The sequence below is a fragment of the Acipenser ruthenus genome, chromosome 5 (genome assembly GCF_902713425.1).
Source record: "Acipenser ruthenus chromosome 5, fAciRut3.2 maternal haplotype, whole genome shotgun sequence".
Classification (NCBI taxonomy): Eukaryota; Metazoa; Chordata; class Actinopteri; order Acipenseriformes; family Acipenseridae; genus Acipenser; species Acipenser ruthenus.
This window is the reverse complement of record NC_081193.1, coordinates 67,786,713-67,930,891: the sequence shown is the minus strand read 5'-3', so window position 1 is coordinate 67,930,891 and position 144,179 is coordinate 67,786,713. Positions and strand designations below refer to the sequence as shown.

Here is a 144,179-nt window from a genome sequence, read left to right as displayed (position 1 = left end):
TTGATGAAATAAAAAGCAGAGTTTATTTTAAGAAGATGCTATTAATAGGCAAAGCCCAATCCTAAGGCATTTTGGCATGCCAATTATATGGAGATAACCGCAACCCTTCCTTACAAACAAGCTGCAAATTTTTTACCACTTGAAGTAATATCTTTCATGTCTATTTGCACAATATTGGGTTGTGTTAAGTAGTGCTCCCTAAGTAAGTATGTCTTCTGCTGTATTCATTTACAAAACACAACAAAGGATAGTGGCGTAATTGTTTGTTATAATTCAGATACTGCTCAATGAATGGCCTTGTTGGTCGGTTTAGGTTCTACAGGATAATGATCTCATAATTGTCCATCTTAGAAAGTTAATAGAACTGTGCACCATAGAAGTAAGGTAACATGTTTACATATAGTTCCTCAGGTAGCCACTAGAGGACAGCACTAGACTAAATTTTAAATCTTCCTTTGCCTAAAAGAACATTGCAACTGTGTGATGTGTTAAAACGCCAGGATTTATTATTATTATTATTATTATTATTATTATTATTATTATTGGTCATTTAGCAGATGTTTTTATCCAAAGCGACTTACAGAGACTAGGGGGTGAACTGTGCATCAACAACTGCTGCTTGCCATTCTTGGCAAGACAACAGACAGAAACAGACACATAAAAATGACAAATGCCATTATCCTAACATATCTCAGTTACTAATTCTATAATTTATTCCAAGCTCTGTACTTTATTTTAGATATGGTTTAATAATTTACTCAAATATGATTCCATCTGGTCCTTGATTTACGAAGCTAGTATAAAAGCCTAAATTGTATTAATGATAACCAACCAAATGTAACATATAGCAAACAGCGGTGTGTCGGTAAAGGGCAATCCAAATCAGATCTTGCACAAGAATTATAACAGATCATTTGGTGACAGAGCAGAATATATAACTGGCTTGTGTCTCAACCAGTAAGTTAAACTAATTGTAGTTTACTACTAAAAATGAATGACCAGCTGTATAGATGATGCAATCATTTGCTTACATCACTTAATCAAAAATTACTAATACAGTATTTATATAACATACCTAACTAAGTTACCAGTTGATCAAGGAATGTTGTCATTTTACGCATTGAAAGTTGGTGATGGCAAAGTTCCTGTTTCCTGTTTTTTTTTTTGTTTATAAAAGTTATTTTTTCACATTCTAAATGCTTTATAGATAAATGGTGTCTCAATTTTGCAGGATTAGAAGTTTTGTGTGACAAAACCTCCTGACAAATAATGCACTGGGGCTTGGGTCTTCCTCGGATCCAGTAAATGTAAATGCCAGTGGTGGTCCACACAACTGTTATCTCATGTAACAAATTAATCTGTCCATTTCTAATGCAACTTATTGCACTCACTGAGTTGCCAACTTCGCTCGATGTACATATAAAAAACAAACGAAGGTGGGTGGGAAGCAATTTGATGTTACAAGATGTTACATAACACTTCTGGTGGGCTGTGATGTGTAAATTAAACAGGATTGTTGGCACACAGTTGATAGGATTTATAGCATTTTGGCTAAATATGTATAGCATATTTAACCAGAACAGACTGTACACATTATTTCCAGAAGTAGTGTTAAGAGAATTTCCTTTTGGCATTTAGTCGTGTGAGATATTAAACCTGGCTGAATAAACCCATGTGATAACATGGAGCTGAAAGTCAAGGAACAAATATAGCCTCTCTTTGTTTCGCAGCGCACAAACAAACTAGATGCTGATAAAAGCCTGGTGTATTAATACAAAAATACATTTAAAAAAAAGTTAACGTCAAGAAATAGACAAACGCATAATTAATGAGCATTTAAAAAATGAATCTCCGGGTCCCTGAGTGGCTCATCCAGTTAAAGCACTGCCGCTGGGAGTGCAGGATGAGTCACACAGCTTGGACAGCGCCAGTTCGCTCCCAGGCTGTGCAGAGAGGCCAAACTTTGCTGGGGACTCCGAAGGGGGCATCACATTGGCTGTGACACTCCCAGGGTGGGGGATGGGAAACCAGCAGGGATTGCTTCTCCTCATTGCTCAACAGCGAACCCTACTGACCTGACACCGAGCACATTCAGAGTGGATGAAAAGCAAGGCTGATCTCCGGGATCGGTAGCCCGCCCACCTCTGCTCTGGATTGCTTGGCATAAAAGCGATTCTGGCTTTAGGCTTGTGAGATCGGAGGACGCTCACATGCCCAAGTACAACAGAAGGAAGCATTTTTTCTTTTATACAGAGAAAAGTAAATATGGTGATTAGTTTTAACAGGGGATGTGTTAACAGCTACGCAGTCATTCAAGAAACCTTTTAGATACTGCATGTGCAGGCTAATGGTATGCTAGTAAGAGACAAGCATCAGTGAGCAGAAACTGCCTGTTTTCAATCACAACATTTCTTATGACCGATAATACTGTGAACCCTATCGAGGATCCTTTTTTATTTTTTTGCGATTCTTGAAAGTTGCACCACATTTTAGCAATAGACCATTCATGTGTTTCATGTTGCAAGCAACTCTTTTAACAATTTCAAGACCAAGCTTTATGATATAAAAAATAAACAAAATAGGGGGTTTGATATATGACTTGTGGCACAAGGTTATAACACTATACACTGCGGCCACTAAAAATTAGGCATATGTAGAGTATGGTTTTCACCTGCCGTTCTATACCAGCAATCAAAGTAGCACTTTGCCATCATTAATCCATTTAACTTTGCCAATATTAATCCATTTAAGTGATATTGAAATGTATTCAAATGGAAAAAAGAGCATGAAATTGGCAGGGATCTGGAATACTAAGCGGGTGCAAACATTATAATGAGATGGAAGGATTTTACCAATTGTAAGGATTTTATCAATTGCTGACCCTCCAAAAACTTTGCACCTCTTACAAGGTGCAAACCATTGTAGAAGCAAGAATTAAGAGCTGTATAAAACCACACACCTTCAGAGACTTGTCATTGGTCTCGGGATGGCTGCTGTGGTACACTTCCTTGTTGAGAACAGGCAGGAAAACCTTAGAAGGAGAAGGGCAAGACAGAGAAGACCCTGCATATTCAAACCCAGGGTAATTTTGTTTGAGGTGGTAAGGCGTTATCGTCTTACTCTGTAGGTCATTCTAGACCTAATAGCTGAATTTCACCTTTTAATCACCTGGTTGACTATCCTGGTAACACAGCCACAGCATTTACTTTCTCCAGTATAAAGGACCATATGGCCTCTTTGGTAGCATAATTGATGTTGGCTGAGGCTTTTCCAAATAACTCAATTTCATGCTGAGTGACCTCAGCTGTGAGGACTCTGCGCTCCTCCTTAGAAAACCTTTCTTTTCTTTTCTAGACAACGAGAACTTTGCTACCCTTCCTCTGACATTCTTTTTGTTTGGTTTGATTTTCGTACTCCACAATTCTCATACAGCGCCTACTGCTGACTGTACTCCTAATTCACCTCACCTCTGGGCTGTAAGTGCAGCCGCAGAAGGCAGCACTCATTGCAACCCTCATTATCATGATTGCAACTCATTATTTGTGCGTGTTAAGTAATTTGCATTACTCTTAAGCTTACATTTGCACTACGCCTATCCTTACATCAGCCCTTTGTGATCTAGTATGTTTTGCTTCAAAATTATTTTGGGGTTCATTTTGGCACAACTCCCTATAACAGCCTCCGTCTGTTTTGTACATAATGAAGAATTCAGAATGGGGATTTTCACACTAGACCAGTTCATTATGATACATAGGTTTGTGGCAAATAATATTTAGAGGATTGGCAGGCAACATGAACTTAATTTAAAAGTTTATCTGAAAGAACAATGGGTGGTTCATTAGTATTATTATTATTATTATTATTATTTATTTCTTAGCAGACGCCCTTATCCAGGGCGACTTACAATCGTAAGCAAAAACATTTCAAGCGTTACAATACAAGTAATACAATAAGAGCAAGAAATACAATAACTTTTGTTCAAGTAAAGTACAAGTTTGACAAACCACAATTCAATAATACAGCAGGTAATAGTGATAGTTACATCAGGATGTGACTAAATACAAAGTACTACAGGTTAAAAACTTGGCAGATTACAGTATTCTGAAGTACAGGATTAAATGCAGTAAAATAGGGGCTGATAAGAGCAAAATAAAGCACATTTACATGAAGGGTGATAGTGTCCCAGGATACAAACAGAGGAGTTCTACAGGTGCTCTTTGAAGAGGTGAGTCTTAAGGAGGCGCCGGAATGTGGTCAGGGACTGGGCAGTCCTGACATCTGTAGGAAGGTCATTCCACCACTGCGGAGCAAGGGTGGAGAAGGAGCGGGCTTTGGAGGCAGGGGAGCGTAGCGGTGGTAGAGCTAGTCTTCTAGTGCAGGCGGAGCGGAGAGGTCGAGTGGGGGTGTAGGGAGAGATGAGGGTCTGGAGGTAGCTGGGTGCAGACTGGTCAAGGCATCTGTAGGCTAGTACAAGAGTCTTGAACTGGATGCGAGCGGTGATCGGGAGCCAGTGGAGCGAGCGGAGTAGTGGAGTAGCGTGGGCGAAGCGAGGCAGAGAGAACACCAGGCGGGCAGCAGAGTTCTGGATGAGCTGGAGCGGACGGGTGGCGGACGCAGGGAGGCCAGCCAGGAGGGAGTTGCAGTAGTCTAGGCGGGAGAGTACCAGGGCCTGGACCAGGAGCTGGGTCCAGGAGCTGGGTCCAGTATGGGGACTAGGGGTTGGTGGGAGAGCTAAAACCTGTTCTATAACACCGGTGGAAAAAGAAAAAGGAACAAAAGAGCAATCAGTAACCAATAAGATAAGAGAAAAAACTTTGAAGAACTCAACAAAGCCAATATTTTAGATATTTAAAAGGCAAAATTGTGTGACAAATCTGTATTGTTAGGGGTAAAACATGTTGCTGTAATTCAGTTACAATACATTTTAGTGAAGGGGTTGATAAAAGTGTACAGCCTTCAGTCAGACCAAACTATTGATTTAAATATTGTGGATAATGGTAAGTTCTTATCCTAACACTGATTTAAGGCAGTTGCCAGAATGTTTGACATGGTTTAATAATTAAGTGTCCCCATAGAGAGCTTGTATGAGTTTGTCACGCCACACCTACCACTACTAATATCTAATAAACCACTTAAGCTGGCAACTTCATATTTTCAGTGTTGTTGAAACTTGGCAGACAAAATCTAACAGTAGCTTTCACATTGACCTATGACGTAAGATTGCTGCCGTATTGGGGCCACGTGACTTTTTGGTTTCTGAATTATAAAGATCTAATGCCTTGAGATATTCAAGGTGGATTGTGGGTGTCATTTTCCCACAGCCATAGTGTCAAAACCTTGAATCTCAGAGACCAATCTATCATCCTAAATCTGTTACTGACCATAAAATTGATCTCTGACCCAATATGGCTGCCATATTGAGGTCATGTGAGCTTTTTAAGTTTTAAGTCAAACCTCTTTATATACTGCCAGGTAAGGGCCATGGGCAAAAACGGGCAATAAGCGAGGGTGGCGTTATAGTGAGGGTCAAAAACAACAACAACAACAACAAAAAAACACACACACACACACACAACCTACTATGTTTGCAATAAATTCAAACGTTTTATTTTTTTTAGTTATACAATTACGGTATCTCCAGGCCATTTTAATAAAACATTCATCTTTTTTAAAACTACAGTACTAGTGCTTAACACAACAGTAGGTCTACTAGTGACATTTTATCATCTTTTCCCATCTGTATGAAACTTACATGTTACTTTTGAGGAACAGTTTATACTTAAAATAAATAAATAAAAAATAAACACTCATTTAGTGTCAAATCACCCAAACAACAGTTCCTGGTAACTGTTTGTGGCACGACTGTAAGCCTGCTGAATACTATCCTCGATTGAACGATTCCATCTATTTATTTTACAAGCAATTTAAGCTCAACAGCATTTTTTTTTAAGCAGTTAAAAACAAAAACGTTGAATATGTACAGGCAAACACTTTTTTAAAACGAAAAGTGAAAAAAAAACTATTCTGCTGTTTACAAAACTGCAGCTTTAGTTTAAGTGAGCCTTCATTTGTGCAAAACTTGCACGTAAACAAACAAATCTCTTACCGTACCTTTTTTAAACATTTACTGTGGTTTATAAAAGTCACTTATTTTAGACTGCGTCAAGCCTTTTTCAGGTTAAACAAATCCACCCGTTCCATCAAGGTAAGCCATTTGTTTTTATCCATTAGGATGTCTCCAATTGTCCTTCGATTAACAGTATATGCCTCACTTAAGCGAGAAAACATTTGCAATGTCTTGCTTTCTTATTTTCAGATGCATACATGCAGATTTTTTTTCTTTTGCTCTGGTGTTAAATATTAAATGTAGGGACGACTCGCCATTTTGTACTTACTGTTTTGCTTTAGGAGCAGGAGTGTTGATGACATTGGTATGAACGTTCAGTTAACAATGAACTAGGAAAGTGAGTCAAAGGTTACCTGCATAACATTATTTCGCTGGCGCTACAATGAGGGAAACTACAATGCTTATATTTACGTTTGCTTGGCTGGGGAAGTTGGCGGTGGCAGACAGCAGGGTGGCGATATAAAGGGTACAAATAGCACTGTTTTTATATTGGTGACATTTGTTCAGAGAGAATAGCCGGCGGTATACGAGGGGGGCGTTATAAAGTGGGACAGCTGTAGTTTAGACAAGACATTTTATTATCTTAATGTTTGATACACATCTGTATTTATACATGCACAAAACACTGCTTATTATTCCAGGTCTTAAAGAGACAGCCGAACAACTGGTTAAGAAGAAACTGGAAGGGAAGGATAATCTGACCCCTTGGGAAATGTTTTTAGAAAAGAAGAAGGAGAAGAAAAAGCTTAAAAAGAAAGCAGATGTGAAAAAGGTAACCTACAATAAACTTCAGTGTTTAAACTTTGGACAAGGGTAAAATAGTCTTGAGATTATATTTATATATATTTATATATATATATATATATATATATATATATATATATATATATTCCCCCCAAATAAACCTTGCAATGAATTGCAACTATTGGATGTCCTCCAAGCACATGTCTGTTTACACAGAAACTGCATGCCATGCTAAAATCATCCATCGAAATCCAGACCTCGGGTGATGTTCATGGCCGCACTCTTCCAAACGACCTTGCACATACTTTCATCTGGCCGTGTCAGTTAAAATAAACAGAATTACAAAACGTGTATGATTAAAGAAAAAATGAACTTGTTGGTCCACCCAGAACCTTACCTTTTGATCACTTGGATTGGCTACAGTCAAAATGTTCTGGGAGCATCTTTTTTTGCTTGGAAATCATTTGTTTTACAAAGAAATCCTGGCTCTAGATACACTTCAATGTTTATGCTGAAACACAGTTTATAATACATCTTATACGTGTAGGAATTAGCTGTATTTGGATATACAGTCTATAACAATCTTAATTGACGCCTATTTTTTAAAACTATAGAGTGTATACTGTTATTTAAAACCAAAGCTTCCAAATACACAAAACCACATCACAATAGTGCTACAATTAGTTGTTGTACTCCTACAAGTGGGTTGCTATTACATTTTCAATCAAGAATTAACAAAACAACCTGTGGTTTAAGGTAGGGCTAAGGGAAGGTCACAAGTGTGTGACGAATCATTACCGTTTTGCTAATTTGCATACGTTTTGGGTCATGTTTTGTATCGTTTACGGCAGTTCTGACAGCGTGCGTGAAGATGTCAGCGCCCAGAATGAAAGGAACGTTTGCTTCCAGATGTTTTTTAAACCTCATTCCGTTTAGAAAAATGTTGTCGATCACACATTTGCCAGCAGAGGAAGTTGAAGTGATCAGTACGAGCGATCATATACCGTATATGCAAAAAAAGGCACACTGGGGAAAAAACACCACTCTATAGCAGGCAGTTCTCAGTCATGTTTTTCAGACCACAAATACTGGTTAAGAACACGTATTGTAATATGTATTGGTCTTCTTAAAATGCATTACCCTGAATTTTGACCTTTTGACCTTTTTGGGGTTCCAGAATGCATATAAAATGACCCGGTCTTAATGAATTGTTGGTAATTTACTTTAGACATTTGAAATAATGATTGGTGAGAAAATGGAAAAAATATATCAATTATTTTTAAAGCCTTTCCTTAGCCCTATCTTAAAGCATAATCTTTTTGCAACAATATCCACTTGATTTCTGATTGGGTTAAAAATGTAATAGTCACAGTTAAAGGTATAAAGGATTAAAAAAGCCCAGAAACAGAAAAGCTGATGTGTGCTCTTTCTACTGTCTTTTATTATAAACAAAAAAATCTTAGCCCAATTTGAGTTTGATAATGTGGGTTTATTTTTCTAGGTCAGTGCTGAAGATCTCAGTGATGACGAACTTCCTCCTGATGTTGATATAGATGATCCTTACTTTGCTGAAGAATTTGGAAAAACTGGTAAGCAGTGTCAGTCACTGTCAGAAATATAGTGTATGAACAGAAGCCTTGTATTTTAAGTCATAATCCAAACAATATTGAATCAGAAGAACATTCAGATCTTTATTTTAGGCTTAGACTTCACTTAAAGCTACAGTGTCCCTTGGCCTTAAATATGGGTTGATATCGGTTTACTACGTCCATCCACAGTTTAGCCATCTGAACAGCCTACTTTTTCAGAAAGACCATTTACAAACGTTCCTGTTTATTCTAGCTATTGGGCCACAAGTCTCATCCCTTGTAACTTGCTGTCATTTACTGGATTTGGCATTTGATATACTTTTATAGTCATGTTTTGAAGCTCAAGGGTATCTGCAGTAATATGTTTATTGTTTTCTTGGTGTTTAGGAATTGGGCAAAAAAAGAAATCAAAGAAAAATAAAAAATCCAAAGAGGATGAGAGAACTCCAGAGGAAGAAGCTGAAATAGAAAAGCAAAAGGTGCATTTTAACTGTTATTTAATGATTTTATATACACCAGGTACATTTATATATGTATTATCAAAGAGATTGCCAATGATGTAAAAGAGAAAGAAATGATAACATGGTAGTGGTATACATCAAAGGTTAAGCAAAAGTCACTATCCGATTAGTACATAATCCACAAGAGTGTGGCAGGCTGAACTTAATCCAAGGTTCAGTAGCTTGGCAACATCAACTGCTTGGGTTCACCAGATGAAAGGAGGTGATTTGAGCAGGAATAGAGGAAGCACATTCGTCTTCTGTCCTCTGCCAGTACATGGGTTGCAGTGATAAAGCAGCATTCCACTTGGGTATTTCACATTGGAGAGAAAAACCGTGCATAAAACAGAATCCTTTGTCAAGCTTTTGTGCAGAATGAGAATTTTTGTGCTATTGTCATGAAACGATTTTGTGTGAAAAAATGGCTTTTACTGTGTAGCATTGCTGATCCACACGATGCTTGTACACTGTACTATATCATTATATGCGGTGTGGTTAATGTTAAATTCGTATTTATACCTTTTATTTCCAGGCGGAAATGTCTTTACTGATGATGGATGATGAGGATGACAATAAAAAGCATTTTAACTACGACAAGATTGTAGAGCAGCAAAACCTGAGCAAAAAGAAAAAGAAGAAGCTCTTGAAGCAAGAGGAGCTGCTGGAAGAGGATGAGTTCCAGGTATGGATGTTGGTTTTGGTTTATATATATGTTGGAAGCGAATGACAAATTTATACGCATCACTCTTCGTGCAGTGTTCACTTTTCAAAGGAACATGTGTGTGACAGGACGTGAGTGGTGTGGGGAATAAAGTGACTGTCCAGACAAAACTCCCAGTGGAAAAACGTCTGTATTTATTAAATGCAAATTAAATAATAAACAGTGGTATAGGGGAAGCCAATATGGCAGGTTTGCAGTCTCAAACAAATATGACACTCCAAAACCAAAATCCTCCGTGCACGAAACTGTGCTCTGTAGTTCCCGGGGAAAGTGGTGTCTGTGTCTGTGTCTGTGCTGTGTTTGTGCAGTGAAGGTAAGTGCTCAGGGTGTCCCATGCTGGCTCCGTGGCTGCAGCTCCTGGGTCTCTCACTCCTCCTCCTCTGTAACACAAAAACAATAACAAACACAGCGTTCTGGCGTGTTAGTATCATCGCCATAGGGGGCCTTACTCGCGTAACTGCATCCCCTTTGTACCACCAAACTCCTCCCTGCAATCAGCCCGTTGCCATGGTTTAACCAATCGTTGCCTGACCCGTATCTTATCACCATGGAGTTGTTTGGAGTACTTGCAGCTACATGTCTTCCCCAAGATGTCCGACTTCCAGTTTCCGCCTACTGTCGCGGCCGCTAGTCAAGGGGAATACCTACAACCAACCTTACACAGCGCCTTTTCTGGTCGGGAGGGAGATTTACGGCTCAGATACCTTTGCTCTTTGTCTGTCATATCCGTTCCTCACAACAAGAGAAAATGGCAGAACACCGATTCTGTAACAGTAAATATATATATGCATATATGTATGTAGCCTTTTTTTTCTTTCCCACATACTCCTCTTAAGTGATGAGAATACCACATAGAATACGTTCATAAAATCCATATCCATGGATTCCAACCCTCATAGTTGCTGTGCAGAATGTATAATGTAATGTGTGTCAAAAGTTCAGACCATTTAGGTATTTGAGCCAAATTAATTAAGTGCATTCTGGCTTTTATAGTTTTCATCATACAGAATAGCTGCAAGTACCTAGTCCCTAATGCTAGTTAGTCCCTAACCAACGTGGGTGGTGCATCATTTGTTGTAGGCTTTAAAGGGTAAACTTATTCAGATGTGATGAGATAAAATCATTCAGTGATGCCATCACGGGGTGAAAGAAACTGCTCAGACAGTTGTTTGGTTTTATTTTCACATGTTCTTATTAAGTTATAATGAATAACTGTTTTCCTCAATTTAGGGAATTAGGGAACTTTTTTCATATGGAAAAGGCACCATGTATTCTAATGTCATAAGACTTCCCTGAACTGCCTGCATAAAAGTTTTTCTCCAATGCAATTGATTCAGTGCATTCTATTAAAACACATGATAGCTATTAGGAGAAACAAAACATTTCTGATGTAGAATTTATTTATGCTAAATAGCTAGTTTACGCTGATGTACTAAACATTCAGTATCCCATGTAGTTCTACATGTTTATTCATTTAAAGTCAAGATGAAACTGTCCATTTTCTCTAAATCAGTAATTGTAGATTTTAAGTCTTTTTTCTGATAAGTGCTGCCAGATGTTTAGCATTAGATGTTATCTGACTCAGTGAAGTGAAATGGAAAGTGGGTAATGGGGTAAAACGAACTAATAAAACATGTTCTGTGTTTAAAGCTAACGAAGCATTTTCTTCATTGAGGAAAAAGTTAAAATACGTATGTTCAACTTGAACATTTGTTTGATATTCTATCAATATTAGAATGGCATTACAACTTGTTTATTCACCTTGGTTCCCATGATCTGCAAATTCAAAATGTGTGCTTCAAAATCCTTTAGAAGTGAAAAGGGGTATAATTAAAGATAACACCAGTTTTTCTCATGTGTCCTTGTGTGCAGGTGGATGTGTCTGACCCCCGTTTCCAAGCTATGTACACCTCCCACCTGTTTAACCTGGACCCCTCAGAACCTGGGTTCAAGAAGACCAAGGCCACGCAGAGAATTGTGGAAGAGAAGATGCGGCGGAGAGAGGCGCAGCAGCAAAGCTGTGACGATGCTGTTCAGAAAAAGGAGAGGGAGCTTGGAGAGGAGAAGGAGCCAGCCAAAAAAACACTGGACCCAGGGCTCTCCATGCTGATCAAATCTATCAAGAGCAAAACACAGCAGTTCCAGGCGCGGAAAAAGCTAAAAACAAAATAAGAGTAGCAGGACTGAAATCTGAACGGTGTGGCATTCAGCGAAATGGCACAAGCACTGCAGTCCCTGTCTGCTCCATGTGAATGGAGTCCACGTTAATTGTAATATCATTTTTATATAGCATATAGCACCACCTGTTGTTTCATTTGTTAAAGGGAATTTCTTTGTTTCTCTTAACAGCAACTTCAAATCCAAATGTATTCATACTGATACCTGGGTAAATCAGGAAATAAACATCTCAACAAATATGAATAGTCTGAAAATACAATCATGGGGTTTCCATGCAGGTCAATTTACACGTGAAATGGCGATGTGCGTGCACGTTTGGGAGAATTACTCGTGTAAATCAGGTTTGTGGCTGAAAAAAACGGCCAAAGAGAGGGATAGGGTAAATCTCATTTAGTCGTGTAAATGATGAAACACACGGGAAAACCACGCCCAGTTTCACATGGAAACCCGCATTTCACGTGTAAATGTTAATGAGCGTGTTTATCCTTAACTATAAATATTGCAAGGAATCAGGTCAGTTGTTACTGTGGATTCCAAGATGGCAGAAAGTAGTGGCTGATAGGTGATTTTATGGTTAGCAGTGGAGTAGTTCACCTTAATGCTAATGCGGGCGGTCTTTTTTATTATTGTTTTTTGCTGTGTCTGGTCTGTCATGTTGTATATATCTTGTGAGTTTACAGTTCTGTATAAAACCACTTACCACAAACTGCATTATGCATTTGTTATAGTATTAAAGCAGCTGTTTGAGAATACCCTTGTTGTAAAAACTAAGTTAAAGTTAAACACGAAGAGCAAGTGAGCTGCTTAAATGAATTAATTCCTGTCCTTTTTTTTATCCCAGCTATGTCCAAAGACAACACGTGTCTGCCCTCCACGTTAATAAATATAGTTTGTGAACTGGATGTCATAAGCCAGCTCGATCGCCCCAAAACAGCGCAACAACATCCAAGTTGTTGATGCCCTCTCAGAACTGACCAAATTAAAATTGCAAATGAACGTATTGATTATGTTTTATTTGTTTGCATCATTAAAATTTAACACAGCAGTAAATCCAACACAACTTAAAAGAAAGGAGAGCATCTCACACAGCACGAGCCTCCTCAAATCGCTACTGTCCAATTGAAACTGGCGGCCGAGGTAACCTTCACAGTTGCCAAGTCCGCTTATAATAAAGTCGTGGGTTGTAATTTGCATAAACACCCATACTCTAACATGGGTTGCTCTTGTTTTGGGCTTGTTGTGAAAGGCAGTGCCGCTTTTTTTTTTCTTGTGAGACTGTAACCTTCCCCGTCTGTTTCACAGGTAGCCACTGATTCCTGAACACCTCATTTTGTTGTTGACAAGAGTTTGTGCAGGCAGGAGGTAGTGGCAATTTTGGGAACGAATTAATGCACTTCAGTCCGTTTCATCAGTATCTGCCACCTCCCTTTCAAGTGCCCACTACCTGTATTTGTCCAAGCGTGGTGTTGAATGCTTCCTCAGCAGCTGTCAATCGTCCGGACGGGTAGGGTTTCTAAGCCAGAGTAGTATACGCAGCATCACCTGATCCCCTATATGCTGTATTGCCTGAATGAAAGGGATATATATATATATATATATATATATATATATATATATAAACATCTCTGCCGGTTGTCAGCCATGATATATCTGCAATACCTGTGTTGCTCAGATTCATGTTATACCTCCAAGTTAATTTTTAATTAATGAGTCGTCAGATAAATTAGTTGAAACCGGATTCAATACTAACGAAAAGCCAACCCACCTGACATCTTAAAAATAATTTGTCAAGAGCAGCAAAACACATTATTAACCAAGCAGGCACAGAGTATTTTGCTTTATTACAGCAGCTTAGATACACTCGTGTACCAGTTCTCTGCGCATGGAAACCACATTTTCACAAAATGTCACTAGTAATCTTCAAAAACAGTACTTTACGCATAGTTAATTTACATATCAACCCCCACCTTTCCCATTCATTTGCATGACGTCAGGTGAAAAGCCTGGTTTACTCGAGTAAAATAAACTGAGCGAATGGAAACCGCCCGGTTTACTTGAGTAAAATAAAATGAGCGAATGGAAACCCGAAAAAGCATTTTACACGAGACATTTTTCTCGTGTAAATGTCTCGAGTTAAAAAAAAAAAAAAAAAAACTTGCATGGAAACCCCATGAATGATTGATATACATTTACTTTTTCGCATTAAATTACCAAATATGAAATTCACTTGAATTTTTATAACATTAATGACAATATATATTTACCAACATGTAAATAATACTTCCTAAGAATACATAGCATAAATATTAATTTCTTTCGCAACATCTGCTTTAACTATATGATGACATTGATGCTGTACTCCCTTACTGATATCTCAAACAAATAACTACAATATCGTTATTTATTTATTTATTTTTTTAATTATGGATTATCTGACCCAACCCAGTTTAGAATATGTATATGAAATTTGGCTCAGTGTTTTTCATAGGTGAATAAATTATGCTGAGTGTATTTTAAAAGGAGTCATACATGGTAACCAACAGTGATTTTAAGGTGTGTTTTTCTAACATAGCAACCTAGTTCTTAAGGTATTGGTAAGCTTCAAAGAGGAAGTTCGCTTTTGTTACAGCAGCTAAAACTACTGAGTATACTGTATTAGAAAACAGAAATCAGTGTTTTTAGTTTTTTTTTGTACTTTTAAATAAAACGTGATTGTGGGATACTGCAACTTTTGAACTTGGAGGAGGAAACATTTTAATACTGATTAACTTAATGGACTAAAACAATCTATTTGGTCAACCAGCAATTGAACTGATGTTTTTCAAAGCCGTCAAAGTACTGTGGTTCTAACTGGAACAATCACATAAACTTGGCAAACATTATATTTATCAGACTGTCAACATTGGTCCTCAACCCACATGTGGTACACATTTCATTTCACGAGAATGTTTCTTGGGTTTTAGGAACTTGAGCTTTGAAAATATTTGCGTTCTCCTGTTTTAAATAATTGTTTGGGGGAAATTAATGTTTTACCTTTAAGTGAGTAAGCTCCACTCTCAGGGGTCAGTTAATGAAAGTAGCGCCAGCTGCATTGTGCTGTCTGCAGCAGAACACGTAAATAAACTATTACTTTAAAAAAAAAAAAAAAGCCCTATGAATCACTTGTTGCCAACCTCAGCAAAGTGTGAGATATTCAAGTAATTCAAGTTACTGGAAGTGTGAAATTGTTAACATGCCAATGAGGGAAGCTTGTATGAATTTGCAAATCTACCACCACTACTTCAACTGCTAATTTCTCAAAAAAACATTTGAGCTTGCAAGTGACTGTGATGCTGTGACCAGGGATGTATGAGGACTGACATACTTTTTTTTTAATCTTCAAATTCAGTACAGGCACAACCAATGAGGTTTTAAAGCATGAACAGCTCAAATAAGTATGTTCCCTGCCATGGCTGTGAATTCTAAATTAGACCTACAGTAACTGTATGATGAAAAATGGACATCTATCAAAAGCATGTACAGAATAGTATGGAATAAACAATTTAAATGTTTAATCTCAATTTGACAAATGATTATCTAGATAAATGCAAATAAGTGTGACAGATAGGTGCATGTACATACAGACAGACATCCCAAGAATCTGAATCTCAATAACTTATGCTAAATAATGTCAATACCAAATTCCATGACAATTGGGTAACCGGCTCTCTATATATCTGCAAACATTTTTATCTGATGGATTGGCAGACAGACTGACACCCCTCTACAGTATATCTCCAGAACCTTATATTGTCAATAACATATGCTGAATAATGTTAATACCATGGGTCATGACAATTGGATAGGAGGTTCTTCAGATATATGGAAAATGTGAAGTGTGACCTATCTACAATCTCATCCACGCTGTACCCTTCTCAGAGGATTTCATCCTCAGTGGGAGAGAATAAAGCCTTTATTTAATTAACTACTTTGCTGGGTATACTGACACCATTTGAAAGCACAGTATATTAGAAGGACCCACCAACAAATGCTGTACTTCAAACCATTTGGTTTTGAAAAGTAATCTGTGTGGAACTTTTTTGAACAGTGTTAAAAAAGTTTAATAAGTTGTCAGTAATTGTGTCATATGGCAAATGCATAGTCCTGTATTGTGTTAAATCAATTTAAATATTTCTCTTTGGAATTCAGTTTTCTCAAAAACTAACATATTTTAGTTTTAAAAGAATGACTTGAAAAAGTTTGTGTGTGTTAAATTGGCCACTAAACAGAAGGTCAAAAATTGCAAGGACTCGTAAGAAGGGGAAAGAATATTAGTTCATGGCGTTACAGTAGGTAAATGTCCCAAATGAATCCACAGATACCAACCACCCCATTTCCTACTTATTGCTTTGGAAAGCTGAGGTTCTGACAGACACCTGTTGTTGGCCACGTCTGTTGACCATGTGATGTATAAGCAGTCCCAGAAACCTTTCTGGGTCACCCAGAACTATGCAGTCATCGTGCAATTGTAACGGTTCAGTGATGTCATTTGCAGTGGACAATCATTTCAACAGTATTACACATTTCAAACATAACACTCAAAAAAGGGCTTGCGATTTCAATTTAGCATTTCATATTGTTAAAGAAAAGTATTACAATTATACATAAACATCCCCCTTTCTCATTTTTATTTCACGTTTCTTCTGGACAGGTTCAGGAGCAAAAGCAATTAAATCATCAGTAAATCTCCATCAATTACATGGATGTTAGATGTAAACTCAGCTTTTGCATTTCTTTCATTTAACCACTGTTCAAAAAAGCTTACAGCCCACTGTGGAAGGGTGGGGGTATTCACTGACACAGGAGACAGAAGGTTTTATTTGTAACCACCGCACAGGTGCCCAGATTTATTTATTTTCCTTATTTATTACTGCTGTTGTCCATGGTCTGGATACTGCCGACAGTAAACCAGGACCACGGGGTTACCAACACAGGTATCCCAGTCCGTGCACCTTCAAGTGCTCAAAAATAATAATGAAAACAGAAGGCGAAAGAAAAAGGGAAAATAAAACACAGTAATAAAACTACAAACAAAAGTGCTGCTTATGCAGTGCCCCCACTGCCGCTAAGCCGGTCAGCACGGGTCTCCGTCCTACACTCGGCTATGCCTATACGCCGGGGTTGGCCAGGGTTCCCCGTACTTCTACACACGTCCCCTCGGGTACGTGTCTACTTATATTGCTCTGTGCAAATTAGTTTTGGGTTTTTATGAACGGCTGCCTCTCAGCCGGGCTCGCCTACTCCTTGTTTCACGCTGGCCTTTTCTGCCAGCAACACTGTATTTCCCCCAACACGGCCACCCGAGCGCATAACCAAGCCAGTTCTTATGGGCCGAGCAGTCTCCCAAGGCCCGCCCCTAAGCCACTCGGAGAGAGGGAAAGCACACACACCCTCTTCCCCACCTCTCCGTGTCATCGCCATAACCGACAGGCGGATCCCACGAGACTGCTGCCCTCTACCTTCAGCAATACGAATGTGCCAGACAGTCAGTCCAGATCTCCCCTGTTACACCCACTTACATATTGCCTGAGTACTTCTCGAAAACCACTCGCTGGTAATGATATTTCGGTCTTCATCTGTTTAAGGTTTGGCAAAATAATCAATAACTTTCTGCAATTCTTTCTGGGAATTTACACTCAAAATGAGGAACTCGTGACAACATTCCCACAGTGTGAGAGACAAACATTGTAACTGTTTGAAACATAACAAAACAGAAAAAAACAAATACATTACCAAATTAACAATTAATCAATTGAATATCATTACTGATTTTTATTATTTTCTCCCAATTTGGAATGGCCAATTATTATTTTGAAGCTCAGCTCAGCGCTACCACCCCCGCACTGACTCGGGAGGGCGAAGACGAACACACGCTGTCCTCCAAAGCTTGTGCCGTCAGCTGACTGCTTTTTTCCACACTGCGGACTCACCATGCAGCCACCCAAGAGCTACAGCGTCGGAGGACAACGCAGCTCTCAGGCAGCTTACAGGCAAGCCCGCAGGTGCCCGGCCAGACTACAGGGGTTGCTGGTGCGCGGTGAGCCAAGGACACCCTGGCCGACCTTCCAGCAACTAAGTTCAGTGCTTTAGAAAAAAAAAAAAAGTAAATGTATGCTGAACATAAGATGATTATATGGTGTTGGGCTAATTTTGACACTTTTCGCTGTTTGGGACTTCATGGAGTTAAAATGGCTAAGGGAAGAATATTTCACAGATGCTACAGAAAAACTAAATTAACTTTCACTTCATATAAGTTAAACTGTTAAACAGCTGAAGCAAACATTTTTGCTATTTGAGTAAACATTCTGTGAACTTAAAGACTTCGCAATTGAAGTTCAAAGGCCACAGCATTGATGGGGAAGCAGTGGAATTCCCAGTTGAAAACCATTTAGGAATTTTTTTAAATTCCACTTAATTCCTGATATGTCAAGAGATTCCAGCATACATTCACTGAAGACATGGCTTTCAGAAAATTGTCCTGGGAAACACAAACACAAAAACAAATGAGTAAAGTCAATAGGCTCAGCATTTTTTCGCTGATTATTTTGAATAAGACAATGTTAAATACACCTGTTTAACCCTTAGTTTTTCAAGCATTTAGTGGTCAATAGTTACAATAGCATTGGAGCAGAATGACTGATTTGTTATCACAAATTACTTCCAGATGTCTACAGAGACTAGCCTATTGTTTTGAGAAAATTGAGAACTGAAATCATTTTAAGCAAACCAGAATTATACTTTTAAGCTTGCATGAACTGATGGGTGCATTTCATTTAAGTGGTCTCGACAGATGGATTGTTTTCATTTAATTGTTTTCGTCTTTCCAAGATTGCAGACATTTGAAACTGCCAAGATTGCATGTATACATAAACCTTTTTTAACAATTTTGAAATATATATTCCCTGGCATGCCAAACACACAAAAAACAGTGTTGTTTAGTGGTGGTAGGTAAAGCATTTGTTTTTACCCCTCTCAACCCCTTGTTGGCTAAATACATTAATCCATCATGTATCCCCCTGTCACATATCTGCCCTGTTTATCCGCCACGATCAAGCTCTTCAGGAACGTCACCGATGTGTACAGCGCTAATGCAAACAGGAAAGTGAAAGCGAGTTGTGCTTATGATTGAAAAAAAAGTTGCGAAAGGGAGTTACCAGAGATAAAATAGCACAAGATTTTAGAATTGGAAAGAGCACTGTGCCCCAAAGCTGATCAGACTCAACTTTTGATAGCAATGGCAGCTGAAAAGCAAACCTTCAAACAAACCCGCATTCAAGACTTTTTTGTATGTTTTTTTTAATATTGTTTGAGCAAATGGACACAATCGTAACCCTATGCATTTTGCTACTGTGTAAATTGCCCGACACTAATGTAAGTGTATACAGCACTGTGACAGGCTGGCTAAGTGGTGACGTCAGGCCAGAGTCCGGCACAGAACAAATGACACCAGGTACTGCAGGCAAAAAGATGCTGCGCGTCGTTTATTTAAATAACAAAAATAAATAAAAGGTTTACACAGAAAAACACTTTGCTCACCGAGCGAAATAAAAGATTTAAACAAAATAATCACAAATACAAAACTAAACAATACCGGTCAGGCAGTAGCAAGCACTGATCCTGTATTTAATTTTACTTTTCTTCACTCTTCTCGGCTCTCGTTCTCCACTTCTGAACACCCACCACCCCGAGTGCAGAGAGCTGCAGGTTTATATATCTTGGTTTAACTGGCTAGTAATTATTCTATTACCCCTCAGCCACAATCTGCACGAGTTTTTTTAATTATTCCTGGCAGAGGAAGAGTACCCAACCTCGCCTCTGCCAGAACACATTTTAAATAAAAACAACACATTAATAAAACACACTGTGCTTCACCGTCATATATAAATACATAAATAAATCATAACAAACAAATACAAAACAATAACCTACACAGGGGCGGAGGGGGAGACCCCGTTCCAAAAATAAATAAGCAAATCAATGTACAGGGCTCCTCGCCCTGTTACAAGCACTAAATACCCTGTGTCTTTCTAAACAAGGGATCCCTATTAAAAGCTGAAACTCAAAATAATAATTGTGTGAATATAGTCATTGTTACAGCTGTGTATAATGGTATTTAAAACAGGATTAATTCATCCAACCTTTTTACATATCAGCCCTTATACTCTGGTCCCATCACAGTCGGATATTGACTTTTCTTCCAAAAATTAAACTAATTTTTCTAAAAAGCCACCTGACAGTCACATTTATGTGTGTATGTCTTTAAAGATATACATCTGTGGTTGTAAATCCAAAAAGCAAATTTTAAATAAATAAAAACACTGAAGTACAGTTTTGCATGTTTCCTCTTTCTTGTGGTTCCTGTATTGCTCCTTCCCAATGAAATAACCTTTGCTGGTAAATTAGGGCAAAACTGGGAAAACTGTTCATTTTAGTTGCTCTTTATAGAGCTTGCTTAATTCAGCCACTGCATGGTGTAGCGGTGGTGGCTTATCCTGGGTGTAGTTACCCCTGCTGTCTGTGCCCTCCCCCCCCCCACCCCCTTATTTGTCTCCCCCGTTACACTTGCTCTTATTAATATGGACTCTGGCAAATTGAGCCTACATTACCCATAACTGTGGTAAGCAACTAGAACTGGATAAGTGTGTCTGCTAATAAATAAATAACAATAATAACTGAAGAGCAGGATTTGAACTCATTGTCAAAGCACACACAGACTTATCAAAAAAATAATAAAGCGCAATATTTAAGAAATTGCTCTAAAGACCACTCAGAATGATTGCAAGGCAATTAAGAGAAACTAAGAAAACAAATTTGAAGCTACCCACTCTTCAATCAAGACTGAATGCTTTTATTTTGTGCACACTGTAATCATGTAAGGTACCAGTATTTAATGTGTTCCGTTCTCTCAAAAGTACAGACAGCCGGAGAACATGGGAACATGCAAAGGTCATCTATATAAACCATCTGGATTTTGTCTTTCCATCACTGAGCTAAAGAGCTATGACTAAATTGAGGCTTAATTTTAAACAGCTCTCATGTTTTCCTCTGGATTTGGCTTTTAATCTCTATACAAAGGAAAGCATCATTATTGGTATTGATTAGTAAAACTGAGAGTGTCAGAATGTTTGACATTCTAAAGATCAATGATTACAGGTTGCAAGCACACATTTTTTTAATTTCAGAAAGATCAGACAAAAAAACAGAAACCCTTTCTTGCATGCTTTTTATTATCCCTGTCTTACATAATTTAATTCATTGGCTCTAAATAATTTAAAATATTGCAGTCTTCCATTTCTTTGATACTTTCTCCGCTGTATCCAGACACATAGATGGGTTGCAGTGACATGAAATGATTTCATGATCCTAGTTGCACACAACAAAACAGCTGTGGGTTTGCTTTGAACATGATAGCTTTGTTTTTGTCAGGGAGACTGGAGGTTTGAAATCTTTTTTAGCCTAAGAAACCTCACCTTATCTGTGATGACCAAGCCAGAGGCGTCATTTGGGAAATATTCTGGGGGGGCAAAGTTGTGTCAATAATGAACATTCTCTGTCCCAAATAGCATCATGAATGAGAAAAAACAGGAAGTAATTGGGCCAGTTTACAATGAGATAGCGTGCTGTGCGATTTGTCAAATTTCCAGGGGAGGCGAGCAGGGTGCGCTCTACAGCCTGGACGTCGCCGGTTCGAGTCCAGGCTATTCCACAGCCGACCGTGGATGGGAGCTCCCAGGGGGCAGCGCACAATTGGCCAAGCGTCGTCCTGGCGGAGGGAGGGCTAGGTCGGCCATGGTGTCCTCGACCCCTGTAGTCTGGCCGGGCATCTGTGGGCTTGCCTGTAAACTGCCGAGAACTGCGTTGTCCTCTGATGCTGTAGCTCTTGGGTGGCTTCATGATGAGTCCACAGTGTGAAAAAAAGTGGTTGGCTGACAGCACACGCTTCAGAGGACAGTGTGTGTTCGTCTTTGCCCTCCCGAGTCAGCGCAGGGGTGGTAGCGTTGAGCTGAGCTTAAAAAATAATTGGCCATTCTAAATTGGGAGAAAATAATAATAATAAAAAAAAATTGGCAACGACTAAATTTATGAAAAAAAAAAGAAAGATTTATATCTCGCTGAAAAAAAAAACACACACACACCAAATATCCGCAATACCTACATCTGAAGTAAACTTCTGTAATGTAAATGAAGCTAATTGTTGTGAGCTCCCTTTTGTATATTTGATCTATTATTATTTGTTTATTTAGGAGGCGTCTTTATCCAAGGCGACTTACAGAGACTAGGGTGTGTGAACTATACATCAGCTGCAGAGTCACTTACAACTACGTCTCACCCGAAAGACGGAGCACAAGGAGTTTAAGTGACTTGCTCAGGGTCACACAATGAGTCAGTGGCTGAGGTGGGATTTGAACCAGGGATCTCCTGATTATAAGCCCGTTTCTTTAACCACTGGACCACACAGCCTCCTATCCATCTAAATTATGGTTCATGATGGTGTTCATATCGGCACAGAGGACCAGAGAATTCAAATCACTTCAATAAGAAATTGGTCAACGCGACAGAAAAGTCTGAATTGAAGACTGTAGGGGCGTACACTGAAACAAAAGTCACATTTTTTACTGGAAATGATGGATTTTAAATAAGATATCCCCCCGTTTCATCTCCCTCCCCCGAACCAAAAAATCGTAATTTGAAGATTGCGGCACAAAACTATCAATGTACCTTTAGTACATTTTATTAACAGCGGAAGAGGAGGCCACTACATAAAAATGTTTATTAGTGAATCTAGGGACGTCATGTTGCTTAAGATGAGACTCCTGAATCACGGCAATATCAATTTTCTTTGTATGCAGTAGATCTAAAAAAATTGCCAGTTTCGTAAGCGAGTTTAAGCCTTGCACATTCCAGGACAGTACAGATAAACTAATCATAAGAATCAAAGGTAAATTTAACAGTCAGGAAAATACAAACACGACATTATGTGAATAAAGCAGTTACAGAAATAGCCTTAAGGATATAAACAAGTAATACAGCATTAACCCTCTCGAAGTAATTCCCTCCCCATCCCATGAGATAGCCCCCAGTATCGACATTACCCACCCAGAGAAAAAAAACCACCCCACAAGAACAAGAATATAGCACTGGAAAATAGAACATCCAGTGCCGCCCACCCTACAAAGTATCTGTCCATAGACAGGGCAAACAAGAGCTATGTTCCTGTCCTCCCCTCCTCACAATACTCCAATACAGTTAGAGCAAACTATTTTTAAAAAAGCAAGATATTTACCCCAGCGTTGTGTCATGAAATGACCAAAACTATGAGCACAATAGAGCACAGCCAAAGTACCATAGAGAAAAAATAAATATTTGCATACTATTTTTTTAATGGTGGAAAAATATGATACATTCAATTTAAAAAGATTAAAAAGACCAAAAACTGCATAACGTACCTGATTCAAAAGGGCACTTCCATACATGTTTTCTAAGCAGAAGTTGTTTAGAAGTTGTTTAGGTATGCGTGAACAAGCGCAGTGTGCTGTGTATTTTTATCGGCGTACTTGAAATTAATACTACACTGGTACCATTCTAAAAAATGTGGCGCCATGCTTTTTTTGGTGTTTAAATTACTCAGCAAACATGCCCACATGGGCCCAGCAATGGCCCAACACGGGCAAAGATATTGGCCCATAACTGGCAGCCATTGTGGGGCCCATGTAGATTTGCACATTGGGGCCATTCTGGCCCCAAGTCACTGGCTCAGTGTGGGCTTCTGTTATTATGGCCCATGTTGGGCCACTGTGGGTCTCATGTGGGCACTAGTTACTTTTGATAGTAATTATATGAACATGTATTTGTGTCTATATATAATAGCCAATATAATTGTACCTGTATTTCAAGTATATAGTAATGTGATTTGTAAACTGTTTTACTATAATCCATGTATACTTTAAAGGAATAAGAATACAGTACGGGCTAGTATCTGTATTTCAAGCATAAATGCTATGTACTTAAAATACAGGTACAATTATGTTGTCATGCAGATTTACTGCTCATTTGAAATGCAATGAAAAAAGATCAAATGTTTTTTTAACTAATGTTAAGGTTCTACACAGGCAAAGTGTAACATATATGAGTAACTCACCAGCCATCACTTTTCGAAGTTTGAAGTAATAAAATGATCTTTTGTTTCCAAGTCCCTTCCAGTTGAATTTGGTTGCTAATTCATTACCAAGTAAGGCAGCCATAATTCTGCGGACAGCGGTGGGAATATCCACCTCACCAATGGTTCCAAGGAGGCAGTCTGACAGAATCAAAAAGGAGAGTAGTTGGCTTTGGGTTAATTTATCAGCTAGAATGACCTGGTGCTATCAGCGTGCTTGCAAGACTGCAAGTGTTGTGATGTGTTAGTCCTTATATAGCTAAAAAAATAAAATATCCACCTTATACACTGAAGCAGAAATTAAATATGGTTTTAAGACAGCAATGTTTCTGAGATGTGCTCCCATAAAGAACATATTTTTGGTATTCCCAGGCTACGTATTTTTCTAAATGTGTCCCTAACAGTGGTTGGTATAGTATATTTAACACTTTTCAAAGCCAAGTGTGAATGGATTTAAATTTAACCGCTAAACAAGAAGGTTGTTAGCAATACATCATTTTGTTTTTAAAGTTGCTCTGTCTATCAGGTGAAGCTTGGTTCAGATGGGATTTTTTTTTAATTTGTAGGATTTTCTACTGGTATATCACATAACTTTTATGTGGTATCACAATTTTTATAATGAATATTACCATTTGATCCTTGCAGCTCTTTTCTTCTAGTTGTTCAAGGCTGTCCGCATGTTCAAATGTATTCAGTGGCAGGGAGACATCATCTGGCAATGCCACCTCATAACCGCTGTTGAACTGCTTTGCTATATTTGCCACCATCCTCTTCACAATAGTCAGCTCACTTTTGATCTCCTCTAAGGAGGTCACAGAGTGACGGTTCCTTGCTGCAGATTTCAGATACGTGAAACTGTGTATAGTGTGGAAGCTACTAATCCCACAGCAACAGCATTTGAGATAGCAGGCTATTTGGAGTCATCAAAATCAACTTCAATTTTTAAAAAAAGCAGTGACAGATTATTTAAGATTTTTTTTTTTTTAATCTAAAAATGGTTTAGTACAGTGACCCTGAAGTGCAAAACAACTGCAAATTCAAAAACACACAACTGCAAATGGTGGTGATGGTGGTGGTGTTGGTGGTAGTGATGGGACAGGAACTGAGTCCTTTTTCCTTCCTACCGGTGCTCATTCCTCACTGTCTTCTAGGAAGTAAAAAAAAAAATTAAAAAAAAAAAAAATCATTACACAACTGTTACTTGCATTGTATTACAAGTTCCTATTATCTGAAAAACACATTTATTTGACAAAAGTTGTCAAAATTGGAAATGGGTAATTTCTAAAACACTATGACAACAATTATTAATGGTTTATCTCAGTTTAGCATTGACGAAAAACAAATACACAAATGTAGCAACTGTTAATTGTGCATTTTGTTTAATGCAAAACAAAAATAAATTAAATAAATTGCGCAACTATATACATTACTTTCTAGATTGTTGATTCCGCTGCAGATCGTCAACATCACTCTGCAGATTGGATTCCACCTCTGCTTTGGCTGCTTTTCTTCTGGCCTTCTCGTAGTCTGCTGCAAGACAAATAATAAGGCATTACTGGATGTTGGCGTCTAAGTGTGTTTTACTATGGAACTATGTGAAGGCTGTGATTTTTAAACTAGCAGTCGTATATATCTATGGAAGGATTAGGGGTTTTAAAATAAGATAATAAAAATAAAAAACTTGACTGGTAATGGAAGTGGTGGCACAGGTGGTGTTTTAGTACAAGTATATAAGTCATGCATGACGATCACCTATGGCAGTATCTGATGGCCACAGATTCTGTCAGTATCGTAGGTAGAACAAAGGGGCTTAACAGCGCCATCAAGTCGGTGTTTTCAATACTTTATTTTATTCGTACTAGTACAGTACTAAACATTGATATATTACTTAGGATACTTCATTTTAGTATAATTAATTTTGATATAATATGTAAATGATTTTCTAATAGTTTAAGGGGATTGTAACTGAGCATTAAAAATGTATATTAAGTATAATAATCGGCTATCTGTTTTGGTGTGGGGGAACTGATAGTTTAAATTTTTTGCTTCACAGACAGGAAGCTAACACTCATTCAGATGAGATTCTTGAAGTCATTTATTGCAGAACCAATTAACCCAAACTAAAAGCTGCAAATATATAGTTGTTTAGTAACATAGTATAGATGTTACTTTGTTGGCTGATTTTGTCATGTACAAAGTAATACAGTTGCTGCTTGTGGCGGAGTGTCCCGCCCCTATTTATTATTATTTGTATTTTTGTTTGCGGCGCGGGTAAAAGCGCCGCGTCTTTTATTATTATTTAAAAACCCCGTGAGGATGCATGGCTGATCAGCTACTGATTATTTAACTAGCTGACAGTCATGCATCCTTACCAAACGCGTGCAGACTCTGGCCGGGGGATAATAAGATAATTACCAACTAGTTAAATCCCTCGGCCAGAGTATATAAACCTGCAGCTCTCTGCACTTGATGTTGGGGTGTTGGAGTAGAGAGTACGGGGAGCGGAGAGAAGGAATAACAAATAAACAAACAAGTAAGTGCCGTGCTGGATAATCCAGCACGTATTAGCAATTGTTTTTTAAATGTTATTCCTTCTCTCCGCTCCGCTCCCCGTACTCTCTACTCCAACACCCCAACATCAAGTGCAGAGAGCTGCAGGTTTATATACTCTGGCCGAGGGATTTAACTAGTTGGTAATTATCTTATTATCCCCCGGCCAGAGTCTGCACGCGTTTGGTAAGGATGCATGACTGTCAGCTAGTTAAATAATCAGTAGCTGATCAGCCATGCATCCTCACGGGGTTTTTAAATAATAATAAAAGACGCGGCGCTTTTACCCGCGCCGCAAACAAAAATACAAATAATAATAAATAGGGGCGGGACACTCCGCCACACAGCTATACAAATAAAAGAAACTAAACAGATAATTTGTGTCGGCTGGGGGAAAAAACTAAATAAGGAAAGAACCCTTCTATCCACTTGGGGAGGGCAGCACCTTGACAAACTGGTAGTCAAGCAAGATATTTTGCAACTCCTTATAAATATGAATTTAACAAATTAACCACAAAAAAAAAAAAAAACTTTCAGAATGTTCAATAGTTTAACACATTTGCCAGCTACAGATATAATTTATCAATGTAGGTTTGTCATTTTTTGTTCTTAGTTTAAAAATTAAGTTTACCTGTTTCAGCCATACAATGCACAGAGTACATGCTCCATGTGTTGTCATCAGACTCTTCATGTGTAAGGAGGGCCTTCCGCAGGCGATTTGTGGACATGTATGGAGGCCAGAAGCATTTTCTTGCCCCTCTCATCCATTTGTTGCTTATGACTGCCACCTCATTTCTTCCAATGAATTCTGCTATTTTTGTACATTTCCATCTGTTTAAACAAACTGTCCTTAATTTAAAAAATGAAAAGAAAAAAAAATGTGTAAAGGCCTTTTTATTCACGCCGGGTAAGCGAGTGGGTAAGTGTGATATGTTTTTATTTTCACAGATTATTCAAAATGTTCACAGATAAAACAGATACTGTGATGAAACAATTCACAAAGTGTCTTCTTTCATTTAAAGCTGATTTGAAAACGCTGCCGTATTGAAGCATTTCAAGCCCTTTCAGTCACCCCAGCTAGCCTTTTCAGTTTACCTCAGAGACTGAACATTCTACCACGAAACTGGCACTCATCGTTTAAATCAGACTAGCGAACCTCAGAACATTTCCCCCCCATCATCCTCCCATATATGTTAACCTATATAATTGTTACTTTTCAATATATTACTAATATATTGAAAAAAATATATATATACAGTACTGTGCAAAAGTTTTAGGCAGGTGTGAAAAAATGCTGTAAAGTAAGAATGCTTTCAAAAATAGACATGTTAATAGATTATATTTATCAATTAACTAAATGCAAAGTGAGTGAACAGAAGAAGAATCTAAATCAAATCCATATTTGGTGTTACCTCCCTTTGCCTTCAAAACAGCATCAATTCTTCTGGTACACTTGCACAAAGTCAGGGATTTTGTAGGCATATAGTCAGGTGTATGATTAAACAATTATACCAAACAGGTGCTAATGATCATCAATTCAATATGTAGGTTGAAACACAATCATTAACTGAAACAGAAACAGCTGTGTAGGAGGAATAAAATTGGGTGAGGAACAGCCAAACTCAGCTAACAAGGTGAGGTTGCTGAAGACAGTTTACTGTCAAAAGTCATACACCATGACAAGACTGAGCACAGCAACAAGACACAAGGTAGTTATACTGCATCAGCAAGGTCTCTCCCAGGCAGAAATTTCAAGGCAAACAGGGGTTTCCAGATGTGCTGTCCAAGCTCTTTTGAAGAAGCACGAAGAAACGGGCAACGTTGAGGACCGTAGACGCAGTGGTCGACCAAGGAAACTTACTGCAGCAGATGAAAGACACATCATGCTTACTTCCCTTCGCAATCGGAAGATGTCCAGCAGTGCCATCAGCTCAGAATTGGCAGAAAACAGTGGGACCCTGGTACACCCATCTACTGTCCGGAGAAGTCTGGTCAGAAGTGGCCTTCATGGAAGACTTGCGGCCAAAAAGCCATACCTCCGACGTGGAAACAAGGCCAAGCGACTCAACTATGCACGAAAACACAGGAACTGGGGTGCAGAAAAATGGCAGCAGGTGCTCTGGACTGATGAGTCAAAATTTGAAATATTTGGCTGTAGCAGAAGGCAGTTTGTTCGCCGAACGGCTGGAGAGCGGTACACGAATGAGTGTCTGCAGGCAACAGTGAAGCATGGTGGGGGTTCCTTGCAAGTTTGGGGCTGCATTTCTGCAAATGGAGTTGGGGATTTGGTCAGAATTAATGGTCTCCTCAATGCTGAGAAGTACAGGCAGATACTTATCCATCATGCAATACCATCAGGGAGGCATCTGATTGGCCCCAAATGTATTCTGCAGCATGACAACGACCCCAAACATACAGCGAAAGTCATTAAGAACTATCTTCAGCGTAAAGAAGAACAAGGAGTCCTGGAAGTGATGGTATGGCCCCCACAGAGCCCTGATCTCAACATCATCGAGTCTGTCTGGGACAGAGAGAGAAGCAACTGAGGCTGCCTAAATCTACAGAAGAACTGTGGTTAGTTCTCCAAGATGTTTGGGCCAACCTACCTGCTGAGTTCCTTCAAAAACTGTGTGCAAGTGTACCTAGAAGAATTGATGCTGTTTTGAAGGCAAAGGGTGGTCACACCAAATATTGATTTGATGTAGATTTTTCTTCTGTTCACTCACTTTGCATTTTGTTAATTGATAAATATAATCTATTAACATGTCTATTTTTGAAAGCATTTTTACTTTACAGCATTTTTTCACACCTGCCTAAAACTTTTGCACAGTACTGTATATATATATATATATATATTTTTCAATATATTAGTAATATATTGAAAAGTAACAATTATATAGGTTAACATATATGGGAGGATGATGGGGGGGAAATGTTCTGAGGTTTGCTAGTCTGATTTAAACGATGAGTGCCAGTTTCGTGGTAGAATGTTCAGTCTCTGAGGTAAACTGAAAAGGCTAGCTGGGGTGACTGAAAGGGCTTGAAATGCTTCAATACGGCAGCGTTTTCAAATCAGCTTTAAATAAAAGAAGACACTTTGTGAATTGTTTCATCACAGTATCTGTTTTATCTGTGAACATTTTGAATAATCTGTGAAAATAAAAACATATCACACTTACCCACTCGCTTACCCGGCGTGAATAAAAAGGCCTTTACACATTTTTTTTTTCTTTTCATTTTTTAAATTAAGGACTTTTGCACAGTACTGTATATATATATATATATATATATATATATACTGTATATATATATTGTAAGTTATACAATAAGTTATATATTTTTTGGATTTCAAAACTTGAAAGTTGAAAGTAAATGATCACGAAAGGGTCACGAATGTTGTTGCTGTGTGGTTTGTGCTGTTATGTCTGGAATAAACACGAGTCGTGTAAATGATATTAAAAATGCATAATGTATTACATATAACGTTACATGTTTTGTTTATGTATTTATTTTATATACAGTAGACACACAAGGTTGGTATTGACAGTGAGAAACACGGGGTACCAAATTAGACAGCAGACAATATCATAGCCTGTAGCTTTCTGTTTACTGATGTTTTAATGTTCTGCTATTTTAAATGTTATTCTATCCTGTTCATTTTCTTGATAGAGAACAACTCATTAAAATATTGTATCATTTAAAAAGATAATTGTTTGAGGGTAAACACTGTCCCATGTCGCATGGGAAAGAGAAAAAGATTTAAAAGATCGTGTAACATGTTCACAGGCTCTGGTTTATCACATGGTAATATATAAAATCCACATGTTGTTTGTTGTGTTGTATACGGTCATAACTTCTCATTAAAGCCTCTGTGGGATTTGGCTTTGTATGTATTGTGTGTGGTTTTTTTTTTCCTGGGATGTCACCAAAAATTGTGTTAATTACAACTGCGCAAACAAATAATGATGTCAGTCAGACTCAAAAACACCGGGCTTTTAGTGAGAGCCCTGTATACGGTAGGACATTTAAAAAAAATAATAAATAAAAAATAAATAAATAAATAAATAAAAACCACTATACTGTATATTTAAACACAGCTTCGTTATCGTTTTTAGCCGTTGGTGCTTGTGTGCAGACATTTTAAAAGGTAGAATACAGTAAGTATGTTGTGTTCAAGCAACTGGGCTTTAAAAAAAATCATATACAGCACGTAATTGAAAAATATTATTGAAATATAATGGCCTACAAATTCGTGGTAGTATTATTACGTTTTGATGATACCTAAGGCTTGAGTCGTCAGAGGCTAGATAAATGCAATACAATACAAATGTATTTTTATATAGCACTTGTTACACCAAGGCATCCCAGAGCGTTACAGAGTTAAAAACAAAATAAAATAGTTAATGTATACAATACACTCCAGTTATAACCAATTATTTAAACGCACATTTAAAAAAGTATGTTTTTAATTTAGATTTAAAATAATCCAGTGTTTCAGTATGCCTAATTGTAATTGGAATAGTGTTCCACAACAGAGGAGCACAACAGAAAAACGCTCTGGTTCCAGCTGTTTTAAGATGACTTTTTGGAACAATTAAAAGTTCTGCATTTTTGATCTCAAAGAACGACTAGGAGGATACTGAGTTAGTATGGCCATTCTACCATTAGCGTGCCTTTTGCACCTTGTAAAAACATTCAAAAGCAACATGTATTTTTTCAATAAACTTTTTTTTATAAGAAAAACAACATTTAAAACATATCAAAAAGCACTTTTGCTTAGCTAACAGCAGAAATCCTGTGAATAACAAGCCATAAACTATACTGATGCACAATGAAAACGCAACAAAGTTACATCAATAGCCCATTAGGCACATAATTTAATGTTATTAAATAGTGAGCAGATAGGTTTGTTGATTGTTTGAGAGTATTGTTCCTTGGAGCTCAAGTCATGTGATTTCATAAAAACGCCAGGTGCTCAGTGTTTGGTATTTGAGTTGAGTTAATATTGCCAAAATTAGTTGATTAAGAATCTGTATATAAATAGCCATTTGAAAAGACACGATTTTAATTAACGCAAGAACAGCAAAAGATACGTCCATGCCCCGCTTGAGTAATGAAGATTGCCTCGTTGCTATTGGCATGATTGAAGGTGGCCTGTCTGTGAGAGAAGTTGTCCGGATAATGAGATGTTCTGCTTCAACAATCAGCAGGCTAGTCTAGAGAAACCAGGAAACCAGCTCTGTGAGGGACAGGCCACGACCTGGAAGGCAGAGGGTCACCACACCGGACCAGGACCGTCACATCCAACTGATCCATCTGCGTAATCGTTTTCAGACTGCAGTGGCTACAGCATGAGAAATTCCAGGAAGAAATAACCCGAGCATCAGCAGAATGACTGAAGCTCGCCGTCTGCATGAAAATAATTTGCATGCTTGGAGGCTGTTCAGGGGTAACATGTTGACAGCTGAAAGACAAAATCGCCATCTTCTGTGGGCCAGAGAACATCTGAGGTGGCGGCAGAGAGAGTGGTGGAGTGTTTTATTCACCAATGAATGCCGTTTTGCCCTTGACAGACCTGACGGAAGAAAACGTGTGTGGAGACGTCGTGGTGAGCATTATGCTGACTGTTTCATTGTTCAAGCCAACCGGTGAACACCTTTGGTGCAGATTGAGGGCAACCTTACTGCTCAGCGATACACTGACGAAGTCCTTGAGGGAACAGTTTTTCGGTACCTGCAAGCCAATCCGGAAGTGTCGATTTTCCAGCAGGACAATGCACGACCACACTGTGCTAGGATTACAATTGCACAACTTCAAGAAAACAATGTCGAGGTCTTGCTGTGGCCAGCTTTTTCTCCTGACCTGAGTCCGATAAAACATCTGTGGGACCAAATCGCCAGTGCCATCCACAGGAGACAACCGCCACCAGCCAACCATCGCCAGCTGGCTGCAGCTGCACAGGAAGAGTGGTGGAGCATCCCACAGCAGTCTGTCCAGAGGCTGATCAGGTCTATGCATCAACGCTGCCAGGATTATGTTAATGCTCAGGGAGGTCATACCTGATACTAACTTTGTAATGTTTTCATTATGACAGTGTGTCACGTTTCATACTGAAAACTTATGATTCTTTGATCTATATTTTTGTTCACATTTTCTGTTATTTTGTTTGATATCTATGTGTAAAATATTAAATCCATTTGAGTGTTGCATTTCTTTTGTGCATCAGTATATATTGTGTGTCAACTATGGTACGGACATATAAGTAACAATTTGACGTGTTCAAGCTGTTTAAATTTAAAATCATGTTATGTCCCTGAATGCAGTTCTTGAAACATACAATAACTGTTTCAAAGAACTCACTTTTTCGTTGAAATAATATTGAAGAATCTACAAACTGCACTTTGAATCACTTCCATTTGTATAGAAAAGGGTTAGATTGCGGTATCATTTCCACAAATTATTTGTGATGGATAATTCTCTAGCCTTTTGTAAATCAACAAAGCAAGGTGTGTTATTATAAAACATAAAATAAATATTGGAGTAATATATAACATAGTTGACATCAGAGTTGAGCGAAGTAACAGAATTGACAGAACAATCAGTGCAATTTTGTGGCAAAGTGGTTTGCAGTGCGCAGGTGTAGAGGTGATGTGATTCCGAAACAGAAGACACTGTTCCAAATGAAAGGTTTACAGTCCAGAAATAATAAACACAGTATAACACACATGATCACAAGTCCATAGTGAGTGCTAATGTGCAAGTGGTGAAATACAATTTATTTGTGTACAGTTGTGCAGTGCTGGCCTTAAGCGACTGGTACATGTTAGCCATCTAATAAACAAACATGTATATAATTAGACACGACAAAACAAACACGGTATAATTATAGTTCTCCTTTCAGCGGTTCTCTCTTAACCGTAACAAAGGAACAGATCGCCTAGCCACAGCCCCTTTTGTACCATCAGTCATGCCCCCTTGGTTAGCAGGTGCAACCGTTTCTCCTCCAATCCACGGTTGCCACATCACTTCCCTTCTGGAGCGATGACTTGGTGTACCGTAGCACCACCCCCTTTCTAGATGGCCGACTTCCACCTTTCCCTGGAATGAATTGTCAGACCATCCAGTCCGGGGCACTCTGTTCCCATTACACAGCGCCATCACAGGTTGGGAGGGAGATTCATAACCAAGATTCATTCTTTCTCTGTGGCTATTTTGTTCATTTTTAATTTAACATGTGTTCACATACAGATAGTGGAAAAAAAAAATGGAAACACCAATGTAAAGTCACTTAATAGGGCGTGGGGCCACTATGTTATCCCGATCTGTGGAGTTCTCGCGGACCGTTTTTAATGAAACTGGCTGCTCGCGCCCCAGGCTGAAATTTGTGGTCAATTGATCTGCAATTTCTCGCCTGTTTTGCCTTGCACTTCGAATTAATGCACGGATATCACGATCCTGGAGTATGCACTTCCGCCCACTATTGCCCTTTGCTGATGATGTCTTTCCCTCCGAGTTCCATGCCGACATCACCTTACAAACCGTTGCGCGTGAAACATCAGCAAGTTGAGCTGTCTTGGTCACTGAAGCTCCTGCCAAACGTGCCCCAACAATCACCCCTCTTTCAAAGTCACTGAGGTCTCCTCTTGCAGCCATGCTAGCCATAATTATAGGCAACCAGGCCTGTCCAGCATTTTTATACATGACCCTAAGCATGCTGGGATGTTGTTTGCTTAATTAATGCATGAGCCACACCTGTGTGGAAGCCCTTGCTTTCAATATACTTGGTGTCCCTCATTTACCCAGGTGTTATCATTTTTTGTTCATTACCTGAATATAAAAGCTGTTGTAGTCAAATATCTGATTGTGATACAACCATTAGATACTTTTTTGCCTTCAGATGAGTTACAGTAAACAGATTTTTGACACATTGTCTCAAGCTGAATCTGAGAAACTAAGCCAAGGGTTATTTGATTTTGCAACTGCTATACAACAAAGATGCTACAGTACAATTAACAATTATTTGGTCATCAGACCTGGATATAAATAAAAACTGTTTCCAAACCAGATTTCAAACCTCTCTGTCTGCTTAATTACTTGCATCACTCCTGCACCTGTACCCAATCAACCACTTTGCCACATGGACACATTTATATTCTTGAGCTTATAACTTTACCAAGCACTTTTACACAATTATTATACCAAATTCATCAAGGTATATTGCTATTTCAGAATTATTTTCAGTGTTTAAATACATTGTGCAGACTCTCGCATCTCTATTTGTGTTTCATTAATTTAAGTTTATCAATGTTCCAAAAATGCCACCCCTGTTTACCTACAAGATATTCCTGTTTATGCTGGTTTTAAGAAAATTTATCATGACAATTTCACTTTCTTTTGATCCTTTTCGAGGGTAAAATACATACAGCACATGTTTAAATGCCTGCTGTTCACACTGGTACACTTATCTGACACGGAAAATGATTCAAATGTATTTTATGTGCCTGCATGAAGTGGGGTGTAGTTAAGGTGACCAGACGTCCTGTTTTGGATGGGACAGTCCCACTTTTGGAACACTGGTCCCAGTGTCCCGTTTTTTTTTTCTCCCCAGAGCATCGTTGCACGGTAACAGAATATTGTATTTTCATGCAGGCTGCTGTGTTACTACCATATGCAACTTATTACAGTACAATGACACTTGATGTGACTGCGGTTGGGTTTACCCACTGACTTGCTAAAACAAACTGGCGGCTATCCTTGTCTGACGATTGCGAAAATCAGCGCTGTCATGTCACATCACCGTGCCATATTTACAACGCAGTGCACTGAAGCTTGTCATGGCTTGATCACTTTGTGCATCAAAATAGCCCATCACAACAATAGGAGGGGCTGTAAAATCAATGACAATAAGAAAACTTCTCTGCACATCTGAAAAAAAGTTGGCTGAAAAAAAATGTCCTCTATAATAACTATCGATCACGGCACACTAATGAGCCAAGCAGAAACAGCAATAGAAAACAAATATACAGAACAAATACCATGTCATATTAAATGGTAAGAAATGAAATATTCTGGAAAAAATTGATTCTGTGAAGTAACCATTTAGTAAATAGAAATATTGAGCTATGTAATGTTTTCATACAGGAAGGGCCTGGTTTGCAGATTGGACACTGGAGGATAGCATAGAGATAGAGATAGAGCGAGATGGAAAAAGGGACTAGATTTGCAGCAGTAATCAGCAATAAAATAGAATCTCTGAATGTTATATTATTGAATTGCTACTGTGTAATGTAATAACTATACGTGTGTAGAAATAAAATTACAGACAATAAGATAATTTATTAACAAAAAAAGTTTTTGAAAGTAAAAGTTTACACTCTGAGTCTCTGCATTCACTTGATATTATATGATATTAGATCAAACATTGGCAAAGAGAAAGTAACTGTCATGCGATTTGATTGGCTCTTGTAATGCAAATATGCAAATTTCAGCATTACAAGAGCCAATCAAATCGCGTGAAAGCACAAAGCAAGCGGAGCTCATTTGCATACAAACTCCAGATTTAGCTGGTCAGTTAAATATTTAGCTAAATGTTAAATCTTGTAATTAGATTTATAAAATATGAATGTTTTTTTTTTTTTACATATGTGTGTATGTGTCTATGTTTTGTATGGCCTTTCTGCTGGAGATTATTATTATTATTATTTATTTCTTAGCAGACGCCCTTATCCAGGGCGACTTAGAATTGTTACAAGATATCACATTATTTTTACCTACAGTTACCCATTTATACAGTTGGGTTTTTACGGGAGCAATCTAGGTAAAGTACCTTGCTCAAGGGTACAGCAGCAGTGTCCCCCACCTGGGATTGAACCCATGACCCGCCGGTCAAGAGTCCAGAGCCCTAACCACTACTCCACACTGCTGCCCCATAATTGCCAAAAGAAAGAGTAGACGTGCCTGTGGGACGATCTCATTTTACTCATGCGCAATGCCCCAGTGGATACCGATTTCTGTGGGGGTACTGAATTGGTTACAACACCGACAGTGTCACAGACACCTGAAGCGTCTTTTTAGACTGATAAACAGTCCTGAATCATTAATCAGCTTTGGGAGCCTGATCTGGGATTCACAGCCACGCTGACCACTTCAGTAGAGAAAAACCGTTATGACCGCTGATGCTGAAGTCCAATCCGATTTTTTGGACTCGTCAATGGCGATACGGAACGAACCGCCAGAATTAAATTACAAATTTGAATAATTAATTAAAAAATAATTCAATTAGTAAAAATGTATTGAAGTTTCCCCCTTTACAAACAGTACATTCTTCAGTTGTTGAGGCAATATCCCCTCTAAAATGTTGATGTGTTTCATAGCATTAGGCTGAAAGAACTACAAAGATTACAGTTAATGAAAATGGTGTATGGTTGATACAATTAAGTGTATTATTCACATAATTCAGACAATACAAAACCTTTTGAAATTTAACCTTGCAGCAGTTTTTGACATTGGTGATATAGTGCAGAGGTGGCTAAACCGCAGCTCCCGGGCAGTTCAAGTGCGACTCCCGGTGAAATGCTGGGTGACGCACACTTTGCAGCTCGAATGATCTGAAGAAAGAATAATAAACAAGAAAGAAAATAAAAGAGAGAAAACTAAAAATAAATTTAAAGTTTTTGATTTTTGTTTTCTGTATTCATTAGTGTTTATTATTTTTTCTTCTCTCCCCTTATCTCTCCTGTTTATTTCAACCTGCATGTTCACTGCACATTTCATTACTTGATGTCCTTCGACAACGCACACTTGCCCATGCGTATTTTGATCACATCACATGAAAGCCGCTCAATTTGATCATTTTTTAATAAGTGCTCATTTGTTTCGTGGAGACAATGGGATAAGCGACTCAGCAGTCAGCAGATACTGCTTTCTGCGTTCAGTAAAGAAGTTGATGTAACGACTAGGGATTAGAGGTCTTCACAGGTCCAAATTAATCAACCCGACCTGACCACGAACTGCCAATTACCCGACCAGACCTGATGTAGAATTCTTGTTATTAGACCAGGATCCGACCCGGCCTGAAAAAACAGTGGAACGCTTTTCCTTTCCCCAGCTTAGTATATGCGCTGACTAGATGCAGTTTTAAAGCAGTGTTTTTTTCCAGTCAACTTGGAAACCTGGCTGAACTACAGACAGTGTTTCCCAGTAAACATGCTAACATTGGCCCTATGTTGGCCCAATGTCAGACAGTAAATTGGCCCTATGTCAGAGCCCATTGGCACAACATTGTTTTGCTCATCGGCCCTACATTGGCCCAACAAAATTGGCCCAATGTTAAATACCAACATTGGCCCCATGTTGGCTAATTGTCAGACAGCACGTTGGCCTTATGTCAGAGCCCAGCATTGGCCCCATGTTGGCTAATTGTCAGACAATACGTTGGCCCTATGTTGGCTAATTGTCATACAGTACGTTGGACCTATGTCATTAAACATTAGTAGTTTAATGGAGATTATTAGGTAATTAGGTCTTAAACATTTTTGTTACTCTCAGATTACCATCACAAATAAGTAAATATTTCAAAATTATTTTAAATGTTAACAGAATTATTTTTTACAAACTGCTTGACTTATTTGATTTGATCTATTTAGTATTAAACTGTAGAGCTGACTTGTTGCTCTACACAGGTTCAGTGTTGTGCATCATCCGATTGTAATTTAAATATCGCCCTGTGACGAGGTAAAGTGATCTTATGCTAAAATTCGACCTCCCAACCACCAGGGGGCTGTGAGTCAACCTCGAGGCTTTCAACAGAGAGGGCGTGACGTGGAAGTTTAGTATTGTGAATTGTGATATTGGCTGAAGAAAATAAATTATTCATTGTTTAATTCACCTGTCCTCCTGTGTGTGTGTGTGTGTGTGTGTGTGTGTGTAAATGTGTGCTGTGTGTGGTTCCGGGGCCGGGAGCTGGGTTACGGTGGGATCCTTTAGCAGCTAACCCTACTTATTGCTGTTAATACTTTTAGGACTTGTGACACAATACACGCCCTACTTGCTTAAGCAATGAACACAAGTAATATAAAAAAAAAAGAAAAACGGCAAACAAATTGCAGTTACACAAACTTGATTAATTGCTTTGTTAGATAAAATAAGTTTGAAAAATATGGGACAAACAAACAAATGATGACATCAGACTCAAAACACCAGGCTTTTAGAGAGAGTCGTTATGACAGGCCTACAGCAGTGCTTCAGCAGGGGGCTGGAGGGTTTGAGTTGCTCCTCCAATTAAAACCAGGAATCAGACTATGTCATCTGTCATTGCTAGTACTGTACTGTGTGTGGTTATAGGAGATAGGAGTTTGTAACGGAGGCTTGCCTCCTCTGATTAAAAAAAAAACAAACAAAAAAAAACACTCTGGACCAATTAAAACCTGTGCTCAGATCACGTGATCTTCTACTGCTAGTACCAGGAGAGGCAGGTTTACAGTGTTCGCTTGCTCACAGAAACCTCAGTCTCTTCTTAATGAATTGCGCTTCCCTTCTTCTGGGTGATGTGCGTTTCATTTTCCCCTCAGGTGACACTGGCACATCAACAATGCTGTTTATCCCATCTGTTTAATGGGCTGAAGCCGGGCTGTACTCACTCAGAAATGTGAGCACCCAAATCCACCTTGCACATGTGCAGTATCCGCCAGCCTTCAGCCAGGACGGGCTGTGATTGGCTTAAAAATATCTGGATGGAGCACAGCTGGTTAGCGAACACGGTGATCAGGCGATCAGTGTGCATGTGCCAAGACAACAAAGGCTATAAATATGAGCAGCACGACTTTGTCTCTTCTCAGTCTTGCACGGAGTGTTACTTTGTGGAAAGACAGAAAGTGTTTAAGCTATTTAAATATTAAAATAAAATTCACATTTAATTGTCTTTGTCTAACTTCGTCTAACTTTAAATTAATATTTATGAATACTATTATTTGTTCAACTTCGTTGGTTTCACAGTTTTAATCTGTCTTTATTTTGTGCTGTCTGTCCTTTTTTCTCCCGAGGCTGCTGCTTCAACAGTGCTTTAACGTAACCTCTGTAATAACTTGCTGTGTTTGGCAATTTATTTATTTTTTGTTTGTTAGATAATTTACCGACCACTACTGCCTGTTTGGGGTAATCGGTTATTAAATATAAAGTACAGTATATTTCTATTATTTTAATATTATATATATTATATTTTATATATTTTTAAAAAATCTTACTGAAATGGCTTTTTTTTCTAGGTGTTTTTAAATTACTGTTTTTTTTTTTTACTGTTTGTTTGTAGCTGAACAGTCTTTTATTAGGTCTATATACATTATCTAATGGTTCCTGAAAATAAAAAAAATAAAAAATCTACTTCATTGTTAATTAGTGTTTTTTTGTTTTGTTTTGTTTTCCTTTGGCCTTGCCTTAATTGTGACTTCCATTTAAGGTCTTTTTTTTTCTGTTCTTGGTCTTTGAACTTGGGATTTATTTAGATTCAGGGACAACTTCAATTGAAATAAATACACATTTAAATTTTCGAGTACATTCAGTGTGTTTAATATACAGTATTTGTCTTATTTCAACACCTCACTTTTTATATTATCTTTTTTAAATGTATGAACACCGAACAATTACATGCTTTAGCCATGTTATCAATTGAGAAAGACATGATGGCTGACATTCCTGACTTTGACAAAGTAATCGAAAAATCTACCACGATAAGACATAGCAGAGCAAACTTTTTGTATCGCTTCCAACAAGAAACAGATCCACTGGACAGTGCTTCTACTACTGAGGTTGGCCCCCTGGACCCCACACCCTCACCTGCATCTGAGGTGTGAACACCCAAAATTTTTGGCCACCAGCCGCCACTTATACAGGGCATGAAGTTCTGCGCTGGTGATGACCTCATAATCGAAAGAAATCGAAAAATAAAAAACATGCATGATAAAAATAGGCAAAAAAAAACATAACTACCAAATAAATAAAAAATTATCAGTTAGATGCTTTCAAAACAAGCCAAATGCGGGCAGTACTGATCAAAGGGGAGTAGCCTAAAAGTCGAATGCCTCACTCATGCATTACTTAAATGTTACCAAGTTCAATCAATGTACAAATAAAACGTGAAATCGTATAATTTGTTTTTATCAAAATCTATATTTGAATTGGCCTTCTGGTACTTTAAAATGTAGGACTACACCACTGGCTACAATGATACAAACATGAAGGTTGTAACATTTGCAAATCTAAATGTTAAATATTGTTTTCTAAACTTTCAGACTCCTCCGGGGCCCTCTTGAGTGCGAGGGACCCTTTGCAGTTGCACTGGCTGCACTGGCTATTACTCTGCCACTGTGTATCTATATGCATCCTTTTGTATAGGCTACTGCTTGTAGTTCTTCTGCTGCGGTAGCCCGTCTAGCACCACATGGTTTTCTAAAAAAAGTTAGAATGAGAAATCTCCAGCTATAATTAACCCAGTAATTGCAATAGAGAAGTTGCCAGCCACTCACTGGGCGAATGATAAAACTTAATTTATGTTTGATTAATGCATTTTATTTTTATTTAAAGTTAGAAATGGCAACACTCAATAGTAAGTTAATGAAATATAGCTGTTTGACTTGCATGGGAATCAAGCTAAAGTGAGCTCCCAAATGATTATGCTCATAGATCCATTAATACACCAGTGGCAGGTGTTGTGGGCAAAGCTTTTGTTAAACTTGATAACTTGAAATTGTGTTTGTTTTGTTCCCCCACAATTTTTTTTTAATTCATCAACACGTTATGCACACGTTATGAGTTATAAGCTTTTTTAACATCTACAATTCTGTTTTAAGTGGCTGTCACAAAGACGGCCAGAGTGGGTGGCGTCAGACCGGAAGCAGGAAGGAATTCAAACACAGACAGACGGTGATGGTGATGAGCTGAGTGCAATGGCTGCACTCAGCGTTTATTAACAAATAAAAGGTTTCAAACAGCACAAAAACACTGGACACGGCACTTGCGCCAAAATAAACAGACATACAAAACGGACTAACACTAAACAAACGGTGCACGGACAGACAAACAGACACGGTGAGAACAAACACTTTACGTTTACGATCTTTCACTATTTAGTTTCTCCTCTCTCTCTCACCCGTTCTCCTCTTCCGAACACCCAACCCCGACTGAATGAAAATGTGCATCTATATATACTGTTGTGCTGGGATTCAATTACTAATTAATTAATCACTTGAATCCCAGCACGTGAATTTATTCTGTGCAACCCCGTGCTCGCATATTATATTTTAAATGCACGTGCGTGATGTGCAATCCCGTGCCTAAATACAAATATACAATTTAAACACACGTGAAACACAGACCTGTTTATATCCCGTGTACCAATCTATACACCAACATTAACATACGCACGCATACATACATCATAGAACACACAAATGCACACAGGGGCGGGGCACTTTGCCACATATACCCCCCCTTGTGCGCAGCACACATGGCCTCAACGGCCACCTCCCCCCTTAAAAATCCAGCAGTCCAGGACAAAGTCTCGGGCTGGGAAGGGAGGCTTCAGTAGGCCCATGGCTGGCAATGCTGTCAGCTCCCCTGCCGGTAGTGGCACGGCTGACAACATGCTGGTCCCGTCCTGCAGCGAAAAAGCTGCGGGGGCAGGTGGTCCCCCGACCTCCCCCTTCTTCGTAGCCGGCAGCTCCCTCCTGTGGGGCTCCGGCCACAAGAACTCCTGCAGCGAAACTGCTGCTGGGGAAAGTGGTCTCCAGACCTCGTCCCCCTTCTTCGTGGCCGGCAGCTCCCCTTTCTGGGGCTCCGGCCACCGTACTCCCTGCGGAGGTACGGGCAGCAGAGGCAGCTCCTGCTCCTCTGCTCCGGGCGGTGGCGGAGGCAGAGGCAGCTCCAGCTCTTCTGCTCCTGGCGGTGGCGGAGGCAGAGGCAGCTCCAGCTCCTCTGCTCCTGGCGGTGGTGGAGGCAGAGTCAGCTCCAGCTCCTCTGCTCCTGGCGGTGGTGGAGGCAGAGGCAGCTCCAGCTCCTCTGCTCCTGGCGGTGGTGGAGGCAGAGGCAGCTCCAGCTCCTCTGCTCCTGGTGGTGGTGGAGGCAGAGGCAGCTCCAGCTCCTCTGCTCCTGGCGGTGGTGGAGGCAGAGGCAGCTCCAGCTCCTTTGCTCCTGGCGGTGCTGGCTCCCTCTGCTGTGGCGGCTGGGCATGTGCGCGCCGTGCTGCCTTCAGCAGCATAGCGAGAGGCTGCTGGGGGACACCAGCATCCTGCCCTTCTCCCCCCCAAAAATTTTCAGGGGGTTGAGCCTGTAACCCCTCCCCTTCCGGCTCTTGGGGCTGAACCAGCAGGCATTTTCCCTCTGCTGGTGGCTTGGGTCCCAGGGCTGTGGAAGCCCCGACTTGCCTCCCTTTGGGCTGTGGACGCACCGACTCCTCCCTTTTGGGCTGTGGACGCACCGACTCCTCCCTTTTGGGCTGTGGACACACCGACTCCTCCCTTTTGGGCTGTGGACGCACCAACTCCTCCCTTTTGGGCTGTGGACGCACCGACTCCCCCCTCTTGGGCTGTGGACGTTCGGGCTCCCCCCACTCAGGCGTAGGACGTTCGGGCTCCTCCCACTCAGGCGTAGGACGTTCGGGCTCCTCCCACTCAGGCGTAGGACGTTCGGGCTCCTCCCACTCAGGCGTAGGACGTTCGGGCTCCTCCCACTCAGGCGTAGGATGTTCGGGCTCCTTCCACTCAGGCGTAGGACGTTCAGGCTCCTCCCATTTGGGCTGTGGACGCTCAGGCTCCTCCCGCTTGGGCTGTGGACGCTCAGGCTCCTCCCCATAACTGCGGAAGGGACAGTGGGCGAACAGGTGATCCTGGTCGCAGAGGAGGCACCCCGGCGATGGCTTGTTACATCGCCGTGGATGCCTGGCCCTTAGGCGGCACTCCTCCTCCCTGTCCTTCACCTCTTTATCCGTCTCTGCCTCCCGCTTGGGCTGTGAAGGCAAAACCAGCAGGCATTCACCCTCTGCTGGTGGAGATGGGGACAGCAGGTACTCACCCTCTGCTGGTGGAGATGGGGACAGCAGGTACTCACCCTCTGCTGGTGGTCCTGCTACCTGGGCTGCTGTTCCATTTATGGTTGCCTCCAGGTAGCTGAGGACAAACTCCACACCTTCCTCCAAGGTGTTTGGGGTGTGTTCCTCCTGATAGGCCTCCCATCTCTCACTGTCCATCATCCACAGGGCCTGGACGACTATGGGCAGAGACTGGGCCTCCAGCCCAGCATTCTCCAGGAACCAGCCCCGCAGTTTGATGGCGTCTTCTGCCATTGACTTTTTTTTTCTTCTTTTTTTTTTTTTTCCCCCAAAAACAATATTTGTAATCCTTTATATATATATATATATTTTTTTTAATCCAGACCCCTCCTGGTCTGACGCTTGGAGGCGCGGCTATCCCACGAAGACACCACGTGTCACAAAGACGGCCAGAGAGGGTGGCGTCAGACCGGAAGCAGGAAGGAATTCAAACACAGACAGACGGTGATGGTGATGAGCTGAGTGCAATGGCTGCACTCAGCGTTTATTAACAAATAAAAGGTTTCAAACAGCACAAAAACACTGGACACGGCACTTGCGCCAAAATAAACAGACATACAAAACGGACTAACACTAAACAAACGGTGCACGGACAGACAAACAGACACGGTGAGAACAAACACTTTACGTTTACGATCTTTCACTATTTAGTTTCTCCTCTCTCTCTCACCCGTTCTCCTCTTCCGAACACCCAACCCCGACTGAATGAAAATGTGCATCTATATATACTGTTGTGCTGGGATTCAATTACTAATTAATTATTCACTTGAATCCCAGCACGTGAATTAATTCTGTGCAACCCCGTGCTCGCATATTATATTTTAAATGCACGTGCGTGATGTGCAATCCCGTGCCTAAATACAAATATACAATTTAAACACACGTGAAACACAGACCTGTTTATATCCCGTGTACCAATCTATACACCAACATTAACATACGCACGCATACATACATCATCATAGAACACACAAATGCACACAGGGGCGGGGCACTTTGCCACAGTGGCACATAGAGTACTTTGTTTTAATTGACTGTTTCTCACATTCTGATTAGCATGTTATACAAATGTATTTCCTTGCATTTAGTTTGTAATGTATAAATCTCCATCTCCCTGTTGCAATACATTGTTTGCCACTGAAAGAATGATAGTAGGCACTTAGTTGGCAGGTGCTTCTGTATCCAAGACTGCACCAAAAATAGATGTTCCACATGGAATAAAATAGATGACTTCTGAAGATAACTTTGCTGAAGATTTCAACCCAAAGCTTCCATTAAAGAATAAATGGAATAAAAGGCTTATTATACCACAATTCAAGGTAACAGATTAAGGGCAAGCATTTAGTAAAATTAAAACCACTTTTTAATAAAATAAATAAGCAAAATACACAATTCTGAGTAATTTAACAAATATATTTTTTTTTTATCAAAAAAAAAACAAACTTATTTTATTTACAATATTTGTTCATGACAAAAGTATTGGCACCCCTACTTTAGTATTTTGTGTGTCTTCCTTTTGCTTTTATTACAGCTTCAGACATTTATTATCATTCTTAACCAGAATGTTACATCTTGTTGGTGAAATCTGGGCCCATTCTATCTTGCATATTTCCTTCAGCTTAGATGGATTGGTCGAGCGCCGCCCGGGGGGGCTTAGGTCGACCAGGGTGTCCTCGGCTCACCGCGCACCAGCAGCCCCTGTAGACTAGCCGGGCGCCTGCGGGCTTGCCTGTAAGCTGCCCAGAGCTGCATTGTCCTCCGACGCTGTAGCTCTGGGTTGGCTGCATGACGGGCCTGCAGAGTGAAAAGAAGCAGTCGGCTGATGCCACACGCTTCGGAGGACAGAACGTGTTCGTCTTCGCCACTCCCGAGTCAGCGCAGGGGTGGTAGCGGTGAGCTGAGCCTAAAATACAATTGGACATTTCAAATTGGGAGGAAAACAGGGTAAAATCAATTGGCGACTACTTAATTAAAAAAAAAATTCAACTGGGACGCTTGAAAGAAGTGGACATCCAAAGAAAATTAGGGCTACAGCAGGTAGGAGGATTGTCTGAGCAGCTAAAAAAAAACACGACTAAAAGCCAAGGACTTAAAGAAAGATTTAGAAGCATCAGTCATAATAGTGTTCGAAAGAACTGTACAAAGACACTTGAACATTGAAGAGTTTTATGCATGTAGACCTTTCTGCAAACCACTTACGAAAATTCATAAAACAAACCGTCTAAAATAAGCCAAGCAATATGAGCAGGATTCTGAAGCAGACTTCAACAAAGTTCTCTGGTCCAATGAGTCTAAAATATATAACCTTTCCACTAAAATGGACCGTATTATGTTTGGAGAAACAAAGGGGAAAGCCTTCAGTCAAGAAAACTTACCTACAGTTAAACATGGAGGTGGTTTAACCATGATATGTGGGTGTTTTAGCAGTTCAGGGACTGGAAATATTGATGTGATTAAAGATCAAACAAATGCAGCCATGTATCAAAACATTCTACAAAGTACAATCATACCATCTGCTTGTAGGCTGATTAGCAACAATGATCTAAAGCATACGGCTAAGTCGACTCAGGAATTATTGAAGAAAACAAAGATAAAAGTTCTGGAATGGCCTTTGCAATCGCCAGATCTCAATCCAATAAAAATGCTTTGGACTGATCTGGAAACATCTGTAGCCAAGCATTGTGTATCCAATCTGTGAGCTGAAGGAAATGTGCAAGATAGAATGGGCCCAGAATTCAACAACAAGATGCAACATATTGGCTATGCATTTTCATAAACGTCTGAAAACGGAGTTACACACGAAATACTAAAGTAGGCATGCCAATACTTTTGTCATGAACAAATATTAGAAATTGCTTAAGTGCTTAAGTGATTGTTTGTTAAACTACCAGAAATTTTGTATTTTGGTCGTTGTCCTATTAATTAGTGGCTAAATAAATACTTGTATTTAACATGTTTTCTTGAATTATCTTATATTAAGTGTAGGGTGCCAATACTTCTGTCTGCGACTGTAATCATTTACAGGTAGTAATGGTCACACTTGGCAAGTCAGGACGGTCCTGGCTGCCCAAGTTGGCTCAACAACCTATTGACAGTGTGATGGTGTTGTTTCTGATTTTTTTTTTTTTTCCTCCAAAATAATGTGTCAGAACCTGTGCTCAAACACACCTTTTAGTTTATTATGTACTTTGTGATTAATGTACATTAATCTTTGTGATTAATATACATTATATTTTCCTAAAGATTAGCTATAAAAGCTAGCCTATATTATGAAAATACATTTCTCCAATGAGGGTTTCTGTCTGTGATGTACAGTTCCTCTGTCTTGTTGAATAAACTGTTGAACTGCATCATAAACCTTTTATTTCTTAATTAAGAATATTTTTTTTTTTTTTTTTTTTATATGAGACGTTTACTTTCGGGAAGCATATTATTTGTCACTATGTTTGTTGTCACTGGTCTTTTAGCCATAGAAAACTAAATTCTACAATACGACCTTTTTAGGAAGACAATTGACACTTTCCTTTTCTCACACCAGTTTCTTCATTTGGAGTTGTTCCTAAAAGCACCAGTTCTTAATAATGTAATATTGTACTGTAAAAATATGCTTAGAGTTCAAGGTATATTTGCTGTAAACTGAGAGGGTTTGAAATGAATGTATGTATGTACATGTATGTAATTTTTTTTAAATTATGTCTCTCCTCAGTAGAAAAATGACATACCTCTGATTAGAAAGGTCATGATGTTCGAATGTGGTTCTGGTCATGGAGAAAATAATCGATGCACCAGAAGTGCAACAACCTTCCCCTTTTCAGAGTGTCGCTGCTAGTGCTGAGGACAAAGAATGTGAAACAGATAAAGCCAAAAATGGGAAAGCAGTGGGATTTGTGCTGGTACCTGCAGGCAAGTTTTATAGATCATTTCATGTCCACATGATACAGTAGAAGTGAATAGAATGCATCAGGGCAAGTCTGCCATCTTAACTGGCGCGTATGCTAGATTTTATCGTAGATTTATATCTTTGACATGTAATGGTCTGTTGATACATGTCATTATTTATTTGTGCTGATTACACCAATTAATACTTTATTAATCACATTTTGGCTATTTATTGATATGGCATTAAAGTGACAACCAAGGTTATATAGCTTTAGAATGGTTCCATTGCTGCTTTCTGGTATCATTACAAAAATGTTTCTATTACTAGAAAAACTTTTTTAAAGCTATGGATACTGTAGAATTGTAGTGAGAATTGGTGTTTAGATACCCAATTAAAGATCATTAATGTCACTTTGTTTATTGCGAAGACACACCAATGTCAGGGATTATTTTAATAAATGCGTTGTGTACTTTGTTTTTACCCGAAATACACACAAGATTTTTTAACCGTAACGAATATCCGAACATGAAAATTGTTCGGCCCAGCACTAATTGTAGAAGATCGATCATGTACATGGTTTCCCCATAAGTCAGGCAGTATCACAAGCTATTTAGAGTGTTCTCTGTTAAATCAGGTGTCCACATGTCAATGATTAGAAGCACCACAACATCAAAACAATATGAAGTCATTCATCTTTGCTTAAAGACATTTCACACCTGAAAGAAATGTAGAGACCCATATTAATAGTTATGCCAATTATGTCACACTTTTGTAGTGGCTTTTGTTACACTCTGTATAGTGATTATTAAATCATAAAAATACCCATTTGCAATGCAGCTGTGGGAAAGAAAACAGACCATGCATAACCGCTTTCTATGACGTTTTGACATTGGCATCCTTCTTCGTCTGTTTCAGGGCCCCTTTATTTTGTTTTCCACAGCAGCACTGCAAAGTGGCCATCTAATTTGTTTCAGTACTGTAGAGTTGACTTCACTGAAGCACCAGTGACCAAAATAAGGAAAGACAATTGGAATAATTGGAGCTCTGTGGTGGTCTTGATCCTTTGTGTTACAGAATTACAGCATACAGGCTTGTCATGACTCAGCTTGTAAAAGTAAGCACAACTTATGTTTTGATGTTGCATTTCCAAAGTGCATCACCAACTGTTAGAAACCTTTTATTGATATTGGAATCTGTCTTTGTAGAGGATCATAACGTTTCAGCTTTTAGACTGATGTTGAAATTAGAATGCAAAATGATATTCCTACCAGTTACTACTTTATTAAACTGTACTTCAGTTGTATCGCAATAAAACTCATGTTCTTCATCTTTTTAGGGGCTGGTTACCACTCGGAATCCAAAGCAAAGGAATACAAACACACCTGTAAGAGAGCTTGTCAAAAGGTAATAAAAAATACATGAATATACCATTTTAACACATTTGAGCCAAGAAGTTATCAATTATAAGCTTTCAGTGTTGTCAAAAAACATGTACTAACTGTAGTTTATTTTCAGTGTCCTCATTCAAAATGTTGATCCTTATTAACGGATTGTGTCCGTCTGTCTAATATAATTAATGTACAGTTTGCATTACAGTACGTGTGTAAATGTACAGATAGAAATGTTTCAGTTTGAGAGAGTAAAAAAAAAAAAAACAGTTGCGTTTTGCCAAGCTATGATGTGGTCATATAATGTTTCCCACTAGGACAAAAGTGAGGTCAAAGTTCAGCATAAATTAGACATTTCCACATTTCAACTCCAATTAACTCGTTGTAGGAAACATCATAAAAAGCTGTTTAAGGCATTACGCAGCTGTGACCTGGAACTATAAACCACTCCCAAGTTTTGGTTGTGTTTCTATCTTCCATACTAGGAGAAATGGGGGCAACAAAATAGAAAATGGCAAAATAGTTATTGATGTAAAGTTGCATTTTCTTTGAAATCTGCCGTTGGATGTATTGAGTTTGAGCTACTGACCAGTTTCCAGCTCAAGCTGGTCCAAGAGAGCTTTATCATTCTGTTGCATAAATTACCATGTTTGTATACGTTCATAAACATAATTTATAAATAGGAAACATATGCATAATGATGCCCAAAGTAAACAACATCCATACTACTCTGTTCTTTTTAATAGGTCATTTGGTGGAGTACCAGGTTTATTTTACTCCTAAAGAGATGTGTTTACTGTAATAGGGTATGAATTATACTTTTAGTTTTTCAGAGCATTCAAAATTAAAGAATATTTGAATACTTGTTTAATTCTTGAAAGAATGTTTGTTCCAGCACTAATATATATTTTTTATTACTTAAACCCTAAAACACTGTACTAGGAACACATAGGTTTTACATGTTCAAATATTCTTTTTAAAAAATCAAACAAATATTCTTTAATTTTGAATGATCTGAAAAACAAAAGTACAATTCGTACCATATTATAGTAAAAACATCTCTCAGCTGTAAAATAAATAAATCATGCAATCTCCGATTTCAAAGAATAGTTTAATAATAATTGCTTGTGAGAATGTGCCTACAGATTCACTTTCATTAAGTCTGTCATTAAATACAATTGAGAATAGCTATTGTCAGAAGACTGAAACCATAATCATCTTAGAAAATATAACACCCTGCTTTACTGCACAATTTTAGTGTGAATTTTCTCTATTATTAAACTTGGTCTGAGAACAAACACAATTACATTTCAGAAGATCTTAGAAAGAAAGCCTTTCCTCTTATTAAACCCAGCCAACATCAAACATTAATGACTGAGAAGAAAGACATAAGACACCGGGCAGAAAATGTTGCCAAAGAATGTGAGCTATGTGTTGATAATATGACACTGCTGAATGCAATCTTGCCAACATTAGCTCAATGAAGATCAGACCTGGTACATGCTGCTCTTGTGAAAAGGCTCAGTTTTATAGCACAGTCTTTGATACAAGGCTAATAAACTGTGCCTCTTTTATCTTGAACTGAAGTCATCATGATTTAATATGTTCTCCATTTGATGTTTGTTACCTTGTGAGGCCGTCATGATTCTATGAGAACTGTAGATATGTTGAAAGTTATCACCGTAACAAAAACATGTTGTGGGTTGAAGGCATTTTTTTTATTTTCTATTTTTTAAATTTTCTATGTTTTTTTTATTTTTTTTATAAGCTTAACAGAGCTTGAAGATGGCATTCATAACATTCAGCAGGGTGGTTCAATGGGAAATGACACGTTTGCAATAATATACCTCAATTAGGCTATTTACATGGTCATGCCACTAAGGTCAGACCAGGTCAGGAAACTAAAGTCATATTACATATTTATCTAATGAATATATAAAATTAAGGTGGGCCTATGCAGATGTTCACAAAAGTCTCAGTTTCTAACATGCTATGCGTGTCTACATGACAGGTGAGGGGTATTCATAAAAATAAAAATACGGTTAATTCAGGACTTCAGCCACACCTTGTTTACATGTAACAATCTAACCGCAAATAATCTAATACTTTGGTTAACAACCAGGCCTGATTTGGGCCAGTCCTGCCCAATATAAATCTGACTAACTTTGTCCCTTACCATCAGAGTGAAGTTGTCAGCACACAGGTTCTAGAGGCACATCATGCCATGAACAAAAGAAATTCCTGAAGACCTCCAGAAAAAAGATGTTGATGCCTATCAGTCTGGAAAGGGTTACGATGCCATTTCTAAGGCTCTGGGGCTCCACCGAACCACAGTCAGAGCCATATTGTCCAAATGGAGAAAGTTTGGGACAGTAGTGAATCTTCCCAGGAGTGGCCGTCCTGCCAAAATCTCTCCAAGAGCAAGGCGTAAAATCATCCAGGAAGTCACAAAGAACCCTAGAACAACATCCAGGGATCTGCAGGCCTCTCTCGCCTCGGCTAAGGTCAGTGTTCAGGACTCCACCATTAGAAAGACACTGGGCAAAAATAGGATTCATGGCAGAGTAGCAAGGCAGAAACCATTGCTCACTAAGAAGAACATGAATGCCTATTTCAAGTTTGCCAAAAAGCACCTGGATGATCCTCAAGAACAATGTTCTGTGGACAGATGAGTCAAAAGTGGAACTTTTTGGCCGACATGGGCCCCATTATGTCTGGCGAAAACCAAAGTAAGAACCTCATACCAACGGTCAAGCATGGTGGTGGTAGTGTCATGGTTTGGGGATGCTTTGCTGCATCAGGACCTGGACGCCTTGCCATCATTGAAGGAACCATGAATTCTGCTCTGTATCAGAGAATTCTACAGGAGAATGTCAGGCCATAAGTTCGTGAGCTGAAGCTGATGCGCAGCTGGGTCATGCAGCAAGACAATGATCTGAAACACACAAGCAAGTCTACATCAGAATGGTTGAAGAACAAGAAATTTAAAGTTTTGAAATGGCCTAGTCAAAGTCCAGACCTAAACCATATTGAGATGTTGTGGCAGGACCTGAAACGAGCAGTTCATGCTTGAAAGCCCACAAATGTCGCTGAGTTGAAGCAGTTCTGCATGGAGGAATGGGCCAAAATTCCTCCACGGCGCTGTGAGAGACTAATCAATAACTACAGGAAGCGTCTGGTTGCAGTTATTGCTAAAGGTAAAGGTGGCATAACCAGTTATTGAGTCTAAGGGGGGAATTTACTTTTTCACACGGGGGCATTGGGTGTTGCTTAACTTTCTTTAATAAATAAATGAAATATGTATCACACTTATATGTTATTTGTTCACTCAGGGTCCCTTTTATCTAATATTAGGTTTTGGTTGAAGATCTGATAACATTCAGTGTCAAAAGTATGCAAAAATGCAGAAAATTTGACAGGGGACAAATACTTTTTCACAGCACAGTACATCAATAAATCATATTACTTTTAACTGCCTTTCGTGACTTAATTTAACCAAAATAAATCAATAACCTATACGAAGACATGTGTGGAGCAGCTTAGGTCACTCGAGCAGCCTCAACACTGAACTTTAAAAAAAGAAATAAAAGATGACTTGAACTAGGGTCATAGATCTGTCTTAAAACCTGGGGTGGGGGGGTGACATTTTAACCTACTTTTAACCACTTTTTTTGCGGTTGTGGTCTCTTACATTGAGCTAATTATGATCGCAAAAATCATAAATGGGGGTGGAAGGGACTGGTATTAATAATCACTTCAATAAATTGCAATATGTGTGTATGGTGTGTTTCTGGTCAATTTAATATAGGTTTAAGCTAATGATAGTCAATAGTCAATGAACCTTTATTTGAACACTTAAGGTGAATTCTGTACCACACTTATTACACTCTTTAGTTCTCAAATCGACCAAAGATGTTCCTGCGAATTTCTGACCTGCTTACAAACACCTTTGGAAGTTTTGGGTTTGTGAACATGACTAACTGATACATAATTTAATATTTCCTGTGTCATCATACTTCTCAAACAAGTCTTCTCCAATCTGAAAAGCTTCTCTCACATTCACTTGAAGTAACAGGGCAAACAAGTACGATTTTTAGTAGCATGAAGACCTGTGGGAACAGTCCCCTCACTTCTGGCAACACTGCTTTATATGCTGTCTTTGCTTAATATAGATTTTTGGCTTTAGTGTGGTCTACAAATATTTGCAACTGTAGTGATAGTGAGTTGTGTGTTAACTGGATATTTCTTAGTTATCTCTTCATTGACTGTTCCTATGATAAGCATGTTTTCCAGCTCATGGTAGTTTCATATCCCAGTATCTTCTGGGTCATATTTCTTCAGTAAGTTGCTATAAACCAGATTCATAAACTCAAAGTATTGAAACCTGAAATGTTCTTAAAAAGTGGGGTTGTGGTACTGTGAGGCATATCCTGTGTATCTATGTGGTAACTGCAATGGATCCAGATCCAGATTCTCTGCTCTCTCAACTGTTTCTATGAAGATTTCATGAAGGCCTCCTCACTGCGCCAATCTTGTAATTTGTTACTGGTTAGCTCTACTGCTGAAAGCATGCCTCACACAGTTGAAGATGTTGCTTGCAGGGAGCTGTTGAGCTGTTCTAGTAATGCTAGTGGTTTTAGTGCCATCTTCAGCCCCAGTAGTGTCTCCACCTTTTGAAACACCGTTTTCAGGCTGCTTGCAGTGTCAGATGTTCCAGACCTCTAATTCAGACTGCTGACGACAGACCCATAATTGTCAACTGCTGAATGCATGGCAGGTAAACTACAGACCCAGCGTGTTGGGCACTGAGGTTTGTGGAGAGATGGATTTGGACTAGGACTAATGACTCATTATTATGATGTATTATTGTTGCCATTCTTTTTGCTATACGCCTCCCAGCACTAAGCCATAAGAACGACGTATCATTGTTTAATAAAAGGCTAACAGAGGGAGGGCCGCTATTAGTTGTAAGACTGAGCTGAGTTTGACCGCACTTAAGTTCCAGGGATTTCAGTCACAGAGTTGCTGTCTGGCAGTGTCACTGCAGTTGTGTGGTTTTTCCCCAACCGTGAGCAATGCCAAACCAGCAGCGAATTAAAAGAAAGAAGGAAGAAGAGCTGGCTAAAGCGGCAGCTATATGTTCCAGAATTGATGTTCAGGTAGGAAATGGGTGTACAACAATTCGTCCCCCAATACTAACATCAAATAATAATAATAACTGCTGTTTCACCGACATATCTCACCCCCTCCCAGTCCCCTCTCAAATGTTTAAGTAGTGAGAATGTGGTCCAGTAGTTGTTTATTTATACTGTACACATTAAAAATAATAAATCAGAATGTTCCATAAAACCACATTATACTAAATGAAGTAAAGTGATCTATATATGGATTTGTGAATATCCTTCAAATATATATACATTATATATTTTAATTTACAGCTTAGTAAAAATCACCTATCGTATATCACATTACACAAATATATTCTATGTTCATATGTGGTATGAGGAGATCTGATTCTATGCTTAAAATTGCAATACTTTGAAACGCAACGTGCAATAAGCATTATAACTCCTTTTGGGTCTTCATATGGACACTTCAATGACCGTTGCTGGGTTATTCCTCCGAAACACCTTGGCTAAATATGAACACAATAAGTAAAAAATAATTAATTTTGTTCAAATTCTTACACAAGGAGCTAGTAACGAGTTGGAGAGAACACTAGTAATCGAAACACAGTAGTTTGTTTTTTAAGTAGTAACATGTGCTTTCATGAAGGGTTCGAATGTGTGTGCTCAAAAGCAGCATTCCACTTTTTTCTTGAATCGAGTGTCCAAATTGAACCATTCAGCTGAATGAATATTACGGCCCCAATAAATTCAAATGCAGCTTGCTTTATTGTTATTATTATTAATTATGATTTTTTTAAATTAATAATAATAATAATAATAATAATAATAATAATAATAATTAGTGTTGTTGTTATTAATAATCATTATTATTATTATACATATTATTAATTGCTTAGCAGACACCCTTATCCATCCTTTATCATTTTATTTTTTGACAAAAAATAATCACTTCCATATAGCCTTTTTTTACTTTTATTTTCAGATCATAATGAACACTATAGGCTTGTTGTATTTCTTTTTAGTTGTTTTATGAATGAGTACAAAATCGCCTTGGTGCCCTTGGGTTGGATTTTTGTTTTGCCTCTTTGCCCCCTAGAACTGCCTTGGTGCCCCTGGATTTTCATGCCCACCGAAGGCAACATTGCCTTGCCCTTCATGAACTTAAATTCATGCCCTGCATTACATATATAGTGACAGTAAAATTAAGCTTGATGATATGTCACCTCCCTCACCAAAAAGGGGGGGTATATATAGATCTTAGATATTCCCAACTCACGACCCACCTGAGTAATTTTCTGGGACCCATGCCCAGTGAGATAGTGTGAAAAACCATATACAGTACATGCAGCATTTATTTTTTATTAAAATACTGAGGTATATTTACTTCAAAGCCTCTGAAGTATGATCTTAACACATCTAATGTGCAATGGATTGACGGATGACTTTTTCGGATGACGGATTCCAAATGACGGAACGGATCCAGTGTGCAAAGGCCTTTAGACGTGGTTTATTGGCCAGTTTTTTTAAATCATTTTTGTGTTAACAAAGAGCACAGTTATCTTTTTTTATTTTATATTATTAATATTATTATTATTATTATTATTATTATTATTATTATTATTATTATTGTTATTATTATTATTAATAATAATAATAATAATAATAATAATAATAATAATAATAATACTCACCAATCCATGGTTGTATTTAACAGCACACTAGATTATAAATGTATTTGATAATGTTTCAATTATAAAATAAAAAATATGCGTGACAGCAGGAGTATAAGTCAACAAGATGCTTGAGTGAAATTGCAAAGGCGGCGACTTGGTGAGAGACAGAGCCGTGTTACATCCGAGAAACAGACTCTTCCACATTTCAAGGTAAGGATTACTAAATTTAAATGATATATATAAACTTAACATGGAAACTGCAAATGTTAAAATGATTTAAGTTTACAGTGTTAAATGAGGACAATTAATTGCTGTTCAATTACCTTTTGTCAAGTGTGTCCATATAAATGCACATATTTATCACCGTTCATTTCTGTATCCCCCCCCCCCACCGTACGACAAGCGGGTATTGCTACTATTTATCTAAAAGTCTTACTCCAGGGAACTGTTTGGTGAAAGGTGTTTCCACAGCAATTCTCTTTTTGATAAGGACAATTTTAAAATATGTTAAATATTTTCAAAATATTGTATATTTTATATATCTATAAATCTCCATTACTAAATTAAGCCCAAAGCTGCCTGAATCATGGAGGCCTATTTATTATTGTTCTTTATTATTGTTATTGTTATTGTTATTGTTATTATTAAGAAGTCTGTTTCAGAAATAAATATATAAAATGTTAGTGTCTAACCTCATGCAGCTGTCTCACTCAGAAGCCACTTAAACTGTCGCTATACTCAAAGAGTTTAACACACATAGGTATACTTAACTTGGAAACTGCTTGCAAATGTTAAAATTATTTAAGTTTACAGTGTTAAATGAGGACAATTAGATTTAGGCTTTTGCCACAATATAACCTTTTTTATAACCTTGGATAAAGACGACAGCCCAATGATGAAATATTAATAATTTAATAATAAATTGCAAGAAGCTGAAGAAAACTTCTAGTTTTTGCTTACGCAACGATGTCTAGCTCCTCCCCGAATTCAGGCTTTTCTGATTTTATAATGTGCAGAGATGCAAGATACAATGCTTTCAGGGCTTTTTTCTTGAAACACGTGTATTGGCGAATATATTTCTTTTTTTCTAAGAAATAAACCACAGCTTTTGTTTGTGCATTCCGGGTAATTAAATGCCTTTTAAATTTGGAAGCCTTCATGCTTTCCTTTGCAAGCATTTTTTAGGCACAACACGCACTTTGGAGCTGGATCGCTTTCACTCCCACACACAATGAAGCCAAACTCAATGTAACTGGTCATAGTTCCTTGATACAGGTTTGGTTTCCTTTTCAGGTGGAAGCATTGCACTTGTACTTAGATCGCTAGTACTCCCTCATTTTAAAAACATATCAATTTTAACAAATTGTTTGCATAAATACACACTACCAGCCTAACTACCGCACACTGGTGAGGTTCAGTAGTAACATGTGATCGCTTTCTGGTCCAGACCATTTTAGTTAATGGTTATTTATTTAAAACAATAATAATTGATGTACCTTTCAAGTCTTCAGGTGTATGTGGACATTTTTAGACATAGATGTTGTTGATTTATATTTACATATATAAGAATTGTAAGGTTTTCTGTGCATCTGTATATTGTAGTTTATCTAATAAATAGTATCAAATCTATTATCACTCTTACCTTGGTTAATAACGGCAACCATTTTTATTTTAACAAATATACAATAATACGTTTTACAATTTTTAAGAACAATATTCCAGAAGGTGCTGTGCATTTAAAATGTAGTACCGATGTTCTGTATCTGAGATAATGTTGTCAGCCTAATCAAAGTTATGTATTTAGGCTATAAAATAACATTGCCAATAAAGTACAGTATATAGCATTTGTCTTACAGGTTGGGAATAAGCACACATTTAAAACATACATATCTTAGTTTGGAACACTGTTTAGTAAATATATAAATGTAACTATTTAATTTTTTATTAACTTAAAAGTTTGTGCTTTGCTCATCACGTGCATTGAATTATGGGACACTGAATACATTCCCGACTAAGAACCCATGGGAAAACAATGCAACATTTTATATTATGTATATCATATAATCAGGTTTACGTATGTCTTTCATCCAACTTTAGTGGTGTCTCAGACTTATAAAAGTGTGACCACCCTTTGGCCCAAGCTTTCATGTCGCTCCTCTATCAAACACGACTGGTCCTTTTTGTCTGACTTATGTAAGCTGGGACACTGCCATTAATCCCGACTTTTGGCAAAGTTCAATGGTCATGTAAACTCCATGAATGAGCAATGCTGTTTAAAAATGTATCCGGAGATCAGCTACACTTATTAATCTCTGGCGAGTGTATTTTCTTTCCTGATAACAAATGGAATATTTAAACCGGCAAATTGATTTACAGTAATTCTGCTATTCATTCATGCAACTTCAGTCAAGAAAAGCTAGGCTGAAATAGATGAAACCAAAAGGTTCAGGTTAAGTTACAATAAAACATTTGAGACTTTTTTATTTGCATACAGCCTTATTTTTTAGACTTTTTTTATTTGCATACAGCCTTCTTTTGTACTGTCAAAACTTTATAATAACTTTATACATGTTATGGAACAACCTCTTTTAATTTTAAGGGTATTTACTGTCTCTGGCAACCTTCAATGTCATGGACCTTGCCCACAAAAAACACATAAAATAAAACAAAATGAGGTAGACCTGTAACACATATAAACAAATACAGTATTTTAGCAGCTGCTTGAATCCATGCCTCCTAATGTCAGTTTAGTGCAGATCAAATTATTTTTTCATTCCCCCCCCTAGAAACATGGAAGCAGCTTTCTTTTCCTAACTGATTTTGTTGCTGGGCTACTATTACATGTAAGATAAAAGTCCTCATCTTCCTCTCATGGATTGTTTACAAAATGGAATAGAGCTTTTTTCTAGCCCTGGCAAAAAATAAATAAAGTCAACTTAAAGGCGTGTGGTAGTGTTTTGATTTTAATTTTACATTTTACATTTTTAAACAAATGGTTTGTTTTTCAGGCAATTGAAAAACTGAAGGCTGGCGCACTTGCTGTCGATGCAGTAATAGCAGAGGTAATTGAAATGAAATCGGATCATTTCCATACGTATGTGCCACTTCTATGAAATTGGCTGTGACTCTGTTTTGAAAACATACCAGCAGTAACAATTAGAACAATTCAGACTGAGATTACAAACTCCCTCATTTGGGTTTCCTGGTGGTTTTTGCTGTTAAACAACATTCTCTCTCTCCCCGGTGGGGGGGGGGGGGAGTCTGTTTGGCCACAGTTGAAGAGCAGTCTTTGGTCTCTAACACAGTTAATCTGGCCACAGTTGAAGAGCAGTCTTTGGTCTCTAGCACAGTTAATCTGGCCACAGTTGAAGAGCAGGCTTTGGTCTCTAGCACAGTTAATCTGCTACCTTTCAAAAATTGTATAATAGTTCTTTAAATGATATCTCCAAAGTATATTTTTTGGTTTGCTAAATATGTTCCATTGGATTGTCTGAATGCATTACCATTGGGAAATATTTGCCTCCACTTGATTCCAGCATTGGAAACTGCTTTTTAAAAAAGTTTACTTTTGTGTGTTTAATTTCCGGTTTTGGGTTGGAATGAAGGCATTGTTTTTATTGACAAGAGAAACCCGACATGGCACTGTGTGGCCCCCAGTACCAATGAGCAACTTGGTAGGGATCCAAAAACATTAAATTTGCTAAATAGAAGTCAGAATGTAGATGTTAAAACAGAAAAAGGACAGAAACGCAGAAGAGCCGGAACAACACAAATATATAAATATAAAGCTGTATATAACATTGTAAATATAAATATAAAGCTGTAGCCCTACCACTAAATGGGGGTGTATTGGAGTTGGGGTCTTTTAGAAATTGAAAATACAAATAGAAAGATTTTGTGGGTCTGTGAGAGAGTGACAACAGCAACACTAATCAAAGCTTCTATCTTCAAAGCAAACAACCTATCAATCAAGCTGTGTAACAGAGACCAGTCTGGCAGGTTTGCAAAGGGCTGCCTCTCTCTATACAACGTTCCGTGCAGTTTAATTACAGAGTGCTGTAGTTACATATCTATGTAAGCGATGCATAGCGCAAAATTGAACATGGCCAATGGAGGCTGCAAAGGTGTTACCCAAAGAGCACTAGGAGAGTCAAACATCGATGATGGAGGCTGCAAAGGAGTTTATATTATATTGTTTTAAAATTAAACAAATGGTTAGTTTTGAGAAATGTAATTTCCATTGTGGCACAGCAGCGGATGTCTACATTCGTAGAAAGTTTTAAGTGGGAGGGCAGGAAATACTTTATGCTCCGGTAGGGTGATCACTTTTTTTTTTTTTTTAAATTGAGTCTAAAATATGATTTTAAAATTTGCAGGATTCTCCTTTTACCAATGCAGGGATGGGCTCCAATTTAAACCTTTCAGGGGAGACTGAGTGCGATGCCAGCAGTATGGAAGGGAAGCCCTTACATTTTGGATCTGTTGGCGCCCTTGGTGGTAATTGTCAATTATTGTAAAAGTTTGAATAATGTGTACTTTTGCTTGCATCAAGGATTGGGTATAATCCATATTAACTGTAATAACAGCACCCTGGTATTGTTCTCTCTATTGGTGGTTTGTATGTGAAGTGTGCCACACTTTATTTGATAGTTTCCTGTTGTATTGCATATACAGTAAGTAGCAGGATATTAGTTATTAAAGGGACAATAATGTTTTCATTATATAGCTGTTTATAGCAAAACTTTAAGTACACAACATATACAGAGTTCAGTTTAAGAGGACCCTAAGCAAGTTTACAGTAAATGTTTTATCCATAACTATTAAACATTCAATAGTGCTGAAATTAAAAATAATACAAGTATTTTTCTTTTTCAGTGTCTTTTCAATCTGCCACAGAGGAATACAGATGTTTAAAAGGGAGATAGTTGATACATTGCAATCTTTTCTGTAAAGTTAACATAAACTCTCAGCAACATTGATTTCTACTAAATAGAATCTGAACTCCAATTGATTTCCAATATATAAGCATTAGGACTCAAAACAGAGGGAATTGTCAAGTGCAATGGATTATTGTAATTATATATACAGTAAAACCTCCACCTCTGAAGAGAGACCTCCTTTCACAAGCGACTACTTGCTGTGGCCACGGAAAGTTTTCCTCTATAATTTAACTGTGAAGAGCGACCACCTGTCATCTGCGACCAGCGACCACATTTTCTTACTCCCATCCATAAAAACAAACCTGTAAGAGAAACCGATCTCCGCTTATCAGTCTGTGATTCTTTGAAGTTTTCAGCAAAAGATTTTTTTCTTTTGCTCGTTACCGTTTCTGCTATACGGCTTCATACTCAACATGAACCGGAACCGGAACCGGAACTTGAACTTGAAAGGAAGATGTGAACGTGTTGCAACGAATGGTGTACACTACTGTAAGTTACACTTTAAAGCTAAAAGTAGTCAACATGGAAGCCAAAAATAAACAAACCAAACCCAAAGTGTTTCTTACCCTGGAGCAACATGTTAAAGCAATATCACAGCTAGAAGCCGGTACCAGCTGCTGAACAGGAAAAACACAAATCCAAAACCTGTTATGAGGGAAGGCAGAAATCCTTGATGATTATGAGTCAAGGTACTGTAGACTGAAATTCTTTTGAGAACATTTTGGTCTTTTTGATTGTATAACTTCACAGTCTAGAAAATAAGCCGCTCTTGGCAGGTTTTACTGTGTGTGTGTGTGTGTGTATATATTATATATATATATATATATATATATATATATATATATATATTGTAACGAACTGCCCCCACTTGGGTTCGTTGCCCCTTTAAAAATTGACCCAGACACAGAAATTGGGGGTTCAGCGCTTCCGCGCACTTTTAATAATACAAACAATAAACAAAATACAAAACAAAAACAAACACCTAGCTCCTTCGGAGCGCTAACTAAAACTCAGGAACACCTTTACTATAAAGTGGGACGGGTAAGCCGTTTCCCCACAACACAAAACACACAGTATTGCCACCCTTGACGACTGCTTGAAAGCAGAGCACACCTTCCTGCCTCCTTCTAGACAGCAGCCGTCAGCAGACTGACTGCACCTCTTATATACCCTGCACCTGGTCCTAATTTAACAATCACTACCAGGTGCAGGGGATCATTAACAATAAAACAATTAAACAAATGTGCATTCTCACATGTTTTCTTTCATGCAGGGAGGATTAACCCCCTCCCTGCTGTGTTACAAAATATATATATATATATATATATATATATATATATATATATATATATATATATATATATATATACACACACACACATTTTAACTAGGTGTACATGTAAATGAGTTATGGAATGTCCTAATATTAATCAGAAATCTGCATTATTTAAAAGTCTATTCCACTAGCTACAATGTTACAAAAATAAACATTTCATCAAATTATTTAAAGGCAGATTACTTCAATTTTACTTGAAAAATGGGAATTATAGTACAGTATGGGCAATTAAGTATATGAAGTATGCGTGTCCATGGTTGTAATCTGGAATTAGTAAGAACTTGTAATAGGATCTTTTTTTTTGGTAGCCATCCCCATCCCATCCAGTGAAGCAAGGATACCCCGGAACGGACAAAAATCAGTTAATGAATATATAGCTGAATTGACTTTTCCAGCTTGCTTTCCGTAGGAATTCATGTCTTACGGTTCCAGTTATTATCTTTTTTTTCAGGAATAAATAATCCAGTCTTAGTTGCAAAGAGACTATTGAGTGAAGCCCAGAAAGGGAAACTGTCAGCTGGCAGAATTCCTCCTTGGTAATTACTTTGTTCTGCTCTCCTCATTTTCAGCCTTTGTGCTTTTTGTTTCATGTATGCAATGCTATTCATAACCAAGGCATGTAGATGCCGTTTGTTACATATCACCCATTGCGTGCTTTGGACTGGCACTTTGTTCTTAAAGCTTTGAACTTGTTCTGCATTTATGTTAGGACTCCAGGCAACACAACATGAAATCATCCATGGTTACAAAGAGGTTGACAGGATTCACTCTGACACTTGTTTGTAAACTATATATTTTTTCCAGAAGCATTTGAAACATTTCCTCTACTTACACTTTAATCCCTGTGATACATTTTTTAGGACTTCCCAGAATACAGAGCAACTATTCTTTAAAAAGGTCTGTGGTAGAGAGAAGGCTCACAGAATCCTGGAAAATATATCTGCTTGCCACTTTAATTGTGGAATAACACTCCATCCTTACCTCAGTACCTTTAGTTGCATATCACTTATTATCCCCCATGGTGGATGCATATAGTGGAGATGCCATATATCCAAAGAATCACTGTTTGAAGTATAATAGGGTCTTTTGTTTAACAGGGTTTAACTGAATATTAAAGTTATCTTCACAAATGCAGTCATCTTTTTCTTTAGACACACTTGTATATCATTTTCTTTTTTTTTTTTTTTATTTAGTCGTTGCCAATTAGTTTTTATTATTTTCTCCCCAATTTGAAATGCCCAATTATTTTTTAGGCTCGGCTCACAGCTACCACCCCTGCGCTGACTCGGGAGGGGCGAAGATGAACACACGCTGTCCTCCAAAGCGTGTGCCGTCAGCCGTCCACTTCTTTACACTCTGCAGACTCACCGTGCAGCCACCTCAGAGCTACAGCGTCAGAGGACAATGCAGCTCTGGGCAGCTTACAGGTAAGCCCGCAGGCGCCCGGCCAGACTACAGGGGTCGCTGGTGCGCGTTGAGCCAAGGACACCCTGGCCGACCTAACCCTCCCTTCCCCCGGGCGACGCTCGGCCAATTGAGCGCCGCCCCCTGGAGCTCCCGTCCTCGGTCGGTTGTGGAATAGCCTGGACTCGAACCGGCGACGTCCAGGCTATAGAGCGCATCCTGCACTCTAGCGAGTGCTTTTACTGGATGCGCCACTCGGGAGCCCCTTGTATATCATTTTCTGACATGGTTCTGAGAGCTGTATTAAGATTGAGACCACTGGGGTGTTTTAAAAAGTCACCAAGATGTGATGGCTAAAACAGAAAATTACACAATTATACAATGATAAAAACTGAATCCAAACAACAAGAACAAGATATTATTTAAGAGGACTATGATTATGGCTGTATTTTTGCACAGTAAAAAATTACTTTTCACAGTCTTAAAAGTATTTAAAAAAAATGTCACGATTTAAACATAATATTTATTGCAGCAGAAAAAATTAATCATTTTCTCTAGAGTTATTATACAGTAAATGCTCCTACATTTTTAAATGCTTACCTGAAAAACAGTTAAATGCTAAGCCTCTTTCTATTCTGTTGTATTTTCACCATCAGTGAATTATCAAACAAAATAAAACATAAATGTAAAAATAACAACATACATGTGAAATGTCCTCCTCTTGAACTTGACAGAGCAATTCTTAGCAGAAATATTTCCAATCTTTGATGCTGCTGGTGTCTTTTTCGTGCAGCTGTATGCAGTTTGTTCAGTCGGTTACCGGAAGCAAACTAAACTGTCTGCCAGGTTCCTAAATGCAGTGTAACAGGTAGTGCGTCAATAAGGCAATCGTTTGCTGCATTTATTTTTAAGTGATACAAAATATATATTTACACTATTCTTTCAAAAATGGGAATTTTCACAGGGTACATATTACACGACAAAGAGTACATTTTACGGAAATCATGAAATCCATAATAACTGAAACAAATACAATCTTAACTGTGATATTTCATACCCGTGGTAAGATGCTCCTAAATAAATTACAACCATATTATTTATGCTACCTGAAATGTATCATTTTGTCTGCAGAACTAACTTGTCTATACTGAGTTTATCATTAATAACATACCATTTTAGGATGCCTTTTTAGAAAGAACAGTGCAATTTATATCCTATGTTTCTGTATGTGGAATGTGTAGAATGTGCTTGAATTTGAAATGTCTGAAAGTTCTATGACAGTTAATTCAACAGTGGGAAGTAGCCTACTGAAAGAAGTTGATGCGGTCACTAAAACAGCTGTACCTCTTGATTTGTAGATGCCATTCCTGTTTTGATTTCATATTTGAATAGCTGAGAAGTAGAGGAAGATTTCATTTGCTCTAAGTAGTTGTCTAACTTGTTAGGAAAGTGGTCAAAATGGCAGTTGTTTATAAAAAGAGAAAATTGAGTTGGTGCGGTTACTAAAACAGGTGTACCCCTTGATTGGTAAAAGTTATTTCTGTTTTGATTTCATATTTGAATAGCAGAGAAGTAGAGGAAAATGTCATACCCTCTAACTTTATGTCTTACTTGTTGGGAAAGTGGTCAAAGTAGCTGATTTGTGTCAAAAGTTACATCGTTTACAGTAAATAGAATGTTGGCAGACCGGAAGTTTTTAAACAATGGGGAGCTTTAGAATGTTGAAAAAAGTCCCATTAAAGTGAATAAAATGGACAAAAAAGGACAAAAAGCTTAATAGTTTAAAAAGTATAAAATATATCAAAAAGTTGTATACAAGCACACTATTCCAGACCGGTCTACACGTTTTAAAGTTTGAACGGCGTTTGTAGCTTAAACGGTGTAAGAGGAGTAGCGTGCCAAAGAATATAATAATAATAATAATAATAATAATAATAATAATAATAATAATAATAATAATAATAATAATAATAATATGTCGAAGATTTAAAGTGGGGACTCTTGCTTTGCAAGCCCCACTAATTACAGTATGGTAGAAATGCATATCAACGTAAGGGATGTATACAGTGTATAGAATAAAACTGAAAGTCACTTACAATTACGTCTCACCCGAAAGACGGAGCACAAGGGGGTTAAATGACTTGCTCAGGGTCACACAATGAGTCAGTGGCTGAGGTGGGATTTGAACCGGGGACATTCTGGTTACAAGCCTGTTTCTTTAACCACTGGACCACACAGCCTAGGTTGGTTGAACTGCCTGGAAAATTGGCAGCTGCACTTTAAAACAGATTGACTAATTTGGGAATATAGTCAATTATAAACAGTGCATGCTAGCTTTTCAGTGGATTTGTATTTTTAAATGGAAGTATGTAAACACCAGGGAGGGCCTCTATTTTAAACATGTAAATATAGCCATTATTGAGGTAAAGGGGTTTCAAGTAGAATTTGATAAAACACCAAGTTAATTTAACATATATGCTATCTCTGTGTAGGTACCATATATAATTAAAGAATTTTAGTCCATTTTTAAAAGCTTTTTAGTTGAAAGAGGAGCACATCAGTGGGCGCTAGACCATGGAATACCACCGTGTCCTTCTGACAAAATGGATACAAGTGAGTATTGCATTTTAAAATAATGTAATTTCCTAAATGAGTTATAGCTCAGTGGTTTAAGACAATAAAGACTTTTTATATAGTTTTAAAAGCTCCTTGAGCAGGTGTTAAAATCTGTGGAATCTCGGATTTCAGTGAGTGTGCTGCTCAGACAAATATAAGAGCCTGCATCCATCCCTAATGGTGAGGGAAGCTTTTAGAACTGCTGTGTGCAACACACATGCTGAAACTTCCTTCTGTAGGCGTGGCCAGAATCAAAAACAATTAAGAGCATTTTATTGTAAAAAGAAATTCCCCCGGATTTCTTTAACCAGTTATATTTAAGATTAATCTTGAGATAAACACAGATAGCTGGTGGATACAATCCTGGTTGATACCCCAGTGATGTTAAATTCTCCAAGTAAAGTCCAGATGTAGCTTATCTTGGCAGAGTAAAAATTATTGAAACAATCCCTTAGTGTATAAAATAAAGATGTCCTTACACAAAATTATAATACCAAGAGCAATGTTCTAAAAGGTCATTACAGTTTTTTAAAAACTATTCTTTCCAGATCCAAAGAAAGAGGCTGTCTTTATTTCTTACAAATCTGATTAGAGATTGATTAAATATGACAGCTCATATATACACCATCCAATTCCTGTTAAGAAACTGAAACGAATCCCAAGTAACCGAGAAAATACCTACCCAGATTGTGAAATTCTGTGACTAGAAACATATTGTAAATCCCTAAATATGCCATTTGTTTATAATGAACATCTGTATGTGGCATTCACTAAAAATGAATACAATGGTCATCATAAGAAGTTTGGAAATGCATTTGTATTTCTTTTAATGTAGCCATTTGAAGCTCCAGCCCATTTTCTGTCTCACTTACTGCAAATAGGGATATCTTGCCTGTTTGTTCTATCGTTTACTGCCTGAGGCACAGTGCTTTCAGTTTTTAATAGCTTTAGACAAAATACAGAGTTAACCAGAAAATACTGTATATTACAACACAGTTATACTTTTAAATGTGGACCTGCATATGCAGGGCTACAATCAAGAGGGAGGCTGCTGAAATATGAAGTTACGTAGCCTGTGTTCTTGTTTACTTTTAGCGCTAAACTGAGTTTGCGTACCTGCGTATAGATGAACTGAGTGGTGTTGCTCCGTAGACCAACCGAACTTCAAATATTTTATGAAGGATCAAGAGTTAGTTAGTTTAGGACAGTGCAGTAATAATTCAATCACAAGCAGTAATTCCGTTGCAATAAAAAGTTGTATTCCATAAGAGCAGAGTAAATACATGAACTTCAAGTGGTATAAAAGTGAGGGCAGCAATGATACAATGATGAACATACAGCGGCCATCTTTTACCGGCCAAACTCTGACCTACATTAGCAGGTAAATGTTATATGTACCTTTTCATTTTTTTATAATTCATCACTTAATTCAACTTTGTTAACACACATTAATAAAATAAACACACAATTAAAATATACATGTTTTAAAAATAGAACAAATGAAAGGGTGTGTTAGCTATCTGTTAGTAAAGATGGAGCAATCCATCACAGATATGTTTATATATATATATATATATATATATATATATATATATATATATATATATATATATATATATATATATATTTCGATTTCTGCTTTTGCATACACGTGATTGATTCATTCAGAATCTGCAGTTACCAATCCTAATCTGATAGCTGTGCAGCAGTTAGATGGACAAATGAGAATCGATTGAAAAAAAAAAGCAATGCACTTTTACCACATCACTTGAATCTGATTTAAATTTTGGATACTTTATATTGAGGACTATGCCATTAACTTTATAACATGTATATACACTTTTTTTCTACAACAGTTTTTGTCTGGAGACCAGTCCTGAAACATAATATGGCTGTCATTTTGGTTTCAGAGTTATAAAGAGATATTGGCTTCGTGTTCGATACACAACAGTATTCAGTTTTTCTTTAGATCAAGTTCGGTTGTGTGTCTTGTACTTGAAAAATGAACCAATTTGTTGCTGTAATCTTACATACCACCTGCTGCGTTGTCAAAAGCACACATTTACCAACAGCACATTCTTATCTGTTTTTTTGCTTTGATTTGAATAAACAGTAATCAACGTTAAGTTGGGGTTTTTTTTCTCCTCTCATTATTGGGTGCTCTTCTATTAACTGTTTTTGCTTTTTTTGACAAAGGAAGGCAATTGGCCCAATTTTAAAGTGAGTGGAAAGTTTGCCCCTACTTTTTATATATAAAATAAAGGGGTGGTAAAGCATTGTATCATTTGTGATACAGAAATGGGCATTGGAGGGTTAAAATTGTTTTTCCATAGATAAAACATCTGCACCGGGTCAAAATTCAGGGCCCACTATGTTTTAAATACCGTAGCAATTATGAAATGTAATGTTCACCCGAAAACAAAATGTCTTTCTTTGTCCGATTTTATAGAGTTTAGTTTATCAGCATATAAGAGGAACAAACAGAAGATGGAGCTGGCAGAGAAGGTGGAAACAGAGTTTATTCAGACAAAGAGAAGAAGATAATCAAGTGAAAACGTTAGTAATTTATCTACTGTTGCTATAAGTGGTTGTCATGCAAATTCCCCCCCCCCAAAAAAAAGCCTGTTGAGCACAATAACTTTAGAGAAGATTTAAAAGATATGAGATTGTCAAAAGAGATTCAGATTTGGACAGAAAGTGGTTTGGTTGGCAATAAACACCAAATCACCCTATTTTCTGGCCACAATTTAACTTATCTTTAGACATTGTTCTATTATGGTGTGCTTTGCCAGTTCATTTGGAAAGAGTATTTAGCTAAAACAGTTAATCAGGAAATTGATTAAAACTAGGGTTACCATATGGCTCCAGATTAACCGGACGCTTTGAGACAGACCGGAATTTCAAAATTCCCCCTAAATTATAAGTAATTCACGTATAAATGAGCTCCACCTTTGCTGAGATTAATCCTGCTGTGGTGGAATTGCTTGGGCGCAGCAAACAATTCACACTGATCAGCTGCTTCTGATCAGATCTTAATGAACGAATAGCTAATCTATCGATAGAGCAACGAGATGATGATGAAATTGTATTTGCAGAATAATATGGGCGATTGAATTTTAACAAACAGAAATAAATAGCGACTGGCTGCAATTCATTCTTGGTATAATACAATTATTTGACGCGCATGCGTGTATTTAAGCACCATTATTAATTGTAGCTAAGGATGGTTCATTTACACCTTCATTTATTTCAATTTAGGGGCAAGTTTGAAATCCCGTTCTGTCTCACAGCGTCTGGTTAATCTGGAGCCACATGGTAACCCTATTAAAACGTCTATCGTAGGGGTGGGCCTCTGAAAGTACTCATAGCTTGAGGATTGTTCTCCACTTCCTCCCAGTCTCTCTTCCCCTGCTTCTTATAAAGGTGGAAGTGTAAAGGAACCCTAAGGGATACCCGGCAAACCTTCATTACCCAAATGTGCATTTAACCAAATTACTTTGAAAAAGCACTTTGAGCTCAGAGGTTACAATACTATGTTTTTTTTTAAAGAAAATGTTGTTTTTACCTTCCTGTTGAGCTTATGGCTGCAATTAGAGTGTATGGCCACCAGGTGGTGCTGGTAGCTAAAACAATTACCAATACAACCATAGTTAAAATATTTTGCTACTGGTAACACTGCATGCTAGTATACAAAAAATATATTGAAGTGAGCGAATTAATCTTCAGTTTGTTTACAGACCTTAACTGTTAACTTTTTTCCTAATTTATATTTTTTCTATAGAACATGTTAAAATCAGGGGAAAAAATACCCACAATGACAAATAATGTGTAAAAGATATGGGCTCTGAAATCCAACAACTGCTTGCACGCCCATGACATGTTTCTGCATTCTTTTAAATAACTTGGGTTAGGGATAAACAAAACAAGGGGTGCTTTACAAGGGGTGCTTTACAAGGGGTGCTGTTATCCCAACAAGAAGTAGAGCAGATGGGACAAAATTCCTTTATGATATATTCTGAATGCCGTACGTGTCGCATACATTATAGGCACTATAAAAGCCCATATTCCTTGTTTGCTGTTTGTCGTCTGCATTTTCTTATTTAAATTTGTGAAGTTGAAAGTCACACTGAATTGACAGAAGAAAATGTGTTATAGTATAACATTATAGCTTACATTATGTTTTAGTATAAATAGGGCTTCTGATTTTCAGTGTTTTACTGTGACTTTTTTTTCTGTGAAACACCTAAATGTGCTCCGCGCGGAGTGCAGGACGTGCCCTATAGCCTGGAGATCGCAAGTTCGAATCCAGGCTATGTCACAGCCAACCGTGACCGGGAGTTCCTAGGTGGCGGCGCACAATTGGCTGAGCGCTGCCCAGATATGGAGGGCTTAGGTCAGCAAGAGAATCCACGGCTCACCGTGCATCAGCGACCCCTGTGGCTGATAGGGCGCCTGTGGTTCTGCAGTGGAGCCGCCAGATCTGTGTTGTCCTCCGGCACTATAGGTCTGGTGGCATTGCTGTGGATCTACAGTGTGAAAAATGACGGCTTGGCAGGAGCAAGTTTCGGAGGACGCGTGTTCCAGCCTCTGTTTCCCGAGTTGGCGGGGGGGTTGCGACCGGTGAGCCGAGGATACAGATAATAATTGGGCATACTAAATTGGGGAGAAAACCGGGGTAAAAAATTGGCGACGACTACATTTATAAAAAAATAAATAAATAAAAAATAAAGTATTTTATGTTGGACACACTTTATTACAATCGTTATACGTAACTGTATTTACATCAATAAAGATGAGTCACTTCTGTTTTTAAATGAAAAAGACTTAAGATATAAAAGCCCAAGAAAAAAAAAACATAAATGAAATCAATGTTGCAATTAACGCTTTTCTCAGTGGTGACTGAGATACACGAATGGCTTAGCAGGTATCAATTGAATTTTTAAAGGACAGTAGAAAAGTTGGGATTAAACACTGTAAATCAGAAGCCCTAAGTATAACATTATAGTATTATAAATTCAGAAGTTGACATTAGAAGTTGACATTGCACAATGTGATGTTCTTCCAACAACTTAAGTCAATTGATTTATATTTTTTGTGTTTCATATTTTGATGATTTGTGTAGCATGGATAGAGACATGTTTAATAGAAGTTATGTATTTCAGATGTGTTTTGTATGTTCTGAAAATGCACACCAAGTATAATTTAGTCATTCCCTGAAGGTACTGTTCTGCTGCAGAATTCAAGATATAAGCATAAATCCATCTAATTTATTCCTGCTAGAGAACCAAATCACAACTGGTGACTAGTAGTTGTGTGGGTGGAAATTATATATAATTACAAAAAAAACCAAACAATTTATAAATAAAGAGCTGCACCAACAGATAATAAGACTAGTGGTTCACAGCATTTGTGATTTGCTTTGGAAGTAACCAAATATCACATCACCCCACAAGCACAAAAGAAAAAGAAAAAGAAAAAGCAAGCAGCTTAGAATACCTGCACAGGGCACTTGGTGGCATCCTTACACAATTCTGAGGCTTTACATTTTTTAGAAAATGACTTTGGAAAATTGATGTTGGATTAAACCTATATTTTGTAAACTGGCTTTGGAAGACAGATGCATACACATTTCTCTAGCTTCAGTCATAAAGTTAATATTGCTTAATGTTCCCACACAATCATAATCAACTTGAGTCTTCTGCTTTGATCAACAGAATTACATTTTCTCAGAGATGGATACTTGTTCCAGTTCATTTTGTTGCCAAAAGAAATACAGAAGTTTCCTTTAGCAGTTATTATTATTATTATTATTATTATTATTATTATTATTATTAAATTATTTAGCAGATGCTTTTATCCAAAACGACTTACAGAAATTAAACAAAAAATAAAAATAATACATAAAAAATGTTAAAATGTTTCTTATAAGAAAATAAAATAAAATAGATCAGGATATGAAGAGAAATGGCAGATGAAAAGACAGAGCAGACATATAAAAGCAAATTAATAATTATAAACATTTAAAATACACAACTAACTAATAAAATAATAACACATAACACCCCAGAACAGCCCCAAAACAGCCTCTTTTCCCGATGTTCTTACACGATTGCCGCACATGCTGCCGCTCACATCGGCAGGGAGGATGAATCGGTAGCAATCCTTAATTGGAGGCAGCAGTTAAACATGTACACAGTTATTTTCGAAAATACAATGTTAAATTCTTACCCAGCTGAAGTTTAAATTCAGTAACATTTGTTATATTCTCAGTCGGATCGTTTCCACTGAAACCTTCCCACTTGTCATAACAGTACTTAATAACAGGCTACAGAAAAAAAAGAAAAAAACATTAAACTGTGCTGAATTTAAATACCACCACAGTTTGAATATCAGCTAGGATGAAACATGTTATTTGAACACAGATCTGGTGGCTCCACTGCAGAACCACAGGCGCCCTATCGGCCACAGGGGTTGCTGAGGCCAAACGCGGTGAGCCGTGGATTCCCCTGCCGACCTAAGCCCTCCCTACCCAGGCAGTGCTCAGCCAATTGTGTGCCGCCCCCTAGTAACTCCCGGTCACGGTCGGCTGTGACATAGCCTGGATTCGAACTTGCGATCTCCAGGCTACAGGGCGCATCCTGCACTCCGCGCGGAGCGCCTTTACTGGATGCGCCACTTGGGAGTCCCTCTTGAATTACTTTTAAAGACAAAAAATGCAATAAAGGAACTAACAAACATTTAGAGATTTCCGTTTTGTCAAAGGCGGTATTTTGTTCAACCACCGTTTAGATCAACTGAATAGACCCTGTTGGGTCTCTGCTTTTGTAAAACGCCAAGCTATAGCCAATAGCACTAAAAATACAAAAAATACTAAGACTTCTCTTTAAAACATTTATATAAGTTTTAGTAAATCTAGAGATGCAAAGTAATAATTTTGCTTTGTGGTTTTTACCTCACTTTAGGGAAACTGTACTCTCCACCCCTTACCATTTCAATTAGGTTGTATGAAAACTATTAAAACACTCACATCTGTCATTATATGGCACTTTTTTATAGCATGCCATTAATTTGTACTGTATGGAATTCCATACCATTGATCTATGCTCAACATTACATATGAAATTAACCAGATTAGAAATACTGTGATTGCTCTCATCATGCACAGATTTTTTTATATATGAGTCAGTGTTTTCATTTAAATTTAGAGGAGGGATTGCACACAAATGTTTTGGTGGTTACTGAAGTCCTGTGACCAGGCCACTATAAGTGGGTTCTTTCTAATTCTCTATTTCTGGACCACCATTAAGAGCACTTCAGAGGCGCACACAGGTTTTCCAGGAGAACAGGGGGGAAAAAAATGTAATCTGCTGCCTTCTATGTGGGCTACACAAAGAAGGAAAATTATGTTATGCATTCTTTGAAGTATATTGTGGGTATCAATCCTTTCTTTTTACCTTCGCCTTTCATTCAGCATCTTGAAATTATTATGTAAATTCTCAAGCGTATCATACTTAATCACATTTACTTTCTTTTGGGCGAGAGGTGAATTTAATCATCAAAGACAGTGCTGTTCTCGGAAACATTGTGAGAATTTTGTTCACATTTTCAATTTATTTAACTGTGTAGATGGAGTGAACCCAACTGGAGGGGTTGAAAGTGTCTATGTGAGTAACACAGTGCAGGGCCTTACATTGTAAATGTAGTTGTGTGGACTTTTCAGTAAATTATGAAGAGGTAATTTGAGAACACCAACTAAAAAGCTTGAAAACTAAATCACTCAAGTGGGTAAAGTTCAGTTGTCTCTTTTATTCAAACTGGAAAGGCAAAAACAGAATTAGCTTTTGTTTCACATTAGTTTGATATTATCAAGAGAATTATGGCGTAAAAACTGTACATGAAGAAGGAATTCTATAATGTACTGAATCTAATAAAATTATATTAAGTCAATGTTTTTTTATTTTTTTATTTATCTATTTATTTTTTATATTAGGTTTGGTCCAGTAAAAACAGTTTTTGGATGTTACTTAGAGGTATAAAAGTGTTTGTATTTAGAAATCTTTTGTTTTTACTTGTATCCACAAATTCTGAATATGTTTGTGTACATTTAAATAAAGGTGGCTGTTTTTTTTTATTAATTTATATTTTAAATAAATATATATATAAACCAATTTATACGTCAATGGAAAGATTCCCTGCACTCTGATTGGCTGAGCTAGAGGGCTATAACAGAGGGATATATGCCCTTAGAATGCTTCTAACTGCAACACAAAAACAAATCAAACAAGATCACTCCACCAGTTTTATTTGTAACAAAATATTGTGAAAGTAAATTTGACAAAAACATTTTTTAGTAACATATTAATAGAAGAATGGGTAACTCAAAACTTCCCAAAAGATAATGCGAGCACCTCGGAGATGTCTACTGCCGCTGTAAAAGTACTGTATTCTTTCAGAATTTAAGACGCACTTTTTAAACCATTTTTTTCTTCTCAAAAATGGCCTGCATCTTAAATTAGAGTACAGTATAGTGATGCGTGTATTAAAATCGCCAACAAAAGACCCAAGTACACAAACAGGAACGTGACTGACTGCCTGAGAAAAGAAGAGCAAAAATGTTACTGCCCGATCTCGAATCATCCATGACATACAGCCAGCCATTTTCTTTATCAGAAATGGCTTGTGAACAACGATAAACAACTGGACAAATACGCTGTGCACCTCTGCCCCCTTGTGTGAGTGGATTATTAAAGCATGGGATTCCATAAAAACAGAGACTGTGGTGCACTCCTTCAGAAAATGTTACATATCTAACCAGCTGGACGGAACAGAAGATGACATTGTCTGGGAGATGTCAAGAAATAAAGAGGCCTCCTACAACTCAGAGCATTTAATTGCAAAGTAAATTAGCATTCCTTTGTATAAATGGGTCTTATATGCATAATTGAGGTTGTATCTTTGTAATTTTTTTTAATTTGATTTGGGGATTTGGGCTGTTTTAAATTCGAAGGAATATGATACTGCAGAGAGGTGTACTGTGGGACAAACTGAAAAACCTACTATAAATAACAGGGTGTTCAAATGCATTTTTTGATTTAAACAGAAGTTTTAACTAAAGCCATCTGAAACAAACTTTTTTTTTTTTTTGACCAATAAAAAAGCCTTTTAATGTGCAAAAATACACTCATTATTTAAAAGGAAGTCCATCTTGGATTTACTGTCCACGCTGAACTAACTGAGTTTCAACAGTTAAAAAATATAAATGATTATAGTAAAATAACAAAACAATTCAAATAAAAAAAACAAACGTGTGCTGCATTGTATTGTTAAAATAGCAATTGCTCTACTTGGTTATACAGTACATGCCTCTAAAAACACTGTCTCTCACTGTAAGCACCTGTCGAAAGTCTGTACTGCAATAAAACACATAGGAGTCATTTAAAAGGGTAATGTTTTATTTACAACATATCAAAATATGATCATTAAATGTTTGAGTGCCCCGATGATCCAAACTGCCTCATGAAGTCACTGGATAAATATATAATGAAATGTCAAGACAAAAGTATTGGCAACTCTTTACATTAAAAGTCTGTAAAAAAATATATTAATTGAAAACCATTACACAGTAACTAAGCTGTGTTATAAAGTCACTAGTCAGAAAATGAGGTAATTATTTCCAACAGCTGTTGAAGAAGAACATTTTGGCAACACAGCAGATTATGGGTCAAGACAAAGGAGTTGGATTCACGTTTTGAGAAATGCACTTGTAGTAGACTACAGCAAAGGAAATAGCTACAGAACAGTATCAAAGAAATATGGAATACCAAAATCCACAATCAGAGCAATAATCAAGTACCACAGAACAAATTCAGCTGAAATGCTTGAAAGAAGTGGACGTCCAAAGAAAATTATGGGTACAGCAAGTAGGAGAATAATCCGAGCAGGTAAAAAACTAAACGATTATTGCTTACATTGCTTATTAAAAAGGATAAAATTTACTTTAAATGGCATTTTGTTACAAATAAAACTTAAGATGTGAAGTTGTTTGATTTGTTTTTGTGATGCGGTTACAAACATTCTAAGGGCATATACTAGGGATTCTAGCCCTCTAGCTCAGCCAATCAGAATGCAGAGAATTGTTCCATTCAAGAGTGTGTGTATATACAGTCACCTCCAAAATTATTGGCACCCTTGATAAAGATGAGCAAAAAAGGCTGTATAAAATAAACAACACAGGTAATGAGCTATATTTTATGCTCAAATATATGGGGAAACCGTATTATTTTATTCTAATACAATTGCTCAGAGAAACAGTTTTTTATTAACAAGTAATAACATTTTTTCTCAAAAGGATAGGTGTCAGAATTATTGGCACCCCTAAAGATTCTTATAAATAAAATCAAACAAAATTAAATCTGCATTAACATTCTACTTCTTTAAGTTCATGTCAGTCTTAAGGAACTGTATTGTGGCCTTCCATGGCTTCCTGTTTCACTGGGGTATAAAAACGAGGTAACACGCATATGAAACCCATTTGTCATCCATCATAATGGGGAAAGGCAAAGAACTCACAAATGAAAAGAGACAAATGGTTGTTGACCTTCATAAATCAGGCAATGGGTACAAAACAATAGCTAAAAAACTAAATATACCACTTAACACTATTAGGGTAATAATTAAGAAGTTCAAAACGACTGGAACAGTGGTAAACTTGCCTGGTAGAGGACGGCAAGTGTATCTTGCCCCCACGCATAGTGAGGCAGATGGTTTGGGAGACAAAGGGAAATCCAAGGGCCACAGTTGGAGAATTACAGAACTTGGTTGTATCTTGGGGTCACCAAGTCTCCAAATCTACAAGACGCCACCTCCGTGCCAATAGGCTATTTGGAAGGGTTGCCAGAAAAAAGCCTTTATTGAGAGCAACCAACAAACGTAAGCGCCTGGAGTTTGATAAACGGCATTGGCACTTCGATTGGAACCGGGTGCTATGGTCAGATGAGACGAAAATAGAGCTCTTTGGCCACGCACACCAGCGGTGGGTTTGGCGTCAAAAGAAGGATGCGTGTGCAGAAAAGAACCTCATACCTACTGTAAAATATGGTGGTGGATCTTTGATGTTATGGGGCTGTTTTGCTTCCACTGGTCCTGGGGCCCTTGTTAAGGTCAACGGCATCATGAACTCTACCCAGTAACAGGACATTTTAGCCAAAAACCTGGTTGCCTCTGCCAGGAGGCTGAAACTTGGCCGCAAGTGGATCTTCCAGCAAGACAATGACCCCAAGCACACATCAAAATCCACAAAGAAATGGTTAATTGACCACAAAATCAACATTTTGCAATGGCCATCTCAGTCTCTGGACTTGAACCCCATTGAAAACCTGTGGTTTCAATTGAAGAGGGCAGTCCATAAGCACAGACCGAAGGATATCAAGGATCTGGAAAGATTCTGTATGGAGGAATGGTCTAAGATCCCTCCCAATGTGTTCTCCAATCTCATTAAACGTTATAGAAAAAGACTCAGTGCCGTTATCCTTGCAAGGGGAGGTTGCACAAAGTATTGAAAACAATGTTTTCAATGTGTAATTTTGGTTGATTCCATGTTTCAATTAAATTCATTTACTCAGTTTAACTTAGTGTGTAGTTCAGAGTTATAAATGGGACTACTTTATTGGCATAAGGATATTTTATGGTTTTGTTTTGCCCTAAACATGATCTTATATATATATATATATATATATATATATATATATATATATATATATATATATATATATATATATATGGTTAGAAACTAACACTAGTGTAGTACTTGTCCAAAGGTCCCTAAAAATAGGCTTACATTTTATTTTCCTGAAAAATAATCACGGTTATAAATTTAGAGTTTAATTTATTTATTTTTTTTAACAAAGGCATCTTAGTAAATTCTCCTACAGATCGATCAAACAAGGGAAATGCAGATATTTTCAAGAAAGCTGTGGGACTTTATATAAATTGATTTCAGTATGTTAAGGATCACCTTCCGGTTTGTCAGAGCCGCCAGTGAATGTTTATCTTTTTAAACTCTGCAATAACAGTTCTGCTTGTGAAGCATCCGCACTGGTTTTCAAACAAATTGATTATCGCTCACTAATATTGTATTGGTATAAGAAAAGTAATTTCAGCTTTCAATCACTTAAAAGTATGCTGATGATAATGTAAACACCAAACTACAGACAGCTAGTACCAAACTTTAAACGTGTTACTGTTGTTTATAGGTAAGAACTCAACTTTATTATGAATACATTGCTTTATTATGTTTTAAGCAATAATGTAAAAATAAAGCGATAATGTACATTATGGTAATTGCTTATTTTTTAGTTTTAAAATGTTTAGTAAAACGTGGCCTATTTTTTGACCTCGTTAGTACAACCGGCCCCCTTTGCTAATGACATCTTCAGTCTTCAAGGAAGGTTTCAGTTCCATTCCAAGTGACAGTTTTGGAAGCATTATGAATGCTTATACAGTATATACATTTTTCTGTTTATTGGTTTTAAAATTAAACAAATGCTAGGATTGGTATGAAACCCAACCTAACACATTTCATTGTGTAAAAATCTCTGGTCAGTAGTACCTAACGTTTAAAGAAGTTGTCTGGACAAATTTACAATCCCAGTTGGGATAAGTGGAGCCAGTTTAATCATCTACCTTACGGTCGTGTCAGAGATAAGTCGGTAATTTTTTGCCACTTCATTTCCACATTCCCTTTCTCTCAGTTGACTTCCCCTTCTTAGGTCTGTCACCAACCTCATGTGTTAAATGCTTGCTCACAACGTGCCTCCCCAACCTCAGAACCAATCCACCAGCTCTGTGCATTTCTATATTGTAGTTAGAGAAACATCAAACAATGGAGAAGGCAAGTGACAGAGTTGCAGATAGTCACAGGAGATCACACTGCTGATGTGTTTAGGACCTGAAGGTGTTTGTCTAACTGCAGTTTATGTGATGATTGTGTTAACACAGGCACTGAAATTACAGCAAAAATGTATAACAATGAGTTTACGACAGCCCTGTTCATGTTTTAAAACCACACCTTCCAACTCTACAATGTGTAATAAAGGTTAAACTTCTAATAGATCCTGCTCACTCTTGTAATGATGATAAACGATGATGCCAGATGAATTTTGCATGATGAATAATTCCTGCTCTTTGGTATAATTGTGAAAAACAAGATATAAAAAGCTTATGTTATTCATTTTGCTATTTTGCAATCCATATGGTGCATGTGCATTGGCAAAACATGAAAGCAATTTGTTATTTCCATTATAGTTGAAAGCTACAAGTTGTTGATAAGGGCTGTACAAAAAAATGTCTGCATCTTTTCTGAATAATTATGTTAGCGGTGCCTTTTTAGGCTTTCAAAACTACAGTATCTTGCATCACATGTTGAAGTACTGTATATGTAACTTTTTGAGTGCTTCATTGGCATCAATTTTATTCAAACCATCTTTCAAAAAGTACTGATGTTTGTAAATTGTCTAGTTTACTGAAAAATGTTTAAATGCATGTGGGTTATTCATAAATGCATTAAAATGTGAAATCTGATTGACAAAAATTTTACAGAATAAATAACAACTTGCAGATTTTCTGTTTATTGATAATACATTATACTGATTTCTCAATTTGTGCAGAAAAATGAAAAATGGTTCTTTGGACACTGTTGGGGCAATAGTCATTGATCATGAAGGGAATGTGGCAGCTGCCGTTTCCAGTGGGGGCTTAGCAATGAAGCATCCAGGAAGAGTTGGTCAGGTAAACCCTCCTTATATGCTTTCTTTTCTATGTAAAGTCGGCTGAATTAGGAGTAACCATAGGTTGACCAGACATCCTGGTTTAGCTGGGACAGTCCCAGTTTTTCCGTCAAAGGTCCTGGTGTCCCGACATTTTGCTCAAAATCTTTAAAAAGTCCCGGTTTCCAACCACTTTATGTACCGTGACATACTCTTAAATACCTTTTGTCAAAATTACGTAAACAACTGCTTTTAGTTTATAGCACCTACAGTGAAAATCAAATTTTAAAAAAAACAAGGTACTAGGGTAATCAAGAACATTATTTTTATAAAGCGATTAACACAGGCGTACGTGCTTATTCCTCAGTGTGCCATGTGCTTTAATTTAGTTTATATTCTATCTGAATCTACATCTGTGTGTATAACGGTCATTTGGTAGCTGTTCAGTTATGGCGGGATTTAACCTAGACACTAGGCAGAGCAGCGAGAGGTTGAAAGCATTCAAATCCACCACGTTAAACCACATCACAGCATCAATAAATAGAGCTATCCTGACGCAGTGAGTAAAAAAAGAAAAGAAAAATACCAAAACGTGTATGGATTTTTAATGATTTATTATTATTATTATTATTATTATTATTATTATTATTATTATTATTGTTCATATTACTACTACTACTGCAATGTTCTCCCAGTTGGCACCATGCCTGAAGGTACTATTATTTGTTGCCTGGAAGAGAAGCCAGGTGAGCCTGGCAAACTGGCCCGTGCCTCTGGGAACTATGCCACTGTCATCTCCCACAACCCTGAAACTAAGAAATCCCACGTGAAGCTGCCATCCGGGTCCAAGAAAGTAATTTCCTCTGCCAACAGAGCCGTTGTCAGTGTTGTTGTTGCTGGTGGAAGTCATATTGACAAACCAATCCTGAAGGCGTGTCGAGCCTACCACAAATACAAGGCCAAGAGAAACTGTTGGCCACGTGTCCGTGGTGTGGCTATGAATCCTGTTGAACATCCCTTCGGTGGTGGTAACCATCAGCACATTGGTAAACCCTCAAACATCAGGAGGGACGCACCAGCTGGGAAAACTGAGCTACAGTACTTTCTCATAATATAAATGTGTAACCCCCCCCCCCCCATTAAAAAAAAACAAAAAACTACGACTACAACTACTACTAATAATAATAATGAACTCAATGTAAAAGTAGCAATACGTATATAACACAATATGGCTATTTAAACTAAGTAGCCACAAATGATAGACCCAGGAGTTTGCTGAAATTGCTGAAATTTAAAAAAAAAGATAATACTAAGAGTGAGAGTATGGCTATTTAAATAACCATTAAATAGTTCACATTTAAATGGTTTAATTAGTCCTATCAATTATTTAAAAATGTGTCCCGGTTTTGAGCTTTGGAAATCTAGTCACTATAAGTAACCAGTACATACAAAATGGTCCATAGTTGATTTCAGTAGCACCCACAATGTTCCTGTTCATTAGCTGGGGTATGTAGATGTATTTCATTAACAATTTCCTTGTTGTTTTCTTGCTCCGAGAGGAAAATTATGTTTATAACCTGCGCCAAATGTAGTTTTTTTAACAGGAGATTCCTTGCCTTGCAACCTGATGGACTTAAAAAAAAAAAAAACCATCAAAATGGTTTTATTAATACATTCATATTGAAAATTATTTGTTAATGGCATCATTTTTTTCTGATTGATTTACAAACAAGAACAAAATCATTCTTAAGCAAAATGTAAATATTTGATTGACTGATTTATTGATTTAAAAATGCCTATACGTCTTCATAATGGTGCAGGAACAAAACATTCACAATGGCAGATTATTATAACAAAGCGTTCCCCCAAAGCACAGAAAACATCCACCCACTGGTATTTTAGACAAAGCAAGACTGACTGTCTAATCCCTACTGAACATGTTCATATAATCAAACTTGTAAAAGGAAAAAAGCAGTGCTCTGTTATGTCTGTTTAAAACAACCAAACGTCAAAACAGGTATTGGGAGGGTCTACGAGTGGCTCACCTGGTAAAAGCACAGCTGTGTGGTGTGGAGGGTTAGCCATACAGCACAGGTTCGCGTCCTGGCTGTGCGAAGTTGCTGGTCTTCGCTGGGATTCCGAAGGGAGCGTCACATTGCCTCTGGCACTCCCGTGGGTTAGGGAGGCAAAACTGGCAGGGATTGTTTCTCCTCATCGCGCTACTGCGAACCCTGCTGGCCAGACGCCCAGCGAGCTGCAAGGCTGGCCTTTGTCCTCCAGAGGTAGCTGAACATTTGTTTATCCAGTAGCTTGCTGACATCGCTCTTGAGTTCCTAGGTGCAAAAGAGGATGCTGGCTCAGTCATGGGATTTCAGGGCGCCCACTGAACCTTCAGTTCTCCTGAGCTGTGGAGAATTGATGGGGTGAGGGGAAAAAATGAATTCACTTCACTATGTTAAACAGCATAATCAGTATGCTTTTAGCTGTTGGGCTCCAGTTCATTTAAAGAAAATAAATGGCAAGCATTTACAATGTCAATTTTTTGGCAATTTTTTTGTTCTGTTTTCTGGAGAAACATTTTTAAAAATGTGCTCAGGAAGGATTCTTGTCTTACAAGAAACAAAATGTTCTGAAATGTTTTTCCTACAAGGACTCAAACTCCCAGAAGCAACTCACCTGTGTCAGATGCGGTCCTTCAACAGGCAGTACTGTACAGCATGGAAAAGTACAAGCAATATTCAACAGTTTTATTGTTTACGAATGCTATGAAAAAATACCTTTCAAAATCATGTTTAACATGATGTGTGCATCTTTCATATAGAAAAAAGTGACATCTACAAGAGATATATGTACTTTAATACCTTAATTTTGCAAAAGAACAGTGGATCAAACTGTAGTATTCTCCATTTGCACATGCAGATCCAATAAATTGTTGGATGTGCCACATTTGAGTACTAAAAGGGGGTGGCTGTGCTCGAAATCACAGAAACGGTATTGCTTCTATGCTTTCCACAATCTTGTAAAAAGGTGATGCCTGGAATTTTACTGTGAAATTGTGTCATGGAGTGATTGTTACAACCAGACACCTTATAAAACAACCATTGTTTTTGTACACCATGCATGTGAAAGAAAATTGCTCTTAATCTTGAGTACATAATTTTGTTTTTTATTTATTACTGTGAAGAGTGATCGCTAACCCCTGATTTCCCCCTTCCTCAGCCTCATCCCCACACCACTCACCCCCCAACATCCCCCAACCCCCCCCCCCCCCCCCCCACCCCCACCCCCCCACTCCCCCACTCCCCGACTAGCAGGTCACAGTCTGTCCCCAAACCTTTCTTCCAGAGGCACTTGCCTTCAAAATGATTTATAACATTCGGTTTTACGACTGTGTCTGTTTTTAACCTTTCAGTACACCAGTTAATTTTCCAGGAGCTTGTTACTGTTTAAACCATCTTGAGTGATGGATCCCCTCAGAAAAAAAGAAAAAAAAAGAAAAAAAATCTAATTAAATAGTTTTGTCAGGACCTCTGCTGTATTTGCATGTGGCACGCAGAAACAGAATCAGATTTTCATTTAGTCGTCCCTTATTTAAACATGAATTTCTTTCATGTTTCAAAATTGGAAACGCGTGTGTCAGAACTGTGAGTATGAATGTGTGTTCTCTGCCACACCTGTTTTTAATTTCATGACTTAAAAGGAATCCCCATCAAAAGCAGCAGAAAAACAGTCATTTTTGTTCTGACACGCTGATCTGAGGCCTTGCCTCACTGAGGCCACATTTGCCATCTTCGACTCCTTCGGTGCTAACTTTGTTACAGCAGAAAACAAATTAATATGTGGGCGTTTCTAATGAGTGCTGTGTTTTGTTATCCTTTTGGTGTGGTTCTTGTAAATATTGTTTATTGGCTGGCAGTTGATTGTTAATTTTGTCATATTCTGCCCATCAATGAGTTTTGCCACAGTTACTCACTCTGTGTGCCAGAGTGCTATTGGGATAGCTTTCAGTAAACAAAAGATGCTGTGATGCCTGTTCAATATCCAGCCAGATTAACCCTTCTGTCAAAAGTGAATTAATTGACCAGTTCAAAAACATGGCATGTTATTGATGCTCCTTCAAAGATTGGAATACTCAACTAATCCCTGCTAGATGTGAGCACCTAAATGTGAACACCTTAAGTTGATTGCTTTTTATTACTTTGTATCAGACGGGACCTCCATTTGTTAGTTTTTGATGATGCGATAGGATCAGCGGTACCATATCCAGAAATGCCTACATCTACTGCCTGTCAAAATGATCTCAACCAACTTTTATGCTATGGGGTTCATGTTCACTCTACAACAGTTATTATATAATTAGGTTTAAACATTATCTTAGCTAAAATAGAGGTGCTGTGCTGTGCATTTCGATTAGGTATGTAACTTACCAACTATGTGTTGTGAAGGCAGTGGCCAAGTTATTAATAGACAGTACTGTTCATAGAAAACCCAAATATTTCAATGGGTTATGTGGTGAATAAAAAAATATTGACATTCTGATTAAATTGTTGTTGTGTCATTTTGAGTATTATTGAAGTCCCCAGAGTAGCAATAAAACTATTCAGGATGTCAGTTCTAATTCTCACATGTGTGCTTATTTTGGTTACTAATGTTCTCTATTTGTGGGCTCCCAAACTTACATGTACATGTAAAAATAGTTTACATAGTAGACCATAAGATGACTGATCACAGTATGTTCCTGCACCTTGTCATTCTTTCTCAAGTCTGTTGAGTCTGGATCAAGATCCTGCACTGATCCTGGTAATGATGGATGTTTTTTTCTATTTTTGTTTGTCGTTTGTTTACACAGATCTGTTCACATCATGGGGTGTGGTTTAATGACAGTGGCAGATCTTAATACTGCCGTATTAAAATGTATAAACAAAAATGATCACTTGCTTCATTTCACTGCATTTTTATTGAGTGTAACAAAATTAATAAGCAAGCCAAAGCGTCCCTGGGGAGTTTAAAGAACGTTAATATTTAGATCTGTAACTGTTTAGATCACTACAATACGTTTTAAAATCAATGTTCTTACCTCTTTTTAGCACTATCTACATTATCACTACCCACTCTTGTTGAAAATATTTAGTTTCTTTGCTTATTTTTATTGGGATATGCATACATTTCAAACACTGCTTTATAGGCATAAAGTTGCTTCCTGTTCTATAGTTCAAACTCATGGCAATGGTTCTGCAGTAGACCAACAGCACAGAGGATGCAGCAGTTTATATCGCTGTATTTTAAATGATTGCTTTTCCTGAAATAAAAAAAAAAACAAGAACTAAACGGTTCTCAGCACAGATGTAACCTAAGATGGACATATTGGAGTCAGGTGACCATTTTGGTTTCTGCGTGATAAAGCATGATAAAGACCTAACACTTAAAGATACTGGCTCCATACTCAGTAAACATACTTATTCTGTGATTCCATAGGTCAGTTTTGATCGTGGGTATTGTAGAAGAAAAATGTTCCTATTGTGACAGGTTTTTTTTGTAAAGCTGCCAGCTCCACAGTGATAAATAACCCATAACCATTTTAGGTAATTACTTCATATTTTCAGGGTTAAACAAACACTGCATGATTGTTGTGTTGGGGACCATGACATTGACCTCCATACCTGTCAACACTGAGTTTGAAAAATAAGGGAGCTTTTGTAAACTGAAATCTTAGTGGCCTGAAATGAAGTGAATACCTACATAAGACAAAGGCATACAACTGTTTCACTGTATTATTTCGTAGAATGATAGACTGTGATACGCTGCTCCTTCTAATTGCTTTTTGAAAAGGAAAAATATCAATCAGAAAAACAACCATGAGATGTTTCACAATTAAATGATCTCTTGGCCCCAGCGGTGCTTATTGTACTGTAGTTAGTTGCAGGTTTGGCAGCAGGTCCACTATAGTTGATTTTACACCACAGCACAGTTAGCGTCGTTACTTTCATCACACAACAAACCTAAAGGCTGAGTTTGGTACTGCACACAACAACGTGGTATTGCAACATTATTCATTACACTGCCCATACGTGGCGAATCAATAATACCACTGTCAGTAACATTTCATTGTCAACTATCTTCTATTTCAAATTAGCACACTATTGCTCCATATAAACACGTGTTATCAATCAATCTGCATTTCTAAAGGAACGTTGATGCTGAAATTGTAATAGAAACGCTCTTTCACTATTTCACTATTAGACTTTCCTGCAGAATACTTTGCAATGTGTGAGTGTGGGATCATGTCTGCTACAGATTTGCTGAACTAGTCACAACATGTAAAGATCTCTGCATATGTAACTTTCTTGATCTCCGTTTTTTCCTTTGGTAACAAAAGTTATTAATTGAAGTGCTGGTTTTCAGAGCATCACTGGCTTTTAGGTGTTTTTGTGATCTCTCGAGCTTACCACAAATGTCGTTCTTGCTCCCACCGTTAAAATCAGTCCTGCATAGTTTACAGAAAGTATGCCTTTTTCCAGCATTGCTAAGGATTATTTGCGAGTATGTTGTTCCCCAAGAAGCCTGCCATTTGCATTCATATTTGTATTGATATCTATATATATATATATATATCAATACAAATATGATCTACCTATCTATCTATCTTTCTATCTATCTATCTATCTATCTATAGATTGATATATAGATAGATAGATCATATTTGTATTGATATATATATGCCTGCCACAGTGTTCTGTGTTCGGCAGTGTTCGGTCCTAAACCCTGCTGTGTACAGACGGGGACTGCAGTATGCAGTAACCACAGACCGTACATGACTTTTGCAGAAATTAAAGGTTTGCTGACATAAAGGGGTTTAACAGTAGAGTTTTTAGCAAAATACAGGAGAAAATCTTTCCCTGGAGTAGTGTCCAAAAAAACAGGACAGTCCCGGCAAATAAGGGAGAGTTGACAGGTATGGACCTCTGAACTAATGTGGCTGCCATATTGAGGTCCTGTGACCTTTGAAGTTACACCTACATGGAGTCCACTTTGAGTTACTTTTTTAATGTTTGGTGAGCTGTATTCTTTGATTTTCTTACTTAAATTCCATTACCAATGTTGTCCATTAAAACATAATCCTGTCACTGCTGCATTGCATTAAGCTATAGCAGTGCTTCCCAACCTTTTTCAATGAGGGTCCACCACTTGCCACGCATTTTTTCACATCAGCATTTTGAAACTAATTGTTATGTGTATATGTATAAGTACATGTAGAAAGTAAAGTATTTATATCATGTACCTAACTTAATGAAATTCCTGGGCTTGAATCTTCGCTACCAGGTCAGTAAGGAATGTTATCATTTTGCGCATTGAAAGTTGCTGATGGCAAAGTTCCAGTTTCTTTTGTTTTTAAATATTTCATTTTTTTCACTGAATGCTTTGTAGAAAAATGGCATCTCAATTTTGCAGGTTTAAGAGTTTTGTTTGACAAAACCTCCTGACAAATAATGTACTGGGGCTTGGGTCGTCCTCAGATCCAGTAAATGTAAATATCAGTGCTGGTCCCCGCAACCGTTACTTCGTAGCAAATTAATCTATCCAAAACATTTCTAACTCAATTTATTATTCGCCAGCTTCTCTCGATGTACATACAAAAAACACCGGAATATGAAGACAGGTGGGTGGGAAGCAATTTGATCCTCTCAATAAAGTTCCATTACAGATGGTGTCCAGTGAACGTGTTTCAGTGCCATTCTTTTAAACTCTGAACCTATTTTTAATACAGACCACTCACTTTCAGACCAGCTTCTTTACAGGCTTTATTTTATGATTCTTTGAATAAAGTTCTATTACAGGTGGTGTTCAATAGAAATGAACCTTTTCACTGCAACATTGTTTTAACTTCTGGTCATATCAATGAAACTGATGCTTTTCACGTGTCCATATTAATTCCATGTTTACAAACCATTTGATCTGATATGACATACACCCCTTAGATCATGCTAAAGGTTATGCCAATTTCTACTTTAAGAGAAGCATATTTTCTTAAAACAAATGATTAGCTCTTGGAATACAGGGCTCCAATCCTTCGGGCCTGCTCTGTCAAAACTGAACAAAGAAAAGCTGGCACCATCCTGAAGGAATCAAAGAGGACAAAGTATTTAGATCTAAGAGAGTGCAGTGAAATGTTACAGCTGATGCCTGGTGCCCATTACTGAGGTCCCATTAGGTTAGAAAGAAAAACACTTAGGATGTGGGAGTCTTTAAATGAACGTTGTTATTTATATATTTTTAGTTTTCAAGCATTGACAGTTTTTATTCATTTTCATGAAATATCTTTACAATGGAGCGAAAGCTTTGCAATGTCTGGCCCATTGTTTTGAATTATGAACTGAGGTTTATTTGATGGATACTGGTTGACAAGTATAAAATCTGTCTTGCACTTGTTTTCCCAGAAATGTTGTGGTGTTGAAACGTTAGGTTACTTACAGTAACCCTGGTTCCCTGAAAGACAGATGTTACAACTCTATGGAGTGTATAGGCTCAAACGGGCCTTTGTGAGAGCCTCCAGTACAACATCAAGGCTCCATTCGGGGAGACCGGCCATGGGAGGGCGTAACTGCCAAGCACCTTTGAGCCAAAAACCTGGTAGCCAAAAAATGCACACCTGGAGATATTGAATCTATTGGGGCATGGCATGCAGAGATAGCCGCTAAATACAGCTTCAATATGGAAGGTGACCTTCCAGCATCAAGCAGTTCTTGCAGAAACTGCAAGATAACTGTCATGGGGCAAGAAACTGCGTCATGACTTCTAGTCAGACACCAGTTCTGAAAATACTTCCACATAGGTGTACAGCGACCTAGTGGAGTCTACCCTAGTGCTCTGAGAGTACCCACAACCATGTCTGATAGCCCTAGGGCTGTCCAGCGGTCCCATTCAGGGGCCAGACTCATAATTGGAACCGGTCCCGGATGCCAGAGAGTGCCTCTCACCCAAGCGAAGCCGGATCTCCCAGGGCTGGCCTTGCAGGAGCTGGCATAGGGTCGAGAACCAGATTCTCCTGGGCCACTGAGGGGCCACTAGGAGAACTGTCGCTTTCTCTAACCGGACCTTCTCCAAGAAGGCTGCGAGCAACGGTACTGGCGGGAACACGTAAAGGAGCATCCTGGGCTAGGGCGTCGACACCGAGTGGACCGCCTAAGCGGTGTAGGGGATGCCACAGGGGGCAATGTGACATCTCCACCGAGGCGAAGAGATCGACCTGTGCCTTCCCAAACCGTTCTCAAATGCGCTCCACCACCTGCGGGTGGAGTCGCCACTCTGATGGATGCGCACCCTCCCTCGACAGGAGGTCTGCTGCCCAGTTCGCCACTCCGGGAAGATGCATCGCCAGTAGGGACAGCAGGTTCCGTTAGGAGCCAGAAAGCGATGCGATGCAACCCTGAAGGCTGCCCTGGTGGTTGACATACGCCACCACTGATGTGTTGTCCGTTCGGACCAGCACATGTTTTCCGTGCAATACTGGAAGAAAGTGCTGGAGAGCCAGTAAAACAGCCTGCAGCTCCAGCATATTTATGTGCAGGGCTATCCAACGGCCCGACCAGGTGCCGCAGACTCCTCTGCCTTCCCAGACCGCCCCTCAACCCATGTTGGAGCCGTCCGTTGTCACCACTTGGCGAGCTAACACCACTCCCATCCTCATGCCCTCAAGCAGGTGAGAGGGCATCCTCCACCATCGCAGGACCACGGAGCACATGTGAGACACCGTCAGCCAATGGTGTCTGTCGCGCTTGGGGTGTAAATGGAACGCATCGCATTGAGCCACGCTTGAAGCGGGCACATGCGTAATAGATCCAGCTCGATGGCTGATACGGCTGCGGTTTTTGGAACCGCACCAAGGGGACCTTTGATCCCTGTTGGAACAGGGAAAGGCAACCCTGAATAGCTGCTACTCTGTCGTCCGACAGGTATGCGTGCATCGTACTGGAATCCAGCCGGAGCCCCAAGTATGTTGTGCACTGTACCGGTATAAGCCGACTCTTTGCATCGTTGATGGTGAGGCCCATCCTCGCCAGATGCTGTGTCACAATCGCTGTGTGGGCCACTGCTCACTCTTGCGACTGAGCGCAAATCAGCCAGTCATCGAGATCGTTGAGTACTCTGATCCCCTGCAAACTTTGAAAACGTACACGGAGCTAGGGAGAGGCTGAATGGCAGCACGGAGAACTCGTAAACGCTTACCTGAAAGGCGAAGTGGAGGTACTTCCTGTGCTCTGGATGAATGGGAACGTAAAAATACGCATCCCGTAAGTCTACGGTGGTAAACCAGTCACCCGGCCGGACTGACTGGACAATGTGACGGTGAGTCAGCATTTGGAACCTTCTCCCCTTCAAGAACTTGTTGAGGAATCTCAGGTCAAGGATAGAACCCCTTCCATAATATTTTATATATTTTCAACTGCTAACAGCAGCCAGCAGAGTCGCTCAGCAGCAGGGGTAAGGCGAAGCCTAGCCTCATTGGCGTGCTTCCACACGAGTGAAGGCTGAAGAGGCAACAACACCCCTTTAAATCAATACTGCTCAGGCAGTCAACTCACGAACCACAGACAGAAAGCAGCAGCTTGCAACGCGAGCGTGTGCAGGTTGCTGAGGAAAGATAGAAAGAAAAAAGGCTGAATCAGGAGTTTCTGATTCCGTGAAAGCGGCAAGCCAGCTTTTCTGCCTGAAAGGCAAGGGAACTGCAGTAGACTCAAGCTCTTTTTTCAAAAAACGTTCAGATACCAACAGAGAGGGTCTTACCTTACCGTCTTGAGAGGCAAAAAGAGAAATGGCTTCCGTGGAATGACGGTTTTAGTAGTAGGTGGAACCGAGGGCGTCACCCCGCGTCATTTACTCACTGCATTAGGATGGCTCTATTTATTGACGTTGTTGATGTGGTTTAACCTGGTGGATTCAGTTGCTTGCAACCTCTGTCTGGGCTAAATCCCACCAGAACTGAACAGCTACAAAATTACCATATTACACACAATTGTAGATTCAAATAAACTAAATGAAAACGCATGGCGCTGAGGAATAAGCACGTACGTCTGTCTTAATCATGTTCTTGTTTACCCTAGTACCTTGTTTTTTATTTTATTTTGTTTTCACTGCAGGTGCCATAAACTAAAAGCGTTTTTTATGTTATTTTGACAAAAGGTATTTAGAGTGTGTCATGCTACAGGAAGTGGCTGAAAAACTGGACAACAGTCCCTATATGGTCGGAACAGTCCCGATTTCCTAGCAAATGTCCCACGTCCTGATGCATAAGAAGAAAGTCCTGATATTTACACATTGAAAATAATTAATTTATTCTGCACAGTAACGTTAGTGAAACTACATGCTGTGCTCTTCGCTGTGCGTTTTCATTTAGTGTATATTCAATATGAATCTACAATTATGTGCAATACAGTAATTTTGTAGATTTTCAGTTCTGGTGGGATTTATCACACACTTAATTTGGTAGAGCAGTGAGAGGTTACAAGCATCTGAATCCACCAGGTTGAACCACATCAACAATGTCAATAAAGAGAGTAATCCTGACGCAGTGAGTAAAAAGAAATGCATTTCCCCATTTCAATGGCTCCCACATTTTACTCTAAATCATATTGCAGCAACAGGGAGGAAACAATACGCTTCAACAATATGACTGGATATGACGTATATGTCAATAAACATATTTGTCAATATGTCAAATTCTTGCAAGGCAGTGCATACACGAGGGTCAGCTTCCGCTAAAGACAGAGAAAAAAACAAAACATACTGTAGCGTGCACGGGGGAAGGCAGCAGCAGGGCTGGTAGGTGACGTAGTCACACACAGAGACATGAGCCCGATATGCACTCCTTGCAAAGGAGCCAGCTCTTTTGTACAGCGCTATGTGCGAGAGGTCCCAGGTTCACGCTCGCCCTCCAACTGTGTGTGGATTGCCTCGTCTTGTGTGATGCGCCTGCCTGCGTTAACTGAGATCGCTACAATACTATGGTCACGAGAGCAAACGTCCTAGAGCTGTGAAGAATTTCTAAGGATAAATATTGGGATTCTCTTCCTGTGCAACGGGACGCTGGACATTTGCTCTGAAATTGGGACTGTCCTGACCACATCGGGACTATTGGCATGTATGCATATAACACAATAACACAAAGTTAAACTAATTAGCCACAAATTATACACCCGGGAGCGTACTGAAATGTATTGAAGAGGAGCAGGGATGTTATACCCTAGTATTTTGGTAAAACATATATATTACCTAAGGGCGGCGTGGTGGTTAACGCTGCTGCCTCAGAGCTCCAGGGTCCTGGGTTCAATTCCGACTTCAGGGGTCTGTCTGTGTGGAGTTTGCATGTTTTCCCTGTCTTCGCGTGGGTTTTCTCCAGGTACTCTGGTTTCCTCCTACAGTCCAAAGACATGCTGGCTAGGTGGATTGGCCTCTCTAAATTGCCCCTTAGTTGCCCTGCGATGGACTGGTGTGTAGTCCTGCCTTGCGCCCTCTGTCTGCCAGGTTAGGCTCCATCTCACCACAACCCTCTATAGGATTAAGCGGTTACAGAGAATGGATGGATGGATATATATTACCTGGCTAAATTCCCTTTAATTAATTTAATTAACCAAGTGTTTCCCAATATTCTCACCTTGAGGACCAGTAACAGTCTAGTATGCATATATACGCTTTACATGTCTCACTTAAGGTCTCAGAGGTTGTTACTGTATGTACACTAGAAACTACAACAGATCTAAAACCAAAAATGTCTGAGATGAAAGAAAAGATAATGGAGTTGTGTGCAAAAATTCCTCCCTGGAAATTTTGATAAAATCAGTATTTGAAATATCTGCTTTATGACAGCTAAGACATGAGTGTTTACCTGAGAGTGTGCTGTTTTAAAGGTAAAACCTGTATAATCTGGTCTCGCTGTGAACATTAGCAAGTGTGTATCTGATTTATGGAGTGCAGTACACTGGCTCCATAAATGACCATTAGTTCCCTGGTGTGTGTCCTAAAGCTGTTATTTGAATAGGGTGTCAGTCTGAGGGTTTCAGTGGGCCAATTATTAGTAGGGTCAACTGTGTATATTAACTTTAACCTGGGGATAGTCTGTTGACAATTTACGTAACGTGTTTACTGTAGCACATGGTTTATGGCACAACAGTTTTTATAACTTTGTTTCTGAAATATGTTCTTTATAATTTTAAATGCCTGTGCAAGCATATTGGTCTGCAGGCATTAGTCCCTCCATTTCCTCAATGCTAGACAGAGTCCTAGGATATATATACACTGTATTTTATGTTTACAACCCGGCAAATATGGAGCCCGTGCCCACAGAAGACATAGCACTTCTTAGCATGAACGTTATGAATTTGTTTCTTAAAAACACAAGGTGCATTTTATCATAATGTGTGTGTTTCGTTTTGAACTCTGAAGTTCTCCTCGATCCGATTTCATCGCTCCAGATATTAATGTGCCTTGATTTTGGCATCTGATCACGTCACTCCATGATCCACCGTTTTACAACAAGCCTCAGAAATTGTATACGGTACAGCAGTACTGATAGCCATTCTCAACTCCTTCAGGCGCCTGTTCTGAGTACTGTATTTGTAATGTCCACGTGCCAAAATATATCGGAAAACATTTTGGGATATTGGAGATGCACAGAAAATGTAGTTCGGTATTACAGCGTCCACACGTCTGACAAACCGCACTACCTGATGCGATCTAATTTGGAACCGGACTTGAGACTTCCCCCTGAGGTGGTCTCGAGTCCGGTTCTCGAGTACGGTATTAAACGCTGCGTAGCGTAGATGCTAACCGTATTTAACACTTTTAAGGCGGTTTAAAGGCAACTAAAAGCATAGTGTGGGCAGGGCCTTTATCTCCTTAACACAATGTTCTCAAAAAAGGAAGAACACATCCAGTAATATTGCCAAACTTCATTAGTTATAAATAACTCAGACATTTAATTGGGAGATTTTAGGTTATCCGAAGTTGTTTGTTATTAGTTTTAGACATTTTTGTGGTTTTTCCTGAAACAAAGTAAAAATACCCTATGGGAATCTAGCCTACAATGAATATTAAACTATTATGTCATTCACCTGGTTCTCAGTTATCATAAATCTGAATATCACAGTCTAATAGCTAAAAGATATTGAAAAGAAAAATAATAATCTTAAGTAAAGGATAGGGCAAAGTGAATAATTACTTGTGGATAATAATTGTTTTTAACAGAACGTGTAAATCACATTTGTTGAAATGTTCTCCTTGTTTACTGGTCTGTTTTATTGAATCCTCAGTTGCCGGTTTACCCTACATTGAAAACTGATATATGTACTGAATACAATTTGTGTTGCTGTATTTTATGGAAAGGATACATTGCATGTGAACTCAGTTTAACTGACACCCCGCCGTGTTTCCCAGCTCTGGTTCTCAGGGACCACTGATAATATCTGTTTCTGGGATCCACATTTTACCCTACATTGAAAACTGATTTCTGATTTGAATCTTATTCCTCTTATTCCACATTTCTGTTTCCTAGGTTGTGGAGAGCACCTTGTTCGAACCATGTTAGCAAGAGAATGTTCAATTGCCTTGCAGAAGATGCTCACCATGCCTTGCTGGAGGCTATGCAAAATAAGTTTATTAGTAAGTATTGTGTAATATCACCTTGATTTTTACATGGCTGTAAGAATAGGTATATTCATTTTCTCAAAATGTTATCTAAGAAGTGGTGTATCCAGTAAAGGTGCTCCACGTGGAGTGCAGGATCGCCCTATAGTCTGGACGTCGCGAGTTCGAGTCCAGGCTATTCCACAGCTGACCGTGGACGGGAGCCCCCAGGGGGCGGCGCACAATTGGCCGAGCATCGCCCGGGGGGAGGGAAGGTTAGGTCGGCCAGGGTGTCCTCGGCTCACTGCGCACCAGCGACCCCTGTAGTCTGGCCAGGCGCCTGCGGGCTTGCCTTTCAGCTGCCCTAGAGCTGCGTTGTCCTCCGACACTGTGGCTCTTGGGTGGCTGCATGGTGAGTCCGCAGTGTGAAAAAAAGCGGTCGGCTGACGGCACACGCTTCGGAGGATAGTGTGTGTTCGTCTTCGCCCTCCCGAGTCAGCGCAGGGGTGATAGCTGTGAGCTGAGCTTAAAAAAAAAATAATTGGCCATTATAAATTGGGAGAAAATAATAAAAATAATTGGCAACGACTAAATTTATAAAAATAAAAAAAAATGTTATCTAAGCAGGTAACATATTGTTGTAAAGAGGAATTGCATATACGTTGTTGTTATTATTATTATTATTATTATTATTATTATTATTATTATTATTATTATTATTAATAAAGAGCATTGTATTGCTGTTTTAAAAGAAATACATCATTTGAGTTAGATACATAATCATAATATTAAAAGATAATATTAAGCACATTGTAGAGATAAATCATATTGTAGTGACGGGGGCAGCGGTGCCCAGACATTGGCAAAATGGACTGCATCAGAGTCTGGGGAGAGGGATGGGATTGTGCTATAAAATGCCCTGCATAAATGTGAGTGTGTCTACCAGAATGTTTGGTGAGTTCGTGCTGCTCTCTCTCTTTTACGTGGGTGCGGCTTCAATCGGCCCGCACGGGCTGTCTACTTTTGTGAATGGGGGCAGAGCGGTACGTCAGCGAATGGGAGAAGGAACCATTCACCAGAGCTCATTTGCATATGGTGTGTTGAATGGACCAATGGTGTGAGACATGGGAGAAAAGTGGGAGATATAAAAATGGGCACTGCGCTGCCAGCTGTGGTTGTGAGTATGAGTAATCAGAGTGAGAACTAAAGGCAAGAATAGGAGAGAGCACTGAAAGAGCCTTAGATCTTTAAATAAAAATAGCACTTATAACTGCTTTGGATTACACGCTGTCTCCGGTGTTTCATTTATTTCCACTACGAACCCGTTTAAGGCAGAACGTTACAATATATTTTCTATAGCATACCATGTACTTTTTCAGATAACCAAGTATTACATAATAATGTCGTTTCTCACAAAAACCCAACATTTACAGGCTTTTCAATTAAATGGCCAAACAAAACACACCTGCTAAATTGATCTAGTAGTATAATCATCTGCAAGCACACATTGGTGTGATTTGCTGTGTTAACCAACCTCTAGTTGAAACATATTTCACAAACCCATAATATAACAGGTAAAACATGATGACTAGAATTGTAAACAATCAATAAACAGACTAGTCACTATGATCTAAATTCTAAAACTACCAAGAAGAGCTTATCAATTCCCACAATCAAGTTTCATCTCAACTGTATGACTGGTTAAAAAAAACATACAAGGGCCTCCCACTATTTCCAGATTGCTGGAGCAAGCGGGCATTCAGAGATCATAAGTTTAAAATAGTAGAGTAGAGCTGCGTTCATTTTAGGCAGAGAGCATTTTGTTGACAGTGTTTTTTTCCTTTGCTGGTCAATTCTGCTTGGTACATTACGCATATGAAAAGTAGTGACCATTTAGATTTTACTGAATAAACAAAAAAGGGGCCATTTTTCATGTGTGAAAACTAAACTGGTGGTTTCTATTTTGGTCTGGGTTAGAATATTACTGTTTTGTGAAGTAAGATCATTTTTTTAGGGATTTTTGGAGAGTTCTGTATTCATTGTACTGTGCACTGCAAGACTTTACTATACTTTAACTTTACTATAAATTTGTTTTAGCAAAATGTAACAAGGTGGCAGTAGTCTGGATGTAGCTGCTCCTCGTGTTCAAAACCTGCTCTATAAAATTAGACCTACGTACAAACCTGGCGCAAGCTCTTGTTTTATTGCTGAGTACAAGTCCAAATTCTGTGATGCCAGTTAAATGTGGAAACAAAAAGATGGTATTAAATTTGTGTTGCTATATTTTATGGAAAGGAGCCATTTCAAGTGAACGCAGTTTAATTAAATAGCATTGTATTTCCCAGCCCTGGTCCTGAGGGAGGGATCACTAATAATAGCTGCTTCTGGGATCCACAGCTAACGATCCACAGCTTAGTTTCACAGATAATTATTTATCATTCTTCTAAAACACAAAATCAGAACTGATATTGTATATAATGCAGATTTTAAAAAATAATTTCTACAGTTTCTCAGCATTGTTACTTTATACAGTCAATGAGTGTTGTACTTTCATTGAAAGCCAGCCTCAATCAGGATATGGTGCTTCTATACAAGCAAGGCTCTGAAAGCTGTAAGTAACCTTCTATTTCCATCAAACAGGCTCAGGGCTGTGGAATATAAGTTGTCCTCTTTATAACAAGCGGTAGTCGTGGATGGATGACTTTATTGGTTAAAAGCAGGCAGCTCAATATTTGTTTCCTCCTTGGTCTTCCCACAACCCCGAGTGTGTACTCTGTGTTATCTTGAACAAGTCTAAGAGTGGCTTGGCAGGAGAACACAGGAGAGGTACCCAACAGGGGACAAGTGTGGTTCTTTTATATCTGACTGGTATAAAGTTGTCTGTAGCTGTCATTTAGAGAGGCTTGTATCCTGTTTACAGCAGGGATGTACAGCTAACTCCCTATGGGGTCTCGGGCGCTAGGCCAAGTAGAAAATGCCTGCCTCAGACATTTGTATCTCTTTAAGTAGCAGGTGACAGACAAACCAGTGGCAGATGTTTTTCTTTCTTTCTTTCTTTCTTTCTTTCTTTCTTTCTTTCTTTCTTTATTTATTTTCTTAAGCATTTTTCTTTTGTAAGCTACAAATACATACAGCTAAATCAGAGGTTGAAAATAGATAGAGCAAACATTTTAAATACGTGAACAAGGGATGTCAACACACTTTAGTGGGTGGAGAATGATGTAAAATTGTTTTGCAAATTCAATTTCAAGTGCAATTGTTTGGAGTAAGCAATGTTTACCATCTTAAGTTCTTTTGTTTTTTCTGTTTTAATGGAATTATAGGGGGGTGAGGGGAGTAAGTAGGATCTGATTGAAAGATCATTGTGGCTGCAAATATGGAGACCTTGGATAAGTCCATCTGGAATCTGCTAATCGTTGTGAAAACCAGTGCCGGCTTTGAAGACTGATGATGATATAAAATCAAGCTGCTTCAAATTGCAAAAGAAGGACCTTAGGAATTTAGTTTCCTAAGGAAAGTAATTTATCCTTTATTAAATTTTAGTTATGACACTTCTATTATAGAGGCCTTAAATAAATACCAAATATGAAAAACTGGTGAAAGATAATTGCTATTTCTGTACTAGATGTATTTTATACTGGAGCTGCACATTAACACACTTGTCCAATCTGACTGGCAGCTTGTGGTGCAGACTTGAAACCATTGATGGACAGCACTGATGATTACTGCTCTTTCCATAGTTTTTAGGTTTGTCAGATTTGGAAACAGATGGTAAGCATTGGGGAAGCAGGGTGGGAATGGAATTCTTACTGCCGGTCATAAATGGCCATATTAGTTATGCAGGCCTTGTAATGATGGATGGCATATTTTGGAAACCCATTTCCACCTGTTTTAAAGGTCAAAGTGATCCCTTAGAATTTACTGCCATTAAAGCTGCATGTACTTGTCACAGAAGGAGTAAATAAAGTCAAACAACATTTAACATTTCCTTGCTACACACATTGAACATCATGTGTATTTTGGAAATAAAAAGGTACTATTTATGACAGTTTATTTAAATATTTGAAATACAATATGAGTAGGTAAAAGTATTATATCCAGCTGGCCACAATGGCTTTCAAAATATGTAGCTTACTTCAGGCCCAATTCAGTTCAATAAACAAAGTGGATGTTGAGAACTTGTTTTATTTTTATCTGACAAATGTTTTGATCAATGCCTTCATCACCAATGCAAGCTGAAAATGTTGGCCTACTTATTTCTTATACAGTGGTTTTTCCTCATAATAAATGACAACGTGTTAAGTAAGCTTGTTGTGTCTTTCTTTCAGGCTCACCCTTCTTGGCCAGTGAAGACTGTGTTCTTGGCGGTGTGATAGTTCTTCGATGCTGCCGATGCACAGTGGAATCAGAGTCCTCACAGGACATTCAAACTCTCTTAGGTGAGAAATGCTTTCCTCAGCACTGTAGACTGGAGGCTTCCATTAAGTAACTTTGTCCCAATTGGCTGGAAACCAAATAGGATTCCTGTTTACTTTTTGGCACGAACAGGGTGGTCCTGATTTTTGCTTGCCATTATCAGGCTTGTGTTTCATGTTCTACCTTAGTAAAAGACCTCACAGAAACCATCAAGCTTATGCAAGGATTAATGAAATCTGACTCTTTCGAATCCTTGTCTCTTTCTGTTTGTTCGCTAAATTAGGTAAACATTGCAGAAATATGGGAAACCACACCTTGCTGATTTATTATAAAAACAAGCAAAGGCTGAAAGTAATATTTGTATTTTCTGTCCAAAAAAAAGAAATTACAGCTTGAACACATTGCTTGTAGTCAGTATGCAGTACTTTTATTATTACCTAATATTTTCAAAAAGTATGTGTGTTTAAAAAGTATCCCCCAGAAGATACTATAAACTTAATAAGAACATATGGGAACAAGACAAGGCCATTCACATGGCTTTGATTATTACTGTATTTGCAACAAATGGCCACTGCTTGACATTGTGCACTATAGGCACACTCCATTATTGACCCCAGGGGAATGTGTTTACCACTAATTTATAAAAGAAGGTTGTTATAAATAATGATCCTTCAAAAAGTTTGGTTAAGGTACTACGCAACAAGAAACCTGCGGTGCAGACAAAAACATTAACAGAATTATTTTAACAGTGAGTTACTACAAGGGAAAGTATTGCCCAATGTCACTTCTATTACTCAAAGGCCTGTTTTATGATAGAACCTTCAAAGAAAGAAAAAAGCTTAAAACTCAAAAGTTCATTTGCAGTCTCTGGTGGCTAACGTAGTAAAAGCCCTTTGGTTTGGAGTGCAGGGTGAGCAATGCGGGTGGGATGACAAGTCTGCTATAAGTCAACTATATTTTCACAATGCAAGCTTATCAATGGCCTGCTGCACTACTTAAGTTTTTAACGTTAAAAGGAAAGTATATTTAAGTAGTTTTAAGTGTATTTGTTTTAGTTTAGAGAATTGTTAAAAAATAAAAATGCACAGTAAATGTTTAACTAGATCTGTGTAACTGCATTATGAAGTGAATTTAACAGTGTCAAAATATCAACAGTATCAGTTTTTTTTGGAGTACCAGCTAAAGAAACCTTTCCTTTATTCCATAACAGATATAAACCATGTTATGTTTCCTATAAACAAAGTCCAGACAATAACTTTTTTTTTTTTTTTTCGGAAAACTGACATTTTGGCACCTGCAGTATAAACACATCAGCTAGGCTCTTTCAAGAGATACAATTTAAATAAAAAACATATGAAACTTGAAACAGGTGTTTCTGGGTATCTGCAAAACCACAAAAACCTATTGTGCAATTGAGACAAAAGAGTCGGTTTTGTACAAAGACAATAGTTCTTTATAATTATTGCTCAACTGTTTGTTTCTGCAGTTGTGTTGTATAACTAATGTGCTGTACTTTGATCTCCCTGTGAAAAGATTATATTTGTGTTTCATAATTTTTCTGTATTGGGCAATTCCATTCTATCACAGAATGACATTAGTTCCAACAAACCCCTTAGTTGATGGTGAAAAGTGAAATCCTCAGTCTTCATTTGTGTGACTTTAATTAGCTTTGATAATGAGCACCACAGAGTGACTTAAAATGACCATCACTTTTTAAACCTTGAACATTTTTTCAAAACTCTTAAAAAAAAACAAAAAAAAAAAACGTACATTTTAATTGTCACCAATAGGCCAAGATAGGCCTACTTCATGGAAAAAGAGTACTGTACTAGTTTCAGAGAAGTCCAATCATTTTTGTTTTTGTTTGTTTGTATTCCTATCTCATTTTGCAACTTACAGAACTAATCAGTTTTTGGAGAAATGTTTGTGGTGTGTTTTTCTACTTCTCATGCAACTTTGCTTGGTTTTGGGGCCATGATGGTGCTAAATGGAGACAGTATTCACTTTCGGTCGCCCTGCTCTGGGTTTGTCATCTACAAAACGGTTCTGTTTTCACCTGTAGACTGTAGTTACAAAAAATGAGGGTAAAATGGTCCAATGGGCAAAATTGTGTTGTTTGCAGGATATCTATAATTGTAACATCTGTTTTTTGTTTTCTGCTCATTAGCTTATGAGGAATTACACAAATGTTGCTTTGTAATAAATGCTTTGTTCTAAGACAGTATTAAAATAGCTATCCAGTACCAGTTTCCCAGACACTACATACAGGCTAATGTCCAAAGCGTCTCCTGCTACCCGCTGTGATACAAAAAAGTGCAAATTATGTGTGATTTTGTTGTTGATGTTTTTTTCTTTTTACATAACATTTTAAGCTTTTAAACAGCTCATCCAAAAGTCGTTGTGGCCTTTTTATAGTCTACCAAATGGAAGAACATCCTAATGGAAGACCGTACTCTAAATCAAACCCTCCTCCTTATCATACATACCAGCAGTTTAAATAGATTTACTGTTCTTGTATATTGACTATCCATCAGTACAAGGACAGGAAGTCATTGGTTCTGTGTGCTTTGATTTGTACTGATCTCTGTGTTAGAACCCTGTGGTAGTCAGCTTTAGCAGTTGTTGCTGAAGACAGCTGTCTGAATGAAGGTTAACCTGAGAAGAAACAGAATACCTCTTTAAAAAGAATAGAGAGAGATTTTCTTTGAACTGTTTCTTAGTGTATTTAATATATTCAAACATGCGTCTATTCAGAGCCTAAAAATGACTATGTTGGTTTTCATTCCTGTAAAATAATGTGTAAATGATTTAATCAAAAGGATTTCAAACAAGGAAAGCCAATGCATACATTCTACTGTAAAAAAGGGTGTTTCTCTTCTTTGTTTATAAGCTAGTTTATAAATTGATGAAATAAAGTAGGATAGTTTACTGTATATGGTAATGATGGTCAGTTTCAGCAGAGGAAGCTTTTATCCCCATCTTAGCCAAATCAACTTAAACGCATACTAATATGACTTTTTGTTTTTAAGAAATTCAAAATGAAAGAATATTTGAATTGTCATTTGAATTTTGAAATTATATTCAGATATTAAAACCCCAATGTTCGTCGCAGCAGTAATATTTTTGATCTTGGTGGCGGTAGATGTTTCATTGGCTAAAATATAACTGATCAGTATGTAAAATGTGTTTACCTCATTATTATTATTATTTATTTCTTAGCAGACGCCCTTATCCAGGGCGACTTACAATTGTTACAAGATATCACATTATTTTTTTACATACAATTACATTATTTTTTACACATTATTTTTAGATACAATTACCCATTTATACAGTTGGGTTTTTACTGGAGCAATCTAGGTAAAGTACCTTGCTCAAGGGTACAGCAGCAGTGTCCCCCACCTGGGATTGAACCCACGACCCTCCGGTCAAGGGCCCAGAGCCCTAACCACTACTCCACACTGCTGCCCCTCATCCTCATATACTGCCTGGACATTTGGTTTGAAATGTTGTAAAGGAGCAGCAAGCAGGCTTTTTTCAAAGCTTCAAAAGGATATGATATTCAAAGCGTAAAATGCCACTTCTGTCTATCGCTTGCTTTTCTCTCTTCTCACACAATTTTCAACACAATTTGAAAAGTTTTGTCTCAAGCCCCTAGCCCATCACACATGCTCTGTAGATATCTGTATGATTCCATTATTCTGTCCTAAATCAAAAGTCAACTTAAACCCTGTTTTGTCAATATTGACTCAGTAAAGACATACAAGTCAGTGCCTCATGATATAGAACATATTGACCTTGCTAATAGGGGTGATCAGTGGTAAATCTGAAAAATCGTAAGTGTACAATAAAGCAAATTCTTCTACATAAACTTATTTATTTATGTATTTATTTATATATTTATTATATGTATTTTTTTTAAGTAATTCAAAATTGATACATATGATAACTTGTCCGGTCTCCAAAATTACTGTCATGGCTTGTGGCCTAAAATAGGATTATTACACACTTTTCCTTGTGTAATGTATACTCTTGTTTGTATTTCATGTTATAGTGGAATTCCTGTGGAGCCATACAACAGAGAGTATGTGTGTTGGGTACATGTCAGCTCAAGATGGGAAAGCCAGGGTAAGTTTTTAATAAGCATCAAGCAGTGCTGTGAGCCTTTGTATGAGCGACATAGGGTTTAGCCCATGGAAAAAGTTCTAAGGATGTTATGACCAATAACCTTGATTTTAATCCCATTTACTCTGAGAAACAGGTTCTGTTTTCAATATTAACATTTCAACATGCTCTTGTATATATCTTTTTTTTCTATTTTCATTATAAAGTTGAGGCAAATGTAAAAGTAGGTGTTTGAAATGGAAATTCAGATATATTTTTTTTATTAACTTTTATTATATTAAGCATATTGTTTGTGTTTTAGAAGTCACTTTCCACATGCTTCTGTGGGAACAGTAAAACAGCAACACATTTTAGTTGAACTTTATTAGAAATTTAATATCCAAAACATTGGTTCTCAAACTGATGTCCAAGGACCCCTGGAGGCTTGTAAGATGATTTCAAGGGGAGTCTCCGTGCATAGGATTTTCTCTCAAATGACCCTGCTAAAGCAGTGTTCCCCAGGTAGGCAGATCAATTGATTTACATGAATGTTGCTAAACTACCTTGACTCCAGCTCTGTCGTACAGTTATAATCGTCTTTCAAATTTCACATTTCTATGGACTCATTGAATGGGGTCTTTGTCAAGAAGCCTGGAAGGCCATGTGACTCTTCAGTATACCAGTTTTAAATGTTTTTAATGGGCATTGCTAATGTTTAATTGCTGGTTATCTCATAAACAGTCCAGTATTCAGTAGGTCAGTAGGCTAGCCACTTAGAAGCCAGCTAACGTAAATAAGCTAAAAGCCAAAATCCAGAATGCCGTCTTCTGCCTCACATCATCATATCTTTTATATTGAGTTTTCACTGGCTAAGTATACAAAAACTGTTGGCCACATTCATGTGGTTCAGGATAACTTCATGAAAATTGTAATTAATGTAGTGTCTAATGAAATGTCATTAGAGTGTGTACAATGCTTAATAGCCTAAACATTTTTGCAGATAATTGAAATTTCCTTAAAATATAAATATCTAGAGCTTAACAATGTGTTCACTCGTATATCTCATACAATTTGCTGTTCTGATCAATTGCTTTTTTTATTTGCACTACTGTATATATGACCTGATGCTTTTTTTTGTTCCGAAATCTTATGCTATACAGTTAATTCTCGTTAATAAAATTTCAAGGAACCAGCAAAAAAAAAAAATCGTATTTTCAGGAATATAAAGGCAAATGTGTCCTATCAGTTTTTAATTTTTTGTAATGTAATTATTTTCAATTACAGAACAAGGAAAATAATTATACATTTAAAATTCCTGACGTTTTATTAAAAAAAAATAAGGCTATAAGTGAACTTTTAAAAAGTATACATTCCAATTGAACTGCACTTGAAACCTGCATGTCTCATTCTGGTCAGAGACATTTTTAAACCAAAAGCAATGCGTCCCCAACATCAGGGTATTAAGCAAATCAGAAACATTGGGGCAGTTTACAAACAAAAACTGAAAAGCGTGACAACAGATCTCTCGCACTTTTTTGGTCATGACAGTTCTGCTTCCACGTTTACATGAGAGTTTATTTTAGAGAGAGAATTTAGTCGTCCAAATGCAAACGACCTCATTAATAATAAAATAGTGGGAGGGTTTATTTAAAAATCACCAAACGCGCTGAAAAGAGATGTTGTGCGATAGAGGATATCGTTCAGATAATGCACAGGGGTTTACATGAGGCTGTACACGCTAGGCAGAGATGAAGAGAAGGTTACCCCCCATCTGTCTAGAATGAAAATGGCTTGCAGTTAAAACGGTTCATGCTGCCAAGAAGAAGAAAATAATAATAGTTATTACTGTTATTGTTTAGAATTAGTTGTTCTAGAAATGGTAGAAGTAGCATGTGTACAAAAACCGACAGCTCTCACCAATTCCCATTACTGCTTTTCTTATCCTTCTTAGGCTACTGATGTCCTTTTCACACACCCATATATATTAGTCTTAGCCAACTGCGTAACTGTTAATGTGCTCAACAAAAGGATTATGCATTCAATAATCACACATATGCGTTAATGTGGAACAAATATATTAAAAACAACTCATGATGTGTTGGTTTCAAACACAGGTGCTTTGTTGAAATATTAAAATGAATTATGCAGAAAATGTGGAAACTTACATAAACGCTGTTAATATAATAAATACATAATTTGTGTGTATTTGCTAATTAGTTATAAGGGTATATAAAATCATAGGCCTACTTACAACGTAGTTGCGACAAAAATGGATGGATGGAGAAGACGCAGACAAACACTGGCTAGATTAAGTCTTGTATGGGAAGAACTCCTTCAGTTCCATCCAATGGGTTTGAAGGAAAGGAATCGTATTGCGCGCAGAAATTCGGTGTGCAACGCAACCACCTCTTGGTGCTGTTGATCAGACGATGTTCCTGGATCAGCAGCTACAGCAGCTACAGCGTTCAAACCAACTTTAATTTAAAGAAAAACAGTTGTGAATTGCTTCACAGCTTTTGTTTTACATGTGAATCCTAAGAATAATATGTGAAAAACAAAACATATCGCATATGCGCACACACTTAGCCCGACATGCGTAAAATGGCTTGATATCCCCAACCATTTGTTTTTTCACAAATTATTATTTACATGTGAAGCCTAAGTATTCTTAGGCTTCACATGTAAAACATAAGCTGTGAAACAATTCACATTTGGCATCCTTTAAATTAAAGTTGGTTTGAGAGCTGTAGCTGCTGTGGTTGAGGAGATAAAGCCATTTTATGCATATCAGGTAGGCTCTGCGCATATATGCGGTATGTTATTGTTTTTCACAATTTATTTGTTTGATTCACATGTAAAGGAGAGCTCTAGCTACTGTGGTTGAGGAGATAAAGCCCTTTTACGCGTGGCTGAGGCTAAGTGTGCGTATGTGCGGTATGTTATTATTTTCCATAAATTATTCTTAGGATTCACATGTAAAACAGAGACTGTGAAACAATTCACAATTGGTGTCCTTTAAATTAAAGTTGGTTTGAGCACTCTAGCTTCTGTGGTTGGCGAGATACAGCCATTTTCATTCATGTCGGGTTAGCTTGAGTCGAATATCAAATGAATATCAAACGTCAAGCTAACTTTACCGAGGTAGCATATTTTAGTTTAGAAAAGTAAATGATGGCTTGCGCAGTTACCACATTGTATTGATGGGGCTGTGTCACAAAGACGGCCAGAGTGGGTGGCGTCAGACCAGACAGGAATACACAGACAGAGACGGTGGTGATGATGAGCTGAGTGCAATGGCTGCACTCAGCGTTTATTAACAAATAAAAGGTTTGAACAATGGAATACAAAACAGGACACGGCACTTGACGCCAAAATAAACAGACAGACAAAACGACTAAACACTTAACAAACGGTGCACGGAGACAAACAAACACGGTGAGTACAAAACACTTATAATTATTCTTATCACTTATTTTAACTCCTTTCTCTCTCACCCGTTCTCCTCTTCCGAACACCCAACCACGAGTGACTAAACGTGCATCTATTTATACCGTTGTGCTGGGATTCAATTACTAATTAATTACTCACTTGAATCCCAGCACGTGAATTCATTACGTGAAACCCCGTGTTCACATATTATATTTTAAATGCACGTGCGTGATGTGCAATCCCGTGCCTAAATACAAATATACACTTTTTAAATACACGTGAAACACAGACCAGTTTATATCCCGTGTACCAATGACTATACACCAACATTTACACACGCACGCAACATACATACACAGAACACACAAATGCACACAGGGGCGGGGCACTTTGCCACAGGCTGGTATTTCAAAGGACGTCTGGAATGATGAGGATTCCAGCAAATGGTCCGATGCCACTGCCACTGACCGGTCACTCATTAACCGGTGCATTTCCGAAATTTGGACCTCGAGCTTTGACCGCAGGACTGGAGGCGTTTTCTCTCCTGCAGGTACAGATATTTCAGTTTCTTGAATTTATCTCGTACCTGCAGGAGCGTTCTATTTATACCAAGTTAAACCAGAGCACCGGTAATACTGGTGAAAATGGTGGCATTTCTTTGGCGAGGTCGGTCCAGTTCATCCATAACCCCCAGGTCCGCAATAATTTGGAGGGGGGAACGAGTTTCCTCATCCGTCCAGCGGACCTGGTGTTGCTGCTGTCAGAAGGGGTGGAAGCTTGAAACATCCTGCGGGAAAAAAGCGACCTTATTCGTAGTATTATTATTATGATAATAATGCTGGTCATAACGATCTAGTAGTTCTCATGCATCGTTCATAACACACTGAAATGAATAAATAATGGTATAAATCAACATCTCTATATGCAATTTATATATAATTTAGCCACGACCCTCATCAGGAGAAGCGGATTGATAATAATGGATGGATGGATATTTAACTGATTTGTATTAGTAAGACTGGGATAAGGAAAATTTTACTTACGCTACAGAGGAGGACAGAAAGACCGTATCCCCGAGAAGAGCGTTCTTTTACATAGGGGAAGTGGAGGAGGTATCGTGTTATTTCATGAAAGTCTATCGTTAAGTATTTTGCACGACTGTGGAGTTTGTTGCTATGGGACTAATGAGACCAATTAGCGCACACTTTACCGTGATTTACCAAAGTGTAATGACACTTGAGTCACACACTTTTTTTGCCGTGCACTTTTGGAACGAGCACAATCATGCGTCATTTGCGCGTGACACGTCATGAATGCACTATAGTAGCGCGATTAAAACTTGCATGTAAACACCGCCATTGACGACTTGCATCCAGTTTGCTGTTCTTAAGCCTGTGTTATTGCAGCCCCTTTTTTTAGAATGTTTGACAAAGTGTTTGTGGGAATGTTGAAATCTGTAGAAACACTTTTTTTCCCATTTGAACTAGGGTGTTTCGTATTATACACATTCTTCTTCCCTAGGATGACTCCAAAATATTTTGCACTAACAAGAAATTCATGTTAAGTGACTTTGTACTGTAAGAAGTCATTTACAATAAGGGACTGCTAAATGTAGCCAGGACCTTCTAGAAAATTAATACTTATCAGAAAATTAGAATCCAATTTAATTTTGATGCGAATTGACTGTATGTAGTTCTCCAAAGATTGGTTGATACCAGAGCATTGTTTTAATATTTAATAACTGGCATAATAATCTGTGAAATTGTTATTCGTTATTTCTTCTTCAGACTAGGTTAATTCATTCCTTGCCATCATATTAAGCTGTCAGTGCTTTCACAGATGTGTAGGTCTTCAAAGACCACCAAGTCCATTGGCTTAAATCTGTATCACCTAGAACATTGACTTCAATTTACTTCAGTTCTTTCCAGGAAATCATAAGCAATTTAATAAAAGAATTAGCAGAATATAGGAGCAGATGTGATTACTAAGATGTGATATATGACTGCCTGTGTAAGATCAGATCAGATGATAAATCATACTTTTTTATGAATAAAATAACAAACCTTTAAGGACAAATTGAGCACATTTTGCATTGGTGATATCACTTCACAGATTTATTTAAGGAAACTTACTGATGTTTCTGCCTAGGAGGGCTTTTGATTTATAGCTAGTTTAATCTTTTGTTATGGTTTTCACACAGTTATCATGCCATCTGAAACTAGCACATGATATCCTTTTACACTGCAACTAATAACGCAACAAGAATGCACATGAAAGCACATTCAATGGTAACCCTGCTATATTGTGTAGGGACACTTTTTGTTGACAGTAAATGCAGGCAGTGCCCTTTATGCACATCAATAAGATGCATCTCATGTTCTCTGCTGAGGTTGAAGGTGTTCCCAGTCTACCTCCTGTACGGCACAACAGTTTTTTACATTACTTACAATGTAACCCTTAGGAGGTGGATCCTGACGTTCTAAATGCTACGGGATAAAGGTTTTGCCAAATTACTAAACAAGTCACACACAAAAGTCAAATTTCTAAAAACAAATAAAAGTAATATAAAATATGACGTAATCATTTGAGACATTATACAGTATCAGCAAAACAATGCATGTGTACTCACAGTATAATTTACCTGTTTGCATACCATACTAATACAAAAGAAAAATTGGTAGTCGCACCCTTTTGCAAAGCATAACATGTGGGAAAAGATCAGGCCAATAGCTTTACTGCTTACAATGTTTAGCACCTACTTAAAAGGAAATCACACCTTTTAGTAAATGTAAAATATTGCTGGTGAACAATACTGTAGAGTGTAAGGTTTGCCTGCCTACAGCCCCATTATTTGACATCTGGTGTACATTGTTTCCATGTTGCTGGGCTGACAGACACAGCTGCTCCTCTCAGATCACTTTTAAATTATGCTTTTGACCTTCCTTGAAGAGAGTTAATCCCTTTGCTTTCTTCCTCCTTTGAGCTTGTGGCCACAAATGCTTTCCAGAGAGAAACCACAAATGCCTAGCCTGCCGACTTCTATTGATCAAAAAATAATCTGTTCTGTCATACAGACAGGAATTTAGTTGTATTCTGAGCAAGTCCAAATTGAAGATGTGCTGCTGCGCTGGAATTACAAGTGTAGCTTGCGGTTCAGCAAAACATTATTGAAATATTGAAAACATTTGGGGACTTTATTTTTGTGTTTCTTTCTTTCTAAAGACCATGACAGAACATGGATTCCTTTTGCAGACATCAAAAGGTAATTCCTTTTCTGTGCATAATTAGAGTGGTCTGAAACCTTTAAAACCAGCAGCAGGCTTTCTGCTTGTAATTGAAACAGATGTAACACAGACATGTCCAGGTTACTTTATGGTTTGACTAGCCAGTGCAACGCAGGTATAATGTAGCTTAGTAAGCTTTTCACCTTCCAAGAAGCCCAAATAAGGTTGTTTAGAATGAAATGTCAATGCTATTGCTTGTAATAACTATGTCTGTGTCTAACTAAATTGTGTATCAAGTTTCCATGAAATATGCTTTTTAAAATGGAGTAACGTGATGATTTCTGTAAAATAAAACCAAATTTGCCTTGTCATTGAAAATCCTGGAGAACAAAAATCAAAATCCTTTCAATATATATAATGTATTTGGTGCCTCACATTTGTCATCTAGTTTAGTTTATTCAGATGTCAGGTGGAGATATTCTATGGTGTCATCAAAGTATACGATTGAATCCTCGGTTATGCCTGATTTAGAATTAGTTCTGTGTAATTATTACATTTTTTTTTTAAATATGTATTAATTTGAAAACTGGTCTATTTCAAACTGGTCTATTTCAAACATTAAGGACTACACACATGCTAACCAGAGGATCATTTTGCTAACAGCTAGCACCAGAGGCCTTTGCAATAAAATGTGTTTACACAAAATGACATAGACCTAACAGCTGGTTGTTAACAATATGCATCGGGTATGAAGTATTTTTCTGTACGTAACATGCGTTTTACTATTCCATAGCTATTTCTGTATCTATTCTATTCACTTCAAAAACAACAAAAAAAAAAAAACTTATGAGACCTACTGAACAGCATAGAAGGCAGCTGCTGGAAAAACTGTACAGAAGCTCAGACTCAGAATCTGCCAGCAGAGCGAATGAGGTACAGGCTAAGGACACAAACATTGTAATATACATTTATTTTGCAGAGAGAGAAAAATATGGGCGTACTATAAACCCATGATGACCTTGGTGGTATTTAAAATGGCAGCAGTGTGGAGTAGTGGTTAGGGCTCTGGACTCTTGACCGGAGGGTCATGGGTTCAATCCCTGGTAGGGGACACTGCTGTTGTACCCTTGGGCAAGGTACTTTACCTAGATTGCTCCAGTAAAAACCCAACTGTGTAAATGGGCAATTGTATGTAAAAAATAATGTGATATCTTGTAACAATTGTAATTCGCCCTGGATAAGGGCGTCTGCTAAGAAATAAATAATAATAATAATAATAATTTAGCTGTATAGTTACCTGTTCAGCAGTTCAAGAAATGTCTGCACCTGTTACTTTGCCATAGGATACAATTATATCGATTAATGTAACCATTATCTCATGGGTATTTATCCTAAAGACCTTGATAACCTGAATTGTTACGTGCCTATAGTAATTACTACTTCCACATATTGTGCACTCAGCCTGTTGTTTTTGTTAGTCCTGCAGTGGCCTCGTGCCCCGCATGAAATCGACGGCTCTCGTCGCTCCTTCCCTGAAGTTAAAAAATTAAGTTTTGTTTTTTTGTGACGAAAATTCTATAATATGAACGGTAATCGAGTTGTTACTGTTTTGTGTGAGAAAATGTGTTTCCCTTGTGTGTATTTTTGTTTTTTTTCACCGAAAATACACTGGGCTCAGCAGTCCTGCGTTTGACCGAGACGCGTGCTTCTCCCACAGTGTCTCGTTGCCACATTGTGAAGGCTGTTATGGTCTAGTCACACTACAGCGCTTGTTTGCTGCGTTTTTCGTTTTGAAAAATCGAACCTATGGAATTGAATACTGCCTTTCACACTTGAGCGTAATCGCTGTGAAAAAAAAAAATCGAAACAGGTTCGATTTCTGGATGAAAAACGCTGCGGTTTCCACAGAGTCCTTCTACATTTGGAGGCAATATGAATTGGGTGCAGGCTGCCGCATTGTTGTTCCGATGAAGGAGAGAAAAAAGGGGATGAATGCGGGTTCAGTATAATAAAATACCACTGACCTGCGTAAAAAATACCGGTATGTAAAATAATAAATAATAAAATTAAAGCAGAGGTAGCCAATTTGATCTAATTTCATTAAACCACAATACTTCACACTGCAGTTTATGGTGTTTCTGAGCTGCAGTGTTTACTGAAAGCAGATGGATTTACTTCAATTCAACCCATTGGTGGTAATTCTGCTGATAGAAAACTCAATATACAAGTAGGTGTTTTGCTTGTTTTTATCGATGGTATGTCATACCTGCTATTTGTTTTTACCGCTACGCAAACCGCCCCTCATTAACCCGTTTGTATTTAATAATGCAACGCATTTTCACAGGTAAAGCCATTTATTTATTTTAAAATTAAAATAGCGTTAACTGTAATTTTGATTTCCTCACATATTTTCCCTTATTTTCTATTTGTATTTCATATCGGGATAGATCACTGCTAGAACCAGACGTTCCAATGGACATTTGAAGAAGAGAAAAACTCTCATGTGTGAATACAAAAATTGCTGCCAATTGGCTGGCGTAAAAAATGCAGCGAATAAATGCTGTAGTTTATTTAGCCCTTTAGGCTTAGCCTTTCCTCAGTTTTCGGAGTGTTTGGGTTAGCTGCCATGGTAACTAGGTCCAGACCTGCTCCAGTTCCCGCTGGTACTCTGTACCACCACCGAGTGTACCTCTGTACCGTACCGTACCGAGGGTAGTGTACAGTACCACACTAGTGCACAGGCACCGTGCTGCTGCTGAACTGGTTCATCTCGGTTCACATTACTGCTGCTCAGTTCAACCTCGGTTCATCACCATTCAGACTCGGTTCAAAGTCGCTACTTTGGTTTGAACAGTGATACTATCCCTGGTCCAGTACCAGTGGACTTGGTTCGAGTCTTGACTCGCCCTGTTTTAATTAAGTACTGTTACAGTAGCTGTAGCTTGAGCAGACTGAGGCAGCAATTTTTACAGTACTGTACACTGCACCCACCCTGTTGCACAGTGGCGTTGCTGCATGAGCAGACGCGTCCAGCCTCGGCGGAGGTGTTACCTAGAATGGCAGGGGGGGGGGGGGGGGGCGCAGGGGATGTGTGTTACATCAGTCCAGTGCTGTCTTTAGCAGGCTGAGGCAGCAACTGTGCATTCTTATGTAACATTGCTTGCTATTTGCATAATTCCTGGGTTTTATCCCTCTGTCACATGCAAGGCCAACCTGCCTGTGGTCAAGCAGATGCTCTTCCTGCACGCAAAGGAGGCACTGGTAAAGCGCATTTTCTGCAAGTTTTGTGTGCATTCTCCAAGCGTACGCTTGAGAAACGCATCACCCTCTCATAGAGAGGTGGCTGCGTCCTCACCCCATGGCTCTGTGCCAAGGGAGAGCCACGCACCCAACTGTGACACTGCAGTTCAAGCATGGTCCCCCTCCCTTTCGGGGTGTGACTGCAGCATCAGTCATGGACCCACAGGACATCGCTGTGGTGTCTCAGGAGGTAGCAGCTCTGCTCAAAAACGGGCAATTTGTATGATGCATCCTCTCCAGCGGGATGGTGATCTCAGACCAATCCTCGACTTCAGGCAGGTCAACCTGTATCTGAGCCGAGGGAGGTTCAAAATGTTGACGATGCACAGCTGTTGCAGTCATTCAGGCCAGGCGAGTGGTCCATATCCTCATAAAAAACAGCACACTTATGTACCTGCGGTTCACTTTTCAGGGAAAAGCGTAGGAGTTCAGGGTCTTGCCGTTTGGCCCTTCTCTAGCTCCCCATGCCTTTTCGAAGTGCAAGGAAGCTATACTGGCCCCATTGATGATGGCAGTGACTGCAGTCCTTTTATGCCCTCGGGGGCGGTGCGACTGCGTCACAGGTTATGACGTGTAGCTTTGATATATCTTATTCAGGTTATCAGGGTCTTTAGGATAAATACCCATGAGGTAATGGTTACATTTCTATTTCAGGGAACCAGGGTTATGATAGTAACCTAACTTTTTTTTTTATTCATATAAATGCTTATGAAAATTGCCAACTGCCTACAGCCATTGTTTAGTGTTATTTGGGATTTTTTTGTGTGTATTTATTTCTTTGGGAGGGGGAGGGAGGGAGGTTTTCACCAACACCATTGCTATCAGTGATTTTTATATTGCTGGTCTGTACCGTTTTCATTTTCCTGAATGTGTTGATATGGCCCCCTAACCCCCCCTCAAACTGGTATAGACCTTTTCAGGCTTTTACATTTTCGTGCATGGCGATCTCATATGGGGCGAATAACAAAAACTCTCTTCTAGTATTTATATGGGGAAATATGGAAGATGCAAATGCATGATAGCCTCATATGAGGATGCCATTTTTCCCCATATAAAGCAATGGAGGGAAAAATTGTCCAAAACTACTTCAGATGTTTTAGCTGTTTTCAATATTTCATGCATGAAAATATCAATGGAGGAATTACAGAAGTCTCCTTGTTTAACATGGAGATTATTGTCCAGTACTTTAATTATACTTTTTAAATTTTTTTTATTGTTGTTATATTTATGTATATATATATAGGGATTCTGTTTTTTGGTTTTTATTAATTTCATGTTTCAGTGCTTATTTTTAGCTATTTCGAGTTTTAATGTTTTTTTTTTTTTGGGGGGGGGGGGGCTTTCACTTTTTATAGACTGTATGAAATGATTGTTTTCGGTTACTTACCAAAATGCTTAGGCGTTTTTTTCTGTCAAAATATGTATAGTAACTCGACAGTACTTGCACACTTAAGTTGTACCTTCTTTTCCTTTGCTGTCTTCCACAATTAAATCCTTCTGGTCACGGGCACATTCTTCTGGGGTTTTTGTGTGTAGGCATTTTTTTACATTTCGCCACAATTTGAAATTCTGTTTTAAATCCTCTGTATCTTAACTATAATACAGCTTTAAATCCCGCCAACAAGCCTCCATTCCTAATTGTAATCTTTTTTAAATCTTGCAAGCGGAGTCTTCAATACAAATGTAGGAATGTGCTGCCACTCAGTACTTAGGGTGGGTTTAAAGTATTCAGAACGAATTAATGATAGATACAAGTCAGGAAGGAGGGACATTGCCCAGCTGCAATGGGAAAGTTTTTTTTTTTTTTTGTAGTACAGTAGGAGGTTTTTTTTAATAAGAAATGGGTGGTCAACGTGGATTGAGTAACCATTTCCAGTGTTTTTCCAGTGTTTTCCTGTGTTTATTGGCTGTACACCGATTTCATTTTTTTTTTGTATCGGGGTGTTTTATCACTTTTTATCGTTTAAAACCGAAAAATCAGAAGCCCTACTTATATCATTACTTCAGTTCATCTTCAGTGTACCAGTGATCCATTCCCACGTGTATGGTTGTTATCATTTGATTTCCATATTAATTGTGTTATTAGAATAGGTTTTTATCATTTGAGATATGAGATGTTGATACATGGATAACATCTCGTCTTGATTATTGCAATTCTTTGTTTGTTGGTAACCCTGTTACTAAACGTAGCTTGTCTAGAATGCAGCTGCCAGACTGCTTTCTCATACACGTTGTTCTCAACATATAACTCCAGTGCTTAGGTCCTTACATTGGTTACCAGTGAGCTATTTTTTTTTTTTTAATTGTGTTAGCATGCTTACTAGCAAGTTGCAAATCATTGATCTAAGGTTTTGGCCAACCTTGGTCTCGCTCTGTGACATCTGTTGCATTGCACAGAAGTGATTGTATTGCACACAAATCAATTATGTATTTGTTTCATTGGTGTACTGAAAGAGAGTCTACTATATATTTAAAGTGCACACCAATATAACCCAAATTGGACGCAATTACAGTATAAAATAAAATCACACACATGGGCTTTCTTCCAAAGTGGAAACTCAAAAAATGAGTTGTTAACATTTAAAAAATCAATCTGGAAACCACAAGCAGCATATCAACTGGTATTGTTTACTATCTATACACCTTCAGTCCCAAACCCATGAAATCTGAAAAAGCCTATCAATTAATATCATATGTTCATCATTAGCCACATAAAATACTTAAATAAAAGTCTGATCGGTATTATTTCCCCCTCTTCTGAAACCTTAATTTTGGAAAAAAATCACAAAACGTGAAACATATTTTCACTATATTTTATAAAAAACGTGCAGCTACAATGTACAACAAAAATAGCAAACAAGCTACAACTTCGCAAAATCTTTGAATTTGAGTAAACTGTATACATACCTGCAGTAATATCTGCTGCTGTCAGCAGTAATTGGACCACATAAACATAGTCACCTCAAATTACCTCTCTGCATTTTTTAAAAAAAAAACAACTTTATTTTGTGCCACAAAAAGTCTTGATAATTGTCTTTCCCAGTAAGAATGGGAAAGCTAGTAGTATTCTTTTTTTGACGAATAGCCATGTTTCTTCCCAGGGAAATCTTCTTTCAGCGCAAAGTGAAGGTGCAGTTATGCACAACAAAAAGCCAACCAATAGAATGTTAGCAGAAGAAGCTTGCAAGAAGCGGTCATCCTAGCAACCAGTAGCAGCACTCAGTCAGGGTCAGTTAAAATGTTTGCGGAGCTGAAAGAAATCTGGCAATTGTTCCAATATTTTATGACTTGACATTTACCAAATACGACTGATGGCGGCAGCGGATAGCAGCGGCTCCGGGGTCTGTGTTAAATGAATTCCCAATGTGTGGCTTATCTGTATTTCCTGAGCATCCCTCCCTAGTTTTTTCAGAGCAATAATATTGATATCAACTATTTGACACAACTTTTAACACAGGAAGTCGCAAGGTATTAGGGTCAGTTGAGGAAGTTGCAAGGTATTATGGTCAGGATTAGCGAGGCTTGTCACCCTAAAGGGACATGGCATGAATTAAAAAAAGTTAGTATCTTGTGCACACAACTTTATATCTCGTGAGCGTGACTTATTAGACTATTAGACTAGTGTCTGGTGAGCTCGAGTTAGTGCTTAATTCTTGTAAGAGATTGTGGTAACAGAGCACACAGATATGGCTAACCAATTGATTGAGTTTTACTTTGATCTTGGACTAAAATATAAAGATATTATCTTTGTACTTCACACTCGTCATAATTATGTGATACGTGTAAGACATTTAAAATGTATTTTATTAGCTTTTATTATTTTCTCCCCAATTTGAAATGCCCAATTATTTTTTAAGCTCAGCTCACCGCTACCACCCCTGCGCTGACTCGGGAGGGGCAAAGATGAACACACGCTGTCCTCCGAAGCGTGTGCCATCAGCCGCCCGCTTCTTTACACTCTGCAGACTCACCGTGCAGCCGCCTCAGAGCTACAGCATCGGAGGACAACACAGCTCTGGGCAGCTTACAGGCAAGCCCGCAGGCGCCCGGCCAGACTACAGGGGTCGCTGGTGCGCAGTGAGCCGAGGACACCCTGGCCGACCTAACCCTCCCTCCCCCCGGACGACGCTCGGCCAATTGAGCGCCGCCCCCTGGGAGCTCCCGTCCACGGTCGGCTGTGGAATAGCCTGGACTCGAACCGGCGACGTCCAGGCTATAGAGCGCACCCTGCACTCTAGCGAGTTATTTTACTGGATGCGCCACTCGGGAGCCCCATTTAAAACGTATTTTGAGAACTATGCAATTATTTAACAGAAAGGGTTTCACTGACTATCCATGGACAACTACAAACCTCAGGTCCGCTTCATGGTTACAGATAGATGTACACAAAATGCAGAGAAAACAGACTGCATGGGAAGAAAGAAGTAGTTTGTTTAATGTTGCGAGAACTAGATCATGCAGGTGTAGCGCTCAGAACTGCAAGACACTTTCAATGCCGCAAGTACCAAGGGAAGGAACTTCATATGTCACTTGGATTCATATGATAAAATTCGACCTTTTTGGTATTTGTATAAATGGGTGCATTGATGGGTTCTATCAAAAGTATGTGGTTAAGAATGTATACACATCAAGCCTTGTAAACATAGCACCTGCCACTCAATCTCCAACTATCAGCCCTCTATAAGTCTAGCTAGGATTGTCTCCTAACCTGTCCACTGAGAACATCAGGTATCTGCTGCAGTCAGCAAGATAGTAAGTGGTGCTCACAAGATGCTGATCTTCTTTTTTAATTCACACCTTGTCTTTTATTCAACTAAAGACTTGATCGCAGATTAATTTTATTCTTTTACAATTTAACTCCATTTCCCAACATCCCCTGCTGAGAAAGAATGCGCACTAGAAGGATTCACACGTCATTTCATATGTGGTTTGTTGTTGCCACACGCACACGCACACGCACACACACACACATTTTCTGCAACGTCCAGAAGGATCCTCAGTGTCTGCTGCCAGCTTGGAAAAATACATCTGCATTTACTACAATCAAAGCAGACTTTATTCATTTTAAAACTGTGTTGGTGAAAAGGGAGTTTTTATGTTTAAGTTGGATGTACAAAGTTCATTTCAACGGAGTTGACTGTGCAGTGCAGCATTTATTTTCCACGATTCCATCATTTGGCCTGGCATGGATTCAGGCGAGTAAATGCCCGGAAGCCCTAAATATGAAAAAATTAAATAAATGTTGTTCTTAAGGAGCCGTAAGTGTTATATACACTGCAGTGCAAAAGTCTTACATGTTGCATTTTTCTACTCTGATGCATCATGAACATCAACAATTTACTCAAAGCCTCCACTAGTGTTTTCTACTATTATAACAACCTTGACTTGCATAAAGAAAGAAAAACATTATGTGAAATAGCTCGTATCACTCGATTTTCAAGGTGTGGTATCCGAAGCATAATCAACAAGTACAGAGAAACATAATCTGTAATTGACAAACCCAGGAATGGAAGAACCAAAAAGCTGTCTAACAAGGATGAGCAATTCTTGAAAATAATATCCTTAAGGAATAGAAAGAAGACCAGCGTTGAATTGACAACAGAACTGGCAAAAGGCACAGGTGTCGTTGTCCATCAAATAAACAGTACGAAGGTCACTCTTGAAATCAGGACTTAAAGGATGTGTTGCAATATGAATACCTCTGTTAAGAAAGGGGAACAAGGCTAAAAGGCTAAAATATGCACAAGAACACAGAAATTGGACTATGGAACAATGGCCAAAGGTGCTTTTGGAGTGTTGATGGATGGACAACGACATCTGTGCCATCTGCACCTGATCCAGCCGCTACTTCACCTGAAGCAGCCGCTTCCACAGTGGTAGCACCAACACCACCTGGCACTCAAGTGGCTGGTAATGATGGCACTGTTTGGAACACTATAAATCCTGGTGTTGAAGCTGCAGATAGAAGCGGTGAACATAATATTCTGAGGAAAGCTCCAGGGCCCACGGCATATACAAAACACAACATTGATGAGAGCGCATTGAGTGCTTTTCGCCTATTGATTGACTTGCATAGGCTTCACCACATACAACGTTGCACTGAAGCAGAAGCCCACCGACAGCTACAAGATGATTCCTGGTCAATGCCCTGGGAGGAATTAGAAGCTTTCATTGCACTAGCATATGTCGGTGGAGCATTTGGTGCCAGAAGCCTGGGTTACTGTTGATAGCTGTGCCAAAGTCTGTGGTAAGTGTACTGCATATTTTGAAAAGCGCAGGATCTGTGTGCCAGCACTTAGACTTTGTAAACGATTGTAAATAAAGCCCATTCTGTTCAAATGTTTATTTATTCATGTCATGTCGATTATAGTATTTCTGTATATAAATGCATTGCTTCAGTTGCATATTATTATTTGTTTATTTAGCAGACACCTTTATCCAAGGCGACTTACAGAGACTAGGGTGTGTGAACTATGCATCAGCTGCACAGTCACTTACAATTACGTCCCACCCGAAAGACGGAGCACAAGGAGGTTAAGTGACTTGCTCAGGGTCACACAGTGAGTCAGTGGCTGAGGTGGGATTTGAACCAGGGACCTCCTAGTTACAAGCCCTTTTCTTTAACCACTGGACCACACAGCCTATATGCGCTTTGTTATGTAGGCAATATAAACCCATTTATTTTAATAAAAAGTTGATGCTTATTTACATGATTTCAGTTGTACAGTTTTTTTTATTTACATGATGTACCTGTATATACATAAATATATTTTCAAATATTTGTTTCATTTTTTACCTTTTTTTTTTAAGTTGCGCTTTATGCAATATGTCTATATAAACACATTTCTGTTCAAATGCCTGTTTATTTACAAGGTTTCGGTTGTGTAGATGCTTGATGATGTTCCTGAGTAAAACTACGACTTATATTCAATTGTTTGTCCTTTCGTTGTAATATTTATGTTGTTTTTAATACGCCGGTCAAATTGACCGGTCATGGTTGTTATTATTATTATTATTTATTTATTAGCAGACACCCTTATCGAGGGCGACTTACAATTGTTACAAGATATCACATTATACAGATATCACATTATTTTTTACATACAATTACCCAATTATACAGTTGGGTTTTTACTGGAGCAATCTAGTTAAAGTACGTTGCTCAAGGGTACAGCAGCAGTGTCCCCCACCTGGAACTGAACCCACGACCCCCCGGTCAAGAGTCCAGAGCCCTAACCACTACTCCACACTACTGCCCATACAGGTAGTGGACAAAAAAATTGAAACACCTGGGTAAATGAGGTACACCAAGTATATTGAAAGCAAGGGCTTCCACACAAGTGTGGCTCATGCCTTAATTAAGCAAATAACATCCCAGCATGCTTAGGGTCATGTATAAAAATGCTAGACAGGTCTGGTTGCCTATAATTATGGCTAGCATGGCTGCAAGAGGAGACCTCAGTGACGTTGAAAGAGGGGTGATTGTTGGGGCGTGTTTGGCAGGAGCTTCAGTGACCAAGTCAGCTCAACTTGCTGATGTTTCACGAGCAATGGTGTGTAAGGTGATGTCGGCATGGAACTCTGAGGGAAAGACATCATCAGCAAAGGGCAATAGTGGGCGGAAGTGCATACTCCAGGATTGTGATATCCGTGCATTAATTCGAAGTGCAAGGCAAAACAGGTGAGCAACTGCAGATCAATTGACTGCAAATTTCAACCTGGGGCACGAGCAGCCAGTTTCATCAAAAACGGTCAACCGACAACGCCACAGAGCGGGATACCATAGTGGCCCAATGCCCTATTAAGTGACTTTACATTGGTGTTTCCATTTTTTTGTCCACTACCTGTAGGTATGCCTATAAACGTGGTCGTTCTAGTGCTAAAGCTCAGGTAATTCGGGATAACAAGCTAGTCAGCAGAACTTTCAAAGCACATGTTTTTGCATGCAAAACAATTGACAGTGTTTGATTTCTGTGAAATTATTGTATTATTGTTCATTATTGTTTTTGTTCACAGAGTTAATTCTGTGTAATGTACATTTGTTGACTTTGCTGTTTAATCTGTCAAATTAGACAATACAAGCCAATACCTAAAAGTAGTCAACAGTTTGTGCACAGTTTGTGGTTGGATTGTTTTCGTAAAAATAACGCTGTAGTTATTTTATTAATTCTTATTTCAATTGAACTAGCTTTTAAAAGTAAATATCAGAAAATGATTACCCCTTGGGAAGGCAATACTGATCTCCAAGGACAATATAATCCCTGTTCTGATATGTGACTCAAAGGTCTGCTTTTTCTGTACTAGTTCCTACTGAAATGATCAGGCCACATCATTACTGTGAGCAGCAGGCAATAAACCAATCTGGTATTTGTAATTAAGGTGGAGACTGCTTTGTGAACCCTGCTCCACTTAAAACAGTTTATACATTCCAGTGGTATTAGGATCAGTTTATAAGCCCATAAGAATCTGAGAAGGTATCTTGCACACTGCCTATTAAATGTAAAAGATCTTGTACACGATATGTAAGATATTTACTGATATGCGTTTGGAGCTAATAGGTGACATTGTTCTCTCCTTAGAACAGCATGACAAAATATAGAATCGTTCCACTTTTTCACTTTTGGAGTACAGCCAAAGCATCATCAATTTATTGCATTTTGATGATTGTCATAGAGAACAGGTGGATAAATAAATGTGGGAATAAATATCTCTCAGAATAAACCGTCAATAGTGATGTAACATTAACATGAATTGAATGCTAGGTGTTTTGAGATAAAGACCTCTCTTTTTTTTCTAACCTCGCTTTCCAGTGTGATAAACAGCATTGTGAGTGAGTGGAGGGACTGTATTACACAGAGAAGTCACTTTGATGGTGACATCACTTTTTAAATCTTCATGTGAAACATCATTCTTCACCATCCATGGACCAATACTATACCATACCATTCAAAACTATCAACAAATCGTGATATTTAGCAAGCGTATTGGTTCCATCCAGCTGGGCATTTGATGTGTCATGACTTTCTACACTATAACAATGGCCCTGTTTTTGTCAAAGCCACAATCAAGGGGAACATAGATCAACTTCCATACTCGCCTTAATCACATGATTTGACCCTCAGTGAATAGGCTATTCCCAGCTTTTAAAGATCTCTGTGTAAAGAGCTGCTGCGACAGATCTGTCATAGTCAGCCACACACCAGTACATCAGTAAGGTGTTGACGCCTGCCCCAAAGCTATAAACAGGCTGGCGTTATGGAGATAGTCATAACTACCATTCTCAATGTTCCCAATTCATTTTTATTTTATAGGTTTCAAAGGTCAATTCCGAATTGGCTGTCAAAGGTGTCTGTGTTTTAATTTTGTGATTTTTTCCATTATTTTATATTTAGGCACAAATTAATTTGAAATAAACAAAAACTAAAAACTAAAAAGATCAAACAAAAATGTATTTGGGAATTTATGTATTCCATGTAAACAACTCTGTTTAGGCCAGTTGGCTCTTGGCTACCTCATGTTTTTATTAGGAAGGAAACTAATGACTGCTGTCAGACCTAGCTCATAGAACCTCTATTAAAGCCATCCTGTGTTTGTAATGAAGCTTTGTGTTTTTTTGTTCAATGCTGAGGGGGGGCGGGGGGCGGGGGGGGGGGGGGGGGGATTATTCATCTTTTTAAGCTTCACTGGAGGATTTTGATCTAATATGTTAGCATTTACTCACAGAATGCACTAGTGCTACATTCAATTTGTAGCTGGTCAAAGCCAATTTTTTTTACTGGCTTTATTCCAGGGAGATAATATAAGTGTAATTAAGATTTGTACTGCTGTGCTCCAAAAGTTACAATTTTAATTGAAAGTGACAAGAACTAGGTCACCAGAACTGTAGAGCCTCCACCAGAAAGGGGATTTGTAACGAATACTGTTGGTCTGGGTTACAGGGTCTAAGTTATTATTCTACGGTTGTTATTGAACATCTGCAGAAAGCAAACCGAGTGAATCATCCATGTCATAATGTTATCACAGGCAGTTTTATATGATTTAATAGAAAAACAACTAAGAATGTTATCTTTTGACAACATATAACCATTTTTTTTTATAATAGTGACATATCACCCAGTGCATGTATGCAAAATATCTTGTTCTTTATGATAAGCAGGACAAGTAATATAGAATACAAACGGAAATTATTGGAACATTAAGAGGAAATTGGAAAGTAAGCACTATTGGTATGTTAAAATAACACACAGTTTTGACTACAGGTTTTCGTTAAATGGCCGGGTGTAGCTTCTAGAAAGTGCCATGAGATACCGCGGCCCATTATTAAATATAGACTGAACTACAAAACAAAATCGAGTATCAAATTATATCCAGTAGCATACGCAGGTAACTGGTATTGTATTTACAGCAAATGAAACTGTCTAAAGCGGTTTTATGTCAACCATACATGTTAGTATGTGTGTATTTGTCCCCCAATAATGTAAAAACACTGTCTGTGCTGTCTGATATTACATCTGCATTGACAGTACCATCTTCCTGTGTTTACTGTGTTGTTTATTAAAAAAAAAAAAAAAAAATCAGGATGCATCAAAATGATGGTGTTTGGTAGTCCTGTTTGTGCTTCTAATTTTTTTTTAAACAATGTTTTTGTTGCCAATAACATTGTTGAGATTACTTGTTACCAATAACACAATTTGAGATTTATATAAATATATATACAGTATATTTCAGCTCTTGCACAAGACGGTGGTACTCTCCTAGGGTTTCCCATTGCTCGTTATTATAGGGTGAATCCACATTCTTCTCTTTCTTTCTTCTTTGGAGCAATAACCATGCAGCAGCTTGCACCCCATCCATATTGCCTTCAGATTATATCAAAATTTACCAGGACAGGGTGGTGATCCCTGCGTTTTTTGTCCAAAAATCAAACCTGTTCTGATTTTTTTTTTCTCAGCAAATTCCGCTTTTTTTTTCGCAGTGATCACACTCAAGTATGAAAGGTAGTATTCAATTCCATAGGTTCGATTTTTTACCATAGAAGACACAGCAAATAAATGCTATAGTGTGAATAGGAGGGCTTGTTGGTTTATTAAATATGTTTTGCACTGTATGACTCTATAGTGCACACATAATATAACTATTGTAATACCTGTAGCTGGAAATAGGGAAAGCATATTCAAATTGCACTTTAAACAAGTGAGAACATTGTTGTTCCCTTTTCAATTTTTACTGAGTGAATAAACACACAAACCCTTAGGTGTTTAAAAGCACCAACTTCATGTAGCGACATGTCTTTTGCACTATTTCTTTTTGCCAGTCTGTACTTTGTCATTCGGTAAAAATAAAATATGCCTCTTGTTCTCTGCCAACTTAAATCTGTAATATTTTTTAAAAATGGCAAGAAATTCTGTGTTCTTAAAACATTAAATGAACTGGTTTAAGGATAAAACCATTACATGTGAACTTCCTTCCTGTGTATTTCTTTTTGCAATATTTTGAAGCCGTTACTTGGATAGCCTGTCTTGAGATAGCTGATTCAAAGTGGAATCCTAACTCATACAATTAAGGGAAACAAATCTACCTGAGGGTCACCCAGTTCAACAGCAGAGGTTGTGGTGATAAAAACACAAACATCTGGACTCCAAATCTGCTTCAACCTCTCCAGGACACACTACTTTACCTCCAGTATTTAAGTAAAGTGTTTACAGAACAAAGACACATCCAACACTATTAATTATCATAGAAGAAGCGTTCTGTGTAATTGGAAATAGATTTAGAAAAAAAAAAACGTAGAAAGCAAAAAGAGCACAAGCTTAGTTTATTATTGAAATGAATGGACACCACTGATACTCAGTGGGTTGCAGTGCTGGTTAGAACAGGCATTGTTGAAGAGTGAGCTCTCAGAACACAGCAGGGATGCTGCAGGCAGTGAGGGTGGGAGGGATTTTAGTCATTTATCTAGGGATCCTCTTCAAAGAGATTCCGGTCTGGCAAGAGCCCCACCATATTGAACAAATAATAATTGTACTTACAAAATGTAAATATGAAAATATTTGTATTATAAATAGGACATATATAAATAAAAGGCATATTTGGTTTGACTTGTAATGTCTTGACACCAAAATGCAATTTGCACCATTTTTGTGTTACAGGAAAGTCAATCTTTTAATGTTAAAATAAATTATAACAAGCAGTCCAGGAGGTTAATTTAATCAGTCAAAAGTCTTCCTTGACAGTTTGAGTTTCCTTTCACAAAAATGGTACACAATTATTTTTGTGTAAAAACCTTGATAAACCCACTCCATTGTATCTGACCGATTTTCAAAATATATGTATTAGTGACTGTAACGGGGGGGGGGGGGGGGGGAGAGAATCTGTGCTGACTATCTGGCGCATGCGTGGTTCTGCAGGAAGGGGGCAGCAGCCTCGTAAGATCTGCCTGTCAATCATGGCATTGACACAGAGAGTTTTGGAGGAAGGTGTGTTAGCTGAGTGGTTGAGAGGCGGGCCTTGGGGGGTTCCTCGGCCCATAAGAACTGCGCTTGGTTGTGCATTCGGGTGGCCGTGACCGGAGAAACCCAGTGACGCTAGCTGAGGAGGTGAGCCTAAACAAACACCGAGAGTGAGAGAATAAAATCAGGCAAGCACGGCTGAGGATGACAGCCAGCCTTAAATAAACTATTTATTAAAATATATGGTTAGTGATAGGGGAACCTTGGCCACCCCAGTGTATAGTGCACAGCGAAGCGTAGGACGGAGACCCGAGCTGACCGGCATAGCAGCAGTGGGGGCACTGCGTAAGCAGCACTTTTGTTTTGTAGTTTTATTACTGTGTTTTATTTTCCCTTTTTCATTTCACCTTTGGTTTTCATTATTATTTTTGAGCACCTGTGAGTGCGCCTGCATTTACCTGTGATGGTAACCTGTGGTCCTGATTACCGTTGCCAGTATACAAGCCACAGACAACAACGCCCTCTGTGGGCTAAAATAATTTAAAAAAAATTAGAAAATAAATAAAGCCGGGCACCTGTGCTGTGTTTTCAAGTTCAATCTTCTGTCTTCCGTGTCAGTGAATACACCCACCCTTCCACAGTGACCTATGACAAGTGGAGGTGGATGTAAAATTTTGAAATGTATCACTGTGCTGAGAAAAGACATTCACAGTGGAACTCAAGCATTGAATGAATTTGTGATTGGGTGTAAAAGGAATTGGGCAACCCTAGTTAGAATCTGGAAGTAACTAGTGCATTCATGGTACAGTACGTTCCGTTAGTCAAAGCTGGTCAGGTGATGCAAAATGGGGTGGATCAAGTCTTGTTTAATATGTTCTAGTCATATAGGGATGATACATTATTATATGGAAATGTATATGCTATATATATATATGTACATCATTGTATAAATATACCTTTTAAAACATAAGTAAACTGAATTGGGGAGAGTGCATCAATACCCTGACAGTGGTCCTTGATCGCTTTTCATTCATGCACAAAAAGTAGTGTTGTAATGGCAAAGAATGTCCCTATAGGTTTGTAAAATTAAGTCTAACTTAATTATAAAGAACCCCCTGGGACCTGGAGAAATGTTTGTTATATCAGGTTGTTCACTATAATAGGGTTTGGCCATTTGCTGTATCAGAATAATGAAGAAACGCCCAAATTTAATTGAACATCTTTATACAGTATACAGTAGTTCTTTCAAGACAACTTCACAATGATCCACATTTAAACTGTATATTTAAAAGAAAACAGTAAAGAAATGAAAAAAATTAAAAAGTGAATACAGTAATTACGTGCTTTTTCTCTTGAAAGACATATCCAGGGTAGATTGTTTCATCTGTTTACGTGCTTTTCTCAATGTATGTTGTTTCTATCTTGTTACCTCCTCACACCTGTTGCCATGTTTGCAGTTTGTGTGAAGATGGCAACGGTTGCATATGTCATGATTTGCACTACAATAGGTTATCTATGAATCAGCCTTATCTTCGAATTAGCCTACCAAGGTCTTTGTTTTCACTGAGAGAATAACACATTCACACTGGAGAAGGTTCAGTGCCAGTCACTACGAGATTGTTTTATCCGGGTAGATTTTGTAAAAGTGATCGATCTAATGGGGCTAATTTCCATTGAAAAAAACGGTTCTTGCTGCTTGGATCGTTAAAAAAGGGGGTTCGTTATAGTGAAGTTAGACTATCTTAAAACCCTCTTGAATTCTGTACAGTTTAAGGCTTACAATGTCTATTTGGGAGGACAGTTTTTCTTTTATTTTTACAAGCATTATAGAAAATGTCCTTATAGAATATTTGTACTCTTAGTAATGCCACGTGTGTTCCCTGGCTTATAATAAGTGTCTGTTCCACCACTGTAGTGATATCTGGCCCCAGGGTGTAGAAAGTTCAGAGATCAAAAAACATAAACCGAGATTACATCTCTTAATTCTAGCATGATGTCAACTCTGTTTCTCTACCTCATGGTACAGTTTGAGTTATTCAGGGCCTAACTCCCAACTGTGCATATTTTCCCTTAGCTATGATATTGTCAGAAGTAGCATATATTGGAGCATTTGCCATTTATCAACTAAGAGAGACACAGTGTGTCCTTTTGAAGCCGCATCTTCACGGCAGCTGTGTTTTTTGTCACCACTGCTAAACATTGGCCCATTCTGTTTTTCCACAGACTCACATTTCAAGACTTCCTCCTGGAGCTGTCACGGGGCAGTCGCTTGCCATTGAGGGAGGGGTGTGCAGACTGGAGAGCCCGATAAACTGAACCCAGCAGACTGGCGTGAGAGCAATATGTGCGGTCCCCAAGTGCCGGCATGCTAATAAGCTTTAGTGTTTTAACAGGTGTCTTGGGGAGTTGTAAATATTCTGATCTTTAGTGTACTATGACTTAATATGCTGCTGTACACTAAAACCCTCGTTGTATGCTGCTTTTTGTCTGGGTAGAAAATAAAGCAACTCTCATCTCTGACAAGATGTCCTAACATGGCAAAAAGTGTAAATGTGTACATGATGCTGTTTTTCTTTTAGGAATGTATGCTGTTTGGACTCTGTATGACTATCAGGAGGAAATATAGTGTTCTCTTATTAAAAAAAGATAAAGCATTATAATATTTTTTAATTGGATATGTTGGTTATTAGGTAAACACTTTATATTAATGAATGAATAAATGCATGACTCATTCTGACCATCTTGTATACCTGGGCATCCTTCAAATGATTATTCAGCAAGGTTTAGCCAACTCAATACAATAATATATGAGCATGTCAATAAATGCATTGGACAGACACCAATGATTCATATATAAATAATAACGATACAGGTGCTGCCAGGCTTAATGTAGAAAATAATTTCTATTAAAGGGGAAAATATGTAGTTGCGCCATTGATATTATGAAATGGGTTATTTAATTCTAGCAATTAGGAGATTGTTATTATTTTTTATTATTGTTTGTTGGGGGGGGGGGGGGGGGTCTATTTCATTGTAGTTTTTCACATACAGAGTGCTTGCTTACTATTTAAAAAAAAAAAAACTTTTTTTTATCATTCTGTTTAAAGGGCAGAGGACAAAATAATTTCCAATGAATGTCTAGGTTCTTAGTATTCATTAGTTTGCTGAGCACTCTGCCTACCAGGAAGTGCATTTGTTGTTTTCCATTTCTTGTTGTTGATAGACTGGCGCTGCGTTTGCACTTCTTACAATTCTGACGTAAGCTAAACCTTGGCTCCAAAACATGGCCAGGTTTAAATGTATGTGCTATTTTTATCCACTATCAGAATTACCAATTTAGCCTGACAGTCTAAAAATAACTTAAAAAGAAACTAGAACTAAACAGTCGGAAACTCAGTGCCTTCCTTGGTGGCAGATTTTCTAGTGCACTGTGCAGGTTCCTTTTTACTACAATTTGCCAAAAGCGCCACTATGGTTTGTTGCAACTTGCCAATGTCTTAAAATATTGTATCTACTTTACTGATGTTAAGAGAGATACAACGAAAGAACATAATGGTGTATAACAGGTTAGGTTAGCTATGGTTTTCAGACATAAAAGGCAATGACAGACTACTGTCTATACCCAATGAGCCACCAAGTCCCCTACACCTTATAATCATGGCTGTGGGCAGCAACAGATTGATAGTCTAGGAAGAAATTATACACTGGACAGCAACCTATAGTAAAAATAGAAATTCAAGAAAACTAAATGAAGTGGGTGTAGATACACATGATTTTAGTATGATACACAATTACAGATAATTGACAGGGTTATTATGATAGACTTCATGTGCCTAATTCTGCATAGTTTGTTTCCTGCTATACTTTAGGAAAACCTTTAAGATAACAGTAAATGGATGTGCCTCATGAATTAGGTTTTATGACTTCCTTTTGTAACATTAGGTGTTTTTCTTAGATGCCATGTTTTCATTTTAAACATTATCAAAGTGTGACCATTAAACCAACTTCAATTTTAAATGTATGCTGATGTAAACCATTAGCTGCTGGGACTCTTGTGAGTGTAAAATAATAAATAGTTTTCTTTAACTTTTTGACAGATAGTCAAAATGCTCGTCCCCTTAATCATTGATGTTACATTCTCTGTAATGCCTTGCCTTTGAAAGTATAGCTTTGTTGCTATTTATTTGATTTCCAAACACTAATAAGGGTATAACATGAAAGTCACAGCACTCTGATGTCAGGATATAATTCTGAGATGTGCTTTCTTACATATTACAAATGTCTTTATTAATAAGTGATGTGGTATTCAGAATGTTACTGTTTAATGACATTTGTGTCAACATGTATTTTGGTATAACCAGCATTCTTTAAAGGCAGGAATACATATGATTTCTAACATTCTGATTGTAGCCCCTGCCTAAGAGTAGTTGTAAGTGACACTGTAGGGAAAGACTGGCCTGGTGGGCATTATTACAGCCATAAACCCTTTTTCGCAATTTTTTTGCACCATATAAAATAGAATTGAGCATGTGAAAATTTAACAGAGACTGTATACCTCTCTGAAGCAATTTGAAAGACTGAGATTTGTTTTGTTTTTTTATTGGAGTTATGGACAGATTTTGATCTGATGATTATGTGAGATTTAGACAGTGACGTACATAATCTTTGTAATCTTTTAGATCTATATAATTAGTATATTCTGTTTTATTGAGTAATAAAATAAAATACTAATGTTCTGTAAAATGGACTTGCCTGAACGATCATGTGAAATATGACAGTTTGAATAAAAATCATTAAAGTAATTCAGTCATCAGAGTGAGTGTTGATTGGCTTTTTTTCATTGTAATGATCTTGACAGCTTACAGGAGATCAACAGAAGGAATAAGGATTAAATTATCCCTGCTGTTGGAGAGGTTTTCCTTTTCAGCACTTTAATTGATACACTTACAACAGAGTGTCACATTCAGCACAGAAGCAGTCTGTTAATAATCCTATTGTTTTTTTCTTTCCTTTGAAAAGGGACACTACATCTTTAAAACATAACTGGCCCTGGGCCACTCAAGGTGTATCAAATGCTTCTTGCTCAGCAAAACCTTAAATTCAAACCAGACTCGAGAGCAAATAAAGATCAAAGGCAGAACTCACAACTGACTTCCAGCTATCTGAGGCTGCAGCGTCTGTTGGTGTAAATCATACAGCTCCAACTTTCAAGTGAGCCTGTCAATGGGCTGCCTCCTGTGCAAGTGTAGCAGGGTATCTAAACTCACCAAATAAACAGATTCATTGCCCGCCCTCGTGGGTCAGCTTAAATGGGTTGTTGTTTATGTAAATATAGACTATGGGGGAAGGAGCCTTGATGGTCAATCAGCATACTCTCCTATTCTGCTTAATGCTCTCCCAGTCCTAACCCAGTTTCACTGTTGACATTCGCATGCTTGGTGAACTTGTGAACAGTGCCTGGTTTGTAGGCCTCCTTAATAGGCTGGGACAAAAATAAACTGTTGAGCCATTTGCTGAAGTAAACTAACTATGCACAGAACAGAGGGTTCACCGCTGTCACTGCAATTGTCATGTAAAGAACAGGGGAAATAAATAGTCAACAAGATACACTGGCCCCTCAGCTTTCTTTTACTTTATTGGTTTATGCTCGGTGAATGACACATTTTTGAAAAACGTCCTGGACAGTATATGGGTTAATAAAAGAGAGCTAACCAAGGTTTTAAAATATTTTTTCTAGCCCTAGCAATATTAGCGCTGGCGCACCTTTTATAAAACATTTTGGGGTTATTTGCTTTGGCTTTATACTTCAGTTTGGAAGATGCAGATATTTAAGGCAATGCTATAGATGAAAAGTAGCTGCTGCTTCTTATCCCAATCACTTTGTGTGCTGTAGTTCAGATTCCAGTGGTCTAGGTACAATTAGATCATGAGACCCACAGCAAAGATACAAAATGTATTGGTTTATCTAGAGCTGAATAAGAAATGTTTGCATATACTGAATAGATGTGAAGGACCAAACGATTCTCAGCACATTAAAAGTGGGACCAGTAATAATATACATTAAGCTAATGAGTAAGGAAATGGATTTTGGTGCTGTAGAATATTCCAGCAACAATCCACCATATGAAAGGATGTTTAGAGGACGATTTTGCAGTATATGTTATTTTTGGTCTTTATTATACCATGGAATTACAATGCTCAGACTACATTTAAATTGTACATTTTCTATTGTATCACGGTATCAAAAACATACGATTTCTGATTCAGGATTCTGACCTTTAATACATTCCCCCTTTCGGCCATCTAGAAAGGGGGCGGAGCTACGGTACACTAAATCATCCACCCGGAAGGGAAACGATGTGGCAGCTACGGATTGGAGGAGTGGTTGCAACCGTTAAACAAGGGGGCATGATTGACGGTATTGACGGAGATGCAGCGAGGTGATCTGTTCCTTTGTTATGGTTAATGATGAACCAGAAGGAGAACCTGTATTGTTATCGTGAGTGTTTTATTTGTTTTGTCATGTCTAAAATACTTGTTTGTTGTTATGAGACGGCTAACATGATCCGGAGCTACAGGCCAGCACAAAACCCGGACAACACTGGTTGTCATCAGACTGTGGATTAAAAATAAATAAATCATAATTTCACCAGTACTTTGTTGTTTGTCCTTGTCTTGAACACTGCATCACCCCTACACCTGCACACTGCAAACCACTTTGCCACAACCCTCCAAAAACTTTTAACTTTTTCTTACAAGGTGCAAACCATTGTAAAAGCAAGTAATTAAGAACTGTATAAAAGCACACACCTGCAGAGACCTGTCATTGGCTTCAGGAGGCTGCTGTGGTACACTTCCTGATGCGGCGACACTTTGCTCTTGTTGAGGAGAGGCAGAAACACATTCGGAGGAGAAGGGCAAGCCGAAGAAGACCCTGCATGTTTAATCCCAGGGTCACTTTGGTTGGGATGCCAATGTGCTAAAGTGTAATCGTCTCACTCCGCAGGTCATCCTAGACCTAACAAATGAATTGATGGATGAGCTAGACCCCAGCGTCAATCTAGGGACCGCTATCCCTGCACATGTGGAAGTGCTGTATTCTTTGCACTACTTAGCCTCTTGTTCCTTTCAGACCACAGCTGGAATGTCTGGAGGGACAGCCCAATCCACCTTTTCCAGGGTGCTAGGCAAATTTCTGGATGTCATGCTGAAAAGGGCAGACCAATACATATAATTTCCTAAGGATACTAGCATAACTGATGTTGGCTGAGGCTTTTCCAAACAACTCCGTTTCATGGTGAGTAACCTCAGCCATAAGGACTCTCAGCTCCTTCGCAGAAAACTTTTCTGTGCACCAAGAGGACTTTGCTGCCCTTCCACTGACATATTTATTTTTGGTTTGTATTTTCGTGCTCCACAAATGTCATACGGCGCCTACTGCTCTCTGTACTCCTAACTCCATCACCTCTGGCCTGCAAGGCGGCCACTAAATAGATTGATGTGCCTATGATCATTATTTGTGCGTGTTAAGTAATTTGCATTGCTCTTAAGCTTACATAGGGCGCAGTGCAAAATAATTGCCTGGCCGCAATGCAATTTGAATTGCACTGCGCCTATACTTACATCTGCCCCATAATGTGGCCCAGGAATGATGTTTATGTTATACTGATTCGTTATACTCATTATAACGAAGTGCTCCTCCTCTACAGTTCAGTAGGCCTGGAATCGGAAAACAGCATTTTTTTCCCTAAATGTCTGGGCGTTTTCAAGAGTGCAGTATACAGCCATTTCACTTATTTGTGTCACTGTGTGCCAAGCTGATATTCATCTTACCTTCACACTCTCCAATTGGCAGCAAACAGGAAGTGATGCCTGAAGCCCAGCGGGTCAAGCATTATAAATTACAATTTGCAAAGGAGCCTTTTAATTTGGACTCCCGTGCAATGACGCCCCAGTGGTATTGTGGTTAGACGCTTCCTGAAATGTGCATCACCACCCATAAACTGGCAGAGGGAGCTAAAAATTGCTACCACATCTGTGCTGTGTCAAAAGAAGAGATTTGTTGTGTTGCTGTCTTTCGCAAGGTCCACTTGAAAGCAACATGCTTTACCATCACCATAGGTCAGCAGTATGGAGTAGTGGTTAGGGCTCTGGACTCTTGACCGGAGGGTCGTGGATTCAATCCCAGGTGGGGGACACTGCTGCTGTACCCTTGAGCAAGGTACTTTACCTAGATTGCTCCAGTAAAAACCCAACTGTATAAATGGGTAATTGTATGTAAAAATAATGTGATATCTTGTAACGATTGTAAGTCGCCCCGGATAAGGGCGTCTGCTAAGAAATAAATAATAATAATAATAGGTCTGGCATAAGAAGCACTGAATGGTGTACACTGGCTTAGCAGAAACAGTTTAGTTTTACTTTTGGCTAGAGAAGGTTATACAGCAAAGAACATACACCGTACTGTTAAAAGAAAGGCTAATTGGTGCCGACAGTAAGGAGAGGGTAGTTATTTATTAAAATAAGTGGTAATCCCAAATCTTGGTTTGCAAACAATTTTTTTTCTCATTCAAGTGATGGTATGTTTAATATCAGATGTAATATGTTTGGGGTAGATTCATTGGAGAGTGGAAATTGAGAAATACTGTGGTTAAAACCTAAACCAAACACAGCTGCTTGTGAAATCAAGTGAAAGGGCACGGTATGACGACTGAACAAAATGATACCAGGATCGTTTATCAGACAGCAACGACCATGTTGCATGCAAATATCGGTAATGGGTCCAGTATGTAAGTCACAGTTCATTGCGCAGCAATGTAATTATGCTAATGTAGCACACCATAGTGTCATGTATGCATCAAATTGCCTCTGAAACACAATGATGTATCTGGAATGTACATTAAAACCAGATTTTAGATTTGAATTCTAATTTTGTGTGTTTGTACATAGTGTGTAAATTCAGGTGGTACCGCTGTTGCAAAAAACGTACTTAAACTGAAGGGCACACTCCATGAGAGGCATCGAGCGTCCCTGTGGAAATGCTCTGCGGATCATGGTTAAACCTCACTAGGCCATGTGAAAGGAGCCACATATGCAAGAGCAAGGATACTGTACTGTCGCACTGGGATATGTTATGGGTCTGGACTCTTTCATATCTCAACCTTGCTATAATTGTCTATAACTTCAGTGGATTTTAATTATTTTGTCCCATCTTTTATTCTAGTCAAATTCAAATTTGGAGCGGTGTGGCAAAGTGAGTTGCAGTGCGCAGGTGTAGAGGTGATGCAGTGCTCAAGTAATGACAAACATGTAAATTCACGGTCCAAACAATGTTTAATTTGATACCGTTTATAATCCAGGTCATTATAACCACAATTGATAATCCCAGGCAATACACAGGTTACAGTCCCGAAATAATAAACAAAGTATTAAACAAACACAAGACACACACGATCACAAATCCACAGTGAGTGCTAACGTGCAAGTGGTGAAATACAATTTATTCGTGCACAGTTGTGAAGTGTTGTCCGGGTTTGGTGCTGGCCTTAAGCGACAGCTCTGGATAGTGTTAACTGTCTAACAAGAACAAACAAGTATAATTAGATAACAAACAAACACTAAACACTCATGGTACGTTTTTGGTTCTCCTTTTGGTTCACTCGCAACCATAACAAAGCAACAGATCGTTTAGCCACGTCCCCTTTTGTACCATCAGTAATACCCCCTTGGTTAGCAAGTGCAACCATTTTTCCTCCAATCCGTGGTTGCCACATCGCCCCCTTTATAGATGGCCGACTTCCACCTTTCCTGGAATGAATTGTCAGACTATACAGTCTGGGACACTCTGTTCCCTTTACACAGCACCCTCACAGGTCAGGAGGGAGATTTATAACCAAGATTCATTCTTTCTCTGTCACAAGCGGACATACACAACCCTCTAATTAGACAAATGTATACAAACAGAATTATTATAATAGGGTGATTTTACCAAATTTGTATACTTTAATATCTTGTGTATGTATTTGAAGATGGGATGATTATTAAGATATTAAGGGGTAGATGTTCTAAGATGGGCCAGTTTGCATTTTCATTACGACAATTCGCAAAGTGCACATTTTGTCATATTTACTGAGAAGAAATGTTAACGAAGAGAGCCGCAATATACTAATTTAAATAGTATTTGTGTCATCTGAGCAAGATCTCTAGCGAGAGTTTTGCGACATTGTTTCAAATAAAATAGCGACAGTTGAGTTGTGGTTTGCTGCAGCAGAAGGTGCCCAAAGGATAACGTCTACACATGCAAGGGTGCAAGAATCAAAAGAACATTGTTTTTGTTAAATGTAAACGTCATCTGTACAACGCATTCTGTTCCGTCTTCATTTTACCTCTTTTAATACTGTTATATATATATATAAAATGAAAGACAGTTTAATCCCATCAGATTCTATAGTGGGGCCCCCACCTTCTGCCCCAAAAAGCTTTTCATAATCACACAGTAGCCCCTCGCTAAACTGGACATGTTTCTCCAACATAAGGAGGTGTTGGGTTTAAAAACAATACAATAAAATCACACACACATATATTTACAGTTCTCGATGTACTTTAAATATAAATCATAGTGCTGAAATAATACTAATGTGTTTTGGGTAGGCTATGCATTACATTATGTAAAAATATAAATCTGTACAGTAGGCCTATACAGTACAGTAGTAAAATCAAATGAATGCCTAGCAATTTTTTTTGTACTTTAGCTTACTGGGTAGTAAGTGTTATTTCCTAATTGCTTATGCCTCAAAAGTATAGAAAATGGCTATTATTCCCCACAAACTTTGCTTTTGTGACCAGGACAGTGATATTTTGAAATGTACCTATTTCCAATGAGAAAACGGGCGAATTTGTGTCTTTTCGTTCACATAAAAAGTCAGAAAAAAACAACATATGAATCCAAATTAACATGTATTTATACTAAAGTAATACAAAAATGACTACAAAAGATTTAGAAGTGAGTCGTTTTTCGAGATTTACGATTATACTGTAAATCACTTTCACGAATCAGCCCCCAAATGTAGTCTCCCATCATGTTCTCGTTATACTGTCCTTGGTAGCGGCGTTCAAAGTCCAGTATATCCTGGTGGAAGCGCTCGCCTTGCTCCTCTGAGTACACTCCCATGTTCTCCTTGAATTTATCAAGATGAGCATCAAGGATATTGACTTTGAGGGACATCCTACAGCCCATTGTGCCGTAGTTCTTCACCAGAGTCTCAACCAGCTCCACATAGTTTTCGGCCTTGTGATTGCCCAGGAAGCCCCGAACCACTGCGACAAAGCTGTTCCAAGCTGCTTTCTCCTTACTAGTGAGCTTCTTGGGGAATTCATTGCACTCCAGGATCTTCTTTATCTGTGGTCTGACGAAGACACCGGCTTTGACCTTTGACTCAGACAGCTTAGGGAAGAAGTCTTGAAGGTACTTGAAGGCTGCTGACTCCTTATCTAGAGCTCTGACAAATTGTTTCATAAGGCCCAATTTGATGTGCAGTGGTGGCATCAGCACCTTCCGGGGGTCCACCAGTGGCTCCCACTTGATGCTGTTCCTCCCCACAGAGAACTCAGTCCACTGTGGCCAGTCCCGTCTGTGGTAGTGCGCCTAGGTGTCCCTGCTGTCCCAAAGGCAAAGATAGCAGGGAAACTTGGTAAAACTGCCTTGGAGACCCATCAGGAATGCCACCATTTTGAAGTCTCCTATGACCTCCTATGAACTCATCATACTTCAAGGCGTCCAGCAAGGTCTTGATGCTGTTGTAATCCTCTTTGAGGTGCACCGAGTGAGCCAGGGGAAGAGACGGGTACTTGTTACCATTATGGAGCAGCTTTGAGGCTCCTGGATGAGCTGTCAATGAAGAGGCGCCACTCATTCTGGTTACAGGCGATTCCGATTGCCTCGAACAGACTGGTCACATTGTGGCAGAAGCAGAGCCCATCTTGACGGGTGAAGAAGCTGGAAAAAGGTTGGTGACGCTTCCTCTGATCTGCGACTTGCACACTTTCATCCAACAAGTTCCACTGCTTGAGCCTAGACGTCAAAAGCTCGGCACTGGACTTGGTGAGACCAAGATCTCTAATCAAGTCGTTGAGGTCTTTTTGGTTGGGGTAGTATGGGTTTCTCTCCTCAGCTCCACCTCTGAAATTGTCATCTGGATCTACAACGTCTTCCTCGCTCTCTGACTTGCTGCTCTCTTCTAAAGACGGCTGCTCTCTCTCCGGAGGAGTGGGTACGGGGAGCTCATGGCAGTGTGGCACCGGGGCGATGGATGAAGGAAGGACCGGATACGTGATAGCAGGTGCATTCTTGCCAGTCCGACGTTTGGAAGGGTCCACCATGCAGAAGTAGCAGTTGCTTGAGTGGTCAGTGGGTTCCTGCCAAATTCTTGGGATAGCGAACTTCATGGCTCTCTTTTCCCCTCTGTACCATCCTACAAAAATACATTTATTTCACACATGACTAATGTGTAAGAGATTCTTGCAACATTTTTCATATATGATATATTTTTTCAATAACATTGAAAATTGTAAAACATTTTAAAATTAAAAACTTTTACAATTTTAAAAATTTTAACAAATTTTATAACATAAAATTCCGAGCAACAATTGTCCATCTTACCTTCCAGAGTTTTTTTTGCAGTGCTCGCAGGTGAAATGAGGTGCCCAGGGTTTGTCTTGATCCCCGACACGCATGCCGAAATATGCCTTGTAGGCCTCACACATCTTAGCAGATGCTTCCACGGAGTACTTTTTTGCTCTTGTCTTGATAAATTGGCCGCAGACATAGCAAAATGCGTCTGCCGGATGCTTGCAGCCTCTTGATGCCATCTCAGAAAAATGCAGATATGTATCCACTTAGGCAGCTGGAACTAAACTGAACTGGTGGGCTTAAGGCCCCTGTATTTATACTACTATTTATATTACTGGAAAGTTCTAGAAAGTTCTAGAAGTTACTCCAAGTTTACTCAGCACTGAATCTATCTGGAATGTTCTGGAAAATAGGTAAATTTCAAAATATCACTGTCCTGGTCACAAAAGCAAAGTTTGTGGGGAATAATAGCCATTTTCTATACTTTTGAGGCATAGCAATTAGGAAATAACTCTTACTACCCAGGGAAAAAAAAAAATTGTTACACGGTGTTATTTTTAATTAAAACTAAATGATTTTAGGGTCTTTTATTTTATTTTAATTATTATTTTTTTTTTAACTTGGTCTACTTGGAAGCCTAGACAATTAACACACAATAGATCATGGTCCTATACAGACGCTCAGAATGAGCTGGAGGGGTAAGTGGCACATGTGTGCAGCCGATTGCTCCCAACACCACTGGGAAAACCAGAAATGTCATAGAAATTTGTTTTCAAGTCTTATAAGTACACCCTGACTTCAGTGAAAATTAGGTACTTGGGTGTTCACCTCAAAAATGCATTGAGCACAACTGGCAACACACGAGAAAAAGCAGACTGGGAAATGCCAGCAACAACTGTTTAAAACGTGCTTTCAAATGTTCTTAACAAATTGATGCAATTGTGTCGCAATTGTCGCAGCTTTAGTACATCTCATTATAATGTTTGTGAAACCTCGTTTGCACTATCTCCGCCCCCTTTTTGTGAATTTATGCAGGAACACTCATTACATATTCATCTAAGGTTGAACCGCAAAGAAAAATTGCTAACGCAGAGCATTACCTAAAAAGTCGCTAACAGCATTGCGCATGTTTAGTACATTTCACCCTAGACTTCTGACTCGTTTGCGACTACTGCGATAGGCACAGCACTTTAGTACATCTACCCCTAAGTGTGTTTGAATGGGAAAAGTTGTTCTGTCTTCCTAGAAAATGGATAATATTTTTGGTTCCATTTCACATACCTTGGAAGATGGGCAGATTATTCATTAAGTGATAACCATGTTTAGTTTACCTCTTCAAACAGCACCTGTAGAACTCCTCTGTTTGTATCCTGGGACACTATCACCCTTCATTTAAATGTGCTTTATTTTGCTCTTATCTGCCCCCTATTTTACTGCATTTAATCCTGTACTTCAGAATACTGTAATCTGCCAAGTGTTTAACCTGTAGTACTTTGTATTTAATCATATCCTGATGTAACTATCACTATTATCTGCTGTATTATTGAATTGTGGTTTGTCACACTTGTACTTTGCTTGAACAAAAGTTATTGTATTTCTTGCTCTTATTGTATTACTTGTATTGTAACACTTGAAATGTATTTGCTTACGATTGTAAGTCGCCCTGGATAAGGGCGTCTGCTAAGAAATAAATAATAATAATAATAATACTGATTCTGGTAAAGTGAGCAAGCAACAAATGATCTACCCCCAATATACAACTTCATATGAAACTAAATATATTTTCCACGAATAAAAGGCTCAATTTAGGCTAGAAAGAATAGTGTGTTTACACTTTCAGCTCTGACCTGCGCTAGTTTAGGATTGATCAGATTAAGATATTCTTATAATTTCAGTTACCAAGTTTACACTTGAGCACAGACCTAGGCTGGCTTTGACCCTGTATGCACGCATAGCCCCTGAACTGTAGTCCGTGCCCGATGATGTCATATCAACCACCCCTTGCTTGAAGACATTCCCCCTCTCCAAAACACAGATGCAGAAGTGTTTAAATCAACAAGCCTGTCATTTGTGTCACTTTCTACCTCAAGGTTGTAGTTCATTCAAATTAAGATTTAATTTTGCCATCACAAACGAAGCAAAGCATCAAAAATGTGCATATCGGTACCATCTATTTCAGGGGTATGTGGACATTTAAAGAAAACAATGTCATTGTATATGTTACGGTAAAAGTTTGAATATTGGCAAATCTCCAGATTTACTGGTAAATGTTGACATTTAGCAAGGGGTAAATGTTCGAACATTTTGGACATTTTACCAGGTGCGTAAAATTTGAGGTTTTAGTTTAGGCATTGATGGCCTTGAGTTCTATGTCTGAAGTTAATAATCTAGGTGTTAAATTTAACTCTACGTTGTCTTTTGAGGCCCATGTTAGAAGTATCTGTAGAGCATCTTTTTTTCATCTACGAAATACCGCTCACCTTAGATTATCTTTGTCAATGTTTGATGCAGAGAAACTGATACATGCCTTCATTCGGGTGTTTCCACTAATGTTCTTAATAGATTGCAATACATTCAAAATTCTGCTGCTCGAGTTTTAACAAAAGAAAGCATGACCATATAACACCAGTTTTAGCATCTCTCCACTGGTTCCCAGTTAAATATAGAATTGATTTTAAGATGTTGCTGCTGACCTTCAAAGCCTTGAATAGCCTGGGTCCATCTTACATCAAGGATCTGCTTTGCTGCTACATTCCCCAACACAACTTGCGCTCAGCTAAAAATGAGCTCCTTTCTGTGCCAAGAACAAAATTACAAACTATGGGAGATCGTGCCTTTTGCTCTTTGGCCCCTCGTCTCTGGAACTGCCTTCCAAGGTCTATCAGGGACTCAGAGTTTGTGTCTGTATTTAAATCACGTCTCAAGACCCATTTTTATTCATTGGCTTACTATACTGTATAGTTTGTATTGTATTGTTTTATGTATATTTATGTATTTTATGTATTTTTTTAAAAATGTAAAGCACTTTGGGATTTCTTTTAATGAAAGATGCTATACAAAATAAATATATTATTACCAGTAAATACATCTCAAGAATAATGTGCCTTTGACCAATATGTAAATCATTAATCTGTAAATATCTAAAAAGCAATCTATTTCTTCATAATTCTGGACATTTGCCACCTCACTTGGTAAATGTTGACAGTTAAAATAAAATTTACCAGATTCTAACTTTTATTGTAATATATACATTTACGCATCAGTTTGACAACTCTTCTTATAAATGTAAACAATAACTGTTGTTATTTTCACCCATGAAGACTATATTGCAATTCAACAAAAGCAAAACTAAAAAGAAACACCTGCGACTTTCAATTGTGTACGTTCTCCCCCCAGACCTCAAGTGTATTTACCATATATTAGCAATGCATCACCATACTATCGATGATACAAATAAAAAGGATTTGCTTCTAGGGGCAAAAACTCCTTTGGATATGAAGTTAGTACTATATATACAGACGTGCTCAAATTTGTTGGTACCCTTACAGCTCATTGAAATAATGCTTCATTCCTCCTGAAAAGTGATGAAATTAAAAGCTATTTTATCATGTATACTTGCATGCCTTTGGTATGTCATAGAATAAAGCAAAGAAGCTGTGAAAAGAGATGAATTATTGCTTATTCTACAAAGATATTCTAAAATGGCCTGGACACATTTGTTGGTACCCCTTAGAAAAGATAATAAATAATTGGATTATAGTGATATTTCAAACTAATTAGTTTCTTTAATTAGTATCACACATGTCTCCAATCTTGTAATCAGTCATTCAGCCTATTTAAATGGAGAAAAGTAGTCACTGTGCTGTTTGGTATCATTGTGTGCACCACACTGAACATGGACCAGAGAAAGCAAAGAAGAGAGTTGTCTGAGGAGATCAGAAAGAAAATAATAGACAAGCATGGTAAAGGTAAAGGCTACAAGACCATCTCCAAGCAGCTTGATGTTCCTGTGATAACAGTTGCAAATATTATTAAGAAGTTTAAGGTCCATGGAACTGTAGCCAACCTCCCTGGGCACGGCCGCAAGAGGAAAATCGACCCCAGATTGAACAGAAGGATAGTGCGAATGGTAGAAAAAGAACCAAGGATAACTGCCAAAGAGATACAAGCTGAACTCCAAGGTGAAGGTACGTCAGTTTCTGATCGCACCATCCGTCGCTTTTTGAGCGAAAGTGGGCTCCATGGAAGAAGACCCAGGAGGACTCCACTTTTGAAAGAAAAACATAAAAAAGCCAGACTGGAATTTGCTAAAATGCATATTGACAAGCCACAATCCTTCTGGGAGAATGTCCTTTGGACAGATGAGTCAAAACTGGAGCTTTTTGGCAAGTCACATCAGCTCTATGTTCACAGACGAAAAAATGAAGCTTTCAAAGAAAAGAACACCATACCTACAGTGAAACATGGAGGAGGCTCGGTTATGTTTTGGGGCTGCTTTGCTGCACCTGACACAGGGTGCCTTGAATCTGTGCAGGGCACAATGAAATCTCAAGACTATCAAGGCATTCTGGAGCGAAACGTACTGCCCAGTGTCAGAAAGCTCTGTCTCAGTCGCAGGTCATGGGTCCTCCAACAGGATAATGACCCAAAACACACAGCTAAAAGCACCCAAGAATGGATAAGAACAAAACATTGTACTATTCTGAAGTGGCCTTCTATGAGTCCTGATCTGAATCCTATCGAACATCTATGGAAAGAGCTGAAACTTGCAGTCTGGAGAAGGCACCCATCAAACCTGAGACAGCTGGAGCAGTTTGCTCAGGAAGAGTGGGCCAAACTACCTGTTATCAGGTGCAGAAGTCTCATTGAGAGCTACAGAAAACGTTTGATTGCAGTGATTGCCTCTAAAGGTTGTGCAACAAAATATTAGGTTAGCGGTCCCATCATTTTTGTCCATGCCATTTTCATTTGTTTTATTATTTACAATATTATGTTGAATAAAAAATCAAAAGCAAAGTCTGATTTCTATTAAATATGGAATAAACAATGGTGGATGCCAATTACTTTTGTCAGTTTCAAGTTATTTCAGAGCAAATTGTGCATTCTTCGTTTTTTGTGGAGGGATACCAACAAATTTGAGCACGTCTGTATATATATATATATATATATATATATATATATATATATATATATATATATATATTCCCATCACAGCCTAACGATGATGTGTATGTCTATCCCAGCATTCTATCAAAGATATTTTTTGGTTCTGTTGTCCGAGTAACAATCCTGACTTCCTGTTGCTGTTGTCTGTGCCTGTTTGACACTGACAATGAGGGTGCTACCCACGAGCCATGTCAGGGACTGATGCATTCACAGTAGACCAAAAAACAGACCAAAGCCATCACAGAGACCCTTCTGGAGCAGGCCACTTTTAGGATGGCTGGACTTGGACTGGACCTGACGACTGCGTTTACACTACAAAGCCGGCTTAAAAGTGGTTAGTGTAAACGGGGTATAAAAGGGTTAATTCACAATTCCCGAATGAAACAACCGTGCAAAGAAAATAGTTGGTTACAAAATGTTGTTCAGAAGCAGCGAGGAACATATCTCCAGCTAAACTGTTGACATATTGCTTTGATCTGGCCAGACAGTCTGATTAGATAATACTTCAAGACATCATTGTCTTCCGTCATAGGTGTCTCATTTAGAAATATGAACCTCAGTTTCCAAACAAACTTAAACATTAACACATGACTACCACAGTTAGTTCTGTCCAGGAATTCCACATTTAAAATGTTGATATTGAGCTCTGTGGTCAAGTTACCAAGAGTGTGCTCTTAGGAACCATCTATGTTGTCTGGGAAATGTTGACTAAACAATGTAGTGGCTGGGATATACAGATACAGACAGGTAGAGAGCATTTGGAAACAATTAACAAAGAAAGTGATTAGTAAAAGCACTCCAAACTGCTTTAGTTTTGAGACATTCAAGATCTCAAGCTAAGGAAAAACATTACAAGTGCATCAACACGCCAGAATCATGAGTTAGCATGCTGGAATTCAAATACATCAGCTCAATGGACAACCACATTACTTCTAATGTTTGTTTGCTCTAAGAACAGAACCGTTAAGGAGTGAAGTGCTCTCAGGTAGATGTACTGTAAATCGACAGAAAACAA

The 144,179-nt window shown here is 38.4% G+C and overlaps 1 protein-coding gene and 1 pseudogene across 1 annotated transcript in view; both read left to right on the top strand.

Annotated features, from left to right (window-relative positions):
- The window catches only part of esf1 (ESF1, nucleolar pre-rRNA processing protein, homolog (S. cerevisiae)), a 24,298-nt gene extending 11,687 nt beyond the window's left edge, over positions 1-12,611 (top strand). The window contains exons 10-14 of the mRNA XM_034003879.3: positions 6,769-6,899; positions 8,373-8,460; positions 8,848-8,939; positions 9,493-9,642; positions 11,554-12,611. Of these exons, the coding sequence (XP_033859770.2) occupies positions 6,769-6,899; positions 8,373-8,460; positions 8,848-8,939; positions 9,493-9,642; positions 11,554-11,853 (761 nt within the window). The 3' untranslated portion in view covers positions 11,854-12,611. The remainder of the gene's footprint in view (positions 1-6,768; positions 6,900-8,372; positions 8,461-8,847; positions 8,940-9,492; positions 9,643-11,553) is intronic.
- A 34,856-nt stretch (positions 12,612-47,467) lies between these two features.
- LOC117402891 (threonine aspartase 1-like) lies at positions 47,468-128,340 on the top strand (annotated as a pseudogene).
- Positions 128,341-144,179: the final 15,839 nt, after the last annotated feature.